Below are 118,502 nucleotides of genomic sequence, written 5' to 3'. Positions count from 1 at the left end.
CTGTACCAAAGCACATACATTCTTCCGTTGCTCGTGACCTTGCACTAATTCGGTTACGCTCAGTAACCACACTTGTAACCTGGCACGATCTCAGTATTCTTTCGATACCAAGAGATCGCCAACAAATACATCTCGACTACAGCCATCAACTGCCTTTTGATATTTGGCTTACGGGGGATCTTATTGATTAACTGGCACGTAGTCTTCCTATAGTGGTGATCATAGTCAACCACGACTCGATAGCATACTACAAGATCAATACAATCATTTCAGTTGAAATAAAAATACTAATAATGTACTACTGATTATAATACGATCCTTGAAATCATGGTTTATTTATATTTGAGTGGAGACATAATCTTAAAGAAAATTATCGACTGAAATGAAACTACTACGTACACGTAATAACTTTTGCTTGCTAGAGAATGAAAAACCCTTTTTAACTAATGAACCTAAATTAAAGCTACTGAAAGTTAACAGTAAAGTATAAGACCGAATTATCATGGAGGATGAGATCCATTACTGGATTAAATCTTATCCAGTCGATATCAAATTGTATATGTCAAGATGTCTGTTTGTTTTCATGCATATAACACTCTAGAATATTCATCGTCTAGTTCTAAATATTGTGAACTCATGCGATATCAAAATTACCAGTTTCATATTTTAGTTACCTTATTTTGTAAACCCTTGAATATTTTGTTGATTCCTTGATGGTTAAGAGGTTGCATGAACTGTCTCTAGTTTATTTACTTACGCCTGAATGATGTGCATCGAGTATTGTTATTTTGACTGAATATGGACACATTTTCACTGCGCTCCACGTCATACGTTGTTGCATTGTTCTAGCTTTTCCCCTTGTAATATACTTCCGACGAGGCACACGGATAAGTAAAAAGACAAGGTCCTAATTTGGAAATCCTTTACGTACACAATGGTTAGGAGTTACAATTAGGTCCAGAAAACATAATCAGTCCAGTACGAGTTACGGTCAACAACCAGCCACCACCTAACAAGACACTTAATCATTTTTACGCCGCAGCTTCAACTTTCGCACCACAAACCACTGTACCACCGACCAAAGTAAAAGAGAGCAAGCAGTCGAAAAATATTGTCTATATCCTGTCAGTGTAAAGCATAATCCATTCTCAAATGGTTTTGCTGCCAAACCAAACAGTGACGATTCCACAACAGCTAGTCATTTCAACGAAATTTCGATAGTTACGGACATATAAACAAATCTACGCGTTCTAGTAATCCTATCAGGTTCACAAAATAGTTTAAAAAATACTGCATGTAAAATAAGTTTGTTGACTTTTCTTTTATTATTAGCTTTTCATCTTTTACTGATATAAATATGACAGTTCTACCTTTAGGTGTAGTTAAGTAAACGAATAATCTGGAATTTGCTCACAACTGCCTAATGGTCTTTTTGTTAAGAAAAGGTTTCATATTTGTATAAGAACGGTCTCGACCTCTGACTGGCGTAAAGAATCTTAAACGTACTTCACTGATGTGCAACATTATTTGTCCCTTTTGCAAAGCTCATAGGCATTTTAAAAATAATTTTCAAAAGTACACTTACATTTTCCTTCTTTGTTCTTCAGACCAACTGGAAATCTTGAAACAATGGTCGATGAAGCAGAGCCATTATGTGCATTAATTTTCCAAAAGCTCTAATATGATTGTTTACAACCAGAAACTGCCTAATGTAGGGGGGGTATTAGGCAAGAACAGCTGACGAGTCCTAAGTAAGATGAAAATAGCTTCATGCATTCCTCATATAAGTAAAAACGTGCAACAAAAGGGTAATATCGAGGCATCCTGCCTAGGATGCACATATGGCATTAAGGACCGATCAGTTAAAATTCAAAATATCAACAACAGGAGAAAATGAGTCCTCCCAGGCTTATAAAGTCTGTTAACCGAAAGCTAACTTGTTGAATTTAAACTTTCTGCTGATTACGTCTTGGGGTTCACATGACCTTACAAGAATGAATTCCATGTATGACTAATTTGCCCACACTAATAATGAGTATCATTCGGTAATTAATTGACTTGGTGAAGTTCCTTTAAGTCATTATCTAGAAAACAATGTTCGGTATATTCATATGCGTCTTATATCGCTCGTTCTGATAACCGTGATTAGATAACTTTCAGTGGTGTTTATGAGTTTTAGAAGATAATATGGAGTGTTGATTGTAGTTTTGGACCTAACACATTCTCTTCCACTTCCCACCAGATCGGGACGTCTTAGATGACATAGGAGGCAAGCAGAAAAGCCAAAAGTGAACAAACGTACTCGTAGCATACATGTTTTCACACAGGGTCGTCAGTTCCTGGAACCTCTTACCCGAGGCAATGGTGTCCACATATTCAACTGACTCATTCAAGAAAAGACTAGACACTCAGAGAAGCATACTAGAAAAGCAACAGCATGGGCCGTAGGCATTCTGTCCCTACTACACAAATCTGAGTCTGTTTATTATTGTTCAGCACTGATCAAAATGCCACAAGTTCACAGAGCAAATACAGAACAAATACTTATAACTCTAAAATCTATGGTTTGCAGATGAGATCTGAATTGTCAAAAATGTTCTTCGAACAGAGACGAATTGATGTGGTCATCACATGTGCCTAAGTGAGATATGTGAGAGAAGCAACTAGGTACGACTCGGACTCCGAATCATCCTTACTGAATCTCATATTGAATCATTATGAAGATGACATCACAAACCTCGATTATATGCCACCCAAAGATAAAAGTGATCATTCAGTTCTATTATTTGATTTACATATAGTTGTCCATAACGAGCATGTGCCAGCCCAATCCAGACCCAATGTCTGGAAAGCAAATACGCAAGATACTGTACACTCAGTATCCTCAGCAGCTTGGTCAATAGGTCCAGCGTCCATCATTGAAACAGAGTGGGATGTATTCAGAAATTTGTACATAAAAGTCGCTGCATTGCACATCCCTTAAACTGCACCAAGGGGTACGAGAAACTTCTCGCTGTGGTTCAGCGAAGAGGTTTTCACCCTGTTCTGTAAAAGGAGGAGGAAGGAAAGATTTATGTTACTGGGTACTGACGAGAGAAATTCTCAATATCGGGAAGCTCGAGATAATTGTCGATAAACTTTCTGTTAGACTGAAAAGGTTTTAAAATACAATGAGCTTAAGATTGCAGAAATTTCGTAGCTTAAAGTCACCTTACATTTCTGGAATACTGTCTTTGATTTTGGGCAGTGGAACAAGAAAATGGGAAATTAGACAAGTGATAGTAGAAAAAAAGGATACTGAGTGATAGTTCATCGTTTAAAATAGATGAGGATGTTCAACGAGTAAACAAGATGAAGAATCAAGTATAGATAACTACTCAGTCTCTGCTTATATTGCTAACCAGTGTGTATTTTAGTCAAGTAAAGGCCACGTTTGCTAGTGGTTTGTGTTTTAACAAACCTAAAGGTTGTTGATGAATCCTAATAACTAATCATGAATATAGATGATCAATTATTACCATCGACTGAACTATTAAATTATGAGTACTAATTAGTATTACAATACGGTAATGAATGTGAGCATGACTCAACAGACTATTAAAGTAGTGGGTTAACCTGAGTAGAAATCGATAGATTAGGTTTAAGGGAAAATGAGGATTAATAAGTGGCTGCGTCTTTTTATTCAGTTTTACCCTTCCCTTCAGTTCATATATACCTTCCACAACATACACTGAACACCGTAGCCATTAAAAAACATCATGTCTTCGTTCTGCTAAATGAGTTTTTGTGATACTTAGAAGTTAAAATGGTTCAAATGGTTGCGGACGGAATAGAAGAAGCTTTCGCTTAACAGGCTTCCGTGTCTAGTAGCAGGGGATCACCAAATCCTCCAGACAGGAACCTAGGTATGTTAACAATGAAAGAGGAAAAGAAATTGGTAAATCATAGTGTGATACTATCCTTAGTCCTTAAGAATAGATCAAGTTGCCTCTTAAAGGACTCCTGGGAAGTTGCTTGGACTAGCTCACTCGGCAGCGAATTCCATCATTTGACGACTCTTAAGGAGTAGAAGTTGTGTCCACAGTCCGTTCTGCTATGTTGTGTCTCCAGTTTTTGGGTGTTACCTCTTAGGTTAGTGTTGGAACTAAGCTTAAGTAGGTGTTTAAGAGGATGTCCAGAAGTGTTAAGTATACTATAAGCCATCAGAAGATCACCTCTAAGACGCCTATACTCTAATGGGTAAAGGTTAAGTGAATGGAGGCGCTCTTCGTAAGGTTTGAATTTGAGCCCTCGGACTGATTTCATGGCTCGCCGTTGGATACGCTCCGGGGTGTCCTTATCCTTTTGGAGTGAGGGGGGAAATACTATGTTTCCGTACTCTAAATGGGGACGGATACAACTAATGAAGATTATATGGAAAGTTCTTCCGTCAAACTGGCCAAAAATGCGTTTCAATGTTACCAGTGCAAGTTGTGCTCGGAAGGCATTTTTATCACAAGCAGCATAAGACTTTAAATCGTGTGGCACTAGGACTCCTAAGTCTTTTTCGACTTGTGATACTACTAGAGAGGAGTTTCCTAAGTTATAACTGTATTCTGTGACATGTCGCAGATGGACTACTTTACACTTTGAAGTGTTAAAGGTAAGTCCGTTGTCATCTGCCCAACTTTGAAGTCGAGTCAGATCCTCCTGAAGTGCCTGTATATCGTCTTGGTTGCGTATCTCTCTCCAAAGTTTCACGCCGTCGGCAAAAAGTAATAAGTCTGACGTTACCTGTTGAGGAAGATCATTTATGTAGATCAAGAAGAGAAGAGGTCCTAGTACTGAGCCCTGGGGGAACCCACTGGGACATTCCATAGCCTGAGATAAGGTTAAATTAACCCTGACCTTAAAATGCCGATTTTTCAGGTATGAAGTGAGCCAATCGATTAGAGGTGGTCTGATACCCAATCGTTTGAGCTTATTGATAAGACATGTATGGTTAACCTTATCAAAAGCTTTTGAGAAGTCTAGGTAGATGATATCAACCTTCCCCTTGTGATAAAGGATGCTTGTCCATCTGTCCACCGCAGTCAGCAGGTTGGTAATACATGAGTAATCCTTCCTGAAACCATGCTGTTGGGGTGAGAAGAAATTTAAGGACAGTAAATAATCATTTATACCATCGCACATCAGGGACTCCATGATTTTTGAAGGCATTGAGAGAAGAGCCACCGTTCGCTAACTTGAAGGTTCGCTGCGTCGACCTCCTTTGAAAATTAGTGTGATGTGAGCCAGCCTCCAATTTTCTGGTAGTTTTCCTCGACTTAGCGAGTGTGAGAACATCACGCTAAGCGGCGAATTATTATACAAACTTAACAAGTTCGGTATTACAATGTTAAGCACAACTTGCAACGAAATGACTAGTAGTTTTATAAACTGACAGAATACGTCCAATTTTACTACACTTAGCATTGAGAAATATACATGAATAGCATGAGTGAAATATCCCACAGGGCAAACACCTACCAAACTTGTGCTCATTCTCATGAACTGCTTCTCAACTTCTCAATTAACCATTATCCGTATAACCTTGGGTATATACTGAATTGAGATGATGTAGTAAATCAGTGGAATTCTTAATGTCCTGACGAACCACTTTCCTCCTTTACAGCATTTGAAACAGTAGTTGCATGAGAGTTGCATAAAGAAGATAGACTATTCTGGAGATGTTAAAGCTTACAATAAGCCGTAGGCTTCTTTTCCGATTAATTTGAGGAAATGAGCCACAATATTAACATCCACGATATCTCCCTTGGTCATAGTCCACAGCATTTGAAGGTTTGTTCAATTTTTTCATCACAGAGCATGGCGTCCCCACTCGTGATCTAGTGCGGATTCGTGACCGAGCGCCTTCAGCTAGGTGAGTCCATTAAAACTAATGTGGTCAGCATCCAATGTCGAAGACTTACAGTGCTATTTATTTTGGGGATTTATTGTCTTATAGAAGAACCAGAAGCTATTTGATCAGTTTCTATATTACTTTGTGAATAATTCGCACCCAACATGCCCTCATTTTTCTTGTCTTCCAAAGGAAATAGTTTACGAGGACATTCCGAAAAATGTTCACAAACACAGGACAAATAAATTATAAGCTAACTATCGACTTTCAAATCGAATCATCAGCGAATAGGATTCAATATCTGAGCCCGTGGTTAGATCTCCATCTGCCGACCCTTTCAAACAATTTGATCAACTGAGGGACCACCATTTCTAGGAATAACACAGACTATCTAACTTCTTATCTTTTCTAAGCTGAAACCGATATTGAAAATTGTACGAGTGGAGTTAAACAGTCTGGGTTACGCACTTTCGAATTATATTTTCGTCCGGTTATCAGTAAGTTTTTATGTATGTATAGCGTTTCCTCTAAACTAGTTTTCTGTTCATGGTATAGTAGTTAGCCTATCGCTCATCAGCTTTTGAAGCCTTTAGGTCGAGTACAGCGAATCTTTTTTTGATATCTAGGATGTATTATATAGACCCAAACATTCTGAAAACCATGAAGCTTGCAAATAACTTTTAATTTTTGAGACTTAAGGTTTTACCTGCGCTTATTTCTTAGTCACGTTGACAGTACTGCGTAGATATGCAATCTGATGCAACAATAACAACATAATAAGATAAATGACCTTTGTCATTGAATTACTGACCGATTTATTGGTTGAATCGATACTTTTAATTGAAAAGCTGCAGTTAGCTGGAAGCTAATTGAGCCGAAAATTTATACGCATTTCAACAGGGAATTTATGTATATACCATGTCCACTGCTTTGTGAATTGTAGTATGGAAACAAGTCAAAAAATGGTAACATAACAATTGTGATATAGACATTATTCACACATGCATCCGCATCAATACGCAATACTTCACTTCTCCCCACTTCTTAAACTTGTTTCCAGCAATTGTCGTAGCTACCATTTTAATAACAATTAGAACTAGTATTCACGCTATTACTAGTTCAGATTCAAGTCACAACCAGTGGTAATCTGTTGTACACAATGATGTCTGTATTTGTGCAGGAAAGGTGTGTACTTAAATGCTTTGGGTACGTAATTTGGTATCACAAACCAATTACTACTTTTTAGGTATTTATAGACGTACCCTCAGAACTTTCGTCTGGAAAGAAAACTACAGTTATTATGGTGTCAGCTCCTAAGGCTAAGTGAATTTCGCGCGGGAATGCCAAAAGGCGCCGTCTGATTTGTTCGTTCATTAAATGTAGTGTCACTAGGTTAAGATTTGTTTCAGGATTGAGGGTTTAGGGTCGGAATTTAGGTATAGTATCCATCTGCCTGCTGTGTACAGCTTCAGAGACTAGATGCTTGTATAATAAGTTTAATACTACCACTTACTCTATGGTGTCAATGATTAACTTTTCACTACCGTTTCGAATGTTTTGAGCAGTATACAAAGGTTTTCCTATATCTCGCTATACTATAATGTCTAACCTTTAGTAGGTTGACGTCCAGCTTGAAGGTATCTTGTGTACTGAGGGGGGGGGGTATTATGAGTACAAGAGAATCGGAAGACGAAAAAAGGGGAGAGTAAAAGGATGATTTAATAAGCACGCCGATAATACTTATCTTTCATGATGAAAGTGATTGAAAACAATTGGCAATAACACAAGCGTAAGATTAAGATAATCTAATAATCGAGACCAGACGTTGGTGTCGTAAGGTTTCGAATGCGTTACAAAACGTGGTGTTTAAATTTGGTGCAGAAAATTTAAATTTGCCATTCTAATTCTGATTAGCTCGTTCCCATACCATACTTTTACCCTCAGCTTTAAGCCATATTTATGTGAGCAATAGTGATACAGTTCAACTACTCAATTTGCTTCACTTATCTCCACAATCAAACAAACTAGTGCTAACAACTGTTAACCACTGGGCGAAAAAGAAGTTCCTTGAGATTCAAATAAATCACGCACGTCATCATCAACTAGACTCTATAACCGTGGAGAACACTAAAAAAATTGATCGGCCCAGTGGTTGCAGGATCATTGTGTTGGCTTCATTTCAAAGATTGGATCAAAGTGTATCAATTTTCGCTTATTTGAAACCGTGGCGTTGCCAAAGGGATGCGAAAGTATTACACAAAGGCATGTTACCGGAAATGAGGTCACTTATCTCAGGACGATAGAGTTAATCATACCCAGGCCAGTAGATGTATTTTCCAGGTGCTTCGGTTTATGGCACCCCAGTCCAATACTTTGGTCAACTTCTGAGATTCCTGTTGAGCCTTGTTGCCGTCGTTTTTATAAGTTTTGGTTGATAGTTTTCACGTTTACAAATACTAGTTAGTCAGGAACTCTTCAGCACCGATTTACTTGTTAGTATTATACAATGCTGTCTTGTAGAATCACAAGTTAAGTTGATTGACGTACTTTGTCTCGAAATTTGATTCTTATGACGTGATATTTTTGAGATTCCGATAACTTAATTTTATTTAAATCACTTAACCGATTTCTTTTGTCTATCCGTTAATAATGTAAAAAAAGTTCAACAGGTACGTCCGAAATTTATGACAAGTATATGATATTATCGTTACACTAATTCTATATTGATCACTTCATGTTCAAATACAACCACACAAATCAAAGGGATATCAGTTTTTTCTTTTCACTTTTAGAGGTGCAAACCACTTATTCTTCAGGAATATAAGATCGAGAGATTAAAGAAAGCTCACTAAATCAAACTTTGAATATATTAGGACCTAGGAGATACTCCTACGGATACTCTCATCCATACACTCAGTTTGAGATATATTGGATATATTAGACATGCAACGTTTGTTAACCTACATCCCTCAAAATTTGAAGGTGGTGCTCAAAGACTCAATGACGTTCCTGAAACCTTTGTCTATTGGGTAAGTGCAATACAAACAACAATTACCTTGGGACTTTCTCTGGCTTTACGAAATGAAATCAGTTATTCATTCGATACCTGTAATATATGAGATTTCGTTCAAAATCTAGCTAGCTTGACCACATGGCTTAATTATTCTTGTACCATAAAAACTTGATTGTCTGATACGGATTAGTGCCTGGTTTCCCCTTCGTTTTTAGCCTTAAGTTTTTATTGCCACAATTCAGACTATACTAAACGATATCAGTTCTGTACATAGGGCCTAAATCAATTCTAAGACCATATATCGTAAAATTATGGTTCATTATAAGTGATACTGAAATCCCACTATATGGGGAGTCGTAGTATATACACATTTGTCGACTCATACAGGAAATTTGAAGATAATTAGATAGTAGTTGTAACTAATGACTATTATTCAGTAGAAGGTTTATTTTTATCTGAGGGATTCGCAAATTGTATATTTTATTTCATTGATATTATTCATTGTACAGTTGTATACAGTAGTCACCTACAAATCTCTGGTAGTTCGAGAAGTCTCAGATCTTTCAATCTTTTTCGATTCCACAGCCGTAATGTATACTTGGGTGCCAGCCTTATATCTCATGTACCAAAACGAGCAGTGAAAATATATACTAGGACAGGTGACAATGGGACAAGTAGTTTGTTTACTGGTGAACGTCGTCCCAAAAATGATCCTGTGTTCGATGCTCTTGGGACAGTTGATGAACTTGCATGTTGCATAGGCTTGGCGTCAGCTCATATTCATGATCATATATCCAGACAGCTCCCCGAATATGACGTCCTAACTGTTTTAAAACAATTAGAGCAAATACAATGTCGTTTACTGGGCATGTCGTCTTCAATAGCCACACCTCTTCCTCGTCCTGAAAACCAAACCGATATTTCGGAGCGTCCAAAGCGGTATAAGCGTGTGGCTTTTCCAGAGGATGTTTCAGTTGAACTAGAGCAATGGATTGACAATTTGACAAATGCTTTGCCGCTTCTAAAGGTCTTCATATTACCGTCAGGTGGAACTCCCGGAAGTTCCCTACAACTTGCGAGAGCTGTTTGCAGACGAGCTGAACGGTGTGTTATCAGCATGAACCTTCAACACGAATATCCTGTTGTCGAAGAAAGTGTAGTAAAGTACCTGAATCGTCTGAGTGATTATCTGTTTACTGCTGCACGATATATTACCAATGGCTTAGGATTTACTGAAAAAACATTTTTGTTACCTAACACAAAATCTAAAAAATAACTGCTTTAAACGCTATTTAGTACAGTATTCTTTAGACTCACCCATTTTTGACTACTTTTAGGTGTATTCGTATGTATCCTGGTGACGAATTGGGGCGAGGTGCAGGCAAGGTGTTTAATTAATTTTATTTTACAAGTTTTCTAATCTATTTTTTTACTTTATGCTCTTTAAATAACCTTTTTTATGTGAATTAGTTTATTTATAACTTCAGTAGTGGTTAATGCTTTTGTAAATCATTGATCAATATAAAATTGTTACTTGTTATCTACTAGTGTATGTCCATTTTTTTATTTTGACTACTTAAAATTTGTTCTCATCTTTTGAAAATTATAATACATGTTTATTGAAATGTTATATATGCACTTCTGCATATTTAGTTGATATGTCCATACTCTTCATTATATAATCTCCTTTAAGCCAGTCTAACCTTATTTTGGACAATGTTTATCTGACCACTACCCCCTACTTCGACGAGCAATTTTAGCCGGTCTGTGAACAGATTGAGAGAAAGATAGGGGCGACCAAACAAAAAATACATCAGTTCATGTTCATCAGCATATTTTCGAGACCGAAGGTTTTGAGTTTGGTCCCCAGATCTGCTGAGGATCCCCGTGCTAGGACGAAACAGCTGTATAGTCCTCCCAGTTTTTCGATGGTTGTTTAACAGATCGGTTTGTTATCTCAAAATTCAACAGCCTCTACAACCCCCATACTGATTGTTCCTATATTCCTTTATTGTTGGTCTGAGCCGCTTATGTATAAAAGCAGATGACATGGTTGAGGTCCATACGATAATCCCGTTTAGTGGCTACAGATTTTGATTGATGTGGCTCAAGATGGCTCAGGTGCTTTTACTTTTTTACCTTCCTCTTTATCTTCATTTCCACTATTCTTTTGTACATACCTTCTTACTGTCTTTTCTAATTATAGTGTTAACGTCCAGTCATTGTCAACGTAATTGCTACTACATTATTTTGATTCCTTTATTATTTGTTTCGTCATGATAATGTAGTAAGTGAACTTGAGCTAACGAATATAGTTATCCCAGGTTGTATGCTGGTTATGACTGACTGACTGGGCAATATTATTAGACCCCATAAAACAAGTGTGACCAAAAGAATATTGCATAAACCTGTACTTGATAATGGAATTGCATCAAGCTAATTGGACAGCTGCTTATTTCCCATAGTTTTTGTGATAGAAGATATTAGATTGGTATAGCCTAGTTTAAACCGTTTTTCATTCAGCCACAAAGTTACTTTGCTTTAGAGAACTACACATTACCAGTCTCTTTTCAAGTTCTACAATTAATAGTATTCAGTTTATAGTGTCTATCTAATGTTCGACTTTCAGCCGCTACGTTTGAGTTTCGAAACCCCGTCTCATCTGCTTAGGGTTGAACATCTGGATGGTATCGCTAGCCCTTGTACGTGAAGTATAGCTCAAAGCGAAGTAAAAGATTATGTGAATTGGAGTTGTAATATATTGTTTTCGGTAGCATGTTTAAAGTAGCCAGTGTATTGTATTAGATAGAACCTAAGAGTTAAATAGTAGGGGATAGTGATGACAATCGACTGTACTGTTGATTCACATAAATTAAGTGGTTATCTTTAATAATTTGGTACTGCTGTTAGCTATTCGTTGTTTTTTTAACATTAAGTTCAGTGGTTGAGGCATCATACGGATTCAGATTTCACCAATATTGAATATACAATCACGTTACAACTAATCGATTATCCGATGATAACCAATATAACAGCTTTGTATTAAATTTTAAATGTAAACTTGATATGATCACAGTTAAGTAATACTATACGACGTCAGTGTTTTTCAAATACGTTTGTTTCATGTATCTGCATGGACGTCTGAGGATGCTCAAACTTCCCTAACTTTATTTCTTGGTTTAATTTAACTTGGTACAATCGGATACTAAAAGTATGCGCCACTCAAATCATATTTGTGTACTGATTGGAATACTGCCAAGAGGTCAAACCGAGGTGGGTGGTTTCCCTAGAAGACCACTCCACAAGTCAGTAGAGCAATTTTAGATACCTAAGTAGATGGTGACTCAAATATGCTCTTACAACATTCATTTCCTCAAGATCATAGGATCTCATATACACCAATGCTTTGTAGTCAATGTTTCCCGAATCCTCCAGTTGAGTCCTCCGTATCCACCAAGTTCGTTTAAGCACCATACGTTCGCTTTTTGTCGTTTCATTTCCGTAAGCACCCTCACCAAGTGAAGTCACTGAATTGTACTTACTCGACCATGGATTGTACATTATGCTAGTTATTATGTAAACCAGGCAGGATCAAACAACATTTATTTTTTTCAACACCATGTAAGGGGTTCAAAGTAACGACAACTCATCCTTGATCGTTTCTCGTTTAAAACAATTACTTGTTGACTATTTTATAATTAGGCCGTTACTTGTTTAATTTTAGGTTATTTGTATCAATAAACAACATACTACTTATCACTAAAATCAATACTAGAATTTTGGTCACTTTAGTTGTTAATTCCCTAGTGAGAGGAAGGAAAAATCATGGACTTTATTGTTAGTCACTGAAAGTTATAATTGTTGTTAATAAGATGATATATCTAGAATGTTCAGTTTTATTACTACAGTAAAAGTCAGCATGTAAAAAACATTGGGACCATGCATATTTATCGTGTGTACACTACACCAACCAATTTCAGTTTATATGGAGAAAAGATTGTAGGTCGACAATTGTCTAAGGTTATTTCATGGGGTAAATGTTTTGCAGTTGATTTGATATACTATATTTCTGTGATTGCAATCACGTAGTTTAATTTAAGCGACTGCAAGATAGAAGGAATTTTGGCTAGATTACATGCGTCACATTAATTTCTGATCATTTTCGTTGTATAACCCTTTTATTTATAATCTCTGTGCTTTATATACCCTTCTTTTTCTGTTTTCTAAGTCTACACACAATCAATTGGGTTATAACTTTTCTATTCTATTCTTGTAATTAACGAAATTCGAAAACATTGATTCAGTTAGATAGGTAATCATCAACTAAGCCAGTTAGGCTCGGAAATTAAACAACTTATGGTCACATGATTATGTGAATTTTTGTTATTTTGTGTTCTGTAGTTTGCATAGTTTATTAGCGTGGTTTTCATTGTTGTACTGAGCGATAACATCATGAAATCTTACTGTTAGGTGATGTAAACATCCATTTGAGCTACAAATCTTCTCCATCATTTTGAAAATGTTTTCAGCCTAACATGCTTCTACTTTTTCGAAAATGTGACAACTGTGTTACATTTGAAAAATAAATAACACCAGATCGACACGTATCACGTAAACGAACCTGTAAATATGATTCAGGAATAGTTTTGATACGATAATTGTTTATAGAAAGACTATTGTATAATTCATAAAGTATGGTTATCCATGTCTCATATTATAATATTCTGTTTCTAATCTATTCTTTATACATTACTTCATAAGCCATTGACTGGTTGTTAACGTGTAATTGTTGCATAAAATCAGTCGTTGGAGGTATATACATATTCTGAATTCATGGTTAAACATTGTAGTTATGATTTTTAAATAATAAGTTTTCTTTTCGGCTTATCTGATGTACTCCACAATAAAATCTACTAGAGTCGGTTTGTGATATTGAATGAATTAAATTTACATATTTTGCGTCTAAATTACTTATGGTTTGTGAACACTGGTTATCTATAATCATTGTATAAAATAGTGAATAATGAATTCTTGAACTTATTAACCAGTTTATGTCGACATCCTTGTATTCATACCCAACCTCATGTATCCTGAAAGTTTCATCAGCCCTTGTGAGTAGGTGTCTGATAAAAAATGGTATACTTATGCAGAAAGTCCGATTGACGTTTGTCAACTTACCTCACAAAAGGTTTTTGATTATAAGTGCCTTCGAAGTATTATTCTCGTTTTGTGGAACAACTAAGTGGGCAGTGTGTTGAGTCCTAGGCTCAAGGTACCTGGCAAAAGTGGCAAGTCAGTTGATTAGGTTTTGAATCTCTATCAGATAAGTTGGTTAGAGCATGTGTTACGTATGCCTAATCACCATCTACCTCAGTGAACGATGCTTTTTGGTGCAAAAGTAGGTTGGAAAGTATCTACGGGTAGTCAAGCGAAGATGTAGCATCATTCTATGAAGGCACTGGCTGTTGTTCTGAACCATGTTAGTATATGCAGACTACCTAGTTGGAGACTAGATGAGACAACTAAGAATAGTCCATGGTGCAAGTGCGTCCTCTCTTTATCTCCTTCTAGATCTTCAACCCCAGCATTCCTTCATATACACTTTCACCCGGTCTTTTTTTAATCATATTCTCAATGTACAGTCTTTCTCATGACTACTGCTCCTACACTATTTCTCTTTGTTTTTGTATTCATATTGTTCATTTCGTCTCACTGCGCCAATCTGCTACAGTGACTTAAAACAACTCACTTCTATGCCAGGCTCTAAGTTGGCTGATTAAATTTGTGATCAATAACTCATCATTTTAATTATCTGATCGTATTTTCCTACTAATTAACAATTTGTAACCATCACCATATACTAACATGAGTGGTAAAGGTTATCAATAAGAAATAGTTTATAAAGTTACACTATTCTCATATTACATTAAATATGGGTTAACTTTCAAGTAGTAACACATTTACACTGTATTGATTAGCTAGGATTTATTTATTCCTATTATGGTTCTATAGGATGTTTGACAACAACTGAAAGACAATAACTTATCGTGCGATACATTATTTTTGTATGCAATCAAATAATTTTTCAGGAAATTATGTTTATTTAGATAGAATCGTTATTCAGATATGATAATGACATCCACTTATCTTACTGAGTATGGATTTTATGTATTAATGTATGTTTACTAATTTTCTCTTATCAAGGGTGGTGGTACTGGTGGTTCTATTCGGGATGCTGGTGGGGCGTTCGGCAAATTAGAAGCACGTAATGAGGAAGAATACTTCTATAAATTGGTAAACAATTATGTCATCAATATATATATATATATATATATATATATATATATATATATATATATATATATATATATATATATATATATATATGTATATATATCACTATTGCTAGTCATTTCATACTCTTTATCCTTCCTTTTTTTCAACCACACTTCTCATGTTTGGCTTTTAACTACAGCTAGTGATCTGGTTTCCTATGTGAGCCCTTGTTACTTTGCGGTCATCACATCGTGGGAGGATAATTCTTCAGATACCTAAGAGCAAAGCTAAATTGTTAGTGATCTTAAAGATCTGGGAGCGAACCCCAGACTGCAAAGGTCAACTGCTTGAGACTCGTCACATACTGCCTTTTCCGGAGAAGCTTTTGGTGTCTTAGTCTTACCGCTCTCCAAATGGCCTTCGTAGCATGGTAGAACCCAAAGGAATAAGTTCCCCTGCTGAAATAGCTTTATTGGGTCATCATGATATCCAGTCCATACCAACATGTCAAGAGGTCAGCTACTCTTTATTTTGTTAATTCCTTCTGTTATTACATGGATATCAAAAATGAGACAACTTGCACCGGTACATACTTATTCCAGGAACTATATTTTTTAACTTATGGATATCAAATTAATTAATTAGATGATGTAAGATGGTACCTACTGATTATATATATATATATATATATATATATATATATATATATATATACCTTGGTCCAGATGCGTTGTGTTGTAAATATAGATACAAAACTGTTGTGATTCGATCACGATATGTGAGACTACTTAAGAGTATTTATTTATTCAAACACATAAATTTTGGTAGAAAGGGGCACCAAAATATATATGCGATAAACAAAATTTGTGTGAGGGCTTGGATAGGGCCTGGCTGCACTAACCAAAGCAGGTTGTTTTCTTAAAGGGTCACAACCCGAGCCTTTGGCCTATAGATCTAGTCCACAAGGTAGTGGAGCACCGTCAGGAAATGCAGACCCATGGTACTTAGTGACCAACGATTAGTTTATACGCTATTTATTCCCTAATGATCCTGGTCCCCATGCGTACCATTGGTTTGGAATCAGTTTACCAACTTCCGTAAATGAATTCTTCGTACCCATAAACTCTGTTTACGCTCTATTAAAGTAACTTTTTATAAAGTTGTGAATTATTTTTTTTTTGTTGTTGTTGTAGCAACAACAACAGTTACATGAATTAAAGAAGCATTTAGAAGAGGAACATGAACGTGAAAAGAAGGAGATCAAACGACTTGAAGTAAGTTTTTCGACTGTAATGTTACTTTTATTCAAGCTACTGTATTGTAACAAGCTGGAATAACCATTTAAGCTGTGTTTATGAATTCATTAGAGATTCACAAATTACTATCCTCCGATCTTCGAGACATTCTTCGAATTCTATGACAACTCAGTTAACGAGATCGGGAATCTTTATCTATTGAAGTTTTCGCGATATGTGTTATTTATGACCCCGTATATTGCCTACCTCATCACTGATTTGATAGGTGGAGTAGATGTAGGTTGGAAGAAAGTTTTGTGCTGGCCAAACCAAAATGTAATTTCAGTCTATTAAAGCATTGACTGTTGAACTAGACTATATTGGCGGATCCAAACCACCTTGTTGTATTTCGCGTTATCAGTAGTTAGAGACGTTCGGTAACATAACTCAGCATAAATGAAAGTAGTTCATAAGTATCCAATCTTTATCTTCATCTGGATATTAAGTTTCAGTATTTCTGCATCCATACTTTTTCATTCAGTTTTTTTTCTCAAACAGTATCCTCAGTGTTTAGTTTTGACTATCGTTATTATTATTATTATTATTATTATTATTCCGACTCTTTCCCATTCAACTTGTTGATTTTATATCATTGTACTAATCTGGTGCGTCGAGTTAAGTTCTGCGTTGGTTATGACCGACTAACTATTTACAACCTTCATAAAATTATGCATATATAGAACCTAGAAGAATGACACGTGAGTTATCGATAACCTCGCTGTGTTGAAGAGATTACAATATCACCTAAACCTGCGAACAGAACGGTCAGCAATACAACAACAGGTCAAGCTAAACTATTCCAATACTCCCCAGCCCTGCTAACAAGAGGGGGAGGACCACATTCAATGGAGGGAAAAGTATTTTCCACGAGCAGCCAAAAGCACGGACAAACAAGCACACGACTAAAACGTATATATACATTATAAATATGTCTTTAGGAAACGTCACAAAATGGAGTATTAAAGGAGGAAACGAACCAATTGCATTTAGGGTCCTTCCAAGTAGTAAATAGAATCTGAAGGTGAAAATGGGTGCTTTTGGCGCGAAAATGAGAAATTCAAATTTCCAAAATAGGACGTTTACCAAGTGACTTTTGAGTATCTAGCATCCCCAACACCTCCCCTTTTTAATAGCGTATGTTCTTGGCGTTCACTTGCATCTTGACCGTTTGTTGCCGTTTTCGAAGTGACCACCTTTTAGAACGTAGGTTGATTTTTTGTTGTACTTCTTGCGTGGGGACTTCAGGAATGTTGAAGGTATCTAATAGAACTTGGAGCTGGAGATTTGTGTTTCTCGACGGGCAATCTTGGGCTAGCCGTTTCCGTAGCTAGTTTCGGTGTCGAATCCACCTGTCTCTTCCTACCTCAACTTTTTACATGACTTGGCCCAGCCTTCTGATCACACGTGCTTCAGTCCAGGGACCATGTTTTGGTATGTAGTCCCGAGCAAATACCGGACATCCTGCCTCTTACGTCGGCAGCTCCTGGTGTAGTTTTCGGAAGTACCAGATTATGGATCGTCCTCAGTCTTTTTCCCATGAGGGTCTCTGCTGGGGACTTTGCTCCGATAACGTATCACTGGGTGTCGTTCGATAAACAAGTAAAAAGTTCTGTGGTATTTCGACTGGCATCCCCTCCCCTTTTGACTTAAGTCGGGCCCTCTTAAACGTGTCTACAAACCTTTCTGCTTGGCCATTCGACTGGATGGTAAGGAGAAGAGCGGAAATATTTGGTGACTAGCCGTCGGCAGAATTCCTGGAACTGGCTGGAAATGAACTGCCAACCGCTATCTGATACAATTACATCAGGTGATCTGTCCCGGTAGATCTCCGTCAACAGCTGTGGTGTTTTGATCGTCGTTGGTGGCACGATGGAGAGGACTTCTGACCATTTCGAAAACACATCGACTACAACTAAATAAGTAGTCCCATTGATTGGGCCAGTAAAGTCGATATGTATCGTGGACCAGGGCTATTCAGGCTGTGGCCATAAAACCGGCGGCACTTTAGCGTTAAATTTCGTCGCTTGTTGATACTGTGTATTCACTTACTAACTTCATGATGTACTGGTCCATGAGAAACCAATATACTTAACTTCGAGCCATGAACTTCATTAGTTTTACTCCAGGATGATCAATAAGAAATTGCTTCAACACTTTTGGTCGTGGAGATTCTGGCACAACCACTATCTTTCCAAACAATATATGTACTGAAGTTGACTAATCTGTTGATTTCAAATTTTTGTCTTGCATTATTAATTGATGAAACTATTACGCTTCTTATTTTACCTCGTTGTCTAAGTTAGTTGGTAAATTCTGCTTTTTTAAATAATGGACCATACTTTGTGACCTCTATGTATGTAATTAATCAATAACTTACTGTTTATGTGTTCGCCATACAACCTTACTTCTATGTGTATTCAGGTATATGTTATCATACGTATCGATCTTGCAACACATTTGAAGAAAACACTTTATCTATCTAGACTTTATTTATGTATCGATCTTGAACGGTGTTTACATTGCTTAGGAAAATGGTAAAGTACAATCTTCATACAGTCAGTTGTTATCTATATCGAGTCTAGTACGCAGATATGTGCCTATCCAAGGCGCCATACTGTATTAGCACAATGAGATGAAAATACCGAGATGAATAGCAGTAGTATTGATTCTCATTCGACGAATTGTTCCATAAGAGTTAAAAGATCATTTAAGGGTAATTTCATATCACAGATAATTTTGATCACTATTTGATATGAAGTTGTGAAACCATAGAAGGAGTATGGATATTTGACATTGTTCACTTACAACTGTTCACCGGAGTCAGACTTAGGATTTTCATATTTCTCAATAGTTACATAGTTTTTTGACAAAATTCATCTAATCGAATAGAAATATTTAAATTAATAATTCAGACTTCTTGAGACTCATCCGATTGTGAATAAGATGAGATATGCCTATTGAAATAAATCATATTTCTGCTTAATTGTTAATTTGCGGTAACCCAGGTCTTTTTCCAGAACCAGTAGCTTCGTAGTTAAACCATGTAGCCCTAACTCTTCAGGTAGTCAGTTCCAATAGCGCAAGACTGAATTCAATTCTGTGTAACCGATTGCTGTCACTACCGCTCATAAACAATGTGACTCAAAGCGGAGTACATAAACCTGTACTTGTTAAATGATATATATCATATCAGACTTTGATTCTGGGTACTAGGTAAAGATGGCATATGGGTTGATGAAGTTATTTTAGATATGTGTCAAGTATCCCCAACTACCCCCTATTCCGAAGCAACATGTTTTCTGGTGTAGGAATAGGTTGGAAGAAAGTTAGGGGTGGCCAAGTTAGGATATGCATAGTATTAGTTCATAAAGTCATTGATAGTTGGTTTGAGCCATGCTGATAGGTGTGAACTACCTGGTTGGAGTCACCGCGAGTCATCCACACTAGCCCAGGCGCATTTACGCTTTATCTTTCCATGGTTCTTGAACCTTGGAATTTCATACCTTTTTGTTCATTTTTTTTACTACACCTAACCTTTTCGACTACTACCCTATTATTTATCTTTATAATTTCATCGGACTTTTGATATGTCTAACCAACCTTAACTGGTACATATATATGTTAGGTTCTACGTTTCATTATAACTGACTGACTGAACCTAAAGGCTGTCGATGCGCAGGAAATATAACAGTATATATATGATGCAGTAAGATTTGCATCAATGAACAATTGGTTATCATCCCATTTCGAGTTTGATCAGTAAAAGTTAATGATACAAAGAATATATTCTTCCACTACTAAATATACAGTTGAATTAGGTTATAAGCTCGATCTCAATTTAATCTTTGTAGCTTTATGTAAAAGGTGTTTTGAGCCAAATACTTAGATTTGCTGTGAAACGTTGGCTTGGTCATATGAAAGTTCAAATCTTCACTGTGTATTCAAAAACTATTTGTCCTTACCCTTTAACCTACCCTAGTAATATTGATTTATTTTTCATAAGTGGTACAATTTATACTGTCTTTCCCTATTATTTCTATATTCCAATTTGCTTAATATGACATTTACTTCTCATAAATCAATGTCTTAACAAGTAAATATTTGTAATCAGATAGTTATTTAAAATATATTGAGGTAATCTGATATCATATATAGATGGTCTTGATAAACTTCATTATCCTATTGTATTACTTCAATTCATTCGGCAAAAATGTACGTGTAAAGTCATCAATCTGTTCTGAATATTCAATAGAAGTGTGGTATCTAGCATTTTCGAGACTTTTTTTGTTGATTTAATAAGTAAGTATGTGCATATAAGAGCATAGTTTTCTCTAGAAGATTCCATTTCAATCATTTGAAGCCATCCACATGTCTCTTCTACAAACACTGTACTGTGGTTAATTTCAGCATACCGGATAAAAAGCAAATAAATTGAAAAGTGCATCATGAAATAAAATATCCAGTAAAGATTATTCTGTGATATACAAAATTTACTCACTGAAATGCTTGGTACTACACTGTTGGCATGCAGATTAGATCAAAGCATATTCCATACAGGATTATGTTGGGGCGCGTCTTCAAATTGACACAGCATCCGGTACCATCCTAGTGTCTAGAGAAACGTATAACCTGCTTGGGAAACCGTCAATGAAGCCGTCTAAGAAGACCGCTAAAAGCTCATCAAGAGGAGTGCTAAAACTGGTTGACGAATTACAGTGTGAATTTTCCTTCATTTGAACTAACTATGAAGGAATATGCTATCTAACAGAACAGCCGAACTTTGATCTTCTTGATCTAGATATACTAGAAAAACTTGGAATAATAGATATACCTATTAACAGTGTCTGCAACTTGTCGTGCTCATCATTGGACACCCCGATACTTGCAGAAAAGACAGGTGAAAGGTTTCTAGAAAAGCTAAAAATAAAATTTGCCTCCATAATAGTAGATTCAGAAATTAGGTGTATAATAGCAGATGCCATTCGTCACACTCGAGTGTCATCAGAGGAAGTCAGAGAAGAAACTCTTCAAGACCCAGTTTTACAAGTTAAAAAGTTCCACCTAGAAGGGTGGCCCTCGAAAACCAGCTTCACAGAGCTTCAGGAGTTTTATCAGCGCGGACTATCTCCCTCAATCATAAGCGACTACCTTCCGTTTGCCAAACGTGTCATAATATCAAAGAAGCTGCTACCAACAGTGCTTGAAGAGTTACGCGCGGGACATTCTGGAATAAATCTCATGAAAGCACTAGCACTAAGTCATGTATACTGGCTGCATTTAGACACTCAACTGGAGCAGCTATCCTGTTCGTGTACCAAATATGCATTCAAAACAAAAGTATCACGGAAAGCGGAGCTGCAATCACGGCCATCGCCACAGTCACCGTGGTAGCGTATACCTTTGGACTTTGCTGGTATACTTCATGAACAAACTTACCTTCTAGTAGTTGATGCATACAGCAAGTGGCCAGAAACTTTTATCATTGAACATCCAACTGTAAGCTGCACAGCCAGAAAACTACGGCAACTGTTTAGTCGTTTCGGGGTCCCAGAATTAGTAGTTAACAACAATCGAACACAGATTACGTCTGCGACCTTCTCAGAATTTTGTCAGTCAAATGAAATCAGTCATGCCCGAAAACCTCCATTCCATCCCCGATCCAATGGCCAGATAGAAGGCTTTGTTGCTCTTCAAAAATCAAAAAGGGAGGGGACGACCGAAAAGATTTTAGGAACATCATGGGGTACAAAGGCGATTGTTTACGGTGGATCAAAAAGTACTTACTATAGACTATCATAGCAAACATCCTACATGGATAACTTGCCGAATCGTGAAATGAATGCAAGTGTGGTTTACGAGGCGTCAGTTGGATCAGAAGTTTGGGTATGTCATGCTTACCAACTGAAAGCAACTTCTAACACCAGCAACAAGACCAGACATAGAATACCTCTTGATGTTCTGGTGGACACCTTTCAAATCAAAAACCCTGGAACAGATAGGTCAGTCTCTGTGCCAGCAAAGAGTGATACCACTTCATTATTGCCTAGAAGGTGGATAAATCGAAAGCACAGACCACTCTCGCGGTCTTAGCGGGACTCTAATACCAGATCTTATGAATCTGCTAGATTGGATTGTGATGGGGCACGCTGGCTGGCTATTTATTATCCGATCAGTGCTGGCGAAGACTTGAAACCCGAAAATCCTCGACCGTAATTGGCTCGTCTCTCCTTATTCTATACTTTTACTAGTTCTTCCTCCACTGAATTTAAAAACTATTCCATATTGTTAGTTGGTGTTTCTTTTGTTCGATATTATTGCGATGGACTTTTCTCAGTGATGTGAAACTTCTACATTTTTTTTATATTTCCTTTAGGAATCACTCAAAAAACGGAAAAAATTACTGGCTGATCTTGAAAAGAAGCATTAGTTGACAGGATCGACCATTTTTATCGACTTGTATTAGATATTATAGACTGAAATTCCAATTAGCATGATATGTATCTGTGTATATGTAGATTTTCACATATCCAACAGATTTCTGTACTTGAAAGTCGAATGATGATAAATTACTGAATAATCTTTAATACTTTTTTCTATCTATTCTATCAGGTATAATTTCAGTCACCTTTAACTAATCGGTTCGATTAATAAGTTGTAGTGTTACTTATATCAAAAGAAAAAGCAAAAATGATCCCTATGCAATCCCAGAAAAAACAAAGCACGAAATTGCAATCGAAAAAGTTAACAGCATAAGTTCTCTGTATCATTCAATCATTTTCTAACCTATTTCATAATAAAATAAAAAGACAAGGAGGGAAACTTATTCCGTCAGTCAGTCAGTAACAACGTAGAGCTTTGTACGTACGTACATCAGTTCGAGTTGCCATACCACATTAGCACTGAGATGCAGTTGTCATATTCAAATCCAGTAGTGGTAGAGATAGTAAGGGTATAAGCAGTAATCGGAAAGATGAGAGTTTGAAGATGTTGTTCAAGGAGTAGAATCCAGTGAAATAGATTTGGAAAGAGAAAAAAAGGGACATGGAGTATTCAGAAGGTTAGAATTTGTGAGAACACAAAGAGGAGATGCACCTGCGCCATTTTAAACGATTTTGAGTCATGTCATTCAATGTCTCTAACCATCGATTCCTTTGGTATGCAGACCCTAAGATTTCAAGTTTTTCGGCGTGTCAAATCTAACACAACTTTTGTTGGTTAATTCCTGTCAAGATTTTAGAAAGTATTTTATTTCCAAAACAGATATCTATTCTATCTTTTTATTCTTTGTTTTAAGGATCAATGTATAGCATAGAATGACTAAATCCCCTTGACATGATTGATACATTTACTTATTTTTTCTATCAATTAATGTTTAGGTTTCCATAGAACAATGAGAAGACGGAGTTGATCTGAAAAATGTGATGTATTTGCGCTATACATTTCGAACAATCTGGTCACACACATATACTTGTCAAGGCATTTTTATATGAAAATTAATAAAGGTTAAACAAATAAAAGTACAATTAAAATAACTAAGGGGAGAGAAAGAATAAGAAATTGTCGTGTTATCCTAAGCCATAGAATGACTTAAGGATTACCAAGGTAAATTCAAGGTTACGACAAATTGTTTTTGTACACATAAGGGGGGTTTAAATTTACGAATGGCCAAGGCTTCAATAAACTTAAAAATTCGACCTTGACAATTTCTATACGACGTTCTAAAAGCTGTATTCATGTTAATTTTGTGCCCCGTCTCAATTATATGTTTCGCTATCGATGAGGTTGGTTTTCTACCTCCTACATTGATCGGATCATTTGACACACACTGATTTTGAAGCCATCTAGGCACATGTTCATTGACCCTTGATTGCATTGTTCGATTACTCCTCCCTATATATGTGTATCCACACAAATATGTAAATTGGTAAATACAATGGGATGTGATGTAATCATTAGTGCATTGTTTAGGTCTATTAGGAATCATGGGCTTAGACTTTTCAATCACAACCAGTTGAGCAGCATAATAGGTATTCTCGATGGCTGCTTTCAATCTCTGCCTTAAAACTATACTGTTAGATTCGCCTCTATATGGTAGATTGATATAAACCTTTTTCTTTGGCACTGAATAAACTAGAGGTCTTGGCATTAACTGACTTTTGCACCTATTAATAAACTTGAGTGGATAACCATTTGCTATTAAAGTGTCAGTCAGTAACTTTTCATCTTTTTCCACCATATCAGAGGTACATATTCTTCGAGTCCTCTTAAAGAGGCGCTTAACTAGACCTCTGTTGTATTGCAATGGACAGAAACTGTGGGAATTTAAGTATTGTCCCGTCCAAGTTGGTTTCCTATACACGGACCGTCTAATAGTGCTATCATCCTTTTGACTTAAAAGTATGTCTAGAAAGGCTAATTGGCCATTACTTTCTGATTCATGTGTCATCACAATATCGTTTTGAACACCATTGAGTTTATCCAGTAATCGGTAAACATCAAAATCCTTATCACATATAATTAGGACATCGTCCATATATCTTCTATATAGAGTTGTCTCACTAATGAGGTTGCTCGTCATATTTTCCACATATGACATGAATACCTCAGCTAAGAGAGGCCCTAAATGGCTACCAATAGCTACACCATCAACTTGTCGAAAATATTCACCATCAAACGTAAATTGAACATTAGCTGTACATAATAAAAGTAATTCTTTCAAAAATGGTAACGGAATAGGAAAAAGGTGAAAGTTTTTAGAAATCCACCGTCTTTGTTAACGGTACATTCGTGAAGAGGAATGTTTAGGTTGTAAACTAGTCTTTGTCATTTATTCGCCTGAAATGATTGGCAATGGAGAAAGAATAACAGTTTTCGGATATTGTGTCATATTGGTGTTTTCGAAATAACTTCCCACCTTTGACGAAACTTTCTATTAAGTAAATGTAATTATACATGCAGAATTCTAAGTAATATAGAATTCTGCGCGGTAGTTCGTTTTGTTCTACTTTATGGCTGCGAAACGTGGTCATTAAGTTTAGAAGATACTCGTAAGCTACTAGTATTTGAACGCAGATGACTTAGAAATATTGCTCGCATCTGCTGGAATAGTGATGTTAGACGCAGGGTATTAGGGAATGATGCTAAATCAGTTAATGAGGTTGTGAATCTTCATCGACTGAGATGGTTGGGTCACGTGTTACGTATGCCTGAACATCGATTACCACGACGCTCAATACTGACTAGCGTTGGGAATGGTTGGAAGAAAGTTAGGGTCGGCCAAACTGAAACGTGGCATCAGTGCGTGAAGTCAATAACTTCTGGTCCGAGCCATGTTAATAGATGCAGACTACTTGGTTGGGGTCCGGTGGGACTATCGTAACCAATGGTTGGAGACTCTTGGTGACATGGCTCAGAATCGACCACAATGGCGTCGGTGTATACATCGTTTGTCCTCCCTTAAACTATCGGATTAAAATTGCTTCATATCTTTCTTTCTACCGATCCTTATACACAATCTTTCTTTTATACATTACTATTGAAGTGACTACTTCTATGAATTCGGTGTTCATCTTGTTGTGCTAATGAGATGTGGTAACTTGGACCGATGCATATACCTGCTCTGTGCTACGTTGTAGCTGACTGACTGAGTAACATAAGAAAACTAATTTGTTAATTATATTAAAAAACCATTGAAATTATGGTGATACGACTTAATATAACCACGATGCGGAGATGTAATAATATGAGTAAAATAACCTTAATATCAATGATTAGATAATGAATCTTTAAATTTCATTGAGTATAATGTAAGATATACATCTAAATGATGAATGAGAACAGGTGTAAAACTCAAGTTTTGTTTTAGGTCAATGTTTAATTTATCTAAATGTTCACAGTTAGTTTAGTCAGTGAACCATATTTCTTATATATGGTGCTTAGTGATACATCGGGACACACTTTTACTTTTTTTCTGTAATTAAGGATTATGGACTGTATTGCTGATTAATAATAAGCCTTAGTTCAAATAACCAAAATAAAATGAGTTAAACTTCACCATATTACACAAGTTAGTGGCTATTTGGACTCAGTAGCTAAGTTGATGGCTAATAAGAGATTGATCAATTGCAGTCCTAAGCTCCAATGGAAAGATTCAAACAACCAATACATGATAAGCCTTAATGTCAAGTAATTTTGAGTAGTTTATTTAGAAACTAAGCGAAGATAATGAACTTGTTAGGTGTTACATTGATCCATTTAACCTTAAGTCTGGGTTAAAAAAGTCATAATAGAGAGGAGGGGAGACTATGCGTATTGTCCCGATGAAGGTAACTGGGTCATATTTTAGGGTATATATTGATTTTCACTTTGTACATCCCACTTAATGTAGCGATTTTTAGTGGCAAGACAACGGGATTGAATTTTCATAGTATTTATAATTTGTGTAGAGGATTTGTTGAAATTATAGAATTTTCACAGTTCAAACCGCGAACACATCTTAAGTATACAACCATTAGAAACCTGAAAGCACTGGAAAGCCATTTCGTCCTATTATGGAACTTCTCAGTGACAGTGAACATCGAAAATCCTGCATCATGAACTTTCCCCAGTATGAGACTTCTGAAAAAGTACTCATGATCCCATCAAAAGTCGGATTCATGACCATATCTTCGGCAAATATTTGGTTTGCGAACTAATAAGTCGGCGTATAATTTTCTACGTGTCTACGATAAATTTGTGATATTGTGCAACCATCTTCTGATGCTTTTCTCGAGTGACTGTTGTTCATTCGACTTGTTTAAACTCTGTTGATGACAGCTTAATACTAGAACCTCGGGGATTCTCGAATCTAGTCACTTGTAGTCACATAATTATTATTTAGTATAAATGGTTTGGTAGAGATTGTTGAATTTGAAGGTTAACATCATGAATTGACTATTAAAAACTAGGAAGCATTGCTATGGAATCCCACACAGGAACTAAGTATCTGTCTTGTGTCCACTGGTTTACTAGCTATGATCATTCCGTGATGTAAAACATAAAATTTAACAATATCCACAAATCCCCCATAACGAATACCATATAGATGTGTGGATGGATACTTGTGCCTATGTGATTAAGCAATTCCTCAGATTAAAATTTTCAATAGTCACTAAAGAAAACAGCTGTTACGAACTCATTCATAAATGAACAAACAATAACCAGTTTTCTTAGGGCAATCTCTGATACAAGTAGAAAGAATCATAACAATACTACTGTAAATTGTTTTGCTTAATTTATTGTCCAAAAGTATGTGATTAAACTGACTGAAATTTATTGCATACAATGTATTTTAATAGATAGACTTTGTCTTTTCATTATCACTACTACTGTATAATGCATGTGAGATGTTTTCGGTTGTTCGTTCATTTATATATTTATTGTGTTAAGGACTTATGTAGAACGTTGACTTAATGATTTGGACGATGACTGAATCTATTTGTCTATATGCATTGATATAAGCGAAGATGTCATAGCGTTTGACCGCTAATTGATGTCCATGAAGACAACGACGATGGGGGTGTTCACTTTGTCCAGCGCAGTGCTTTTCGCAATTGAAATAGTCTATTTTTTAGATACTATGGACACACGTTCGACTGTTTAGATGTTGCATATGTGTTTAGATCATGCATAAAGGAAATATTAAAAACATCTGAGAATTTTCAGAGGCTTGGCACTCATTTTAATCACCAACCAAACAAACAAACATCGAAACTGATCCAATCTACCAACCAATCGGAAAAGTCATGGACAAATATAGGACTAATAATCAGATCAAATGGAGATTCCATACAAATAGAGAGGTAAATAATGACAGGTTAAAGGTCAACAATAACCAATGAAGATCGAGGTCGACAGGAAAAGCCGTGAATCATATGTGGTGGAATTCGAATACTTCACTTTTACCTGATGATTTTCCGGAGCACATCTGAGCTGCAAATCTTCACCATCTCAAAGTACACCTGGACATAAGCACTGTTTCAGGGAAGGTTGATGTTCAACTCTTCCTAGTATTTTCTATTATATATTTCTTTATTGTCTTCGACCTGAAAGATCAGTCCACTGATTTCATTGGACGTAGGGCAGAAATTTTTCAGCGTACGTTCCTTGTGCTGACCCACACGCGTACGTTTTGCATATATCTATCTACATAAACCACTCAAGCCAAAACTCATGCAATTCATATGCATAAGCATACACATCGGTTAGCCGGCCAGATTTCTGGAGAACCCTGAGAACGGAACCCAGTTAATTCCGTTTACAACAGAGTGGTGGATTAGTCCGATCACCGCCAACTGGCCAAGTTAGCTAGTACGGTTGCCCCTACTAACCAGCAGCATCGCGGGGAGGCTTTACATCGGATTTCGCTGACAAGATCTTAGTAGCATTTATTATACGAAGGTTAGTCATGATACTCAGCTAAATTAATAGAAAGAGAAAGAACAATTTCGTCGGTTTGGTTCACTGTTTACTGTTACATCCCAGGAGTATCCAATGTTAACCAGGAAAATTGGCTCCGTAACTGTAACTGCATAACCAACTGTTATATTTGAAGAGCCGTCGCTCTTATGTACGTATCAACCCTATTGAGTTTACAGCCTAACTGCTTTTACTTGAAAATCGGGAACCACTGCAACTCCTCAATCCTACTGGTTATACAGGAGAATGACGATCATTACAATTCCCACGACGCAATCATTTATGTGTCAAATTTTACACATACCGCATAATAAGAAATACTATGAGATACATAGGATTACTGTGAAGAACACTAAATATAGTTTACCTGAATTAATATACGAAACAAAATTGTCACATTGAACGAGAGTTCACATTTGTCATATAGAAGAAAGTTTATGCCATATAGATGCCAGAAAATAATGACCTAAATAATGTTATCATGTCATATCATTTATAATTTCAATAAAGCACGGATTTTGTAGGCATACAACATATTATGAATTCTCGTGATTCCGTTATCTCTTCTGCTACATGACTGACTAATTACTGTTATAGTTATTGTTGCAATTCGCTTAAATTTTTCATCTTCAAGTTGAACTTCAGGGGATGTAACCATGTATTTTCTGAGTCCAGTATGATGCAGAAAAACGGGTGCCTGTTTAGCGCGTTTTCAAACATCTGAACATATATTGTAGAATGGGTGCCAGTTTCCTATCGAGCCTCTCTAATATTAGTCGATGGAAATGTAATCTATTTATATCCGCCATTAAACTGGTTTTGTGAGTCGTCATGGTAAACACTGAAGTTTCCTTCACCTTGGTCTGGCTTACCTACTTTGTCATTAAAATCGGTTGCCATAGTTACTGATTTCAAGGGTTTAGGCTTTCAAAGAATGTAAGTAAACTTTCTACAAAATTCATCTTTTTCTTTAATGGGAGCGTAGGCAGATATGTCGAAGCGATAGTCCCGTGTTCCTTTTTTTTGTCCTCACAGTAGTTATTTATCAGGCGATACAGGAGCACTACGTCAGTTCTGGAGGGCCTGTCCTGGCTTAGAACTTAATTCCATAATTAAGCCAGCGAACTCACGAGAAGTAGGAGTCAAGTTTCCAGATAAGCAAAGTGTAAATCGCACTGGTCCTCCACAGTTGGACTCTGTATGTGAGTGCCGGAGATGTAGCAAATGTCAACGGCACGGCTCCTAACTAATAAAGCCTATTGTGTAGTTTACAACACGTTTCAAACACTAAACACCTCAACGTGTAGATTTGGACGTGGTTTCAAGAAACAACACTTCCTGAATTTATATCGTTTGCATTGTTGGCACATCGAGAAAAATACGGTACTATCGGACAACAGAGATAGGTTGGATGAATTTGATCGTCAACAAGATTACCGTAAGTGTTGCAGGATTGTAGTTATCACTTCCCCGTTGCCCAGACAGAAGTTTCATTTTCAGTTAGTTGCCTGTAAAAGAAACTGAATTAGTTATGATTTTACCAACTTTGAAGCGTGACCACTAGGGTTTTTTGTATGTAGTTTCCTATGAGTTAACTTTTAAAGCGTTACTCCCAAGGATGCGAATCTGTGCGACTAGATGAGGTGTGCTTTTTTGGGATTTAATCTTGTCAACCAATTCATTCCCTTTGTTAGAGTCTTACACTACTTCAGATGCTAGTTTTTGGAGAGGAAAACATTTTATTCATACTTAACTACAGTCAGCAGTATAACTTCGCTTTCAGATCTTAAGTTGTTTCGTTTAGTGTTATCTATCCGCCCATGACCTTCCTATTACAGGGTATAGGGTTCGGATAGGTTGTCGTTTTTGATAACTCTGACCACCTTATCTAGGTAACAGCTACTGTCTGATGTTGTTGATTTAACCAATCTAATTAAAGAACTTGTTTATTAACTTACAGTTTTTTTATATGTTTATAGCACAATACAAATTATGTTTGAAGGATCAGAGCCTGGTTGTGGAGCAGGAAAGGTAATTCTCAAATAATTTTCTTTACGAATCCTGCTGATAATAATAATAACATCAACTTTTTACCTTGACAACAATAGATTTATCAGTCTGTATTCTTCTATTGAACAGAAAGAACGGTCAATGTTGACGTCAGTTCTGATGGAATGAATTACTCGATGACATAATGTTTAAATGTCAGAAATATTGTGGCAGTAATAAAAAAATGTTTGAAAATACTCTTCTATTTTATATGACCAGATTTGCGATACAAGTTTATGCGTTACAAGGATCTACCAACATAAACATTTAACATACCACTATTATATAACGGAGATGAGTTTCTCTGATTCTCTGTAATACGATTTGATGCTTGATAATATATTAGGTAGATCAAATAAGCTCGGTTCTTCACAATCTGATTATCTATTAAGGACAAAATATAAACCAGAATAATAGTTTCTTGATACAGGATACGGAATCCCGTGCGGCAGGGTCGTGGATGCGCACTGCTGAGGAGTCCCACAATAGGACGAAACGGCCGCCCAGTGTTTCCAGGTTTTCCATGATGGTCTAGCTTCAATTGGCTCATGATCTCAAATATCGAAATTACTACAATCTCCACAAAACCTCTTCTGATATATATATAATTCTCTATCCGTTTTAGGGAGGTGGTCCCGGTGGTTCAATTCGTGAAGCTGGTGGTTCACTAGGTAAAAGGGAAGCCACTTTAGAAGATGAATACTTCCGACGTTTGGTAATCATTAAATATTATTAATAATTTTTAAATATCCCTTTTCTTAGGATAAACAAAACATCGAAGCACTCAAAGATAAACTGAATAAGAAATCTGTTGTGGAGAATCAATCTTCGGTGGGTGTGGCATTTAATATTGACCATTAAAAGTATATATATATATATATATATATATATATATATATATATATATATATATATATATATATATATATATATATATATCATATAAGATCCTTGTGGAGATTGTTCAATGTTTCCAAGTCTATTTTCCATCATCGACTAACATCAGCTATAGTACTACTTAAAATACTCTGAGTAGCATCGTAACATTATTGTCTTGTGATAGTTTGGAACTGTTTACCACTATACATTCATACAACTTCATAGGGCATTGAATTGATAACATTTAGGTTACTTAGAAAGTACAAAAATATTCAACATCTGAGTTGGAATTATATATATGAATTGTTGTGACTGTGGACTGCAGATTAGATGGCAGCCAGTTATCGACCGAACCAAAGACGCGTAAACACGTCAGGACGGCCTAGAGTTCTGATTGGTCCCGCCTCCCTGTCTAGCACAGCTAGTTGAGTCCAGAACGCAAGTCCCAGCCTCTGAGATATGAATCATTGTATTTCAAGCATACTCTATTTATATACCAATCAACCCGACCACAACGTACTAATAAAATAGAAAATAACATTTGTACAATAATTAGCCAGAAGTGGCTGTGAATGTGGGAGGTAGTAATTAACAGATAGGGAATAATTCATGAATGGTAAATCATACAATAATAGTTCATAGGTCAACATAAAGCTCATAATAAGAGGGGCATGAATATGAACAATTTAGTTACATAACAATTATACGATAGAAATATACTCATAATATTGATCCATAAATGGATCCTAAAAATTACCATTCATTATTCTCATCAGGATACAACATGTATAATGGCAATAAAGTGTCATACAACAAGACTATAATACAAACATTCATATGATTTTATTTATTTGTCAATGGTTAAGTTGATGTTTATTATGGACAGTTACGTTAACCTTGTAATTAGTTCATCCTTGAATGTTTATTTTAATAATTACACTTGTCGTTTGTTAGCAATTCATCTTATATTCTTATTGTTTGTTAAAATCATTACTGATTAAATTTTAGTATGAAATTGAGAAATTCAAGTTGTATTAAACCTACTATATAGATTTGAATAGTTAAACTTTGAATAAGTTCATGTTTAAATCATAAATGATTTATTAAGATGAATTCTTTCACGTTCGCTTTTATATAAACGATACATAGATGTTATCAAGGTACAAGGAGTCACCGAATAGATATGCGCCACATAAATCATTCAGTTTGTGTGAGGGCTGGTATACTTCTCGGGTGCCCAAACTGAAGCGGGTGGTTTTCTTAGGGAGCCACACCCAGAGCCTTCGAACAAAATTCTGAACCACAAAGCAGTGGAGCAACGTCAGGAGGTGCGGTCTCATGGTAGCCGGTGACCAACAATTGGTTCATACTCCATTTGTTCCCTCAGGATACTGGAGTCCATGCGCACCATTGGTTTGGAATCAGGGTTTTCCAACTTCCCCTAGGTGGACTCTCTGTGTCCACCAACCAGGTTAAAGTGCTGGACGTTCGCTTTTCGTTCTCTCAATTTCGTGAACAACACCGCCACGAGAAGGCAGTGAGTAGGACTTCTGTGGCAGAGGCTATATACGCGTGGCCATGTGAGAGCATTTTGAGAGGGAGAGCGGACTCTCTTCACTCTCGGCCGTACCAGGGCATTTGGAGGCATAGATGTTATCATATTCATGTGTTCATTAATCAATCATAAATTTTCAATTTAAATCAAGAACTAATATTTACTAGATTACCACGGAAAATTTGCAAGAAGAATTGAATGCCTGTTTCATTGTAGCACAGGACTCCTTACTGGAAGTGTACATTCACAACTTTACATCCAGAAGTCAAACCTAATATCTTTAGTCTAGCTCACGAATGTCTAAACTCTAGATCAATTAGCCGGTATCCAATCGTGTTAGTGTCCAAATTCAGTCAATTCACGATATTACACAACTTTCACTTGTTGTCTGTTGTGGATAACTTTTCCATACATCACAGATACCTGGTTTATAACTAATAACTTAACATACAGATGGGTAATTACTAACTAGCATCCATTCCATTCATTGTGTACAACACATCTTTTCGGTTTAAAAGGTAAAACGGTGAATCCTAGAATTGTTAAAAGAGAGAGAGACAGGATATAATAGTAGTTAAACGACAGAAGGAAACAAGCATATAAGAAGATCATTTCTGTAAAGATTCTTGCCAAGTAAATAAGAAAATGCTCTGCACAATACTTATCACTGATTTCAGTTAGCAAACAATGAATTCTATCCTGAAGAGTTAAAGATGCAGTCAATCACGGTCTGAATAACTCGATGATAACATCCTTAATTCTGAAACTGGTTTGATTCTCATGAGATGCCTCAATCCCTGACGAGACTATAATTTATGGACTACCTTTGAATGAATTTTAAGTGACCTTAAAAAATGTTAATCAATCAGAAAACAGTTAGTATATAGTAGAAACATTATGTAAAACCAAAGAATTAAAGTAAATACACTTCTTTTACATGGTTCAAAAACTTGTCAAGGTTAGAAAGAGATTCAGAGGTTTTAAAGTCGTAATGCATTCGATAGAGGAACTCATCCATATGGCTTTATAATAGTAGGCCTCTGGAGTCATGATAAGGTCGCAAAAACTATTTCAGCCTCGACCACATTCCCTCAATATTGTTTGTGTGTACTCCGGTTGTGTAAGCTTATCATTTTTATTACACATATATCTCTACAGTACTCATACCACTAAACAACCGAAGCTTCGGTAACATCTGCGAATGTTGCAGCCAATGTTACTGATGCTTTTATTGTACAGTTCGCAACAAATATCAGAATTTGTCGTCGTCTCTATCTGAATCAAACGAAAAAAGTCCTTATTCTTGCAGACTTCTTCCTCTAACATATATTATATCGAAGGACAACATCATCATGGTAGTCTACACAAAGGTCAACAAGTCATTTGATTACCACAACAACAAATGAAAAAACTTCTCAATAATTCCATTTGTTGTAGCCGTTCAATTATCATATCTTCCCTAGAATCCTCTGTGAACCGATTGTATGTAAACCTCAAGTACTGAAATGGATGCCGTGACCTTGAACTCCCTCAAACGCTTCTGATTGACTCGTCCACAAATTGTAGTCTTTCCTAACCCCTTCCAAACTATGGAAACTTCTTGTTTTCATGAATACTAACTAACACACAAATCTAGATTAAATGCAAATCTAATCTTTCATTAAGTTATGTAATCACTTAACATTGACGTTAACACTTCATGTAACATGTTAACGGTTTGCATTATGTAACAGAGAAATAAAAGATTACTAGTATAGGGGTTGTGGAGATTATTAAGTTTTTGATTGAGATCATGAACCGACTGATTTTTCACGAAGCTAGTCAAAAACTTAATAATCTTCACAACCCCTATACTAGTAATCAACATGTGCTCACTAGTGACTAGCTTCGTGAGGGAATTCTCGGAGTTCTATTGAGAAGCCGTGACCAGTGGAGCTAATCCATGTCGGGTAGAGACAGGTATCTACCTCAGTACAATGGAAGATGGTCGCGCAATTTCGTGGATTGGTCGATGTTAGACACTATCACCATTGGATACCGGCTCAGTGGTCCAGTAGGTTAAGCGTTCGCGCGCGAGACTGAAGGCCCTGGGTTCGAATCCCGTGAGCGGGATCGTGGATGCGCACTGCTGAGGAGTCCCACAATAGGACGGAAAGGCTGTCCAGTGCTTCCACGTTTCCAAAGGTGGTCTAACATCAATCGGTTCGTGATCTCAATCAGAAATAAAAGATGTTTGGTAAATAATTTTTTATTTTATTTAGAAAATCTGATTCCTTTTTTTTCTCTTCATTTACTTTTCATCTTCATTCAGAAGGAATCTAACATTTAAACGATGGATAATAACAATAATAATCTGTTTTACCATTTTTTTTAATGCTTTTAATAATGTGTTATACGCATAGTTTCATTATGCATTGACTATTCTATTTTTAAAACAACAAATATATCCTCTTTTTGCTTGTAAAAATCAATGTTGTGCTTTACAATTGATTCTTCTATGTCATGTGTGGATCTAGATATCTCAGTGGTAACATTTCTGACCATGAAATTGGTTGAAACGGGATCGAATCCGCCGGGGAGCACCAGTTCCACCAAGATTACAGGTTTACCTTGCTGACGAGTGCCAAGTAGCACAAAACCCGGGTCCAGGGTTTTCTATCGACTATCTCCAACCACTATCTAATCTCAATGTTGTGCTTTATTTTAATCCATTGATCTAGTCACTTATAATCAACTTAGAACCTAATACAAATTAGCGTTGGCTCAAATTACTATGCCAGATCAACATGACGATTTGCAGTCGAATCCAAATATTATAGATAGCATTGATAATGAAAGAAAATATATATTGAGAATACAGCTTGAAAAGATAGTGTTGGAAGGTATATACGAAGAAACACTGAAATTCAAGACCGAATAGAGGATAAAGAGTCAATGTATTTGTGTAATGTTGATAGATTCTGAACCAATATTACCTAAAGTCTCAAATCAATGATGACGGTTATTACGCTGATCTCAACTAGGTATTCTACATCTGCCAATATGACTTAGACCAACTGTCAATAACTAACTGCCTTAACCACCTCAGGTGATGATTTATTACCTGATCGATCGATTTTCTTTTATTAACTAGTAGCTCAACATTTCTCAACCGGTCGTCTCACGATAAACAAATAGTTCTTCGAAGTACCTATGACAAAAACTTGGGGTCTACATATGTGTTCTACTTCCAACAACTGTGTTTCATACCCAGGATTATGTAGAGAGACCTTAAAAACAAAACGTCTCACTTTATTGCTTGGATTTCTGTTGCTAACTGTACATGACAGACCGCAGGCGGTTTTCCTTTTAGCAATGTGATCACTATACCAGTTTGTCAAGACCATCTCCGACCTAGTTTCATTTTCAAGCATCTCAATATCATTTGTTACTTCAAAGCGTATTCGAACGACAGTTAACAACTGCGTCACACCTCTAACAGTACTTGAGATCACTTCGTTCACAATAAAAACTTATCCGTTGATCTAATTGTTATTCTCCTGTTGTCATTGATCGCTTCTTTTAAAAATATATTTGATTGATTATGTAAAAACTGGTTAGATTAGTGGATTCATACGTCTTGTAAATTTACTAGCGATAAAGGTTAATGTTTTACAATATATGCAATCATAGTGTTTATCTTTGAATCTCACAAATATAGACAAAATTCTATGTTTATGATCTATGGAATAAAAATCTAGTACAATTAGGCACCAAAAATAGACTAGACTGCACAGAACAAGTTTGTGTGTAGGCTGGGATACGGCAAAATGGCCTAAACTGAAGCAAGTAGAATGTTAGGAGGCAACTCATCTAGGCTTTGATCTAAAGGTCTAATTAAAAAAGAGAATGGAACAATGTTAAGGGATGCTCTAACCGGTAGCCAAATATAGGCCCATACACCATTCGTTTTCTAGGGCCCTTGGAGCGCATGTACACTGTTCGTCAGGAATCAAGATTTTCAAAATTCCTAATCAAAGTTCTCTATATTCACCAACTCGTTTTCATCATCAGACGTTCGCTTTTCATTCCCTTACTTTCGTAAACAACGCCTCTATGAAAGAAAATTAGTGAGTAGAACTTCATTAACAGAGGTTAAGAACGCATGGTCGCATATGGACACTTTGGGAGGGAGAGCGGACCTTCCCAAGCCTCGTGTGCACTAAGGCTACGATTAGGATTTACAAATAAAAGCTGTGGTTAAGAATTCATGTTAAAATTTTCATCACGAACTTACGTCATCTATAATGTCGAGATTTCATTTAACCATATGGATGAGTGAATTTCGCGCAAAAATCCAGGACTTACTATCTGTAAATTCATTAATTATTCCATAAATTATAGTCTGCCAGATTTCGTTATGGATCAATTTGTAGATAGATTTAATAACATCAAAATTTCGTACTAACTTATGAAGGGGAAAATATTGACCATTTGTCCCTTCTAAACAAACTTTTAATCGAAAGGAAGATCGGGTTAAAAAAGACAACCAATTTACAGGAAGTTCACATGGACTGGTCAATATCTAACCTACAATTTTTGTCTACTGAAATACAGGTGAGGTTTGATAAGAAGCCTCCTGAAAATATTTCAAAGAATCTACATTACAAATACTATTGAAGATCTAAAACTGCTGACTAAAAAAAATTGATATCGAACAGATATCTGTTGAAGTTCATATATCAGTTTAAAAGTGAATGAAAATTGGAACTCTTTATTAAGTTCTGTTTCAAGGAAAAACATTTACATTACTGTAAAAAACACATTAAAATTAGGTGATGTGATCAGGAAAACAAGAAGCCCTGACAAACTACGAAAGCTATTTTTGTCCCTAATCTATTCTACAGAACATAAGCTTTCGTTCGATGCATGATTCATTGCCATACCATTTTCTGTTCCGAAGCTATTGTAATTTAAACATAATATTTTGCACCCTATTTTCTACGCTAATTCCCGGCTTTGGACATAATTGTGTCTTTCCTAATTATTGTACGTTGTGGTCGGGTTAGTCAACCTATTTATTCATGTACCTTTTTTACACTAATCCGAAAATCAGGATATCGGGAATAGATCGAGTAGTGTTTCAGTTATCTTGTCTTCTTTCATCCGCGTGCTTGTCAGCCAATCAGGTGATAGAACAGTTTTCTTCTCTCTACCCCACTTCGAACTCACGCGTACTAGCCTCAAGTTAGGTCGGTCAACCTATCGCGCCAAGGTCTTAATCTGGATTAGATAAGTATCCTCAGCACCAAAAGTGGATGGACAGCCCAAGGACATAAAAATAGGGAATAAAAAATCATTTTCCACGTTAGTAACACACATAGTTGTAACAGATCATAAGATTGATTTTAAAACACCTTAAAAAATTGTTGTGTAGATACTGTTAAAGACATACAGTTTTGGGGATTAGAAACTCTTTTGTGTAAATATAAACAATTTGTTTTAACCTTGAATCTGCCCAATGGGTTGCCATTGATTTTCATTAACAAGTATCTGTAACCAGATTGGTTAGAAATCGATTACAGATCAACTCCGTTTTCCCATTACATGAAGTAAATCTATATAAAGGGACTAGTTGTTTTATGCTGGGTTCTCTAAATAAGTTATTAATGAACCAGTTGTTAGCCAATTACTTTAACCAAATTTGAACTATTATTATGTGAAACGATCGCTCATCTTTTATCAAATTGTGCTATGAAATGTAAGTTTCCCCCTATAGAGAATATAAATAACGCAGGAGTTCAATGTGTTTTAAACGATGACAATGGGATGTCTTTGAATACAATCGATATCTGTAAGTAACTACTATTCGATCACATAGTGGAATCAGGTGTAGGATACTAATTAGACATTAGAAACGTTCTATAAGGCTGTGAATCTTCGTAAACAGAAATAGTTGACAGATGTGTCACACATACTCAGCCACTGTCTCCGTGACGAGGGATCGTGGTTCACGTCGGATTGGAAAGAATTAGAAAAGCTCAACCCAAAATATAAGACCAAAACAAAAAGTTACCTACTTACGCCTGTCTCTCTCAATGGAACATGAGCCGCCACATCAGAAGATATACACTTATTGGTTGGAATTAATGCAATAATCGCGATGTATGGTTAAAGACTTCTAGAATTGATTAGTGGCACGGACACAGGTAATCCTTATCTTACTCTTGTTACTATGCCGAGTGTAGTTTTTTTCTCTGAACAATAATTATTTCGATTTACGTGCCTTCGATCTAGTTAATCTTCTTCTTGAATATATAGATGAAAAAGTGTGACAACTTGAAATGATGGTGCACATTTAGGCCAAGTTTTACGTTGTGTATAATGTAAATACTGGCTTACTGATTCAAGACATACTTAAACGAGTCTTCTCATCTATACACCCAAACTACATTCCTGATAAATTTGTTACTGGAACGCTTTATTGTTATAACCCCAAACTACTTCTACACATTAACTCAAACAACAGAGAAAAGGAGGAACATATAAGTAAGAGAATCCGTTTATTTACAGAAAATCGAGGGTGTATATTAATATGTACGTAAATGTGATCTAGAACTTTTCGGGAACATGCTAAATATAGTAACCGTATGGTTAATTATGCTATCAGATGATCCTTCATCTTCTTAGATATTTTGAGGAGGTTTCTGCCTGACGTTAATTGGAGGAAAAGATCTGACAATTTCTGGGTATGTAGAGAGTTTGGAATTTCCCAAAAGTTCAACTCCTAGATATATTAGATATGAAACATTTATTGAGCTTCATTCTCTAAAATCTAAAGGTTCCATAACTGTCCTGAGACCTTTATCTATTGGGTAAATGCAATACCATTTCAATAATTTCCTTTCGTACTACAGCCCTAAAATGCCCTGGTACGACTGAGAGTCAGCTCTCTCGCTCTCCGAATGATCTCACATGCCCACGTGAATACAACGACTGACAGGGTAGTCCTACTCACTGCCTTCTCTCACCACGGGTGTTGTTTACGAATTTGAGAGAACGAAAAGCGAATGTTCGGCGCTTTAGCCGGGTCGTTGGACACAGAGAGTCAACCTAGGAGAGTTGGGAAACCCTGATTCCAAACCAATGGTGCACATGGTCTCCAGGATTCTAAGGAAACAAATAGTGTATGAACCAATGGCTGGTCACTGGCTACCATGGGACTGCATCATCTGACGTTGCTCCACTGCTTTGTGGTTCAGAATTTTGTTCGAAGGCTCTGGGTGTGGCCCCCTAAGAAGACCACCCGCTTCAGTTTGGGCACCCGGGAAGTATCACAGCCCTCACACAAACTGAATGATTTATGTGGCGCATATCTATTTGGTGACTCCTTGTACCATTGTTTAAATGTTTAAATAAATAAATTTCGCACAACAAAACGAATCTAGTTATTCATTTAATACATGTAATATATGAGATCTCATTCAAAATGTATCCAGCCTCATCAGATGGTTTAATTATTAGTTTTTGTATCGTAAAACCTTGATTATCTGATACAGACTAAGAGTTCTTGGTACCTTGTTTGTTCTTAGCTTTGAGCGATCTTTAATACATCTTCGACTATAACTAAATGATAATCATTCTCTACTTAACACTTAGATCAGGTCAAATACAATAAGTCATTAAATTGTAATTCAATGTAAATGATGTTAGTAATCTATAATCGTTATTATTGTTAAGAAAGAACACATGTATTCGCTTCGAAAATAAGCATACAGAGAGACTATACAAGAAGAAATCCATATAGAAATATGAGAAAACACACACATGATACAAAAAGGAAATATGCCTAATATAGTAGACAACAATTATTATCACCGGCTATTAGAAATTTCAATGAACACACATGTATACACACTTTAAAAGGTCATAGCAACATGTAGTACATTTAAATGAAAAGAAACTACACAAGATAATATTAAATGTAATAGAGTAAAGTGGATGAATTCACTTTGTAGAACTAACTACATAGTGAACATTAAACGAAAAGAAAAATGCAATAATGACAACATTTAAAGTGACAAAAAAATACATCAATAAATAACCAACCAAGCAACCACCCACCTACCTACCTACCTACCTCATCTTAACAATCACAATTCACGATGGTGATTGTAAAGAAGACAAAGAAAGTAACTGAGGAAAAATAATCGAGGAACTATTATACAATAACAAATGATAAGACTTTCTTTTTTTTAATGAATCAAATCTAGATAACACAAGAGATAGTATAGATGATAAACAAACATAATCAATGTTTTAGTGCTTATTCTATAAATATGAAAATTCAAAGTTTCAATTTCATTCATACTATACTTTACATGAGATTATAACAAGTTATAATGTAACTAGGAAAAGAAGGTTAATAACACTACTACTACTACTACTACTACTACTACTACTACTACTACTACTACTCAGTTGTTTAGATGGAATTAAATAGTGTGAAGGTGTGACTTAGTGAATAAAAGTTGAATGTATTAAAAATAACCAGTGAGCCACCACTGTTCCACGATTCAAAAATGAGAGAGAGAGGAAATCCAAGAAATTTTACTAGTGAATTATGTACATGAAGAGAAAAAGTTTGTATGTTCTTTTTTCTTCTTCTTCTTCAAAGTTAGTGAAAATCTTTATTAGTTCTCTTAAGAAATCCCACTACATTCATATACCATGATATAATGTAGAGAGAAAAGCGAAGTAAATGAAACCCGGAAAAGAGACAAACCACAAGCAAATAAAAGGTTGAGTAAAATTTTTCTTTTCTTTTTTTTAAAACAAAAAAAACATACAAAGACACATACATGTGAGATCATACTGGACCTTGATGACGATGATGATTATTATTTAATTATACAATTTGTATTTGATGACCATTCGACGTTGAATCGATCAATTCAAATGCATTATTATTATTATTATTATCATTATTATTATTATTATTATTATTATTATTATTATTGATGATAGTTGGATCAGAGGTAATTGTCTGATGTAATGCAAGTTCCATTTCCTTCTTTGTTTCTTCACCTTCGATATTTTGTTGTTTTTCTTTGTGTTTTGTCATCAAATCGAATTGACGTCTTTGAAATAAGTGAAACAAAGAGAAAGGAATGTGTGTATTGTATGAGAAGAGAACAATTAAATTATACATTAAGGTGATAATGATAATGATGATCACGATATTGTCTCAACAGATCAAAATGAAAATATTACAACAACAGAATAAAATGAACAGTTTGAGAAGTTACACTAATTAATTGTCATCGCTCTTGTATAGTTTGGATCAAGTTTCATCGTATATTATTAGTTTAGGTGGTTTCTTTCATGGTGTGCATCGTAGTTTTGTTCTAAGTAATAAATCAAGGCGATTAACATGAAGTCCTCTTTGACCTAAGCTTTATAGTAAATGGGATATTTTAGTAAGATGCAACTGTGATCTTCAACGTGAATTAAGCTGTCCATGATATTGAAGTCTATATCAATGTCACAATTAGAGATGTTAATACGAAGATAATCAAATTGTGATTGATAGGGAAATGTGGACTGTTTGTTAAACGATATTATAACTCTAAATCTCGATTCCAATTTCTCACACTAAGTCATAACCCTCCTTAGACCCTAGGTAGGGTAGTTGAACTTACCTAGTGTCACTTTACGGCCGTTCAAAAAAACGTTTATAAATTATAGTATCACCGCTAAGATCATATGTTAATATTTATCAAAATTGTGTTACTCGTCCTTTATTTATATATTTTGCAAAAAGTTTGATACAACTAGGTACAAAAACAAATATAAATTATCAGTATGGGGGTTTGTGGAGATTTTAGTATTTTCACAGTTGAATTCATGAGTCGATCTAAGCTAGACAACCCTTAAAAACTTGGAGACACTGGACTGCTGTTTCGTCCCAGTACAGGGACTCCTCAGCAGTGCGCATCCACGATTCGAACGCAAGACCCTAAGTCTCGCGTGCGGACTTTAACTTCAATCGATCCATGATCTTGAGCAAGATCACGACGTTTTCCAAAGAAGCACGAAAAGCACTTATAGGATAGGAATCTGACGGACCTAGAATCACCAAAGCATTCTTAAGACCAAAAGAGAGAATCACGATGAATTTTATCCAGGGCTATGAGCACACCAATGATGAAAACAAAGACGATAAAGACTAGTTTAATGAGAGGTTGCAGTAGAGATATGTTCAGGAAAGGGCCTGATCAACCTGATGGGAGACCTGAATGCCTAAATCCACATATACAGTACCTGGAATTTCTAAGCTTGCGTTCATTCCATAAATGGTAGTCATATGTCTCATTACTCCAGGTTTATCATTGATTAATTATTCCCCTATTGCTTCGGTTCCGTGTCACATGTGACTAAGTTATATACACTAACTGTGTTGCTGCGTGGTCAAAATATGTCAAGTATATTATTGTATGAGCTTTGAGTCATGATTGAATTGAGTAAAATACAGTAGATCCGCTCTCTCTACCTTCGTCTTCCAATTGGCTACTGGGTTAGAAAGTGCTTGAAGACAAATAATCGTTAAGATCATGGCTGTTGTTCATTGATCGATGCGTCAATTAGTAAATAAAAGATTGCCGTTCCCACTAACAATATAGGTGAACTAATCGATAATCGAACTAGGAAGAGAGAGGGAAATCATACAACTGCTTTCCTGTCATTACGGCCTAATATCTACCCGAACAAGCAATCTACATAGATAAAAACACAACAACAATGCTTACTTAGCTAACCACCAAGTAATTGTGGATCCAATCAAACTAATTATTTTTAATACACATACAGTACCAAGCCAAATAAATGGTAAACCTTCTAAATTATACTCTAAACATCCACCAGCTGTTGTAGAATACTTTTGATCTAAAGACATTGTAGTAGCAGTGGTTGTAGAAGACGACGAGTAGATTGATGACAGTGGAGATGATGATGGTAGTGGTGGAAAAGACGAAGACGATGAGAATATGGATGAGTTTGATAATGATGATAATACATTTGTATTCATTAATAACGATTCATTATTATTTATTGGACTGGATGAATAGTGATCTATAGGATTTGAACGATATTGACAAGCTAAATCGAATAGTTGGCCGAAATACATCGGTGCCGGAATATATGCTAATCAACGAAAAAAAATGAACAAAGAACATTGATTCACTGATTAAAAGATGAACATTTCTATCCAACTGTCATTGAAAAAGAAAGAGAGAATAAGAATATTTTCTAGTAACCATTACTATAATACAATAGAGATCGAGATTAGGTTACCATTAGACTAGATACTCGATAGATACAATATACAGAGACTGGATAACGTTGTACCAGATACACTGTTCACGAACAAATATAAAGAAGACCAGAGAACACAACTAGGCAATAGTTTAATCAGTACAATTATAATCAGTTTACACTCAATGAGTCCCGAGTAGAAATTAAAGAAAGCATGAAAATCAAACGTTAAATAGTAAGTACACTGAGTGTTTGCTTGTTCATATTCAGTAGAAAATTACATCTTAATTTTGTTATCCATATATTAGTTATTTGTAAAGATTTAGTATTTTACCAATTTTTGAAATGTTCAGGATTTCAACTAATCAGTCCCTTATGATATTCGTGTATTTCGAACGTAGACTGATTCAATATTGTCACTCAATTGTATATCATTGATTCCACCAATAACCACTATCCAATTTTACTGAAATTTGTGACTAAAAGGAAATATAGAATTAAACTTATATCGATTGTACAAGCTAGCAGTTATTTGGACTCAACAGCTCAGTGAATAACGTGTTAGCCATTTGAAATGAAAGGTGCTATGTTCCATTGTGAACAATGGGACGAAGGTAGTATATCCGGCTAATGAGTCCTGAATAGGACGAAACGCTCGTCTCGGATTCTACTGATAGCCAACTTTACTTAAACGTGTATCAACTGCTTTTTAGATTTAGAGTAGCATAAAACAATTTGAAAATAATGTTTCGATTTATTAAATGATGTATGTTAGAAGTGGATATAGGTGAGTTCAGAACAAATTCTGCACGTGGTTTGGGTGTTCTGAATAATGTTAGTATGTCAATCAGTGAGTTGAAACAACTACTTCAGTTCAGAGCAGATCAATTTAGTAACAGCCAGAACATATTGGAATTATTCCAAACAACTGACACAGTTACCAATGTCAGTGATACATTTTGAGCAAAAAATTAAGAACAAATGGATGGTGGAGAGATGTTGCATCAAGTTTCAACGGACCAGCCCCAATTATTAACCCAAAAAATGAAGTATTCAAATTTGACTTTTCTATCTATACAGCAAAGTTGCGTTTGAAAACAAACACCACCTAGACTTTACATTCAGTCGTAAAAGTAACAGAGTACATCATTTTATTATTTATTTTAACGCATAGATATTGATACAAGGAGGCAACAAATACATATACGCCACACAATTCCCATTCGATATGTGTGAGGGATGTGGTACTGCTCGGGTGCCCAAACCGAAGCAGGTGGTTTCCTTAGGGGGCCACTCTCTGAGCCTTCGACCCAAAGGTCTGATCCACAAAGCAGTGGAGCACCGTAAGGAGATGCAGTCCCATGGTAGCTGGTGACCAACAACTGGTTCATATACCATTGTTGCCGCAGGATACTGGAGCCTATGTGCACCATTGATTTGCAATCCGGTTGAAGCGCCAGACATTCGCTTTTCGTCCTCTCATTTTTGTAAACAATACCCCTTCCACGAGAAGGCAGTGAGTAGGACTTCCCTGGCAGAGGCTATGCACCATATTACTTAGTCTAATGTTTATCACTATAAAAACAAACTTAATAAATTATAAGAAAATGAAGAAAGAAGACAACATCCATGACAGATCGTCTGTTAGTATCTCTTATACACATCGACCAACAATAAAAGTTAGAAGTTGGAGTGGATATTTGAAGTCACAGCATATCATGACTAAATCAACTACCTATTTGAATAAAACAAACAAAGGAAAACCGAATTATAAAACAATATTGTTCGACAATTTTTTCTTACCTAATGTTCTGACAAAGAATATTTGTAATCCAAGTGCAACAGAACTATCTTCTGATGAGACACAACTGTAAAGACAATTTACAAATTATATCTTTATTAATTTATTTTTATAAGATATGAATGAATAATGGTATTCATTTGAAAGAAGAAAAAAGGATATTTCCAAAAGAATTAATCATAGCCATGTTGGATAAGTACAAATGATATTGATTTGAGGTAATTGTGATAATTACAATTAGTGGTTAAAGGCATTGAATGATATGGCACAGATGTATTCACTGTTTATTTTAATGAAGATTTTCAGCTCCAGTATTCCCCTTTACATATCTTCTTTTTATTTAGTCTTTTCGGACGATGTTTGTTATGATTAATCTTTCTCATCATTATTACTACTTGATGATACAGATTATATTAGTGTTCATCTTTATCTCATCATGATATCAAGGTATGGAAGCTTGAGTCAACACACATATCCGCCAGGTTCTATGTCATTTATAACTAATAAAATAGAACTGTATATGTAGAAATCTTACCATTGAAGTTAAATGGTTATATCATACTTAGAACTGATGAAAATCGATGAAGTGAGGTCATCAATAGATGAAGAACACATAGTTCGGTTTATTGAAATCAAATAGTATCGATTGTAGGTAACACATTTACAAGCAATTGTATGTGAAGAGGAAGCAACATAAACACTGCCTATCATTTTAAAAAAATTTCAAAGAAGTACATCAACTTTATCCAGTAGTGTACGAAAAGAGATCCTATACAAGTTAGAACTTCTGCTGAGCTGAGTTATATATGATTGAATGTTTAAAACATATTTCTTAATCAGAAAGGGATTTTGTGGATATTATAGTAATTTTGGTAGTTGAATTCATGAGTCAATTGAAGCCAGACCACCATGGAAAATCTGTGCTTCCAGGTTTTCCATGGTAGTATGGCTTCAATTGACTCATGAATTCAACTGTTATTATTTCTCAATTCTTAGACAACTTGAAAGTAGGTCAGTGATAGAAATGCAGTTGGCATACAAACGAGGCGAATCTATTGTCGTTTACCTAGGAACATTACCTTTTATGATTGAGGACAAGTAAAACACAGAAACAAGTTCTATCTATGAATAATTACTGATGCGAGCCGACAGATTGATATAAATGTAACACATAAAGATATATACATTGAATCCCATATAATTTGACTTATATATTTGCTCTTGTGTGTAGTGGAAGCTATAACAATTCATTAATTCTTCGTATAAAAAGAAACATTTACACAGTTTATTTCTCTTCTCAGGACATATCTAATTTCTCTGAGCTGGGGAACAAAAGACCAAAATCATTTACCTGAGCTACAAATCTTCTCCACCATTGGCATTAACTCTTGATATTCAAATGTCAAATAAGAAATTAGCGTTCATCAATTAATTAAGAAAAGAACATCATTTCGTTCCAAATTGTCTGAGTGTTAGGTTCGTTTGGGACTTCCTCTTTATTAATTATGCTACTGATTAATAATCAGTAATCAATTACAATGCTAGTAACTTTTGAACATTTCGAGAGAGAGAGAGAGAAAAAAAGAAAGAAAGAAAGAGAAAAAGAGAGCGGAATCTCCCCACTCTCGGCCGTACCAGGCCATTTGGTATTATATTGCGTGCAATACAAATGAATATTTTAACCTGGTAATTTACTTGTCAGGAGATCAATAACAAATCATGGAAGAATACTTCTGATAAACTTCAAAACAATCTAAACACGAAACAGTAGTTCAATGTTATTTAAGCTAAAATTCTTCAAACAAATATCGGTTACTCGATGTGTACTTGTAATTCAATCACATTTTGAGTGTAAGAGGCTAACACTAGTAATGATCAAAACATTTAGGCATCCGCTTTACATATCATCAAGGCTTAGATGAAATCTTTCAAGAACAGTAATCACAAAACAAAGTAATATTGAAGGAAGTGTTAATTCATTTATCAGAAATTCTAACAAAAAACAATATTCAGTAGTCATCATCATTAATCCACTCACCTCAATGTGATTACATTACTTGGATTTTGTAACATACCAGTACAAAGAATATGTAAGAATAACATAGCTAGAAATAAACCATACAAAGTACACTTAGGTTTACATCGACCAGGATAAACTTCACCAGAATTATTTGCTAATAAGAATTCATTATTTATTCTCATCGACGATGATAATGACATTGGTATTGATGAGATCAAACCAGATGGATTAAGTGTAGATGGGGTTACACATTGACAATCAGAATATTTCTAGTTGAAAAAAGAGAAGAATATTTCTTGTGTTTTAAAAATGAAACTGAATGAAAGTTATACACTGAGGAAGAGATTTACAATGATTAACATTGTACAAGTCAATATATTTCCATAAGAATAGATTAGAAGAAAGTTAGACGTTGTCAAACCAAGACAAAGTATCAGTCCATGTTGTAAGTAGCTACTGAAATGGTTCGTGTTGATAAACGCAGATTACTTGATCAGAGTCAGCGAGATGATCTCAAATCTATAGTTGGAGTTGCTAGGTAACACTGGCTCAGTATAAAAACCCCAATGGTGTGTAGAGCAATTCACTTAGATCATGAGTTTTAAAATTATCATATACCTTTAATTCTGCGAATTTATCCTTTCTTCTCTGATCATAATATACATAAAAACTTTTCCACTACTAGTGATACTGTTACTGATTCTATTACTCTGAAATTTGACTTGATATTTTGATCATTTGGTGTAGTATGATAACTTGAACAAATGAATATGTCTTTGGAGTTCTACATTGTTTATGGCTGACTGATGTAGTGTACAAGACAATGTGTATATTGACTTAATGTTACATAAATCAAGAAACAGAATTTCTCAAATTATGTATCCTAAACCAATTACAAATAGGAAGTATTCATTATTGAATAATAGATTTACGGTATTAATTAAGGAATGAAGGAAGCTACGCACAGTTAAATAGGTAAATAAACAGAGAACTAATAAACAACATTAAAACAATTAGTAATTACTGTTATACATAATGATTATTTCGATCAATCAAAATAAATGATCTAACCGACTGTAATTATACAATATAGACGATACGCTTCATGCTTCACATAATGAGAATTATAAATAATTCTAAAATGGTTCTATCTGAATGACTCTAAAATCGTTAATATGCTAGTATAGTGGACGCTACTTACAAGATTGTTTTTAAGTAGTGTGTAGAGGAATATGGCGTTGGAGTTGCAGCAATTGTCAGACAGTGTGAAGAGTTTCAGAATATTGAAAACACGGAGTTGGAGATCAGACGAGAATACGATTCAGACTGCAGAGCACACCGAAAGGTTTAAATGGAAGACTAAAGGCTATGTATATGTATTATGTAATTAGTTCGTAACTTCTCACAATAAATATACATTCCTCCGGCCTACTGTGCTTTACACTATTTGTGTACACTAACTGGAAATCATACAAGTTTAATGTAGAACAGAGCAGAGAATTTATGCAATTGATACGAATTATTAATTGTTAGGCCTTAACCTAAATTCCAGGCAGATCAGCAGTATATATTAGTGTAGCAATATTGAAGTTCAAACTGGAACTGGAAACCATTGTTTATTGCTTTAGGTAAATCTAGTCGATGAATTCTTAGTAGGATGAAACATTTCTCAGATTATATTACTAGTTATCATTCAAAAACATTGTCAAACTCATAAATACATCTAATATCTAAATATCCGCTTAATGAGTGCAAATATCAACAAAAACTAGTTAAAATCTAGTCCAGTACATTAACAGCAGGAAAATACAAGCACTTTTATCAATCATAAAATGCTGTGGAATATCGAAATAAGAAAGACTGGTAAAGTGAAGAGTTCTCTTTACGGTGAATTTATTCAATCTTAGTATTGTGCCAAACCTATGTCGTTCGACTGGTATGAGCAGCCGAGCGTCCTTATTGTTCTTTTGTTCGCCTAGCCCGTCTAGTTGAATCCAGAACACCAATAACAGCTTCCACTATGCGAATCATTTATTTCAAACATACTTGGTTTATATACCAGACAAACAGACCGCATCACACCATAAAATAGGAAATAACATTTATACAAGATCAAGCCAAAAAGTGGCCAAGTGAAACAAACTTCTAGTAAAGTTGGTTGGTGGCCAACAGTGAAATTCACGACTGGTGTTTCGTTTTATTTGAGACTCATCAGCTGGACATAAGTGGGTTCTCATGTTGCTGCTCATAATCGGATTTAAATTCATTACTCTAACATCAAATGCCCGTAGTGTTATTCACTGAGCTACAAAGTCTAAATAGCCACTAACCTGTCCAACGAATACAAATTTAATTTGTAAAGTTTTGTATATTGTTTCTGGATCGTAATGAGAGCTACTACTGTCTAAAATTACTTTTTACTTAATGGCAATATCGAGTCTGTTTGCCATCAGGATGCATAGATTTCAAAAGAGACTAATCAATTGAAGTTTATAATGTCAACAAATGGAAGATATAATTTATTTTCAAATTGAAACCGACTTCATTTAATCATTCAATCATTACATAAATAAAATATAAATTACTTCAATTTCTATCTACTGACATCAAGACTGTAGAATATCAAGAACTAAAACGAAACGATTGTGAAATATAAATTATTTAACATACGGAGAAATGATCCATTTAGATCCATAAAAATTATACAACACGGAAGATCAATACATAGAAAGAATACACAAAAAACACAACACCTACCTTTACAACTCCAGCTTCTAAAACACGTGTTCTGCATCCAGCAAAACAAGGATTGAAAAATGTCAATGATTTCCTATCACAGTCATCAATATTATCATTTGGACTACCAAGATTATTATCACCATTAATAATACCACTACTAGTACAAGTTATTTGATTATTTGTCTTCTTTTTGATACTACTATCACTACTACTAGTAGTAGTAGTGGAAGAAGAAGAAGAAGAGGTAGCGGTCCAACACACTGGATTATAATGATTTACTGAACATTGTGATTCAATGTAATGTGTATAATGACGATTATCAAATTTTTTTATTCGATTATTAGATGAATAACAAAATTGATTACATGGTGCTGTTAAATTTGATGGTATTAAAAAACCTGGACCATTTTTCCAAGGCCAACTAAACAATAACAAGAATAAAATTATAAAATAATATTATACACTTTAGATATATGTAAAAATTATTCAATTAATAGTTTACACCACGAACTTACTTTAATTAGATAATTGTTGTCCGGTTTAGGTGATGAATTGAATTATGGACATTGTTGTATTCAGTCAGTCAGTCAGCTACAACGTAGGACCAGACACATATATGCACCGGTCCAAGTTACCATACCTCATTAACACAAGATGGACACCGGATTCATAAAAGTAGTTAATTCAGAGGTGGTAATATATAAAAGAAAGACTGCAGTAAGGATATAGTATAGGAAGAAAGAATTAGTTCGTAGAAAGAAAGGTATGAAGCGATTTTAATCTCTTAGTTTAAGGGAAGATAGAGAGTGTATACACAGACGCCATTGTGATCGATTCTGAGCCATATCACCAAGAGTCTCCAACCATTGGTTACGATAGTCACGCGGACCCCAACCAAGTAGTCTGTACCTACCAACATGGCTCAGACTAGAAGTTAGTGACTTCAAGCACTGATGCCACGTTTTTGTTTGGCCGCCCCTAACTTTCTTCCAACCATCTCCAGCACCGGTTAGCATTGCACGTCGTGGTAATCGGTGTTCCGGCATACGTAACACGTGGCCCAACCATCTCAGTTCCACAATGAAAATCATGCTCAAAGGGAGCATAAACATATGTGTGTATAAATCCTAGTATTGAATAGAGATATATTATCGTTGTAACTAATAATAACATCATGTGTAAATTCATACTGTTGGCTATGAGCCACATTGTGTATGACGGCCAGTGGCAATAGCTGATTGCTAAACTAGATGAAATGGAACTCGAATCAGCGACTGATCACAATTTGAATAGGTCATACTGTAGTGAACAAGAACACCAGTGGGGACAATCGAATGTGTTTGAGCACAAAATTACAGAGCATCTCAATAAAATCCGAGAACCATATAGTAAATCGTTAATTTGCAAAATGTCAATCTATCATATCAAACTTGACTGTTCAATCTATTGTATCAGATTTCATTGTTCATGCGTTTTCATACCAATTGCGTTCCGATCCCGTCCTTTCCACATCGACCTTCTATACCTGACTACCGTAACATACTACTCGTGTGGATATAAGTAGCCCACACCACAACACTAATAACTAACCGTTCCAAAATAATGACCAAAAGAAAACCTATCCATTAACACTTCAATCAAATATATGAATTAACTATTCAGAGAAAAGATTAAGCTTTAAACTAATAAAACAGTAGGATATAATTTAATCTTCCGTTAAAACAAGAGGGTTAGTAAATTAAAATGAAAGATATCATTTTGAACAAGCTATTAGAAGCTATATCTATTAGAAGAAATGTCATTTTAAGGTCAGTCAATGTGATATAGAGCTGTTACATAGAGAAATATCATTTTTGTATATATATGTGTGTATATATATGCGGTTAAATTCCATTTCATCTGATTAAACTTCATCAAATAAAAACAAGCGTTAATCTCTATAGGATATAATATCCAATGTTCAACATGTCAAATTGACCTCCTTCTTAATTTAATGTATAAAAGGGAATGAAAAACACGAAGAAATTAATTTTTTCCTTCTTCTTAGATAATTAAGATCTACAGAGCAGAATTAATACTTATAACCCAAGAAAAAAGAGGAAGAAATGGTTACAATTTATTGAGTGAATTACCAACACAGGGAATAGAATCAAGGATCTCCAATCTCACTTGTATGTAAATCTAATGGTGAGCACATATCAAACTTCGATCGATTCATCACGCCGTAAAGTGAATTATGGTTACCAATGATGGTCTAGCTAAGATCAGTTCATGATGTGAACTATGAAAATTCAACAGTCTGCAGTGAACCCTTGTACTAAAAGGATTTTTGTAAAAAGTTAAAAATAACACAGCACAATGTAAATATGATTTTTTTTTCTACTTCTGGAAGCATAAAATGTCTGCCAAGAAAAATACATAAATGTTGAGTAACTGTGATATAAAATAAGATTATTATTTAGACTACTTAATTCTAATTATAAACCAGTGTGAAGAAATGTTAAAACTTTGAAAGCTATACATACTAACACCTCAGGCAGAATAAAGGCGTACAACCACCTCTCTCCACTGTTTCATTCAAGCAATGGGGTTAGGCAGGGTTGCTCAATGTCACCATTCCATATCGCGCATTATTTGGTGACGTTTGGACTGATTGGAAAAAGCACAGAGGTGGTCAGCGTATGGCATAGTGTCATGGTATTAAAGAACTATACACAGGACTGGTATCTGTAGGTCCTTAACTATTCCCTAGTTGGAATCTAAAAGGTAGTGCAACAGATGAGTTTGAGACGTTAATAGACATAACTCAGAATATAGAAGCCAGTGAAGATCCTGCTATAACTTTGTTTTACTTTCGTTATGTAAATGAAAGGATCTTTTTAACCGAAAGAATCCTTTCTTAACTGAACTGCTTCTCCCATTATTATTATTTCGCTCCCATACACTTATTTTCATTCAATTTATTGTCTCTCTTTTATTTTACTCACCTACCTTTATCTTTCCAAAATCTCATTTTTATTGTGTGGCGAGTATATGTTTTGACTTATTTTAGTACCAGTGTTTATGTGTTTAAATAAATAATTGTGTGCAACCTGAATATATATTAACCAAATCTGTGCTAAGATCCTATAAACTCTTCGTCCTGACTCCTAACTATTGAGAAGACAAAAGAATTCAAGAGTTTTATTAACAATCCAACAAAATGAAATACAGAGAAAACGCATAGTTATTTATGAAATTTCTAGGGTGTCGATTAAAGATTCTACCTTCATAGAGCCAAATTCTGACTAATTAAGATTGAATTTTTTCTCCAAATCTCTATCACCAACTGAATTCAATCAGTCAAAAATAACGTCGGAACTTGGCTCAAGTTTATATTAGTCCAATTCAACACTACATCAGCATAGCAAAATGAAATTAAGGTCAATATTATAGAATTGGTATATTATTAGTGATAATATGAAGATGATTTGAGTAGAAAAGGCTATATTTTATAAGAATAAATGAAAATAGAGCAGATTGCTGAATAGTATATTCAAGAACGAGTGTACCAAAAAATACAGCTCGAAAGGTAAAGTTGATCACAACCACACCAAGGTAGAAATTACATTATGATGTCAACGGAATCAATAATAAATGATTGCAGTTTATGAATAAATAAAGATTTTTACAAAGGGTTCATTGATATGAATAGACCGACAACAAACATAAATCAATGATACATAGTGTTTTATTTCAGCTGACCTAAAAAATTCAACACATCACGTATCATACTACGCACACACCCGTACAAATATCATGTCATTCATGTTGTCTCATAGTGATCGGTCAGCAGATTTTTCTTTCTAATGAATTATTCTAGTATTTCACTATCCCATACAATGTATGTGTAAATGACAGTTAAACCTTTAAATTCACTGAATTAATGAGAAATGATTGTTATGTCAAAAAAACGGAAATCAATTTCTACCAACTCAAAAACATTTGAATATAATTGTTAAAAAAATTCATTTGTAACTATGTAAACAACAATGAACTAGAAGTGTTCGCGCACGAGACCGAAGATCGTGGGTTCGAATCCTGCGTGGGAGATCGTGGATGAGCACTGTTGATGGATCCCATACTGGGACAAAACGGCTGTCCAGTGCTTCCAGGTTTTCAACGGTGGTCTAACATTGATCGATTAATTAATTCAATGAAAATCCAACAGTCTCCACAACCCTATACTGATAATAAACTTTATTGTTAACACATTGAGGCAATTGATGCTATGATAACAATATTTGTGAAGTAATATAGCAGTTATGGAGTTGAAATACTAAAATTTTCTTAACAATTATAGTTATAGTCAACGTTTTCAGTGCTCAATAAGTGTGATGAAGAGTTAGTAATGAAGAGTTAGCATTAAGGACTGAAACTAAATGACAACAAGTTATTAAATGATATGTTTATAGAAAAAAAGTAACATTTAACGATACAGAAATGGAAGAGAAGACAGAACTTTCATGGAAACAGTAGTATATTGAGAATTTTATGGATACACAGATACATACATGGCACAAAAAGAAACAAATTTTGACTTACTTTTCTCCGTTATATGTAGCTGTTATACCTGCTACTCGACTAGATTGACAACCAATTGACATTAGACTAATACTCGTTATAACAGTCAATGAAATCATAATACATAAACCAGATAAGGTACGATGTAATGTAGGTCGAAAATGACGCATTAGTAAAGCACCAGACAGAACACCTAATAATGAACTTGGAACTATTACAGCACCTATAATTTAGAAGAAAACAAATAGATGATGATAAATAGGGAGAACATTACAATAAGAAATGTCATTTAAGAAATAGAGAGAAAAAGAAAAAAAAAAGATCAATATTGATTAACGATGGGAATTCGATTACACATGTATAAAGATGGTTGAAAACCATGACCCAACGTTATAATGGTTTTGAATTTAAAAAGTGTAAAATATAACCCACATGACTTAATTAGTTTAGAATGAAGTTAGTAGACAATAGACACAAGGAAGTTGTTATCTTCATTACTCAAATGTGAAATGGATAAAGTTACTTCTTTACTTACTTACATTGAAAAGTTTTTTTAATGGTTAGAGCTGAGAAATAATCTAATAGTAACCCAACATGTACATTATTCAAACGGAAAACTTCGGATTATAACCGTAAAAATTCTAAGACTGTAAAAAGAAATCGATAACAGATCACAACCTTATCACATTGTGATGGGTAGAATGAAGACATTGGTATCAGAAGATATCTTAAAAAAGTATCAGTAAATATTAATAATAGATTATAAATTAATTACTACTGTTGTTAATATTACAGTAAAATGTCGCATGTTGAGAAAATTCTTAATGAGAACATTATCGATTGTCGAAATAAGATCAGTGTTTTCAGGTTTTCAATGATCAGTAAGTGGTGCAAGATATAAAATTTAACAATTTCCACAAACACCTTACATTCGTAATGACTTTACAACTCATTTTGTTAATCTTATCTCGATGTGCTATTGGAAACTTGAGCCAACGTACATCTTTGCCACAACATAAGTTAACTATTTAGTTAAACACAAACATTGGTACAAGGAGGCACCAAATATATATATTTCACACATTGTCATTAGATTTGTGTGAGAGCTGGAATACTGTCCGGGTGCCCAAACCGAGGCAAGTGATTTTCCCAGGTCACTCGCGGAAACTTTAATCTGGAGGTCTAATACATAAGGCTGTGGAGCAATATTAGGAGATGAAGTCCCATGGCAACTAGTGACCAACAATAGGTTCATGTGCCATTTGTTCCCTAAGGGTCCTTGAGCCCATGTGCATAATTGGTTTGGAATTATGGTTTTCCAACTCCACTAGGTGGGTCATCCATATCCACCAAACCGATTAAGGCGTCGGACATTCGTTTTTCGTCCTCTCAATTTCATAAACACCACCGCCACGAGAAGGCAGTGTATAAAACTTCCTTGTCAATGGATGTATACACGTGACCATGTAAGAGCATTTCGAGAGGGAGAGCTAACTCCTCCCACCCTGAGCCATAACAGAGCATTTAGAGGCCAATACGTTGATAACAACTTACTGATAACCCACCCCTGTCAGTCTCATAATTCCATTTTCTATACATTTAATTATAATTAATTCATTTGACCATATGATATTATATTATTCAATTAAATAAGCTTACATCATTATAATTATCATTACTATTATGATCATTTTCAGACAATGATCATTGTGATGGCAATAACTCGTATTCATATATCATGTTTATTCACATGATATACGACAGGGAAAAAAGTAGTGATAAAAATAAATTTATATGAGTTTGTGCAGTAAAACAATTACATGTTTTTGGATTTTATGTTTTTAGTAACCAAGAGAGTATGTACCTGTAAATCAAACAATACAGAAGTACAAGTCTATTCTAATACAATATCTACTGAATAATATGTTTATAGAATGTATAGAGACTAGTACTACTACTGCTACTACTAGACATAAAATGACAAATACAAATAATTTGAATAGGCATTGAAGGATTGTTGAAATATGACGTTTTAATGAATATTTAGAAGAAAAAAAAACATTTTAGATGTTTCGATCAAATCAATAGTATATTAATGTTGACACAAAATCTTTGGCAATGTAGACAAGTTAATTTAATCAAGAACCACATAATAATAATAATAATAATAATAAATTTTATTGGATACAATATCGAATAGGAAATAGACTTGTAGTAGTAGTAGTAGTACATAAAGTAGTCTATTATATGTGATGATGTATGAGGAGGTTATGTCTGTCTACATTCAATAGCTAACAATAATTTGACTGGAAATATAATTGTAAGTTTAAGTCATATAAATCAATGAACTTCTTGGGTTACGTTGTACTGGTAGAAATAAAAAAAAGTAAACACTATGATGTAAAAAAGATACTGGATATGAATAATAATAATGTGAATGTCAACACCAGGATGTGGCAGGTACATATTCAGTTGATGAATACCAAATAGGATGAAGCATGGATTTTTAGATACAATAGCTGAAAACCGTTCATCTATTCTCAGTCAGTCAGCTACAACGAAGAACCAGGCACATATATGCATCTGTCCAAATTGCCACACATCATTAGCACAGCAAGATAATCACTGAATTCATCGAAGTAGTTACTTCAATGGTAGTAATATATAAAAGAAAGATCGCATATAAGAATATCATATATATATATATATATATATATATATATATATATATATATATATATATATATATATATATATATATATATATATATATATACAAACGTTTGTCGTTTCAATCGTGACGTGTAAGAAATCGTTGAAAAATAATCCGTTAAGATTTTATTGTTCCTTTAAGGATTAATTTAGGTAAAAATGTCTGAGGTGAAAAAAAAACGGATTAGCGATGTTTTCGGAAGTACAATTTACAGACAAATCTGGTGACCAATGTCATATTTGTCTAGTTTTTTTAGCGCTGATCGAATTCTATTGATCAATAACAGATTTTTTACTATTCACTGATCACTTGATTGGAAATATTTCAATCATATAAAAAAGTTAAAAGCGAGCCCAACAGTTTAGTCTTAACATTCCAGATATTTAGGTTAGGTGATGCGAATTCGGATCCACCAATGAACATTGGTTCCCTCAGCATCACAGATACACATTGTTGACAAGTGACAAATATCAGAAAGCATACATACAGTTATTAATTTTATTTCAACCGATCCTGTAAAACTATAATTTACTGATGATTTTGAGAGACCATTACATAGAAAGCTTATTTTTAATTACTAAGAATCCGATTGATGTGTAATAACCAAGATCAAAGTTGACGAATACTTTGAAGATCCAAAAGGATGAATATTTTTATGATGATTTATTTGATTTAAAATATCAGGAACCATTAAAGTTATCCTTATAGATCCAGAAATTATAGTCCCTATTCTTATGCTTTCTCATATTTTCATACATGTTATCAACTATGTATCATATCGTTTACTGAGTTATAAAAATAATGCAAGCTATCTGTCATTGGCGTTACAGTTTCCAAGCTAAATTCCGAATGGTCTTAACTTACATCGGATTAATTCGTCCGGATAGTATACTTTTAACACTAACTTAATACATTATTGTTGAAAAAGCATGGAATTACTTCATCGGTTATCTGGAGACTCACTAAGTCAGTGAACAACTTGTCGGGGGGAACATAAAATGAAAAGTATTGGGTTTGAGTCTTAATGTGAACATCCAAAAGCTAGGATTTAGGTATAACCAACTAAAGACGAAATATACATTCCCTTGATTTTACAACTAGCTACAATCAATCTATATGAAAAGTGTATTGTTCTACTTTCAATTTTGATTAGATTGTGTTACTTCTAATGAATCACTTAAACATGAATTACCATCTTTATTATTATAATGTCACATTAATTCTGTTTAGATTACATCATATTTACGGATTAACTTCTGAATAATCTAATTTCTATAATGTTTTACAATTAAACTTAATCTATAAAATTTTAATACAATGTAGGAGATTTATGTTGGTGATTAAATTTTCATTGTTTACACATCATGAACATCTCTATAACTTAGTTTAAACTATGGTTGTTTAGCTAAGTAAGTTTAATTGATGGTGTGAACTATGAACATAGAATTTCAATGTTTATAAAAAAATAAATGTTTACAAACAGTCACTGATTAGAAATTGATTTGATTTATATTAGTGAACAATAGAGCAAAAGCGCGAGTAAAAAAACAGTGTATATTAATAAGAAATTATTATTATTATTATTTAAACACATGGACATTGGTACAAGAAGGCAACAAGTAGATATGCACCACATAAATCATTCGATTTGTGTGCCGGCTGTGATACTACCCGGGTGCCCAGACCGAAACAGGTGGTTTTCTTAAGGGGCCACACCTCGAACCTTTGACCTAAAGGTCTGACCCACAAGGCAGTGGAGCATCGTGAGGAGATGCAGTCACATGGAAGCCGGTGATCAACGATTGGTCCATACTCCATTTGTTCCTTCAGGATACTGGAGCCCATGTGCACCATTGGTTTGAAATCCGGTTAAAGCGCCGGACATTCGCTTTTCGTCCTCTCAATTTCGTAAACAACACCACCGCCACGAGAAGGCAGTGAGTGGGACTTCCCTGGCAGAGGCTATATACGCGTGGCTATGTGAGAGCATTTGGAGAGGGATGGCGGGCCCACTCCACTCTCGGCCGTACCAGGGCGTTTGGGGGCAACAATTAAAAAGATGAGATACACTGTTTAAACTTCCCTATTATAGAACTTCATAGTAGTTATTAAACAAGCTATCTAGATTCTTGTTTGACTGTTTGAAATAGAAATGTGAGATAACATAATTAAGTTAATAAAAGTAGTGATTTGTAGACAACTTAGAAAAATTACCGTATTTATTGAAAGTACGCTGTTCATATAACATCTAAAAAACTACATTTTTTTATTTTATCATAGAGGTAAAGGGACAAAGTGAAAATTAAACATATTTAGTAACCTTAAGAATTTTTAACTTCCCCTTACTGTTCATCTTTACAGATAGTCGACCTTATTTACAGATATCACAGAAATTGATACATCTATATAGGTTAATCCAAAACTTGATACTACTGACTTTTAAGCCAAATCCTAAATTCTTTAATTACTTCTAGACCTGAGCGTCGAATAGTGGGGAAAAGCAATTAAAGCTTTGTTACAAGATTAATTTACGTACAGAAAAAGAGCTTACTTATAGTTTTACAAACCTATAGGTTTCTAGAAATGCACTAAACTTAGTAACAAAGCAAGTAATAATACAATCAAATTGTAACACATAATCGAACAAGATGTTTCTAGCATTCTGCTGGCTTCAGCATATATTGTCAATGAACTCTTCCAAGTTCTCAATAGAAATCTAACGATCTAAAATCTACCATTATGTTATTCTACTGTTTGATTATATTTCCTTAAAAAAGATTGAACTAGATTGCCAAGCGAAACATTAGATTTACTTCAAATTCATCAGCTGAGATTATTGAACATTTTAAAACTAAAAGCTGAATGTACATTTATTTAGTGATTTAATCTCTAAACATTCAAACAAACATTTGGTGTTTTAATTAATCAATATAATATGACCTTTTTAGTTTTGCCTCCATATTTTAAACAGACCTATCAATTGGGATTAATTATTTATTTAATAGACTTGCATTGAATGATAGGACCATGAAAAGAGTATGTTTTTGTACAGCATAGCTTAGTCGTTATGGTTAATAATTAAACCGTAAGACAATGATAGTTCCATCGTTTTATAAGATTTACGGCTATTTATTTAATTACTGAAAAGAATTCAATAACTGAAGCTGAGAAAAAATCTTAAATGGGATTGTTTATTAAGGCTGATTTAATTACTGAATAGCTTTATTCTGTTTCATTTGATCTGAGATTGAAACAAGTGACTAAATAGAATACTATTAGCTACAATCTACATCTATAGATATAGATGGGTCATGGCTAACAGTGAAATCCAGGACGTGCATTTCATTCTATTTGAGACTTGTCATATAGACATACCTGGATCGCATAGTTTATATTCACTCCGGGAATCAAACAATCAATACAAATGAACCTAAATCAGGAGACTAATCAAATTTATCGGATTATATGAATAATATTTATAAAATCAAGTCGTCTTAAATTTCAATGCAGAAAATCAATGAAAATTCGGAACAAAGCTAAACAGTGTTTAGTTCATACAAAGTATTAATTCTATCATATATACTACTAATAAACCTCGTAGCACACAAATAACTGATCAGTCAGTGATACACAACGTAAAACCTGGCACATATACGTATCCATTTATGTTGATATGACTGTGTCAATACACTAGCGTGAAATTATCAAAACAAAGGTCACAGTAGCAGAATTAGTAATAATATCAGTAGTAATAAGGATTAAGCATGGATAACATGATACGAGAACAAAGAATAAATCATTAGTATCAAAAGGATAATACAATTTAAAGGAAGACAAAGAATATATATATTTGTGCCGTGGACACCTATTTAGAGCCAATGTCACATCTCGAATATACTGAAGAATAAATTCTACTTTAAACACAGTAGGTGGATGTTAAAATAAATAGGAGAAAGATAGGAGTAGATGGGAAAAGGAAATGAATAATTGTTCGAAACTAATTTTATTGCCACCTATTATTCAAATAATACATTAAAAAAGAACAACCTAGACACATATTGACAAGTAATGATAGCTGACATAGAATTAGGTTGGAAAAAGATTAGAGGTGATTAAACAAGAATAGGGCATCAGTCCATGAGGTTATTGACTGTTGAAGTGAGACGTATGAATGTAAATGCAGATTATGTAGTTTGAGTTCGCTTGGTTATTGTAACCGGTAGTTGTAGATTTAAAGTGACATAAGCTTAAAATGACACATGCATATTTACTCTTCGTCTTCTCTTAAACCTAGAGTTTTGAAATAATTTTATACTATCCACAAATTTATGTTTATTTTTGGATCAAGTTGCCCGCATCTAATCTTTTCTATAACTACCACTAATATAGCTGTTGCTACTTTTACTGCTCTGGTATCTCGCAGTGCTGATGTGGTGTAGCAACTTATATCGATGAACATATATATACGCTAGGTTTTATACTAATTATGATTACCTAAATAACTCGTTAATAACCACACACATACACACATACGAATTGTCTATAGGCTTTAAATTAAAAATGTATGATTTTCTAGCTTTTAAAATTAATACATTAGAAATTCCTTAATTGAATGAATCGCCAAATGATTTGACAGGTAATTAATATTAATTTATCAGAATAGATATAGATTCATTCATGTTACAAACAGAAATGTATATTTATTATTTATAAATATACAGTAAGGGAGGAGAGTTTAGTCTTTATAATTAGCAAAAACAATTATTAGTAATAACATAGAATGAAAATACCAATGTTTGTATAATATTGCAAATAGATTACAGGCAAAAATGTAAACAACTAGATGCTGACCCAGTAATTCAAAGGTGCGATTTTCGCGCTGAGACTTGTAAGTTAATGGTACAATCTGCAGTAGGGTCGTAGATGCAAACCTCCATCCTAGAATGGGATAGATGTTAAGTGCTTCCTTTTTTTTCGGCTACTGTTTAACGAAGATCAGTTTATGATGTAAACTATAAAATCCGACAATCATCACAAACCCCGAACATTAATACTATGTGACTAACACCGTAAATGAGGAAGCTTTAAAAAACTGTTTTGTCTAACTGTGGGGCTCCTCAGTAGTGCTTGTCTACAACTACGAAGCAAAGGATTGAATCTAGGACATTCGACGTCGCGTACAACCGCTTAACTACTAGAACACTTGATTTATTTTATTTGACTGTATGTTCTCACCTTTTTTTAATTTCTCCACGATATTGTTCTCACTCATTTTGTTTAGGGTATACTTTTTTAACGCATTAACTTTATCAAGATTTTCTATTGTGTACCTATAGTCCTATTTAATGGTATAATTCAGTGATAATAATAATAGTAATGATAGTGTTTTAAAGAAGACTTGAGGTGTTGATTAAATCAGATAAAACCTAAATTCAAAGGAGTTAATTAATTTGTTCTCTCTTTACAGAAATTCATTCATATGTATGTTTTGAGAACTAGATATGATAACGCATACATGATTGATCTATCATTTCTTTTATAGAGTAATAATAAACCCTACAAATAATCCGAAATGATGATGACAATGACAACAACACAAAAGAATGGTTATTGTAAGAAAAAAAAGTAGCATTATTATTGTTAACACAAGCTTAAACATATGATACACACGAACACACACACGCACATATATACTAGACAAACGGGTTACGTCAGAAGCATCTTATCAATAGAAATGTAGAGATAAGGAGTTTCCAAGTAAGTTACGTGTTTGTATATCTATCTGTGTATCTATCTATTAAAATATCTCTCCAAATGGAATAGAATTATGAAAAGTAATGGTATAACAACTGAACAATGAGTTATTTATTTATTTATTTGGACACATAAATATTGGTACAAGAGAGCGCCAAATATATATGCGCCACACAAAACAATGAGAATTTAAAGAGAAGGAAAACAAGGTAAGGAGTGTAAAAAAAAAGTGAACAATAAGGAAGAGATTGGTGTGGGGTATTGTAATAACAATAATAGTAATAATGGTGGAACGGGAAGGTACAATCAGAAGAAATCTTTCAATTAAGGCAGATACAACCACTTCTTACGAAGAAAGTAAAAGAAGGTTACAGCAGGATCGCCACTGGCTTCTATTCTGAGCCATATCTGATAACGTCTCTAGCCACTGTGTAGCACCATCTCTCGGACCACAACCAGGGAGTCGTGAAGGACCGACACAAGCCAGCCCTTTGCAGATTTCTTTTATACCACGACACCATGTCATACACTGACCACCTCTCCGCTTTCTCCAACTAGTCCCAGAGTCGGCAAATAATGCACGACGTGGAATTCTCTGGGACGACATTCGGAGAACATGTCCAAGCCACCGAAGTCGGTGTTTCAAGATGGTGACACCGATCACATTACCGTCTCTGTGCCCGAACACACGATGTCGAACCTCTGCATTACTAACATGGTGTTGCCACTGGATGTCAGCAATCCTTCGGAGACAACGATGATCGAACACAGAGAGTCGTCTAACATCCTGAACTCGGAGAGGCCAGGTTTCACAAGCATAGAGCAGAACTGCTCTCACCGATGCGTTGTAGATCCGACCTTTTACAGCCAGACTAACACCACGAAGGCGCCAAAGATGGCCCAGATTGGCATAAGCCGCTCTGGCTTTCACTATACGTGCATTGATCTCATCACTCACCCCACCACCAGCACTTATGCAGCTACCCAGATACACGAACTTCTCGACTACGTCTATCTGCTCACCATCCAGGGTGAGTACAGGATTAGAATCCTGCCAGTCTTGTAGTACTTTGCACTTCGAAGGTGCAAAGCACATACCCATACTTACGGACACTGATTGCCAACTGATTAAGTGTGTATTGCATGCCTTGGGCATTATCACACTGTAAGACAATATCGTCCGCATACTCAAGGTCGAGAAGTCTTTCTCCAGGCAACAGATCCACACCACTATTACTTACATCCATCAGAGCTGTTTCTAGAATGTCATCGATGGCAAAGTTGAAGAGGAATGGTGAGATTGGGCAACCCTGTCTAACCCCACTGCTCGAATGGAACAATGGAGAGAGGTGGTTGTATGCCCCCACTCTGCCTGAGGTGTTTTTATATAGGGCTTTTAGGATGTTAATAAACTTCTCAGGCACACCCTTCTTCAACAGACAATCCCAGAGAACAGACCTATCCAACGAATCGAAGGCAGCCCTGGTGTCAAGAAACACTACGATTGTTGACCTGTGATAAGTATGGCGGTGTTCTAACATTTGGCGGAGGGTGAAGATATGATCAGTACATCCTCGACCAGAACGAAACAATGAGTTAGCTATATTTTGTAAATTATTACAAGTGTTAAGTAGTAATCATAATTTAAGTTTTCAAAGGAATTATAAATCATTTCTGATCTGTCCTCTATGCATTAAAGCTGATTTGTTTGACCCCAAATGCCTTGGTACGAACGCAGGGTGAAGAGGGTCCGCTCTTGCTCTCCAAAGGCTCTCACATGGCCAAGTGCATACAACCACTGACAAGGAAGTCCTATTCACTGCCTTCTCGTAGCGGTGGTGTTTATGAAATTGAGAGGACGAAAAACGAATGTCCTTCGCTTTAATCGATTTAGTGGATATGATGATCCACTTAATGGAGTTGGAAAACCCTAATTCCAAACCAATTATGCACATGGGCTCAAGGACCCTTAGGGAACAAATGGCATATGAACCTATTGTCGGTCACTAGTTGCCATGGGACTGTATCTCCTAATGTTGCTCCACAGCCTTATGGATTAGACGTCTAGGCCAAAGGGCCGGAGTGTGGTCCCCGATCATATATATATATATATATATATATATATATATATATAATGAAGCAGCTCAAATCAATAGATTATCGAAGAAATTTTTTCAAATCTGATGTCTACTAGTGTAGACTATTAAAAGTATAGCAGAATTATTCTTTTACAGAGAGATCTCAAATGTCGGATTTTAGAACCTCTGTTAAAATACTTCATTGAAAGTGCTTTAAGTTGCTTATACGTTGGTGTCTACTTAGCCTATCGTCTTGACTTAGGATTCATTTCAATGAAAACTGAAGGATAGTCATTCCTGAAAAGTACTGTGTAGAGCTTATTTTCATCAAATAGTTGATTTTGTTCTTAGTAAAGGTTTTGTCCTTGCCATAAACAAGTAACAAACAGAGTTCCCGTAAATAACACTTCACTATATACATCAATAATAAATACAGGTCAAGAGAGGGAAAGACCCCATATTTGGTAGATCATACAAATAGCTATCTGAAATATTTCAAAAAGAAAACTCAATACACAGTATCCACAGTTTTCGAAGGTGAGATGACGATTTATGATTGATCTGAGACGACGTATCGTTTTATAATAGGAAGTATGGAAATTACGAATTATTGACTTTACTTAAGTGGTTTTATAGTCAATGAATTTTTAGCACACTTATAGAAAGCTCCCTCATTATTTGTCAATTCAAGTCGTGTATAGCATTATGGGAATATAGAAATACCAGAGTGAGTAAATTGCAGAACAATTCACTCTATGGTACTACATGATTGAAATATTTGTGTTTGAGAGTCTCTTTGAAGGATTAATCGTGTATCTTTAATTCATATAGGGAGAAAAGATGATGAAATGAGAGAGGGCTTTCAGCATTTCGATTAAATTAACTGAAGAGACCGCGAACATACCCCACCCAAGTATTGCAGGAGCCGGAATGTATTCAACAGTACTGGTTTTCGTCTACTTAGGTTGCCCCAGATCCCTTTATCTATGTTACAAGAGAAAAGATTGTAAAGCCTGATGGTATTCATACTGTCGAGTTAATAGCCAAACGAATACCCAACAGTAATACGAGATACTTTACAAAATAACAGTTTTTCACTTGTCGTTATACTGGAAGAATCTAAGTTCATTCACATTAAATGGTTAAAAATGAAGAGACTATTAAAAAGAGTTTTCTAAACGATGAAGAGATAACCACTTAATAACCAATGTTTTTTGGAGCGAGCAAGAATAACTAATAATAGTAAATACACTAAGATGATAATAACAAATTACATCACGAACTGATCTTAGTTAAACAGCTTTTGAAAACCAGAAAGCAATGAAATGTTTTGTCGTAGTCTAAAACTTCACAACAGTTAGTAGCAACAACCCCATGGGAGATTTAAACCAAAATATTCGGTTCATGGTGCAAACACTCAACCTCTAGATAATTGAGCTGGCATCTATTAGTTTATATTGTCTAGCTTAAATCAGTTCGTGATATTGTTTATTATTTCTAGGTCTTTAGCTAAGATCATTTTGATGATGTGAAACCAATGGGCTACAAAAATCTTCATAAAAGCCCTTTATTAACAGTGATTTACTTAACTTTTAAGTTGGCTGACTTCATTTATTTTTCTCTCATGATTAGTTCACACAAAAGATTTAATTTTTTAAGTATAAAAGGACGACGATAAGGGTACAACATATGAAGGGCATCCATTTAATAGAGCAAGTGAAAGGTGTGCACTCTAATAAAGGTGATCATCAGAAAGGTGCGCATTAATTGGGAATAGATTATATCTTAGCTGTTCGAAATTGACATGACTATAGTAACAACAATAACAATTTGTTACGGAATTCGAAAAATTACAGTATTTGCTGAAATACGGAAAATACGGTTTTAGTTGATCGTGAGGTATAGGGAAGGAGGGTAAATCAAATATATTTCACGCCGGTGAAAATGTTATTACCCCTTTCAATGCTGAGCTTTATTAATATGAGCCTTATTGACAGTCACCCTTATTAACGTGTGTCTTTTTTATACGCACTGTTTTTCACTCGCCATCTTTATAATTACTCTTCTGCTTGCACTTTTATTAACAGTAAAATGTAATTATTTTGAAAAGTTTGCATGATATTTAGGACTGAATTTTGATCAATCTTTGTTGGTATATCTGTGCCTTGTGAAGAAGGCCCTGGTATAGATATTTTCGTCACAATTTGTATGGAACAGATTACCTTTGTCCACCTGTAGGATACAAGATACAAGTTTTGTCATAGTCAGGGCTCGTCAGTTGGATCAATTTGTCATATCTCCGTGTTGATTTTCAAACCGTAACTCAAATACAGCATCGAAAATTAAGATAATTTAAGCTCTTTATAATAATAACATAAACATCGTACCCGTACCATGAGTGAATGGCTATCGGCATTCAGTAAAACAATGGATATTTCGTTGAGCATCTGAGATAAAAGGTATTGGATTCGAGTCTATGTGTAAACATCCACACTAAAATGCAGGTAATTCTAGCTAACTAGTCCTAAATATGATAAAATTACACGTTCTGGATTACAACGCCAGTCACGATCCATTTATTCTACACAATAAAAACAATAATCTTTGTAAAGTTGGATCGTATGTACAAAAGGAATGCATCTGGAACTTATGTTTCATCAATTTCAGGATGTACTTTGGATCTTAGGTGTGTTGGTAATGACACTGAGATTTGAACTTGATAGCTATCAGTGTAAAAATCAATACATAATCTATTAATCTAGTTAATTATAAATTTCAACAATAAACAGTAGTACAAAATAGAAATGGCTATAATTTTATCCAAAAAAAATAATAAAAGAAACTTACCAGTATGAATACTAGCCAAATAAGCTGGTATATGAAATAAAATTTGAATGTATTTTGCAGCAAATGCTAAAAACGCAGCAACAATCGATTGTTCCACAACAGTACTCAATGTTACACCTAACCAGACAGGATTAGTTAGTACACGACGTACGATATGATATGAAGCTGAAATTGAAAAGAAATATGGAGAAAAAAAGACGATTATAGTACGAAGCACAGATGAAACAATTACAACATCGTAAACGGGATATCGAACCCACACAAAAATTATCTCTCGTTATAATGGGATGAATATTGAAGAAGTTGTAAGTTCCAGAACTGTTCTACGAATTAATAATATCTATACCATCTTATTTGTATAACTGATAGGTAAGTGTATGGTTGCATTTCTGCATTACCCTTATTGTAGGCCTTTAATTTACCTGTCGACTGTTATTATACGTATTATTAATCCCTAATTATTGCAAATTAATTTTGTACTGTTTGCTCCACCCTCTACTACTTATGGTATGATTGCATTCAGAGCGTGATTTCTTATTTGATGTGCTATGTTATCACGCATTTCAAGTATATTATTGTATAGATATTGAGTCTAGTTTACTTGGGTACAATAAAGAAATGATCATCTTCCTATGTGCATCTTCTAATTGGCTACTTGGTGACAAGAGACTAGAGGACCAATAAACGTTAAGGCCTTGATTGTGGTACATTAGTCGGTGTGTAAATTCGTGAACACAGGTCAACGGTCCTACCGACGATATAGCGTGTGATATCGATAAGTATCTCGAGTCATAACAAATCAACAGATTTCAAAACATACCATCTCCAGTTATCACAAAAGATGAAAATCATTGAAACAATTGCGAGTAATATTTTATTTGTTCATCTTGCCGACATTAGTCGAATTCGAATGATTACTTTTGGAATGTGGTCAGTTAGGCTTATTGATAAAACACGACAGTAAACTTTATCTCTGAAGTTAAGAAATCGAAATTTACTGAAAATTTTAAATACGGATTTCATGCCTGTCGGCGCCCATTAACATAATGTATATGCAGTCTAGATGAAACTGATGATATCGCCTATTGGATTCACACCTACACCATTGAATATTACGTAATCAAAGATGTCATTACCTAGACATTCAAGTAGTCATTGACCTCCTGGTTGATAGATGTCGGTCAGAGCGACGGACTAGGCAATACGGTATTAGTCACCACTTAATGAGCAATTGATGTAAACATCTGATTCTTATAAGCTGTCAGTCGTTATTAGAGTAATACCGCACAATGGAGAAAATTAGTTATTCAACATAGTAGGCGTCCCATGTTTGGCGATAAACACCAATTCGCATAAAACTAAGTAAAAGACGTATTGGTTATCGATTCCAACTACTAATAACCGAACGTTTTTTTCCATCAATCTGATCACGATCGGCCAGAGTATGTAAAGTGAAACTGTCCATATTAAACTATACATTAATTCTAAGTTAATTGTTTAAGGTGTCGCAAACACTTATTGCGAAAAGCTTCTTTCTGATTTCGTCAGTTCAAAATGTTACGCCACCGAGTACTGAATTTGTTTGTTAAAAGTTTAAACTGACGATAAAAACATTTGAAATAAGAATAAATCCAATTTGTTCAAGTACTTGGTGCGGATGTGAGTCTTATGCAGAGAAATCCATTTAAATTATAGAACATGAGATCTGGTGTAAGTACTATATCACAGTTTACATCATGAACCGGTTAATAATAAGTAATGATAACTAAACAACTGTTTCGTCCTAGTATGGAACTTCTAAAAAGTGAGTACTGATAACTCCAACAGGGTCTTCCGAACTAACAGCGAATTGCAATTGATTTGCTCTAAACGTGAGGTCTTTGACCATTAGGTTTTGTCTGCAATGGAAAACTTTGACTACTTCGAACTCGAATTAATATCCTGTTGGAAATAAATGTACTACTATCAACGATCTAGCCTCAAGCTTCCTAAGACCTTAGGCGTGTTGATTGTATTCCGTTCAGTCTAGTCAATTCCTCTTCCCTATGTTATTTATTCATTAGAAAGCGTTGAAAATCTAGAAAAAACTAAGTTTTTTTAATTCAAGTTTATTCACCGATATAAATGTTGAGAACGCATTTAAAGTTGCACGTGCCGGGCTAATGAACACCTACGTTTATCAGCCTATGTTTATCTATCTATCCTGTCTATCTGACTACATTATCTCCAAATAGGTTTACATGTATTAAAGAAATGAAGTGTTTTGTCGTATATATTATTACCACTTATGCCTTCGCATTTCCCCTTAGTAAATATATATTCATGAACGGTTAATTTTTACTAGAATTCGATTAGTTTTGCATATATGTTTGAACATAATAGAACTCTTATTTATAAAGTTTTTAATCTACTCTTTGTTAATATTTAAAAAGTGAAATTAACCAATCACGTTTAATGCATACTGATCGAATTGTTTAAAGGTTGTCATTCGATCAAAAGAAGTTTCAATATGAACATTACCACTATGACGAAGATATGTTTAGCTGATGAATCGCGAAAAGGAAGAAACGCACAACCTGTATTCAATTGCTAGTCATTATTCAAATTTACTAATCATAGACCATTTATTGAAAAAATAACGTGCTTTGAACAGAAAAAAAAAACGAGAGAAAGATTAGTGAAGTCTCTAACTCCAACTAAAAAAGGAATCAGTCAGTAAATATATCATCAAGCTGAACAATCAATCAAAGTCCTCATGTGTTATCAAGATAGGAAACATCAATATATCAACTCGTAAAGTTAAAATACTCCCTAAACTAATTAGGGATAACAGTGAAAAGTTGACTATGAAATTAGTTGATTTAGAGAATTCAATGAGAAAAAGTACAATTTTTTTCCCTTGAATAATACTTAAGAAATGATTTTATTATGAAGAGGTCATATCGAAAATAAATTAACAGAAAACATTTCATTCCACTTAGTTAGTAATCCCCGTTTTTATACAATCCAACTTTATATTACAATCAAAAGTTTTCACAAAAGAAAAAAAACAATGAATCTCAAGGGAATTTATCTGTGATATTAATCTCAGAAACCTGACCTGTGAACATTGTATTGTTTATGGAAGTTTGATGATAAACAAGTTGATTAGTCAATTGATGGTGTGAAGCTAATTATTACGGTTACATCTTGTTTATGTCACCATTTTATTCTCATTGCACTGAAATATAAGTTTGATAGGATTTTAATCGTTATTCAAGTGTGCTAAGATAAGTCAGTCACCAGGTTAGGATAGGACAAACTGGAGAGTTATTGAGTAATGGAACTTCAATGTAAGAGTGTGTAAGTTGATCAGTTACACAACTTCATTTAACTCCACATCATTAGTTGGACCGCATCAGTAGGCTTATTATGTTGATCAGAGTCTAAATCTACATTAGTGAACCCCAAAATACTCAAAAACCAAAATCTAGAAGACAAACGAAACAAATAAACACACAAACACTATTACGTATGATCACAAACAACAAGTTTAATTATTACCTTTTATTTTTGACTTAAGATTAGCTTGGTTTTCACTAAATGAATTATTCAAGGATGTTTTCATGAATTTTCCCAAATTGTCAGATTGATCTCCACAACCAGCAATACCATTATTAACAACTTCGACAGTATTACCGTCAAGAGAGTCAAGATGACCACCGCCAATATTTGAATGTGAACGAAAGTGTTGATTTGAAGGGCTAACAATTGTCCCATCACCACTAATTACAGCATCCTTGATAGATGGAGACTGTGCATAAAGAGAATTAGGAGTAATGGTAGTGGGAGAATATGGAGATGTCTTAAGTGAATCAGCATGATTTCGCTTCATTTCAGGCAATCGCTGCTGTTGTTTAAATTCTTCTAGACTTGGATACTGAACATTGCGACTATCCGGTGATAGTGTATTGAGCAAATGATTTGATGTTAATGTTTCAACACCTGCAACAGCAGCAGCTGAAACGGCTGTTGTGGTTGTGGTTAGTGATGGTTGTCCAAATTGTTTGTTTATATTAGGCAAATTATCGGACGATTTTACGTAAGATAAATTCACTTTATTGTTATTTGTATTAAGATTGGAAATATTATGATTATTAGATTGGATTGTAGGGGAACAGATCTATGATACATAGAAAAAAAAACGAAATTGAACACAAGATTAACCTATTCATAGTAAACAACAATAAAATTAATGGTATTACCGTCAAATTATATGTTCAGTTGTGTGAACTTCATCGTAAACATGTCAGTATTTATGGCAGTTACTGAGAATATTTGAGGAAAAATTGGTTAGAACAAAAAGATACACAGACGGAACTAAGCTACTGAATAAATATTCGTTCAGTTTCACGATCTAAAAAAGTCGAGCATCAGTATAAATGATCGGGAAGTCATACATAACGCTCAAACAGAACATCATATGCATCTGATAACTACGTCAATGATCAAATGTGAATAAACTATTTAGAAAAAAACTCAGTAAACTCTAACTTAATCTAAGGTTACATAATGTAATGACCGCAATTGACTTGAAAACTTATCGTACACGTGATGATAATGGATTAACAGTTAGTATTAATTATAAACTTACATAAAACTTCAGCTAAAACTGTCTAATAGGCAAATTTAGGATCAAAAAATGATGCGAAATTCTGGATCGAGTAATAGCGATGAATTTACTGTACTATGTCACGTGTACATACATCATGAATGGCAAACGCTATAATAAATGAATCATAAGTGACTCGTAGAATCCTATGATTGTTCTTCACATAGGTGAAGGAGTTAAATAAAATTTACCATCAAAAGCTGTACACATAACAATTCTATACCAAAGATCATACATAAATCCAACTCTTATTAAAACAATAGTAACATCGTTCAATCAGAGATAATGACAGAATAATACCAGAAGATATTTTTCAATATATTACAGGGTTGTGGAGATTATTAAGTTTTCAGTGAGATCACAAAATACCGTGGATTGGTTAAAGTTAGATATTAACATCATTTTATCCCGGCTCAGTGGTCTACAGGTTAGGTGATCGCGTGTCAGTCTGAAGGTCCAGAGTTCGATTCCCGCGTGTGCGCACTGCTGAGGAATCCAATACTAGGCTAAAACCGCCGTCTAATGCTTCCAGGTTTTCCATGATGATCTAACATTGATCAGTTCATGATCCCAATTAATATATTATTTTCAACAGTTAAGATCATGAGTCAATTGAAGCTAGACCACCAGTGGTCTAGTTGGTTAAGCGCCTAGCACGAGACTGATAGGTCTTAGGCTCGAATCCCGCGAGGCAGGGTCTTGGATGCGCACTGCTGAGGAGTCGCACAATAGGATGAAACGGCCGTCCAGTGCTTGCAGGTTTTCCATGGTAGTCTAGCTTCAATTGACTCATGATCTCAACTGTTGAAATTACTACAATCTCCACTAAAAACCCCTTCTGATACTAATATATTATTTATCAGAATTATATTTAAAACAATCTCAGTAATTGAAATTTATAATAATTCCAACATTTTGTTCAGTAATCTTGTTTAAACTTCTACAAGGTAATAATCAAAATCAAAATTATCAAAGAAATATATAATGTTTAACAATCACATCTACACTAACTACTTATTTAATAACAATTAGATATTGACTTTAGTAAGTAGGATAATATGAGTCTATTATAAAATGTGATTAGGTAAACAGTATGAAAAGGAGTGAATGTATGTATATATGTAACTTATTAAAAGATAAAAGTGTAAATTGAAAAACGTCGACGTGTAGGTAAAATATAAACCATCAAATACATAGTTATGATACTAAAACATTTAAATTACTTTTGTCGGAATAAAACTATATGTGATATAAACAGGGTGGATGGAGATAAGATTCAAATTCTATAACTAAACAATGTATTATATGATTTTCTTTATCCTAGCTAAGACCCTGAAGGATGTCACACAACATATCTAACCACTGGTTGAGATAATTATGTGGACACCAACCACGTAATCGACATCTCACTACATTGGTCAGTTCAACAATCAATGACTTTGGGAACCAAAACTACGTTTTTGTTTGGTTACACCCTAATTTCTACACTGGTAAACATCAAGTCTCGAGGAATGCAGTGGTTGGTCATACGTAATACATGCCTGAACCTTTTCAGTTGGTGAAGATTCACTACCTTATCATCTGATCTGCCATATCGCGCTTATGTTCTGGGCACCTAACCTTAACATTTTCCACATGGCTGTCCCAGCATTAACGAGCAATGCATCGAAGACGAATATAAGAGCAAATAATAATAACATACTAATATTTCCTACTCAGTAGGGTGGCACAAGTTGGTAAATGCCAATTGAGCCCGCTGAATCCGCGACAAGACTTAATCAGACACTAATGCACCTGGGTTGACGATACACTTCCAAGAAAAGTAAAGTTATCAACCGACCCGACCTACTGCTTCACTTGCTGTTATTAGTTTAGGAGTCGATATAAACCAGTTGTGAAGCGAAATTTAGGAATAGTAAGAGTTAGGGTTATAGGCTGTAATTAGGATATGTGGTCACAGTAAGAAAAAACTTCTCAACTACCAAACTACCCATGACTGAGTTTTATGAATCACATCAAGTACGCTCAGATATCATCTGCATTAGGAGAAGGTACTTCTTATAACTTAGTTTATAAATTGTATTTATTTATTTATTTATTATAAATTGTACCACATTCACTGAGTAGTTGCGCAAAAGATACTTCTAACAGTTTTAAGAATTGTAGAAAAAGAAAGATAATTTCTACTTATTTTTTTGAAATTAAGATCCAGACTATTCTTTACTGCGCTTCAAGATTTTCCGGAGAATCTAATAAGCTCTATCTTAAACCTTACTGGTTCTCCGAAGGTCATCGATATGGAACAGTTTCCCCCAAAACCGAATAATTATAAATTAAAAGGATGGACAAAACCTACTTTATCCAGATCTTCGGTTTCATCGTTTGGAATTGTATTGCTATCACTTTTTTTAATAACTGCAAGTTGTTTAGGAAAACATATCACAGGTAATGCTACAAAGAAAGTTAATGCAGCGCAGACAAGCATACCAAGCCACCAAGCACCAAGCCATAATGGACTATTACGGTCTAAGCCAGTTTCAGGCAACATAAATGGTGAATCAATGTAAATACTTAAGAAACCAGCACCAGCAAGAAATCCACAAGCAGGACCTAATCCACCAGCGCTGTAGAATAAAGCTGTGAGATGGTTAATAAAGACAAAAAAAAAAGAAATAACAGAGTTATGAATTATTTAGTGCATTTTACACTAGTTAGCAATGAATAAAATTCGAATTACATAACATTGCGCAAATTAACACTTGATGAAAACGTCGTTTTGAGCAATTAACTAACTGAATTGTAATACATTTGCACAATACATTTCGAACAATCTGAACACACACATATACTTAAGACATTTTCATATGAAAGGTCAGCTAGACAAATTAAAAGGTAAGCGGAAACAAAGAATAATAAAGTACACTTTTTATGTTTTGTATAAAAATGTCTTAGCAAGTATATGTGTGATCAAATTGTTCGAAATGTATTACACAAATACATCACATAAATGTGATAACCTTCGTCTTCTCATTGCATTACTGAAATTTATTAAAAGGACTAATTTTATATTCACTTGGTGTTGTTTACTTGTATCTTCCCAAATAGGATGAAACGCGCGTCCTGGATCCCACTGCTAGCTACTATCCACCTTTGCTTATAAAGCTTTTGACTTCAGACAATATCGAGGCAGTCCGGACAGGATGCACAAATGCCAACATGAGACTGATCAATTGCAGTCCTAAACATCAATGGGAAGATTCAAGTAAACAATACCAAGTGAATATAACTTCACCCCATTTCACAGGCAAGTGGCTATCAGGACTCAGTAGCTAAGTAGATAATGTGATGGCGTTTGAAGCGAACGGTACCGGGTTTGAGTCCCAAAGTGATCATCAACTCTGAGATGCAAGTACATCCAGCTGACGAGTCCCAAATTGGACGAAACGCAGTCCTGGATTCCACCGCTAGCCACTATCCATCTTTGCTTATAAAATAACTGAATTGTGCTACACAAAAGGTTAACATCAGTAACATCAGATCCAAATTATTTCACACCAAATCTAGTCCTAAATCAAGGCACTATAGTGGTTCAATTTGCTTCATTTTATGAGTGAAACACGACAACAATAAGGTGAAAGTATAATTGATGAACCACTCCTACTAAAATTGAGTAAACGTCATTTATGTTTTGGCGTTAAATTGAAAAGTGAATAACTTTCATTTTATAACACGTAAAGCGAAAGGCAGAAAATGAAAACTTATTTTCTAATAGCAGTATTAAACACACCAAGCACTTATTCATATGGACAAATTTATATATTGTTATTTCTTCAATTTACCAAGATCAAAACATGTACAAGACTTCAGTACACTTATTGATTATGCAAAATCGATTTATTCTTGGCAAAGTTACTTTATAATCAAAAAGGGGTTTTGTGGATAATATAGTAATTTAATAGTTGAATTCATGAGTCAATGAAAGCTAGACCACCATAGAATTTCGTAGATTGGTTGATGTTAGACATTAACATCGTCGAATGTCGGCTCAGTGGTCTAGGGGTTAAGTGCTCGCGCACGACACTGATAGGTCCTGGGTTATAATCCCCAGTGTGGGATCGTGGATGCACAATGCTGAGGAGTCCTATACTACGACAAAACGGCCATCCAGTTCTTCCAGGTTTTCCATGATGGTCTAGCTTTCATTGACTCATGAATTCAACTATTAAAACTACTTTATGTGCATATTCGTTAATAGTTTGACAGAAACAGTGTATTAAAGGTATAAAAAATATTATATATAAAGAATTATATTTGAAATAATCTCAGTGATTGAAATTTAAATAATTCCAACATTTCATCAAGCAACCTTATCTGGACTTCAGGATATTAATCAAAATTATCAAAGAATACATAACGTTTTGACAAGCAAATCTGCATTAACAGTTTATCATTCGTGATTTACAGTGTATACAAAAAGTTTCAACTCCTGTAGATTCCTATGAGCTATCAAAATTCACAAGAATAATATACCATAAAGATTAGGATTAATATTAAAAAAGTAAATATTAATAGAGGTTGAGGTTATACTGACAATTATGAAAAGTACACAGTAAGCAACATGTTGATGAATTGCAAACTTATATGAGAGTTTGTATTTATATGTAGTAAGTTCATTTCGTACACACGGACACACACATACATACATAGACACCATTAGAGTTGAAAAAAATATGAAATGCAAAAAACCAGCCTTTACAAGTTGTGTTTATACTATAAAATAGCTCAGTGACTAAATACACATTGTTTACTCAATCATGAGTCACATTTTTTGTGCTCTTGCTTAGAAATAATGTAAAATAAATCGACGCAAAACTATTGTTTAACTTTGAAATTAATTAATAAAATTTGCGACTTAAATAATTCAGTAGCACATTATCAGGATGTTAAATCGATCGGAACCCCAATAGGTAGCATCATTTCCTTTGAGATTATGAATGAGTGTTGGTAAAGACAGTTATCTAGCACAAAGTCTAGGTTCAGAATCTCCTATCTCCTTAAGTTATGTAACCTCTTAAAAAGTGCTGAAGACACATCCTCACCAAGTTAACCAGAATTGTAGGCAATATATAAATAAAAATGGATGAAAATCATACTAGCACAAATCAGTTGAAGACAAAAATATGAACCAGGAACTTCTGATGCAGAGCTGTGATACAATACCTGAAGATAGTTGATAAGTATAGCTGAGGAGTTCTAGCCAGTCAGTCATATGCGACGTAGAACTTGTCACATACATTTGTGTCCAAGATGCCACACCAAATTAGAATAGATAGTAAGTTACACACAAGAAAACAACTATTTAGCGCTTTCTAATGTTACAGCTAATATTAGATTGGGTCGAAATATTTCTCTCAAAATTATAACAAACAGATAGAAATTTAATGAACTTACTAATTTATAATTTAATCAGAGTAATTCCATAAACGAATTAAGTATTCTTAAGTGTTGATTGGTTGAACAAAATATCATAAGCCTTGAGATTATTTAAAACAATCAATGATATTTATGAGAAACACATAAGTCTTCAGACATGATACAAACAAAACTCATGTTCTGTATCAGTAAACAATATCTCCATTAAAAACGTCCGTCTAATACAGCCCGTTTTTTCTTCCTTCTGTGAGCTGACAGAAGACTTGATTGACTGGTCAATAAAATTTTTGGTCATTACTACTAGAATTCATCTGCCATCTGTACATGATATATGTATATAAGAAAACATACAGGAAAGAAACTAGTGTTCAAGTCCAAGAGTGAACATCAACTCTGAGATGCAAGTACATCCATCTGACCAGTCCCAGACAGGACGAAACGTGCGTCAAATTGAATTCCACTGCTAGCCACTATCTATCTTTGCTTGTAATAATCTGAGTTTAATTTCAAATCAGAAAGTTTCTTAGTACTCTGTTCAACTTTTGTTTCTTATTGCCGTCTAAGAGTCTGAGAAAATAAAATGTTTCCTTTATAATTATCAATAGTTAACACCTTATAGTCAACCTGTAAAAGAAATCCAACGCAAATCAATCCAGTATAAATGATTTTTTTATAAATAGAATCGAAATAGAACACATCATCATCACTGGATAGAACTTTCACGACATTATAATCCGTTGAACATAAATTTAAAACTGATTACAACATAATGAGGTTAACCAACACATTTGAAATCTGTTGACAGAAGGATAATCATTGAAGGTTTAAAGTCAATAAGAACCAATCAACATCGAGGTCTACAAGACAAGCTGTGAAAGACATGTGGAGAAATTCGAACACCTCATTTCTACCTGACGTTTGAGCTGATGATCTCGTTCAGAAGAACGAGAACCATCCAGCTCAGAGAATAAAAATCCACCAAAATTGATCATTCAACATTTGTCTTTTTTTGTTATTACATCCCTTTTTCTACATCTTCTTCATTTTAAAAAACGTATCTCTAATATGATTAGGTTGATTTCTAACGTTTAAACAAGAAAACACACATAGTGTATATGTTGTTTATAAAAATTAGTGATTTCTTGTTTCTTAATATTCATGACTGGATATCTTAAGCAGTCTCCATTGGTATATATGAATAAATGAATAAATTAGTGAGTATCTGGACACTCAGTTGCCCATTAATGTTTAAAGTGGTAGGTGAACTGTTTGAGTTTTACAGTGAACAACAACAAACTAGGATGTACGTACGTCCAGCCGATGAGTCCCGAACACGACAAAAGGCGCATCTTGAATCCCACTGACAGTCGAAATTCAGAATAATGCAATCCAAGGTGAAAAATGGCATTTTTTCTACATACATACATCATGATGCATCTATACACATAAATCCATACGCTCGACACAACTCATCTTAAACTGAAGGTAAACACATCATATTGAAATGTAACTTAGTAAAAACAACCAATTTAAGAATCACATCAAATTAATCTAATTGAATGTTTTCCAAAAATAGAGAAACTATTTAAAAATGCATTTTTTAAGAACACAAAAATAACTTTGGATTAAGGCAAGAAATATACCGAATGCAATCATAATTACAATCATTCAAACATAAATCGCATATTTAAGTAGCTACATGTATTCTCATGCAAAAATAATTCATTCACTAATTTATAAAAACCATGTGACACCGTTATGTATTACTGTAAATTATCAAAATTTAAGCGTCACACGTATGAGTTGATATGTAATAAACAATTCTACCCATGTAAAATTGGTTACCATATTTTTGATGCTACGTGGTTAAAGAAAGCCGGGAGGAAGGTATATAGCTACGATCTGTTTAAGTTATAACTTATCAGGAAGAGGTATCTGTAATCCTGAAGTAACTGATGTACTCCGTTAATTGGACCTGATATTATCGTCAAGTGACGCAATTGACGACGTTACCACAGGGGTAATCAGGCTGTAATTGACATTTTCAAAACTAAAATATTTACAAAAATTTACGACTTCGTAACAATTTAATATCGTATTGTTAAGAGTTCTTAGTATTGATTGATTTGCATCAATCAGTTTACAATGCAGCCACTAGTTTAAGGAAGTGGACTTTATTCAATATCATATAGGTTAGATGTAATTGACAGAAAAGCCTTAAACTCAGGCTTCCTGTTAGTTGGCATAAATAACATAGTACAAAGTGAAACTGTAATCTACATGTATAATATTAAACTAATGATTATTATTCGATAACTAAAGATTTGAAGACTTTTTCAATCATTTATCCACTAATAAGAAATCCCCAAGAATGATTGCGCGTTATATTATATTTTTATAGATATGAGAATTGACCGTTCAAGTTAGAGAACATGAGAAAGTTACAAGTCAATTTACTCAGTAGTATTGAACATGATCGGATTCAAAAAACTCTAATCACAATAAGTTTAATTATAGTTTTCTGAAACATGAAGTGGTCAATTAGTAAGTCGATTGGTCAGTCAGTCATAATCAACCCATAGCCTGATACAAGTGTGCGTTAGCCCAAATTACCATACCAGTATCAAAATAATCAGTCAAAATTAACAAAATGAATAGTAATGGAATTAAGGTAGTTATGGCGGTAATTATTGATGAAAAAGGCTAGAAATTGAGAATATAGTCCGAAAAGAAGAAATAAAGAATATGTAAGGACATAAAGCAGGAAAAAGAGTGAATCCACTTACATCAGTGTGACTGATTTTGAATCATATCACTCAGAGTCTCCAACCATCAATCATGGTCATAGTATAAACTCCAACCATATAGCCCACATTTACTAACATAGTGTGCTAATGTGGAGTGTCATCGGGTTATACAATAACTGCTCTTATGCTTAAAGTTTGAACCTTCTAGGAGTAATGGTTTGTTTGAACACAATTACAAGAGGTAGTCATCGTGATCTGTTCGTTATACTGGGACTTTAATAGATCCACTTAAATGTTTTTTGAGCTTCATTTAGCCTACCGATTGAAGCGTCAGTTCACCTGTTACGATTACTAACTCTGAGTGATTGACATTTATGTAGAAAGTCAGAAAGCTTTTTGTCAAACTCGCCTATTAATTTATCCCAGCTGCAGTCAGTAGGGATATAAACAAGAACGACAAAGAGTAACGGTGTAGGACTGTATTTCTAATTTATTGCAGTGCCATTCAGATGGACAGCGCAAAAGTGACGAGTACACCTTTTCGGTGCTGCAATGTAGCCGAAGCAAACAACTGACATGGCTAGAAATCAGTCATACTGAAACAAGCCAATCAAAATCAAATCTATATGATTACAAACCTTTGAAAAACTTACTTTCACTTGTTTGTTTTACACTTTTATAGAAGCAATTCCCTACACTACGAATTGTTAGGTTTTCCAAGTATGTCCCAATTTCTATTTTGTTTCTTGTCATCTGTCAACTCTATACATGGAATATTAATCTAACACGCAGGACCTAGCATGAGGCTATCACGATGATTCAATTGCAATAACACGAAAAACATAACAGAACAGCAAATGAGAGAGAGGCCAAGCACAAGAGTGTACACAGGAGGTTAATCATCAAGGGATGTCAAGTGACTTGATTGGAAATTAATATGTCATGTGTGGGCGATAATGATAATGATTGGTTGTCTGCTTAGTAAAACACATAGATAGTCTGACAGGTGTCAGATGAGTTATATATTCCCCTATCCTTATTATTATTATTGATTGTTCATTGTTGTTGGATTGTGTCGGGTTTTGGTGTGGAAATATATTTACGTTCTGGTCAGGCTAATCACGTGTTCTTGCTCTGAGTTGTGTTGATGTCCTGTAGAATAGACACTGGGAGGGAGTCTAGTATAGATATTTGGTCTAAGGTAAATTAACGTCCCATAAGGTGTAAACGTAGAAAACCAACCGTTATAACAATATGAACACAATGCTCGTCTTAAAAAGTCGTAAACCAGTGTGTCTAGAACATTGAAACTAGAGAAAATTAAATACTCGATAAATGTTTTCTTAATGGTTAATGTCTGACGCTCATCTTTAATGGTGAAAGGATAGACAAGAAGTATATGCCAATTAGTGGAGTGTTTCAGTCTAAGATTTCCAGTATTTAGTCAGTCAGTAAGTAAGTCAGTAACCACGTAAAACTTCGCGCGTACGTACATCAGTTCGAGTTGCCACACCACATTAGCACAGAGATGCAATTGTCGATTCAAATCCCATAGTGGTAGAGGTAGTAAGAGTATGAGCAGTAATCGGAAAGATTAGGGTTTGAAGATGTTGTTCAAGGAGTATAATCCAGTGAAATAAATTTGGAAAGAGAAAAAAGAAATGGACATGAAGAATTCAGAAGTATTTAGAAGAGTGATAGATTATAAACCTTTTATCGTATTGAGTAAGCAGACACAACTACATTTCACAAATATTTACTTTAGAAAAGAAATGTAAAACAAGATTTGATGAAATATCTTCACAATAGTAAAATAAATGATCAACACTTTTGAGCAGTTATTCCAAATGTTTAAATATATACCATTCATTGAAATCATGAGAGGTTATCAATGCTTTACACAAAAATTAATTCAGTACAATAGTGCGGTTAACATGTACATAATTAATTGGCCTAAAATGAGTTAAAGTACTACTCTATTCAACAACTTTTTCACCTAATAAATCTTGTTTTACACCTAGTTCAATTTGAACAGTCGATTGTTTATGTTAACATCGAGTGTATGTGTATGTGTGTACACGAATATGTATATTGAGCTGCATTAAAAAATAGTGTATTTTAAAGCATAAACCCAATTAATCCAGTTTTCATTTTCAAAAAAATAATGTTGACCATTTAGTGGAATAAATTGAATGGAACCATATAGAACTTTCAGCTAGTTAGAAAAGTGCAAGTATACAGATTTTTGTTGATCCAATTATAAGCTATGATAATCCGCATAAATATTGATACCTAATTGAATAAAGTACCACCTGCTAAGTAGATAAATTACTAATTGTACGTATATTTTGTGAATACCGCCCAAACAATTATCTTACTTCATAAATTTCATTTGTCAAAAATTGGAATACAACTGAAAAGTATCGAGTACTGAACAGTTATCTCATCCTAGTATAAGGACGAATCGGTAGATAACGCACACAACTGCTCCTGGAATAAGACCCAAGACCGTTAGGAGTAGCGGTGTACGGTCAACCACTACAATTACTAAGTTGGCAGCCGGTGGTACATATTTTCAACTTCAATTTATTTGCAATATAACGCGACGGTTATTCAATGCCATTCAGTCAGTTAGTCAGTCATCATTAACGTAAGGCGTGTCAGTGAAGTACGTTGTTCAAAATTTCCATATTACATTAACAAAGTAAGATAAACGTAACAAGATGAATTACAAGAGAGAATGGAATAATGTAGCAGCAATGATAATGACAAAGACTAAGAACTGAAAGTATGGTTCATAAAGACAGAGTGGAAATGTGTATAGGAAGCAATTTAAGAGGAAGAAGATACAGAACCATCCTAATTCATGTCACCCAAAGTCTCAAGCAACCGATCCCCGGTTATCCCGTGGGCAGCAACTACGTAGTCTGCACCTACAAACATAGTTCAGACAAACAGTCAGTGACTTCACTATCAAGGACATATACACAGAAAAACATCAGCTATCTTTAAGACTGAAAGAACAGCTATACACGAAAACTCTTCAAGATATAAATACAAACTGTCAACAACAGGTCAAATGAATTGTTTGTAAATTGTTGGGTACGAAATATTAACTAGACAAAAATACTTTTCAAATTAATTTTATTCCTTTTAAAATAACCCATTGTGTCATTGAATAAAAACAAAGAGAATTCAGCGAAGGATTAAATAATTTACTGAAGCTGTACATTTATATTTATAGTTGTTTGGTAAATATATGTCTATAGAAGGATAGTATCATAAAGTGACTCGAGATTTCAAATATCAAATAAAGCCTACAATGCACGGATGTGTTAAGGATAAACTTCCCTTTTGAGCCACATTAATGTGCATCTATAAATTTACTTGCTCCAGTAAGGTAGATCACATCGGTCACAAGCGACCATTTTCCAAACACATCTCAGAACATTACCCGATGTTGCTTTTAAAAGGTGAATGCAAAACAATCACCAGTTCAATAAAGGAGCACCTAATCAAATCTGAACAAGCCACTTCAAATGATACTTCCTTCAGAATAATCTACACGATCAAAGGGAGACCGAATCAAAAACTTATGAACTGCTGGAGCATTGAGGGTCCATCAATTCAAACCTGAACTCAGCGTGCTAAAATGATACGTCCAACCTCTCATCCTTCCTTGGCTCTAATTCTCTTCTGTAGAGTATTTTGAACTTGTTTTGTTTCTATTATTACTTTGTATTTTTCAATCGTAATCAACGATTATTATCCTTTAACAATTCACCATGATCAATATTTAGTTTTTATTACAACCTTAACGTTTTCATTTTTCTCTATATCTATCAAGAGAGCAATTGTCTTTCATAATTCTGACCCGTAAACTATCTTCATCGTTCTATTCTTCTCTAACTATCTGATCATTACGTAATCTCGAATCACTTTATAAAACAATCGTTTCTATCTTTCTATAGACTTATGTATTTATCACACAATTATAAATATGAATGTACAATTGCAGTAAATGATTTCATCAAAAAGAAAATTTTCTTTGCTAAATTCTCTTTGTCTTTATTTAAAAGAAATTAGTTAACATGAAATAAATGTGAAATAGTGATAGTAGAACTAAATCATTCAATAAATTTGGTTTGGGCACCCGGTCAGTACCACAGCCCACACACAAATCAAGTGACTTTTGTGGGGAATATCTATTTGGTGCCTCCTGGCAGTAATACAACTACTAAAGCTGGAGTTTGACAAAATGCTACTAGCTGGAGACTTCAACACTGTCTCTTAATCTCAGAAAGCATGATTTAACTCCTACAAAGTAGTTCCATATTTATATGTTCAAATAAATAAAATATTAAAAAAAAGATTGTTATATAACAAAAAAATATTTTGAATTATGTTCTGATTTGAATCAGTGAACTTTAGTGTTACAATTTACTAACTAAATCCTCCATATTTCATTGTTTAATCATGTTATCATTTTATAAATGAAGCATAATGACTTGATTTTCTTTGTGAGTAAACTATTCAACCAAAACGACTTGTTTTGATTAATTTTTTTATTCTAACAGTTGAATTCATGAGTCTATCTAAGCTAACCATCTTTGAAAACCTGGAAGCACTAGAAGGTCGTTTCTTCCTAGTATATGACTCCTCAACAGTGTGTATCCACGATCTCACACGCAGGACTCGAATTCAGGACCCTCAATCGGGAGTGACAGTTATCCACCGTAGACAATGGATGAAGAATTGTGTAAGATCATGTATCGATTGAAGTTAGACATTAATACCGTTGGATGCCTGCTCAGTGGTCTAGGGGTTAGGTGTTCACCCACGAAACCGACGGTTCTGAATTCGAGTCCCGCGTTGAGGACCGTGAATGCGCACTGCTGTGGAGTCCCATACTAAGACGAAACACCTGTTCGGTGCTTCCAAGTTTTCAAAGGTGGTCTACCTGAGATCGGCTTGTGAATTCAACTGTGAAAATATTACAATCTACAGAAATCCCCAGTGATAATTTTTCATTCTACGAAAATGAATATGACAAACAATTAACTGATATTAAAAAAAACATTCCCAAGACTAATAAACAAATTTGATACTAATATTTCATAGATAAGCGGCAGCTAGATGATCATAAAAAGCTCAATTTTCAACTATTAATTATTATTATTGCTACTACTTTTTGGTATAAACTGTGATGCCTTACCAAATTTGGCATTATCCACCGATGATTAGCATTCATTCTCTAACACAAAATATAAATCGAAGAAAATTACATGAATTTGTACTATTATCAATGAGATAAGTTCCTAGACAAGTGAAAGAAAATGTTTCAAATTCTAATACTATCTAGTTTCTCATACAACCCCCCCCCTAAACAACTATTTAAAAAAAAATAATAAATGAGTAAACCATTTCAATAAACTCAATTATACACATAACAACTGACAAGAATCGAAAGAAAATGTTTAAACATCACATGTGTTAATAAGATGAAATATAATTGTCAATACATGAATAGTATTAATTATATCAATTTAAGATAAGAAACTATCATTATCGTAAGTGTAATTTGCATATGGATTGTTTCGTTGATGTATGATGGATAATAATTATAGTATCTTTTTTTTAAGATTGATAAATGCAAAGAATTCCATTTTGAGATGGTAGAGAGATGTGTAGCTCAGGTGGATGATTTTAGTGGAGTTTTGTTCTCTGAGCTGGATGGTTTGGTCGTGGAGCTTTTATCGTTCTTCTGAACGACATCATCAGCACAAATTTCAGTTCAGAAGAACAATAAAAGCTCCACGACCAAACCATCCAGCTCAGAGAACAAAACTCCACCGAAGAATTCCATTTTAATTGAATATCAAATAAGAACTAAGAATTCACTAAGGATAAGAATTAGGAAAGATAAGAATAGTAGCAGTTCATTTTTATAAACATAGTGTTCTCAATACGAATTGATGTTGATTGAAAACTAGAGAGCATTGAAAGATTATTTTGTTTCATGTTCAAATCACTTTAACGGTGTATACCTGCAACTCAACATAAAAGATTATGATAAACCGTTTCTAATTATGTACATATACAATCACTCTTGGTATGGACAGGTGAAAAAAAAATCTACTAAATAAATAAATCATTGTATGTACCATTGATTGATCAATGGGTAGTGACCAATGTCATACGTTTGAAGTTCTTCTTAGTGCAGATCAAACTCTATTAACCAAATTGCAATGTGACCACTAGTCTAGGTGAATTGACATCACATGTACTGTGTCGAGAAGTGGAGGTGGTGGTTGAAGGTAGTCGACAGGATATCATGGACCTAAGTTTTGTGCTATTTAGCACTCGTCATTAAGATGTACCTGTAAATTTTGAGGGAACGGATGTTCCCTGGTGGATTCGATCCGGTGTCGCCCATCTTCACAGTTTAAGATATTACCCTTGAGCTACTTAGGTAGCAAATGACCGCTTGTAGGACTGAGATATTTATAACTGACTAATCACTGAGTAGTGACTAATGTGATGATTATCTAACTCTTAAGTGAAAATTAAATTCCACTGACCAAATTATTATCATTGTGATTTCTAATGGCTTTATTTAATACTATATATTTAGTACAACATAGAATTCTCAGCATTATGACCATTAGTCTAGAAGACTCAAAATCACGCGTACTGTGTTAAGATGTTAGTAAAGACCTTCAAACATATTGTTATCAATACGACACCTATCTATTTTACAACAATACACTAATGTATATATGTTGAATGACTATAAATACGATTGTGTAAGTTTAATAGACGACAATATAGAAATTACTGAAACCATTTATCATACTAAAAGACTAGTACTAAAATACTAGTCTTTTAATATGACGGAGATCTTTAAACATTTATTATACATTCACAGTTATATAATATACCCTTGTGAGCCAGGGTAATTTTACATTGGTTTTCAGGAGAACCAGACACTATCCGGACTTTCACGTGACAACCCAAACAGTACAGCTGCTCAACCCTGTTTAGCAGGGGAACCAGACACCGTATAGGCTTTAACGCTACACAATCTGAATAGTACAGCTCAATCCTGTGGCGCAACCACACAGGTACCAAGCACCCTGGTGGACCATTTATTATACATTAGGTATTGAAAATAATATGAATTGTTAGAACTAGAAGGAATACATAGAAATACAAATGAAATTCTATTTAAAATAATTTCGATAGAGTTTAAAATAAATCACTGAAACTATTACTCAATGTTAGTAGAGAGTAAATATCTTCGTTCAAATAGCCATGGACAAGATGTACAATTCACATATAATGTTGATGAATATGAAAAACTTGACTATGAACCTTGATAGTTTTTCTAGCAGTGGTAGATACATTTTCACATGAAACATTAACACATAAACAAAACATCATTCTGTAATAAAGATTTAGTTTTGACTTAATCACTATTTTTTTATTGTTGTTATGATTGATTAGGTTACTTAAATCAATGTAGGAATAGGAGGTCAATTATTCGAGATTTGATGTAGGTGAGAATTTCAAATGATTCTAAATGATATAATGGAATTTGATTCATTTGAATATGATTTTATTCATCTTATAATGCTAAATCTTACATATTTCATCATCCCATTTTGTTTAGTTTAAGCGAAAACTTGGTAAGCAAATGAATCAACATAAAAAGCATAGTAATACAAAAGAACAAATGAAAGATGATGTAATCAAAGTGAAAATTATTCATATAATGTTTATTCAGAAAGTTTCCACCACTTAATCATATGACTTTCATTTTAAATTATATTCAAGTATTTCAAGTTAGTCACAGTTACAGTTAAGGAAAAGAGGAAGACCAAAGAACACATTACGCCGGGAAATGGAGATAGACATGAGAAAAATGAACAAGAATTGAATGGAACTAGAAAAGAAGGCCCAGGAAAGAGTGGGTTGGAGAATGCTGGTCGGTGACCTATGCTCCATTAGGAGTAACAGGCGTAAGTAAGTAAGTCAGTCAGTCAGTAACAACGTAGAACTTCGTACGTACGTACATCAGTTCGAGTTGCCACACCACATTAGCACAGAGATGCAGTTGTCGATTCAAATCCCGTAGTGGTAGAGGTAGCAAGAGTATAAGCAGTAATCGGAAAGATTAGGGTTTGGAGATGTTATTTAAAGAGTATAGTCCAGTGAAATAAATTTGGAATAAGGAAAAAAGGGACATGAAGAATTCAGAAGATTAGAATTTGGGAGAACACAAAGAGTGGATGCACCTGCGCCATTGCAAACGATTTTGAGCCATGTCATTCAGGGTCTCTAACCATCGGTTGCTATCATCTCGTGGTCCCCAACCAGGTAGTCTACACCTACCAACATGACTCAGTCCACTTTTCAGTGACTTCATGGATTTGTGCCATATTTTGGTCTGGCCGCCTCTAACTTTCTTCCAACCTACTCCTTTACCACTGAACATAGCACGTCGAGGTAGTCGGTTGTTGGGCATACGTAACACGTGTCCCAGCCATCTCGACTGATGAAGTTTCACTACTTCATCAATTGATTTGCCATCCTTACCTAGTACCCGTTTCCTAACAACTGTGTTACTTACTCGATGGTCCCATGATATACGAGCAATGTTTCGAAGACACCTATGATCGAATACTAGTAACCTACGGATATCCTCTACTCTTACCGGCCATGTTTCACTACCATAAAGTAGGACGGAACGAACTGCTGCACAGTAAACACGTCCCTTGGTTGATAGACGGATATCTCGCCTACGCCATAAATGACGCAAGTTGGCAAAAGCTAGTCGAGCCTTCTGTATCCGTGCTGAGATTTCGTCACACACCAGACCACAAGGGCTGATGAGACTTCTAAGATAAGTGAAGCGGTCGACACACTCAACAACTATACTTTATATTACAATATTATTTCATAGGCTGACTATTTCTACTCTTCTTCCTAACAGTGAAATTTATCTAAGGAATTTTAACTAGTGTAAAATTAATTCTTCCCACGTTTTCATACATTCCTTTTAGTATATTAGTAAGAGGTAAGAGTGATGCCCTACATTGCTTGGTTTGTATACATGAGTTCGCACCAAATCTTATGAAAATCACATTAATGTCAGATTTAGCATCTTATAAGTGATAATTTCCACCTCTATTTGACTTTTATTTACCATTACTTTACAATATTAAACACTAGTTATCCGTCATTATCAAGCAAGTAATTATTTGATTGGATTTTATGGTTAATTGAATATACAAGTGATATATATCTGTCTAAACTCCAGAAAGAATTTACATATACAAAGATGAATTATTATTAAAGATCTAGCTAACTGTCATTCTCCATTGAATTAAATTACAAAAATAATAAACGGAAATCTATATTTTTACTTATTATTATTAGTAGTAGTATTATCAGTATCATTATCATAAATTGGTAGAATATTTTTATGGTTAACACGAGTTGAAAGATGACAACAACCACGACTATGTATTTATCAAAGTGGTATATTAATGAATGAATCTGATCTAGGTTGGCATATTTTACTAGTGTGTATGATAATATATGTGTACAGATAGCAGTGTAAATATAAAGTTTTCAAGCATTGTAGAAATAAGCATATATATTCATTGTAACAACATAGTATAACGTACTGTTTATTCTATGTATATATATACCTGGTCTGAAAATGTTTATAGTTATACTCCAATTTATTATGAAGAACTAAAAGAAACTATAAAGCAGAGAACAAATTCCTTTGGTGGGTCATTTTGGCAATACTATACCTGATAAGTCAGCAATTTTGAACTTGATATAAAATCAGTTTCGCTATCTCAAATACTGGATCGTATTCTAGAGAACGATCGATCTGTATTGGAAAGATGTTTATCCTTTACTGTGATATTTGTTACAATGATTAATATTAAATACTGAAAGTCAACTCTGATGAGTATGCACCTAATTCGGGGAATGATCAACATATAAAATGATATAAAACCAGTTTTGATGAAATGAGATTTTATCTTTGTCAGCTAACAGAAAAGTAATGTAACTTAGTAACAAAGTACAAATTCGTGAAGTCTATTACACGCCATACTTTTCATGTGACAAACTAGTGATGACAACTGGTTTTCAAACCGAGGTATCCAAAATGGAGTTTGAAACTACGACCTAATAATTATAGGAATTATTTACCAATACTACTCGCAAACTGACTGAAATCTAGATTTATATATAAGTAAATCATAGATTTTTCACTTAAATATATAAATTGATACAAAATAAAAGAATACATTGCATACCTGCATATATTGGATATTGTCTATCTGTTAAGTTATCCCATAAGTAAGTTGGAGCTAAGACATACAAAGGACTAGCCCCGATCCCGGCTAGCAGCATTGCAAAACAAAAAGTTGGAAAGAGAACAGACTGAACAATGTCACTACTTCCCATAAATCCTGTGCTTGATGATTCATTAATATCATTACTATTAACATTATCAGCAGCAGTGAGTGGGGCAGCACGAATACTTGTGTCACCGACACTTGTTTGATTATTAAGTGAATTGGAAATAACATTCTTAGGAAAGGTATTGCGCGATTGATCGACACATAGTGGTCCATCCAACTGAATTGAATTTTCTAAGTCTTGATTAAGAGGAAAAGACGACAGAGAGGAATGGATGATATCTTCAGTACTAATACTAGTAGCAGTATTACCATCAGGAGTAGTTGGTAAGTTTGGTCTGTAGGGACCAGCTATAAAGTGAGGCAATGCAAATAATCCAAATCCAAGAGCCAGAATCAATGTCGCCAAACCAATAACACGTAATCGATTATGTTTCTGACCGCTAATAAAGCTAACAATCACTGTGGTTATGACACCGGCTACTTCATAACAACTTATCATAGAGCCAATTTGTCGACTAGTTAAATTAAATCTTCTTTCCAATGTAGTAAACATACTACTCATCAGACCAGATACAACCATAGTTTGCATAAACATAGTTAAACATAATCCGATTAATACAACACGTGGATTAGCACAGGTTTGTAGACAAGGGCATAAACAAGAAGTATCATCTTTTGCAGTTGTAGTTGTCCCATGAGTTTCTGCATCACGCGCACATATAAACGAATTTTCTAATGTAATATCATTAGATGAACGTGGAGGTGTTAGACAAGGATAAGCTTCGGCTTTATTTTCAGGAATGAATGAAGTATCCGGAATCTTATATTCACCTGACACCACAAGATTTTGTTCGGCAGAACCATCCCAATTATAAGATGGTCTTTCAGTTAACTGGTCAAGAATAAGAGGTTTTGTGACAATACGGAAATCCCAACCAGATGTAGGATCGCTGATATTGCGAGCATGGCCTAAAATACGTTTAGAATAATATGGTGGAGGGGCTTGATAATCATTTGGATGATTGAAAACATTAGCATATGGAACTCGACCACTTGTAATTTGATTATCAGGATAACGACCGGATCCAACTGTTGTAGCTGTAGATAGATTTCGGCGATGCTGACGTCTAAAATGATTCGGTTTATCAAAGCCATACGTTGCACTAGATGAAGTTCGTCGAACTAGACCAGGATGCAAGCAAGTTGATATGAAATTTACTACATTTGTATCCCAATCAATTGGACATGAAGTATCACAAATCTCATCACCTACGGCATAGCCAGAAGACGGTCCTGATGTTGCTCTTGATAAATGTGGAGTAGGCATGAGAATGAGTAGCTAATACATTGGAAAACAGGAAATTATATCCAACCAGACAAAAATAAGAAGAATAAATAACTCATTTTCTGAATCATGCAGAACGTGTAAATAAAACCTGTTGAAGCAAATAGAGATAGAATGTAAGTATGCAACTATTATTTAAACCAATAAAAAATACAGAAATGTATAAAATAAGATTACATTTTTAAACATTACGAATGAACAGTTATAAAAGCTGAATGTTTTGTCACTAAGTAGCTACGTATGGGTCCGTGTGTAATGTATTTAATTTATAGATGGTGACTAGTGATACTAACCGACTATTTATTTTATTTAAACACACAAACATTGATACAAAGAAGCACAAAATATATATGCGCCACACTTTGTCATTAGATTTGTATGAGGGCTGAAATACTGCCTGGGCACCCAAACCGCTTAAGCCTACAAAGGTTTGAGTTTGAAATTCAATGGCTGAAAGTTCAGAACAAAGAATGAAGTCTACATCAAAGCACAAAGATATGTAAATGGTTTTTTGAGTTATAGCAAATACCTTCAAAGTCCTTCCAAAAGGCTCAGCCGTCTTGGACACCACAGCCACTTAGCACTAATGAACACTCAGTATAAAACGCTTGACCTTTTATAATAATAGAAGCTTTAGGTAAAGTTCATTTTTGACATTCTCCGGACTACAATTAATAAGTGTATAAACAGAAATTACAGATATACTAGTATCAGTTTGTTACACTTAAATATAAAACTACATTTGTGGTATGCTCATGGTACTTGTTACTTCTTCGTAACTGTGCAACAAAATAACCGGCAAGTTTATTAAGTGACTGTAACCAAATGGTTTATTCCGACTACATATGTCGAGACAAAAGTTAGTCCCAATAGTTAGGTCTTAATTTATTGCAAATGAACAGACCTACAAAGTCGATATCCTCCAACCATGTGATACGTAATAACAATCATCTTTTTACAAAGATTTTGTGTATAAACATGTTACTTCATCGGAAGTAACCTACTACACTGCGTATCTGTTCTGTCTTCTGGTGTCAGTTCATTGGGAACTTAAGCCAATGGTTCTGAATCGTGAAGTTATCACTTTGCCATGTTGTACTATTGTGTATCATCCGTCGATTAGCCCTGTACCTATTAATCTAATAATCTTCGAATGTCCCTCATTACAAATAAAAAAATCCCTATCCATAGTAGAAACAACAGTTGAAGAGTAAACCTGATAACTACCTAGTCATCACTCTAGACAGAGATGGGTGGTGGCTAGTAGTGGAAGTCAGGACGCGCGTTTCATCCTATTACGGACTCGTCACCTGGACGTACCTGCATCCCGAAGTTGTTCACCCCGGGACTCGAACCCAGTACCTGTCGCTCCAAATGTCACTGCGGTATCCACTCAGCTACTGAGTCCAGATAGCCATTGACTCATGTAATGGGATGAAGTCTAATTTGTTTGTGTCGGTTGTTTGAATTTCGCAACTGATATTTAGGACTGCAAGTGAACTCTAGGATGCTGGTACATCCAAATGGCGAGTTCCAAATAGGATCAAACGCGTGTCCTGAATTCCAATGTTAGTTACTATCCATCATTACATAAAAAATGCTTGTGGTAATTATGAGGCAATCTTCACAGAATGCACATATGCCAAAAAAATTCTAAACAATTGAGGTCGTAAACATTCATGGAGAGATCTAAACAACCAATTCAAAAAAAACTACTTAGTCACCAATTGATTTAAATAAAACTAGACGGCTCCAGACAGTTTAGAGAAATTAGCATCTACTCTAGAAGTCTAGAACTGCACTTTTCTACTGTTGCTAATGTTTTACACTTTATGTAGGATACCTAGCCAACTGAATATACTCACTTTGGACAATCAAAATTCATTGAATGAACAGTGATGACCTGTAAACTAGGACTTATTTATTATTTAGTCAATATACAGCAGCAATTGCCCGACAGACAACAGTATTCCTGTAACCGTGTTAAGCTGAAAAAGAAATAAACGGATGTAGGAATCTGCAATTTCACTCACTGGTGTCCCTCAGTTTTTTCTCTTTAAAAAAGCCTGATCTATAGACTCAATGGTTTTATGTTTCCGTCTCGTTATTTCTGCTATTTTATCACTACTGATTCTGGTAAACTAAGGAATCCAAAGCCTGTTACAAAGAGGTCAACTGGCTAAACATATTGCAATGGAAGCTGAGGAAGACCTGAAACCGTCTCTTCATTATACGACGAGTAACTTATACTCGCCGAATGTAGAGATTTTGACATGGTGTCCACTGTATTTCAGTGAATTGCCAGTTAGGACGTGATCGATGAATCTGTTCGTTTTAGGTCGTGAAACGTGGTTTTAGGCAATTCACATTTCTAACACCACAAAATCCTGGTGACTTACCGGCATGGGACAGCTTGGTTGAAACAGATATAATAGAAACAAAGGATATTCAAAATAATCCTTGTGATTTAGTTTACTTATTCATTTGAACATATAAATATTGGTACAAAGGGGCACCGAATACATATGCGTCACACAAGTCACTTGATTTAGTATATAGTTAGGGTTCTTATTGGTGTTCTAAATACTTATGTCCTAAGTTTAAAAACTCGGAGCTATTTCTGCTATATACTAGATCTGAACCAGAAATTCGATATGCCAACAAATTCTGAACGTTTGAATTTTCTCCAAAAACTCATTTTGTTACTAACTAACTATTTACTTTGTCTCTTAAATATTTAATTTATCGTGTTTTCACAATCATAAAGATTATGGTGAACTTGAAATCGGTCAGAAACCTAAACTCGGATCATACCAAAACTAGGAACTGATAGTATCACTTTTACGTGGCATACTTTCAAAGCATTTAAGGTACTCCAACTCCGCTATCTGAAATACCATTACATAACCTCTCCATCGTTTTGTAACATAGCTCAACGGTCTTTAGACTTTTGAACCGTGGGAAATGAACGAAGTTCATCTACCAGGTAACTTGTAGACTAAACATTGTATGTTTGCACAACAAGTCATTATCGTTTTACTAAATATTACCACTTTTCCATTTACACTTGACATCCATGTTACACATATTATCTGCCTATATTTTGCTTTTAAAACCTGATATACCATAGTCGTTTTGCACTTTAAAACCACTTATTTCCATTATTTTCAGCTGAATTCAGAACCAACGTTTAACTTTGTAGCGTTAGAGTAACAATTGATGAGGATATAAATAGCTAGTAACAGGTAAAATGGTTCTATTGAACTGATGAAAAGATTACACAGGACTTAAAAGTTGAAATACAAAAGATCATTTTATCATGCCATACCTTATAGCTTGAGATCAGTAAAACCCGCGGGACTTACAAGTAAATCAAATCCTTGCGTCCGAGCGCAATGTAACCAAAATAGCATGAACAAATAACGGATCAATTGAACCCCTACACTATTCGATTTCGTAATTCTTCAATGTGGTCATGGCCTCTTTAGTATCAAGCGTGCAAAAAGAAAAGACATTCCTGTATGTTAGAAGCTTCAATTGCCCAATGAGTACCTCTCTTATTTGTAGGAATGAATGAGGACGGAGTAATGAAAAGTTTGGAACTGCAAAGGAAAAAAAACATACCAAGGATCTTATTTACCTATTTGATTTGGCGGAGAAAAATTCGAGTTGGGTTATTCATTCACCGAAGCTTTGCTTCACTTTGACAGGCTGAATAAACAATCTAAAGAATGTAGTAGCGACTGATCAAAAAATAACTAGCAATAACGAAGTTAAGAATATTAAATCAGTCGTCAGAGAACATAAAATCCGTTTTAAAAAAGCTGTGATTTGTGAATTCGTGTATTAGCTCTTCCGTGCATATTTTCCTATCTTTTCCTGGGATTGTTTCGTTTAGAGTTAAAACTTTTAGAGATCTTTTACGTTGCTTTTTGAAAATGCTTAGATATTTAATTGATCATTTCTGTCATTGTGTTGAACTTCACGCAGTCTATATTATTATTTTGGCTAAGTTTTTCCACAGGGTGAACTTTTTTGCAATTTTCTAGCGATCGACTTTGCTCATGTGTGTGAGCGGTGGAATTTGTTCCCTAGTACGGTTGGAATGCCATGTGATAATTGTAGCGAATCCTACCATACGACGTCTACCCAATTAACATGGTGCATTTAAGAACCTCCCTAGCCTAGATCTTACTGCCTCTGCATATTTTTGTGTTTAAGCCAGATAGTGCTGGTTCGAAATGTCATTCAAGTTGCTGAAAGCAGAAGTAAAAATTCTCTTACAAATAGTAAAACCCATGTGATTATTGCAAGGACGAATACGGGAATGGTAGTACGAATTCAACTGAGAAGTCCCTGATGGTGGACGTAAAAAAACGGAGTCCCCCAAATAGGCGAATCACTTGCAGGTAAGGTTGACTACGAAGTTATTTCGTGTGGAGGTCTTCATAGAGTCGTCAAAGGCTCGAAGTGTTATGGCAAATAGTCTCAGATAAACGGTCACGGAAGTCGATGGGCAAAAGTATAAAAGTGATTTTCGATTGACCAGTTCACTTTAGATTACACTAGGTACTATAGAGAAAGTAGCTGTAGCCTAATACTGTGTTTTAATGGGCTTGGCATAAATCGCATGGACCTGTCCACCGTTTCAATATAAATCAAATATCTACGTCGGGCTCATTAATTACTCATAGAACATAAGATGAAATTTCTAAAGGAGAACAAAAATAAAGATTAATGCAGGATAATATCAATTCATTTGATTTCGTTAGGTTATCATCAGCCGCTTATAACCTATAATATTTAAGATCAAGACTATTAGAGATATTGACATACTAAGGTCATTAGAGATGAAAATGTGTATCGTGATGTAGAGAAGATTCCAAAAGGATTAATTATAACAGTAGTAATTTATTCTCAAATAACAGTCTGTTACACGAGGCATGTCAGCTTACGGGCAAAATCAAGTTGTTACAGAAGATACAGTCTTCACTGTATTAGGTAACTCCGTTAGGTTGATACTTCATAAGGTGCATTGTCCATAGAATTATGAGGCATAACACTTCTCACATGGGAATGTAAATAATATTAGTAAGACCCGTATCTTCGGTATGAGAGTTGGCGTGTTTAATAGGAGTTGCGTTGCGATATGCAACTAATGGTCGAGAATAAATCCGCGTCAAGTTGAAAGCCTCTAGAAACCACAACCTTATATCCCCATGGAACATTTTTGGCATCAATGATGGCGCAGGACGAAGTTGCCTGTTCCATATGTGTTTTTGGTGGCATATCTCGAGAGGGCTAAAAAAGAGGGTAGGAAAAAGGATGGACGAGAAGCAGAGCAGACGATGCTCCTGACTATTGAACTCGAGTCATTTGTAGTGGAAAGGTTAAGGTATGATTACTTAATCATGGACCGACTGATGTTAGACTACCATTGAAAACCTAGAATCACTGGACGGCCCTTTTGCCCTTTTGGGGAGCTCCTCAGTAGTGCGCATCCACGATCCCGCTCGCGGGATTCGAACTCGGGTCCTTCACTATCGCGCTCGTGCCCGCTAGTGACTAGCTTCGTGAGAAAATTCTCAGGGTTCTGATGAGAAACCGTGACCAGTGGAGCTAAACTGTGTCGGGTAGAAACAGGTGTCGATTTCAGCACAATGGAATATGGTCGCTCAACTTCGTGTAGTGATTGAGGTTAGACATTAACATCATTGGATGCCGGCTCAGTGATCTAGTAGGTTAAGTGTCCGCGCGCGAGACTGAAGGCCCTGGGTTTGAATCCCGCGGGCAGGATCGCGAATGCGCGCTGCGGAGAAGTCCCACAATAGGACGAAACGGCCATCCAGTGCTCCCAGGTTTTTACCGGTGGTCTAACATCAATTGGTTCATGATCTCAATCAAAAAATAAGCTGTTGTTAGTTGCATCCACACCTAACCAATCAAATCGTTGTGTCAATCTGGTCTGTTGTGTCTGCAGACTGTTCCTGTTGCATGTGACCTGCCAGGTGAAGAATATTATTATCCCATTATTTTGTTGTGACCCATAATTTTTATTCATTTCGATAAGACACGCAATACTGGTCGGCACAAACAGACAAAATTTAATGCCAAATTGTCCTTGTTCTGACCATGGCGTTCATATAAACTATGGGATCGCCAGTATCGCGTTTACAGTTCTAGTAGTATATCTGTAGAACAAATTAAATCCCATAGCTCTTTCAGTTCATTTTAATTTTTAGAGATTTTCCAGAGTCATGTGCAGGCCTCGTTTTTAGCGAATTGTCTAGCTTTGATTGAATAGGATTACTCTGTAGGGTCAGTAAGATCATAAATTTTCTTTTTCGGACCAATTGATAAGCTCGAGGAGGAATAATCCAGAACATTGAAGTAGTGATTAAAACTCAAAAAGATAACAGACATTAGATGATTGTGTAATGAAACATTTGAAACCAGAATAATCGTAATAAATAAAGGTATAAATTGAAATAATTATAATATATATCTCTGTATGAACAGGTACACGCCATTTTTACAGGTATGATCTATGACTAACAACATTTGTTGGCTCACAGCATGCTTTCCAACTTATTAAGTTTATAGTTGTTGTAAAGTAGACTAGTAGAGCGCTTGCTGTAAACTATGACCATGAGGACACGTACATCAAGTCTGTTCCAGACGTCAAAAGCTCCATAGCTGTGCCCTCAGAGCAAGACTCTAAGGAAAGCAAAAAGAGAAACAAAAGAGCAGCAAGGCAATTGGATATCAACGCCAAACTTTGCTTAACATATTGTAGTAGAACAGACAGAGGTATAATAAGTTAGATTAAGTTCATATTATCTCTTGTTAGAGTGAAATGAAGTCAGAGGCTCCATATGAGAGAATGTAGTAAGTTAGGAAGTGTGACAAAGAGTTGAAATAATGAATGATGGAGTAAAAAGGATGTAATGTTATTAAGGCAAAAAATGATTTATTACTGCTTCTTTTTAGACACATCCGGTTTTAGACGTTTGATCGTTATTGCTCCGGCAAATTTCTGAATATTGGGGTTCAACTATGAATCGGTCACGCTGAAAGCCTTCAGTGCATCCTGTATCAAGGTAACGTCTCGAGATGGCGCCTCTGAATGCTTTTAATCCATTTGACTTTAAACGTTTCGGAATACATTCTTCTAATCTGATGTAGGCTCTTCTTCCTGTTTTACCAATGTAACTACTTCTGCAGATACATGTCATCATACAGCTATGTAGCAGCGACCACGCGTTTTCGTTGTTCAAATCAGCGCACACTTTTCTGAAGGGCAGTGATCTTGCATCTGATGCGAATCAACCTGCTTCTGAGTATTTATTGTATCAAAGCATACTTGGTCTACTTTAACTTGAATTATTCCGGTTGAAGTTTGAAATTATGTCCAAATCTGCTCTGTGGCACTGTATGTTGAGTTCATCCACACTATAGTAGTTATCCTGAGTATTTTTCTTCGGGCTTCCTCTCTTCAAGTGGTCGGCTGTACTCATGAAGGTGGACAACCAAAGATTTTTTCCCCTAAGGAGGAAAGGTAATGTAATGGGTGTAAAAAGTGGTTTCACAAGGTGTGAACCTGACTTAGTCCCACAGCATATAAAAGATCCTCGAAGCCTGACTCTTATCGGCTTCTTGTGTTTTTCTATTAGAATAAGACATTACTGATCCATAAGGTGATAGGCCTTCCGGCGTTGGCCAGCGGGAAAGTTGATGGTGGTTGCACCGGTAACATGAGTAATGAAAGTGAAGAATGTGTCAAAGCAGTATTCATTATCACGGCACGAGCCAATCATCCGACTATGGAACATGGAAGGGAAAAATCCTCTTTAAAACAGATAAAGAGTAAAGTACCACTGGATATTGGTGGTTACGATTCCAAAGCAGCGCTTGAAGACCAAGACAAAACCCACACCGTCTCAAGTCGTCCCTGTGTTGCTGTCCTAAGTAACGGGAAATGAATGGCAGAGTGGAATCAAAGAATAGAAAGTGGCCATAAACAGCAATCGTTTGGTCGACAAGTCTTCGGTAGGCTCCGATTTTGGGGTTCGAGATACACCACCAGAGTTTTAAAGTGATACTAGACTTAATCGTAGCGCGCCTTGAAAAGGCTTGCTCAAATCGAGTATGACTGTAAGTAATTTACTTGAATCTGACGACTCTGATTCAGAAACCAGACACGTTCATGATTTAGAAAAGGTAGGAGCACTGGTTCGTAGTATCTTACCAGATAACTCCACGGGAGTTCAAATCAATGAATCGATAGGAATAAGTAAGGGGATCGAAGGAAATGTTGAAACTCAACCATATTATCCTCTTAGCGTAATCCTAGGGTGGGATAAATAACGAATGCCTGTTAACCACGGCCTGAAGTCACAATAACACCAAAATTCGCATGAGATCTGACATATCCTTAGAATATTGGATGAAAAGGAACGAGGCGTTGTGTAAAAAAGAAAGCCGTCAGTAAACTTTTTAAGAAACCCTCCAGGTAATGGACGTTTGAGTGGTATAGTCTTGGAATCAAGTCTACCAAGGCCTGTATGTGTAGGTTATTCACTTTAGGAGGTTTATATTCAAGTACTCGCAGTCTGGAAAATAAGTTCTATGAACTAGGAGTACTAGTGGACAAATTATAGCTACCTATCATAGTCTTGGGCGATACTCGGTTAGTTCATCACCCTGAAGTCATCCTAGAATTATCAAGATGCAACTGCCTAAGAAGTCTTTGGATTAGATGAAGGAAAGGTGGATCCCTACATACACGGGTGATAAAATAAACTGCACTTCCTTGTTTATGAACCTCATGATAGTGGAAGTTGTGAGGTCGCTATCTGTGAGCCTATTTTTGAAAGTCGTAAATTTATGCCCGGTTTCCAATCTACTTAGCTGATGACTTTATTTTAGAGCCAATTTAGTTACGGAATAAAAATAACAGATGTCTGGTATTGGGAGACTTTAATACAGCAGCGATGACCACTATAGAGCCGCAGTAGACTTCTAATGAGAGTAGTGGAACATACTTTGGTAAAGCACGTACACAAACCCACACTTTTTGGTTCAAACCAAGGAGCTTCTTCCTTTGACTTAGCAACCACCTATGCGATGGGGGATAGTGCTTATCTAACCATTCTCCCACGGTTTGCAAATAGCGATCACGGTGTTTTGTCACTGATGAATAGGGTTTCTGGCCTAGTATGCTTTAAGGTTACACCTCGCCTAAATATATGAAGGGCAAACATAACGGTCATACAGGAGTGTTCTGTAACAACAATATTGTCAGTAAACACTAGCTCATCAAGTAAAGAAACATGGTCTATAATTTATGACATATTTGGCCCAGTTACATCTCCGTTTAAACCATGCTTAATACTACACAGACCTACCTTGGAAAACCAAAGAGGTCAATGAACTTCTTGGATGTTGGAAAACGTCGGTTGGAGATCGTTAAAATAGTTCAAAAGGTTGCCTTCTTACATAATTAGGTGAGCTAAGGAAAGTGATGGGATACCACAACTTTCGATACAAGAAAATCCGTCGACGTTTACAAGGAGTGATGTTGTAATGTCGAAGCTGTACCAGAAAATTTTTGTTAAGTGTTTTCTACCGGCGATAGTGAGTGACTAGTGATCAATTTTAATAAGTGCTGCTTGTCGATGGATTCTGTGCTTATTGAAAAAGGAGCTATCTTACGACTATTTCAGCATCTAAAGTTGGATAAGCTCAGAGATCCTGACGGTGTTCCTTCTAGAATTATGAAAACGCTGACAGGTTTAATTGTTGAACCTTTGGAAATACTGTGATAAACGTCTTGGAGTCAGTCTAGACCGTCGAGATACAGGAAAGACGCGATGATAAGGTGGAAGGTGGAGACCTAATTAGTAACTAATAGCCTCTTAGTTTAACCAGTGGAGTTTTCAAACCTAATTAAAAGATTACTGAAACGAATATCCTGGATCATTTGGAAGATAACAGTCTATTATTCAGTGAGCGACTTAGTCTTAGGAAACGCCTATCATGGTCGATAAATCTGCTCATTGCAATGGAAGATTGGGTCTGAGAAAAATATAGATATAATTTTCATCTACCTACGTTAAGCCACTGACTGTCTCACACCTGCGTATTAAATTAAAACTGGAAAGTTTTGGGATCCATTTTGAAATCGTATACTGGATGAGTGACTTTCTCAATGATAGAAGACGATGTGTACGGGCAATGGGGACTCCATGAAACTCAGGGTTGCTCATGGTGAGGTCTTCGGTTTTCTTCTCTTTTACTTTAAGCAAATTACTTACCAACTGTATATAAGTCATCCGTTTTACTCTCTGTATATGACATAAACGTTCTGAGACGCATACTCTATCTTCTAGATAGAATAAGATTACAGGATGACCTAAACTCACTGTTTGATTGGATGTGCGGGTGGCGAACTTCAACAAGGGCGTGGTGATTCAAATAAATAACCGCAACAATTCATATCACCACAAAATTAGTAAAATTATATTACCTAAGGTGGCGAACTGTAGTAATTTTGGAGCCATAATAATTGACATCATAACTGCGAGTAACCGAAAGGTTGTCACTGTCGGAGGTTTCAGGGTCCCTTGGGCTCCGCGTAAGTTATTTTACTACTGAGTGAATGAATGTTATGTGGTGGAGCCTCGTTTGAAACTTGCAGTTCAAACTTCAAGTCCCCGTTTCAAGCAGGAAGCGGGTACGCCAGAATAAGTTCAACGGCGTGGAATCAAAGTGGTAAAAGGTCTCTCTGACCTATCTTATAAAGACAGGCTGAGATGCCTAAGCCTAGTTTCGCCATCTTACCGCAGTATACGGGGTGATCTGGTACTGGCCCACCGTATGCTCAAAGATGGCCTTGGTATGAATATGTCTCGTCTTTTACTTACATCTAGGACTGATCATCCTAGAGTAGATTTTAGGAAAGTAGAAAAATCGAGATTCAATAGTCTACGCTTGGTGTTCCACCCCTCGAATTCAGTAGTGGATTACTGGATTCTTTCAACATAACACGTATTATTAGAATCTCTTATTGATTCATTCACAGTAAGATGAGATTTTTGTAGTCTCACAAATTGCAAGGATTAATACATGTTGGTTGACCGATTATCCTTACTGATGAATGCTGGAATTTAGAGCTTGTGACACTCTGTGACCAGGTTCAAATTCGCTCATGTGGCTGAGGATTAAAAAATTCGGTCATTAAGGAATATCCTGTACAAAAGGTCCGTTAATACTGCCTCAACAATTAAAAAAGCATGGCACATTTGTCTGTGATATTTAGAAGTATACGAATTATTATACAAACTAGGAATCCACGAAATAGCACAATTCAAACAACACAGATCTAGGTGACCATAAACAAAAGTATTGTATTTGTAATTCGAAATCAGGCATTCTTCGAGTGCAAAAGAATCATTAGTTCATACAAAGACAACCAGCACAACCTAAATCGGAACCTAAGTTTCTGTAATCAATTGAGCGCCTTCACAGGTTCATTGCATGTCCGTCAGACTGTGTACTGAATGTAGACTATGTATGATCTGGAATATACTCATTAGTATTAGAATTAACAACTGAAATTGAAGCGGACTCACCTGGGTCCTGGAATTGTGTATAATCAATATATCGGTTTTTCACCAAAATCACCGATGTCTGAAATTTGAATAATAGAATTTTCAACATCACCCTCCCCCACAACATAATGTAGGGTCCGTATTTCGCAATGTCATGAGCAATTTGACGTTCTTAATCTAAATTGTCTCATATCATATGTCGATCATTATATGTGAGTATTTGGGGATACATATTGGTATATAATTTGTGTTATTTCATCAAGTGACTTTAACCAAAATAAAATGATATGTATCCCTTTTGGTTTACACGTTGGAATACACAAGGCCATTGTTTCAGTCATCAGATAAATGTGCTTTGCTATGTGTAATTAACAGTTGTGATTTATCTAGTCTTGAGTCACCTGAAAAGCAGTCAAATAGAAAATACGCATCTGTCTCATACTCATTAGGATAATTTCGGAATTGATCTGAATTTTATATCCGTGCAAACCTCATATCTCAGAAAACTGGTTCTCTGAATGCTTCAGGAGTACTTTCTATACCCTCCGATTCCTACCACTGACTAGGGATTCTACTCGACAGACATTGGTTGTGAGAATACCCAACATTTGATACAATAACATCATAAAGGTGACTAGAATTCGACTCATTCAGAACATATTTATCATATTCATTAAGAATTCCATGAGAGATAAATCCATGGTGAGGACAAATAACATCTGATGCGACACCATAAGGACTGTTATCAGGTTTTAACTCATTTATAACTCATTCTTCACATTTGATTAAGATTTTACTTGAAATAAGTGAATCGTTAGAACAAGCTACATCTGATTAAATAACATCAGATTTCTGATCACGATTTGGTGCACTCGACATATCTTCCACATATTTGTAAATGATTTCATTAGAAATACATGAACCATGAGAACAATGAAAACTTGGTAAAATAATATCATGGATCTGATCAAAGTATGATTTATTTGAAACATTCAACTTAATAGAATCGGAATTATAAAGTTTATCATTACATGCAGCGAAATGAACAGTAGTTTTACAAACTGCATGTGTGTCGAATTTTACTACATTTAAAGCATTTAACATCACGAAATACGCATAAATTACATGAGTAAAGTTTGTAACAGGACAAAGAATTACAAAACTTGTGCCCATCTTGGTGAGCGACTTCGCAACTCTTGAATGGGTTGTTAAATGCATAACCTGGAGTACTCATTGGATTAAGATGAAGTAGCAATGTGTTGGAATTCTTGATGTTGTTGTAGTGTGGCGCCGAGTCGCGGCTGACTATGATCACCACTACAGGAAGACTACGTGCCAGTTAACCAAAAAGATTCCCCGTAGACCAAATATCAGAAGGCAGTTGATGGCTGTAGTCGAGATGTATTTATTGGCGATCTCGTGATATCGAGAGAATACCGAGATCATGCCAAAGGAGTACAAGTGTGATTACTGAGCGTAACCGAATTAGAGCAAGGTCACAATCAACAAAAGAATGTATGTGTTTTGGTACAGTTGAACAAACAAGTATGGTAAAACAATCCCTGGTACAATTGGTTATAATAATAATTGTTTCCATTACACCAATCGCGTTCTCTTTACAAAAGTAGGTCACTACATCCTAACGAATCGTTTTAAGAAATTTTCTTTCATTACCGCACTCCAAATTTGTAGACCTAGCATTGTCTAGTAGTAGTTGCTTGATAGTTACATAAGGAAATGAAGTCGGCTTTTCTGAAAATGTCCAAGTTTTTAACAAGCAGTAAGGAAGTGAGCCAAAATATTAACATCCACCGTATTTTCCTTGGTCGAAGTCCAGATGTTGAATCTTCCCATATAATCCTCAAAAGCATAAAAAGTTTGACGTATGTCCAATTGTTCCATCGAAAACTACATCGTGACGTCAATGTGATCATTAGAAGTATTCGAACTATTACACAAACTATCAATCCCCGTGATAGCTTAATTTAAACAAAACAGATGTAGATGATTGTAGAATCCAAACTGAGGTTTGAACTGAAGAATAACTGTTTAGGTAGCGTAGATTTTGGTAAGTGCCGAATTGAAACCATAACAAGCTGATTGGGTAAATGACGGTTCTAGGTTTTATCATAAATATAAATGTACATTATTACCTTAAAAAATTTTACCACTCAGTTATTCAACCAGTCAATGTTCAGTCAGTAGCCAAATCTAAATTAAAATAAACAAACAAGTTGATAAAGAATGTAAGGAAATTACCAAGCGCAACGAATAAATGCTATTCTATCCTTTCTGGATAGGTCACATATAGACTAGTTCTAAAGATAATATTTGGTTGCTTTATAACACAGAGTGTTTCTAATTCTGGAAAAATGATTCAGTTCACAAACAAAAAATGCACGATTCCAGTCAATGCAAGTAACACAATCAAAGAAAGAACAAATCAATATGACTGTCGTCAAGACTAAGTATCAACTGAAACAACATAAATGCAGTTCAAGAAGAAACTTGGAAACTCAGTGAAGGCGTAAGGAAAACAAAAACTATAATAAAATACAAACGCTATAATCTCAAATAGAATCAAAGGACTAACAGAATTTACAACTGAAGGAATCAATAGGAACAAATTACAAGTGTATACATGGAGAGATTTTCACACGGAAAACCTTCAAAATGGATCTTACAATGACCACAAACGAACCTATTGTATTTAGAATTAGAAATCACGCATTCTTCAAGTGCAAAAGAATCATTAGTTCATACAAACACCATAGCATCTCTCGCTCCAGAACATTAAAATAGGAGTATCTCGGTAGGTGTGATTGGAGTATTCACCGGTACAACGATATTGGCACAATGTCAATCATATCTGTCTAGATGATCATAATAAGAACAAATGTTTGCCATATTTTCTCTAGATATTCTCATTGACTCTGGACTTCAACAATAGGCTGCAAATCGCAGCAACGATACCTTGAAGAATATTACGATATCGAGATGCTGGAGCTAGACAACGAAATGTTGGCGAAGATGTCAACGCCTCATCTTCCTTAACAGAACGCAGTAGGCCAGAGTAGACATTGCCTTGCCTCTATTCGTAAAAAGTAGACCTCTTCGTGTCTGGCGGTTTATTCTTGGGTAACTCTGCAATTTGAATGGAGAAATGTTTGGAGTATTTTGCTCGACGTTTGTGAGACCACATATGAAATTCAAGTAGCTAGTCTTAGATATAGATATAAAATGTACATTCTTGATAGGATCCGACGCAGCATTAGCACATACTTATACTTCTAAACTTCGGTTTGATGACCAGAGCACTACAAATCTCTGGAAACAATGTAGGTCACTGAACTTATCATTATCTGTGGAAAAACATTTGGTTCAAAATATTAAGAACAGCGAACGAATAATGAGGTGAAAAATTTCACAAACATAATAAACTACGACTTGTTTAGGGCAAACCAAGTTACTGTATTGAACAAAATCACACACTGCACTTATGAAATATGAAAACAATACATTGTATACACCATTTACATATCAGCCCACGACAATAATGATTTCATGGTATTTCAAGGAAAAACAAAGGGTTCAGATCAACGTGGTGCAGCCCGTACACAAACTCACTGGAGGAGGACTATCATTTACGGATAAAAGATTCACAACTAACGCAGTAGCTGTTGGATTTATGTGTGAAATTCATTCACATATATGGCTGAATAGCATCATGACATTATAGCTTATGTCAGTTCATGATAAAAACGTTTACTCTGATTCCTACGCATAAATTTTAATCCTTATCTTAATTACACAGACCAATTCGTAAACATATTTTTACCCATGTAAGTGGCTGAAATCTTTAAGTCCACTTTAGTATCACCCAAAGGTTCTCCATAAATTATAGACAGGCCATTATTTGGTAGCGCTAAATATAAAATACCCACAGATTAAGAAGTCAAGACTTCTTTAATAGGAGACCAGATAATTATTCGTGTGCGTCGCGTAGGTTGGTGTCGCTCGAGGTTCAGCAGCAGTTAATGATGACGTGTAAAAGAACTAAATAAGGGGTACATTGAACAAGTGTACTTCAAGTAAAACTTTATTTTCATATATAATGTATGGTTTGATCAGATGACTGAAGTTGCCACTGGAGTAATTTTCCCAGTGAAATGCAAACACGTTTTTAGCTAAATAAACGTACACCTAGCCAACGTTATTTAAATATGCACATTGATGTGACCAATCACTTAATAACAAACAGATCAACGGTAGGTTCTGTCTTACCATTACGCAACTATCGTGTGCAAGTCGACCAGTTGGCTGAGATTGTCGTTGGAGCAAATCTCTCGATGAATACTTGTAAATTCTTTAGTTAGCTATCGTTCGACTAACCGCATTTAACCAGTGTTTGATGCTGATTTAACCAATTAAGTATTGAACACTTTTTCAAATAAATTCGATTTCTGTCATACCGTTGCAAATGCTATACAAACCGCACCTGAGTAGGGCGCGAGCGATGAAATCAAAGATGCATATAACTGGGCTACTTCACGTTAATACATATCATCTACTGCATTATTACTTATTATTGACTCAGCACTCGTTCAATATGAATACGATAGGTAGACATCTTATGTCTATTTACTTCGGTTTTGTGACCCTTCCTAATATGCAAAACTGCTTTCTTTTCACTTTCGATATCTGTATCTCACCTGAGTATATATAACCACGATCTCCCGAAGTCTATTGCTAATCTTCACGCATCCTATAGATTTTTCGCGATCATTGGGTGACGAACTATATCCATAGTGATCAGCGAATAAATTTACATAGAGGTGAAATGCTAGGTTGATCGTAAAGTTGCATTTAAACTGACGATAGTCTTTTGGTATGATCTGTTCAGTTAGAAACTTATGTTAGTGGTTAGTTTTGATGTTTATCAAACTCTAATTTTTTCGTGTCAGCAGATGTTTCTGAGTAGGTAGCTTGTTTTCATGGGTTTTGATTGCTGGTACTAGGGTCTATCTGCTAAGTCTCGAACCAGTACATCGGTCATAGTCAAGCAGCAAAAATAACATTATTAACTATTCCATAATTACAGTTTTTTTCTGTCCATGAACAATGTAAAACCCCCCAGGTTGTTGGTCGGTGCAATGTGAAGCCTGGCATATGTGCTTTCGTTCAAAATGCCACATTACCCCAACATCGAGATTGAATCATTAGGATGAAGATGGTAGAAGTAGTAACAGTGTTAGTAGTTGCTGATTACAAACCGAAGCGGCTTAGAATTAGTAAGGTTGTGTAGGTTAGTTCAGGCACTCGTAAACTCTACAACAACTTACCGACTTTTATTCGTTGGCTTTATATCCTTGTCTGAGACAGGATATGCAAACACCCTTGGCTTTCTCTTTCGACCATTGGTCCTTCACTGTCAGGGCCGAAAAACGTGGGCATTGATAAATTTCCTAACCATTGGAGCATATACTACATCTATGTTTGAGGGATAAACTAGTTTGTTGCTCAAACTGTAATTGACAATTTGTCATCGCGTTTTATCGCCTTTTGGGCTAGGTTGTCAACTGTCCAGGCTTACAACCAGAGACGCTGATATGTGACGTCATAAACCTAATGAACATAAACCTTTGTCCTTCATTTACTTCTTATTGTCTCGTGCTCAGTTTCACTGACTGGAATTTCTCAAGAGTAGTTTAATGTGTGTTGCTATATTTTCCTTAACTTTAAGCAGACCTAAATTGGTCACTAGAAGTTTTAGTAGTATTCCGCTTTCAGTATTCATCTGTTGGTTGTAAAAACAGAAGAAAGAGATGAGACTATAATTTGTAGGTCACCATGAGGAAACAGCTATATACTATGTTCAAAATAAGATTAATTATTATCATGAGAAACTAAGACTGGGAATTAGGGTTAGATGCTAGGACTTTTACCATGAAATGACACTAGCTACAATTCAAGAAAACTATTTAGTCACATGGTTGAATGAATTTTGCACCGAATTTCAAGAGGCGCTTCCTGAAATACTACTGGTTCGCCCATCAATTATAGTTTACACGATCGGACAAGTACTTAGAAAATTTCGGCAAGCTGTGATCATCATATATGAAATAGAAAAAATGATTAGTTTAAACACAATCTAGTACAGAAATATCAGTATTCGTTGATTTACTTTCAATTAAAGAATTAGTGGGATGTTTGAATGTAATGGTTGTCAGCATTAATATACTATGGCTACATTGTCATAATTTAGAATATATCTAACATATATATATATATATATATATATATATATATATATATATATATAACAAAGAATGAGAAAAAGATAAATGGTTCCTTATTCTGTAATGAAGTGGCATCATTTAGGCTAGATCATGTAGTATACTTGACTTGGGGCTGGCTGTACCAGAAAAAACAGATGTATACACTACTTGGTATCTAAGTTTATTGTATTCAGCCCATTGTTTTAATTTATATAACCTCACATTCTACTATTTACTGTCAGATTAACTATTATTATTATTATTATTATTATTATTATTATTATTATTATCATCACAGTCAATTGTTGAAAGATGTTGATTCGCCTTATACTTATTTTTGATCTACATTCTTGTCGTACCATTTAAATGGATATATACCTAACGTAAAAAAAAGTTGTTATTTAAAGAATAATTGTGAATGTACAAAGATCTGTGACCTTGCACGATCCCGGTATTCTTTCTATACCATGAGATCACCAACAAATATATCTCGACTACAGCCATCGACTGCCTTCTGATAATTCGCCTACGGGGGATCTTATCGGTTAACTGGCACATAGTCTTCCTGTAGTGGTGATCATAGTCAACTGCGATTCGACGCCACACTACAGACCTATCAACTTTGAATGTCCTACTTGATAATATGGGTAAACTATTTTCGTAATCTTATTGAGGAGAAACTTAGAATACTAAAGTTATAAACTTTTTGTATTCATTTCTTGGTTACCTAACTTCCAAGTGATGCTTCAAATTCACAGAACTTAATTAAATCATATGAATGAAAAATATTCTTTTCAATGAATTTCTCATCAGATTCTACAATAATAAATCCAAATTATTAATCCATAAAGTTGGCCAGATTTAAGGCAGAGTACATCATTTGGAAATTGTAATATATAAATAAAGAATTGTTTGTTATATAAAATCAAATCTTTAATGCTGGGGCTGAGTTCCAGAGTGAACATCAACAAGTTTGATATGCAGGTAGATTCAACTGACGAATCTTAATTAGGACGAAACGCGCATTAAACTGGATTCCACTACTAGCCGCTATCCATCTTTGACTAATATAAAGTGTTAATTTGAATCAGTTTATAAACGAAATGAAATCGTAAGACAAATGATCGGAATAAATATGGTCAACATGAAGTGAGAGAGAGAATAGTGGAATACAAATCAGGAATCGCGTACTAGGCAGAATAATATGAATTAGATCAGATATAGTAGATAGGGGTGAATGCTGAACAAATTTCTCAAAAAGGTTATCAAGTGTAATAATAATAACAATGATAAAGATAATAATAGTAAGATAAGTTTGGGACATAAAAATAACCAATAATCAAATTACGTCACCATATTATAAAATTGATTATTAACGAGTTGGTTTCAAAGTTGGCCAGGGTAAAAGAAGCAGTTGAACATATTTCTTTTGGATGCAAAGCTCTGGCTTTTTGATCCGAATAGCAATTGCTTCAGCCATCTGCAAGATATTCAGTCTGACGGAATTACGTAGATTGCTGTTAACACGATATATTATTGAGAAAGATTGCTCCATGTTGACTGTATGTCCCGTCTGAATTAAATGGGTTAAAATGGAGCTGCTAACCGTTTTGACTACACCTTTGCTCAACCACACTGGGAGGTGTTCAAGAGCCCGAATGTACAAATTTCTAGGACATTTACTAATATAACTTGCTCCACAGGAGCAGTTGAATTGACATATACAGAAAAAGGTGGCTAGTCTAGGCAATTTATCTTTCAACCTCGGAGTGATTATTGGACGTGTGGAAAACATTAATTGTAGTTTACCTGCCCTGAAGGTTCTTTGAATTGATCTACTTAACTTCAGTCTTAGCATCGCACTAGATGCATCGCCTATGAATTGTAAGCGTATATACAGAGGCTTTTTATTCACAGTTAGGCATTCTCTATGCTCTCTTTTATTGTTTATGTTTTTGTTTATTAATTTTTCAGGATATCCATTTTCTTTTAGGGTCGTGTATAATACCTTTGTTTCATCTTCGACAGTATCTAGAGAGCATATGGTTTTGATTCTATAATGCAGTGTCTTAATAAGGTTCCTTTTGCATTTCAGAGGAATGAAAATAATAAAGTTTGATAATATTGGCCCGTCCAAGTAGTTTTCTTGTTTATGTTTCTTCTTAGTGACTCGTCTTTTCACCTTGTAAGTAGAACATCTAGAAAGGCTGTTCTACCCCTATTTTCCTTGTCATATGTGAATTTTATGGATGGGTGAACTGTATTGAATCACTCGAGTGTTTCTATGAAGTCCGTACGGTTGTTACAAAGGATAAACGTATCATCTATATATAGGCAGTAAAATGAAAAATTGTCGATCTGTTGTGCCAGTGGGCTGTTTTCTAGTTTAGAGAGGTAAATATCAGCCAGTATGAGACCTAAGGATGAATCCATCGTGATACCAGTGATTTGTCTATAGATTTCACTATTGAATTTGAAATATACATTCACATCACATTTACTTACTTACTTATGCCTGTCACTCCTAATGATGCATAAGCCGCCGACCGGCATTCTCCAACACACTCTATCCTGGGCATTCCCTAATCTAACTCGCTAAGAAAACGCTCATAGTACATTTGATCATATTTAATCTCTCTCTTAGTATGTTTATTACCTGGAAGTAGTTGTGAATGATCCTTTGAATAAAAGTCAATAATATTTAATAAACAAACTCATTTAGTTACTACAATCACCACAGAACCCCTTCTGACAAAAAAACAGAGTTACTTGGTAAAATAGCGAAACCATACTATAATACTTGGTTTGCAAAATGTTTAATAATTGTCTCGGTCTTCATTGTTCTTGCATTTCTATACTAATTCCTTTCTATTTCCGTTCTTTATTTCTTGATCTTCCCCCATCTTCTGCTGCCAGACATTACATTCCTGACTCGCGTTATATACTACTTATGTCAATATAAGTAGTACTCACCACATCGGTATATGCGAATCATTGTTTATTCTTCAATATATACTATGCTTGATAGATCATACACCTTTAATAAAGTATAATAATACTATTCAAAATGAATTCAGAATTGTGGATTTGACAAATTCTATCACAATTTATCATCATATCAACTTGACCTTAAATTAATTTTATTTAATTAGTATCTACTTATAATGAAATTTTAATATAGAACACTTAACTCATATAAAATCTAAGTGAAAAGAGGTATAGTTTAACAAGAGATAGATGTAAGATAGAATACACAATGATAAAATAATTAGTATCAGAAGGAGTTTTGTGGATGGTCATCCAGTGAAATGGACACCCAGTGCTTTCAGGTTTTCTATGGTAGTCTAACTTCAATCAATTTATGATCTCAATTATTATGTCAAAAACATAGATTCCATTTAATCAGAATTGTTTAAATGAAGTCATTACTTTGACAAACATTCAAAATTGGTAATCTGATAGAGAACTATTTCATTAATCATTTATAATCTTAAAAGGAAGACATTGTAAAAACAACTAAAGAATTAAAAGAGAGCAAGAACAAAGATTAGAGGTGAACATGAAGTTCAAGCAGTTTATTTATTTATTTATTTTACCACATAGATATTGGTACAAGTAGGCACCAAATACATATACGCCACACAGATCTCATTTGATATATGTGAGGGCTGTGATACTGCCCGGGTGCCCAAACCGAAGTAGGTGGTTTTCTTAGGGGGCCACACCCGGAACCTACGATCTGAAGGTCTGATCCACAGGGCAGCGGAGCAACGTAAGGAGATGCAGTCCCACGAAAGCCGGTGACCAACGATTGCTTCTTACGCCATTTGTTCCTTCAGGATACTGGAGCCCATGTGCACCATTGGTTTGGGGTGAGGGTTTTCCAACTCCTCTAGGTGGACTCTCCGTGTCCACCAACCCGGTTAAAGCGCTGGACATTCACTTTTTGTTCTTTCAATCTCGTAAACAACACCCCTGACACGAGAACGCAGTGAGTAGGACTTCCCTGGCAGAGGCTATATATACGCGTGGCCATATGAGAGCATTTGGAGAGGGAGAGTGGACTCTCCCCCACTCTTGGCCGTACCTGGGCATTTGGAGGCAGTTACACTGATAGAATAGAAAAGAGAGCCTATGTCTAATTCAAAGAATGTTTCGAAAAGTTTGAGGTTAAATGGATTAAAAGCATTCAGAAGTACCATTTCAAAGACATTTCCTTAATACAGGATATTAAGTCGATGGATTGAAGTCTTTCAAAGTGATTTAAAAAATAATTATTATTATAATAATAATAAACAAATTCCAATCTTTTTTCAAATTTACTGAAGCGATAGTAATCGAATGTCTAAAACGAGATCTATGTATCCTTCTTCCTTTGCCCTGGTAACATTATACTTCGTTTTATTTATTACGTCATTCACTATTTCAACTCTTTCTGAAATTTCATTACATCATTGTCATTGTTTTCTTCAATTCACAAATGACTGATTACAATTCATATCTCTCTTCATTACCATTAAGGCGAGACTTTAATTTATGGATGAGCCAATCAGAGGCATTTCAGAGATTTCAAGGTTACGGCGCCAACTTCAGTGCTTAATGCTAACGTACTATCGGTTCACAGGGAATTTCGTACAAAACGTGATAATTGGTAGGCTATCGGGACTATAATGTGTGGGCGACTCAGTCAGGTACAAGATAACAGATCTCGGATTTTAACGCGAAAGTCTTTTATCCGTTTGGCTAAATAAATTTCTGGCATTATAGCTGACATCAGTTCGTAATGAAAACCCCATATATAATTCCTAACTAAAGCAAATTACGACGGTTATTGAGAACTGGATAATAAAAGCACCAGTAACACTGGCTGCAGTCAGGTACTACAGTATATACGGATGTTTAGCGAGCGTACAGATTCCTACATAGGCTTGATTATGTGCATCGTGTCATTATCCACAAGTAGCATTTTGTGCACTCAACAACCGAAGTGCATATAAACACTATTGAAGCTATGTGGTCAAGGCTGAAAGAGTTTTTGAGACTTTATCATGGCTCCAGAGGCCGACTATCCTGTAGCCATATGGATGATTTCCTCTACTACATGCATTACGATTTTAGAACCTGTGAACCTCTTTCCAACCTTGAGAAGTTTTTGAACCATCAATTAGAGTCTCGCCATTCAATGTTCTGAAATGCTCTCTCGCAAATTTTATTTATCTGAAACAAACAATTTTTTAATGATCTTATTAACTCTATTGAAATCGTTGCTACATCATAATATATATATTCATCTGTAATCACCCTCCTATGTATAAGTATATCAATATGAGTAATAACAATTAGGTTGTAAGCAGTTGATGAAAGCCTAATCAAATAAAATGAATTCATGAACATGAACAAATATCACTCATTCTCCATCCAACTCTGTCGTAAGTAATCCTTTCCAGTTGTTTTCAGTTCCTATTCATCCTTTGCATATCTGCTTTCAATTTCCGATATAACGTGTTTTTTGGCTTTCCTCTTTTCCGTTTCCCTTCAAGATTTCAAATTAGTGCATGCCTCATGATGCAGTTTGTTGATTTCCCCAATCTCTGTTCTATTCACTTCCAATGTCTTTTACTAATTTCCTCTTTAGTCGGTTGCTAGTTTATCCTCTCCCACAGTAGGCTGTTGCTGATGGTATCCAGCCAACGGATATTGAGTAACTTGCGTAGACAATTGCTTATAAATACTTATTCTTTTTGATGATGGTTGTGGTAGTTTTCTAAGTTTCAGCTCCTTACGGTAGAACTATCCTGACGTTCGTATTGAAGACTTTGACTTTGATATTGGTTGACAATAGTTTTGAGTTCCATATGTCGTTTAATTGTAGGAATGTGGCCCTTGCTTTGCTAATCCTCGCATTTACGTCTGCATCCTATCCTTCTTCTTTATCGATAATGCTTCCCAGATACGTGAGATATTCCATATCTTCCTGAGCTTCTCCATCAAGTGTGATTGAGTTGGTGTTTTCACTGCTGTATTTGAGGATCTTGCTTTTTTCTTTGTATATGTTGAAGCCTACTGGAGCAAAGACTGTTGCTACACTAGTTGTCTTCATTTGCATTTGTTGATGTGTATGGGATAAAAGGGCGAGGTCATCTGCGAAGTTCAACTCTTCTGATTGATTACGAGCTGTCCATTGTATTCCGTGCTTTCCCATCTTATGTCGAAGTCTTCATAATTCAGTCGATCAACTCAGTGTAGTATTTGCTTTAATTTCAGAAGGATATTTTATTCAAGATTGAATTAGATTCAGCATGAGATTTTGTTATAATTTCATATCTGTATTTTCTTCCTAATCAACAATCAAAATGAGTGTACAAATCAATATATAAATGAGTGTATTTTCGACTAGGGTCGTTGTGTTTTTGAAGTGATTAAATATTCATTTGGACCAGTGTTCTGTGTTCGTACTTAGTATCTTAGGAATAGTAATAGTTCTTTGTTTTCAAGTATATGTAATAGGTGATGCGGATATAACATTTACTGATCACTGGAAACTATTTTTAAGGTTTTCTTGTTTAGAAACAAATTGAACTCATATAAAGTTTAATAGTTGAATTCATGAGTCGATTAAAGTTAGACTATCACGGAAAACCTGAAAGCACTGGGCGGCCATTTCGTTCTAGTATAAAGTTGTCAAAGACTAATCTGAATTTACCTTTCATTCATAGAAATGTCCACTCGATTCTGATTAATAGAAATTAATCAGGTTAGTGTGTAACGTTTAAACAA

The 118,502-nt window shown here is 35.0% G+C and overlaps 2 protein-coding genes across 4 annotated transcripts; one reads left to right on the top strand and one right to left on the bottom strand.

The window, feature by feature from the left end:
- The first annotated feature begins 6,215 nt into the window (after nt 1-6,215).
- On the top strand, nt 6,216-40,422 carry MAI2_1 (ATPase inhibitor mai-2, mitochondrial). Of its 2 annotated transcripts, XM_012938110.3 has the most exons (10): nt 6,216-6,378; nt 8,674-8,910; nt 10,232-10,280; nt 15,099-15,188; nt 16,364-16,444; nt 22,839-30,952; nt 31,596-31,685; nt 31,733-31,801; nt 35,716-39,592; nt 40,301-40,422. In XM_012938110.3, exons 2-6 carry the CDS (start codon nt 8,825-8,827, stop codon nt 22,890-22,892), a joined length of 360 nt encoding a protein of 119 aa, XP_012793564.1. In that variant the 5' UTR covers nt 6,216-6,378; nt 8,674-8,824; the 3' UTR covers nt 22,893-30,952; nt 31,596-31,685; nt 31,733-31,801; nt 35,716-39,592; nt 40,301-40,422. The 2 variants fall into 2 exon arrangements, with proteins under 2 accessions (XP_012793564.1, XP_051064449.1); XM_051218014.1 differs by lacking the exon at nt 40,301-40,422 and having other exon boundaries at nt 30,901-30,952; nt 35,716-35,871.
- Nucleotides 40,423-41,092: 670 nt separating this feature from the next.
- On the bottom strand, nt 41,093-97,247 carry SLCO4A1 (Solute carrier organic anion transporter member 4A1). 2 transcript variants are annotated; one of them, XM_012938107.3, is made up of 11 exons: nt 97,164-97,247; nt 92,383-93,926; nt 76,219-76,499; nt 72,755-73,373; nt 69,212-69,376; nt 55,841-56,042; nt 51,275-51,677; nt 48,536-48,786; nt 46,500-46,564; nt 44,192-44,585; nt 41,093-42,523 (listed from the first exon to the last, which is right to left on the bottom strand). In XM_012938107.3, exons 2-11 carry the CDS (start codon nt 93,815-93,817, stop codon nt 42,292-42,294), a joined length of 4,047 nt encoding a protein of 1,348 aa, XP_012793561.1. In that variant the 5' UTR covers nt 93,818-93,926; nt 97,164-97,247; the 3' UTR covers nt 41,093-42,291. The 2 variants fall into 2 exon arrangements, with proteins under 2 accessions (XP_012793561.1, XP_051064448.1); XM_051218013.1 differs by lacking the exon at nt 41,093-42,523 and having other exon boundaries at nt 46,500-56,042; nt 97,201-97,247.
- Nucleotides 97,248-118,502: the final 21,255 nt, after the last annotated feature.

Source organism: Schistosoma haematobium, chromosome 7, assembly GCF_000699445.3.
Source record: "Schistosoma haematobium chromosome 7, whole genome shotgun sequence".
Taxonomy (NCBI): Eukaryota; Metazoa; Platyhelminthes; class Trematoda; order Strigeidida; family Schistosomatidae; genus Schistosoma; species Schistosoma haematobium.
Note: the sequence above shows the minus strand (reverse complement) of the source record. Positions and strands in the feature narration are given on the sequence as shown.

Coding starts and splice junctions, on each gene's coding strand:
- MAI2_1 (XM_012938110.3), top strand. CDS start 8,825: ATGCAACGTTTGTTAACCTACATCCCTCAAAATTTGAAGGTGGTGCTC. Junction 8,911..10,231: donor CTGAAACCTTTGTCTATTGG/GTAAGTGCAATA, acceptor GACTACTTTTAG/GTGTATTCGTATGTATCCTG. Junction 10,281..15,098: donor TGGGGCGAGGTGCAGGCAAG/GTGTTTAATTAA, acceptor TCTCTTATCAAG/GGTGGTGGTACTGGTGGTTC.
- SLCO4A1 (XM_012938107.3), bottom strand. CDS start 93,817: ATGCCTACTCCACATTTATCAAGAGCAACATCAGGACCGTCTTCTGGC. Junction 76,500..92,382: donor ACAATATCCAATATATGCAG/GTATGCAATGTA, acceptor ACCATCTCACAG/CTTTATTCTACAGCGCTGGT. Junction 44,586..46,499: donor ATTCTTTGTCAGAACATTAG/GTAAGAAAAAAT, acceptor TTCGTTGATTAG/CATATATTCCGGCACCGATG.